General features: G+C 38.9%; 3 protein-coding genes across 9 annotated transcripts; all 3 read left to right on the forward strand.

Annotated features, from left to right (window-relative positions):
• Positions 1–10,244: 10,244 nt before the first annotated feature.
• Positions 10,245–20,967, forward strand: NRPB7 (DNA-directed RNA polymerase II). Of its 5 annotated transcripts, XM_088970892.1 has the most exons (8): positions 10,288–10,835; positions 10,930–10,967; positions 12,476–12,613; positions 12,707–12,872; positions 12,971–13,021; positions 13,668–13,733; positions 13,832–13,900; positions 20,553–20,967. In XM_088970892.1, exons 3-8 carry the CDS (start codon positions 12,498–12,500, stop codon positions 20,616–20,618), a joined length of 534 nt encoding a protein of 177 aa, XP_088827018.1. In that variant the 5' UTR covers positions 10,288–10,835; positions 10,930–10,967; positions 12,476–12,497; the 3' UTR covers positions 20,619–20,967. The 5 variants fall into 5 exon arrangements, with proteins under 5 accessions (XP_088826937.1, XP_088827018.1, XP_088826863.1 ...); XM_088970811.1 differs by lacking the exon at positions 10,930–10,967 and having other exon boundaries at positions 10,245–10,835; XM_088971050.1 differs by lacking the exon at positions 13,832–13,900 and having other exon boundaries at positions 10,290–10,835; positions 13,668–13,778.
• A 1,504-nt stretch (positions 20,968–22,471) lies between these two features.
• Positions 22,472–24,829, forward strand: LOC148873407 (Tetratricopeptide repeat (TPR)-like superfamily protein). The gene has a single exon (XM_088971158.1). It carries the CDS (start codon positions 22,760–22,762, stop codon positions 24,641–24,643), a length of 1,884 nt encoding a protein of 627 aa, XP_088827284.1. The 5' UTR covers positions 22,472–22,759; the 3' UTR covers positions 24,644–24,829.
• A 9,816-nt stretch (positions 24,830–34,645) lies between these two features.
• On the forward strand, positions 34,646–116,705 carry BGLU42 (beta glucosidase 42). Of its 3 annotated transcripts, XM_088971344.1 has the most exons (14): positions 34,646–34,701; positions 34,812–34,949; positions 44,410–44,476; positions 44,603–44,661; positions 59,812–59,887; positions 72,341–72,415; positions 72,490–72,577; positions 89,906–90,131; positions 91,689–91,804; positions 113,916–114,130; positions 114,218–114,252; positions 114,348–114,450; positions 115,580–115,688; positions 116,238–116,705. In XM_088971344.1, exons 2-14 carry the CDS (start codon positions 34,908–34,910, stop codon positions 116,431–116,433), a joined length of 1,407 nt encoding a protein of 468 aa, XP_088827470.1. In that variant the 5' UTR covers positions 34,646–34,701; positions 34,812–34,907; the 3' UTR covers positions 116,434–116,705. The 3 variants fall into 3 exon arrangements, with proteins under 3 accessions (XP_088827470.1, XP_088827386.1, XP_088827547.1); XM_088971260.1 differs by lacking the exons at positions 34,646–34,701; positions 34,812–34,949 and adding an exon at positions 42,535–43,002; XM_088971421.1 differs by lacking the exons at positions 34,646–34,701; positions 34,812–34,949; positions 72,490–72,577 and adding an exon at positions 42,725–43,002 and having other exon boundaries at positions 89,929–90,131.
• Positions 116,706–144,179: the final 27,474 nt, after the last annotated feature.

The following is a 144,179-nucleotide window of genomic DNA, read 5'->3' on the forward strand; positions in this document are numbered from 1 at the left end:
AATCTGTTTTAGGTAATTGAAGATTGGATTATACAAAATTGAATTTCATTTCCAGGACCTTTGGAACTACGAAAAACTTATGTTTACTTTTACCCAGATCGGTAAATTCATTTATTCTTTTGAAGTTCTATATTTTCTTTTTTTTAATAGTAAGATGAACAGTAATCACCAACTTAGATCAGTAAACCATCATTATGTGTAACACTTTTGTTGAGAATGCTTGACTAAGCAGTTTATATTTTCTTATTTGTTAGATTCATTTTCTTTAAGTAGACATGGCCATTATGTCTTTTCATTGTTATAACTTCAGTAAGTGCAGATGAATCATTCTACCTTTTATTACTAAAAAGGGTATACATGTAATTTGGTCAGATTTAACAACTAAACAAATAGACTTCTGGCCACCTGGGAGACCAACTTTTCCTCCTATTCAGCAGTCTATCTTTCTCCCCAAAACATGGCTGCCTTCTCAATTTTTTCTCTCTTCTGTTTCAGATACCAGTTATCTAATATTTACATGGCACCAAAGCAGGTCTCATTCCTAGTTAGACCTGTGTTCCTCTCTTCCAGCTTTCTTCAATTTTTTCTGCTTGGGGGAAATTCATGAAGGGTTTCATATCTGGTTGCCTCCCTGTTTCTCCTCTGTTTTTTTCTCTCCTTTGTGAATGAAGTATCAAATTGAAGTGATTCCCTCTATTTGGTCAGGACAAAGAGGAAGTAGAGTTATGAATTGATGGTCGAACATGAAGTTAAGAACATACTGTGCTGGCCAACTGAACTATAGTGATGATTGTAAACTATAGTGCTAGACAATCTGTCCAATTGATGAATACAATGATTTTTTGGTGACAATTTTCTATGAACAGTGCTTTGATTACAAGTTAAAAGGTATGTGGAGATTTTAATGCTGGAACAGGGTTTCTAAATTGTGACAGTCTGCTCCATCTGCATGCGCCCTTCCAGTGTCTTTTCCATGTAATGAATTACCATGGTCACATCATGCTGGTCAACAACAATATCCCCAACATTGAAGCATCAAAGATAAAAAGATAAATATTGACCATTCACTACTTACATATTGACAGAGTGGAAAGTGCAACGACTAAGAAGAGAGAGTTTCAGAACATGGAGCAGCTTTTGTGAATACTAACCGTGACATTATATTTGAAGTAGAGATTGAGGGTTGTTATGAAATAACTGTACTCATCTTGGACTACTGGAAAAGAACAAGTTCCATGCTTTTCTGCAACTTTCAAACAGAGATGTTCAGGACTAGTGCAAAATGCTACAGAAACACCATATTACAACAGCTCATCCCAACAAGTTGAGGTTGGCTGCATCAGTCATGCACTGCATTCCACTTCCTAAAGGGCCTTATGTTCAACACCTATTTATGTTAAGAATTAGAGAAAAGAATATGACAAAAAATTAAGGCTAGAAATAGCTCATGAAACCTGCCTTTATAAATACTGAGATGGTTAATGCAAGCAAAGATGGACAATGGCAGAGTGGAAAGGCATGAATAAATAAATGCACAAGACATCCACCCACCAATGAACAAACAGAATCCTTTAGTGGTTACCATGTAGAAATTAACATATCATTCATTCCAAGAGCATGGAACATTTAATATAGGAGCTAACCCAAACTTGTTCTATTTAGATTTAAAAACATGTGGATTATACATCTGTCATTTAAATCCAACATATATCTGTTAAGAATCTAGGATTTGAATAGGGGTATTTGTGTCACTTCAGTTGTTATGTTAAGTTCTGTCCCACAGTCATTGTTTATGTTCTATTTTGTGTAGCTCTTTCCGAACTTATATAGGGCCATATAGACATTTCCCTTCTGCTGCACACACTTCAGGAACACCATATTCTCACTTCAGAATATGGTACCAGAACATATTGAAGGCTGTTGGAAAGGGATTATGAGTTTCAATCAGGAGTTTAGAAGTTTAACAAGTTTTTCAGTAGGGGATGTTCAAGAAGCAGGCTTTGGGAGGATGATTGGTTTGGGGTAGGCAAGCCGAGTGAACTGTGTCCTAAGTTGTATAGGCTGGCTGAGGCTGAAGTTCCTATCAGCCTTTGTTATGAAAGGCTGGCAAGCCGAGGGTCGCAAGCAGCGCAAGTAAGGGAGCGTTTAGGATCTTTGGTACAGCCGTCCATCTATAATGGCGTACTTGGCTGCCTGTCGTTCTACCCTTCTGGCTGCGCTACGGTCTGCAGGGAGGGTCCCATGAAGCAGGTAGCTCGCGAGTGGGTCAATCTAGCTCAGCTCTGCTTGTGCAAGAGGAACGACCTCTTCTGCCCCCCAAGAATGCTAGGCCGAGGCAGACTCTCTATAAACACGGTCCTCATGGAGTTACTACTCGTGCTAGCTAACGGGGATAATGCATCGGCCTCAGCATTCTCGGACCTTGGAATCTGCTTGATGAAGTATGACTGGAAGCCGCGTAGAACTTCTCTGGCCTTGGCTAGATAAGCAACCATGGTGGGGTCATGAACTTCATAATCACCGGTTACCTAGTTGACCACGAGCTAGGAGTCGTTGTAGATGACGAGGTGCTTCGCTTGTACTTCGTTCGCTAGCATGAGCCCAGCTATCAGTGCTTCGTATTCCGCTTTATTGTTAGATGTTGCAAACTCAAACCAAAATGCGTACTCCAGTTTTGCCCCGCTTGGCCAGTACAGAATGACTCCGGCTCTGCTTCCTTGCTGATTTGATGAACCATCTACATGAAGGATCCATGGCTCCTCGTCCCAGGTTGACTTCGTCCTAACCGGGACCAGTTTCGCACTGGTTGGAGTTTTCTCCCCGTGCTCGGTCTCTATCAATTCAGGGACTGGAGTGCTGAAAGTGCATTCTGCTACGAAGTCGGCCAAGGCTTGGGCCTTAATTGTTGTTCGGGGCTCGTACTGGATGTCCTATTTGCTGAGCTCTATAGCCCACTTCGTCAATCTTCCAGATACATCGGGCTTGAGTAAGACTTGCCTCAGAGGTTGGTTGGTAAGAGCGACGACTGTGTGGGCTTGAAAGTATGATCGAAGCTTCTGAGCTGCTGTGACCAGCGCGTATGCCAACTTCTCGATCTCTGGGTACCTAGTTTTGGTGCCCTACAAAACTTTACTCACATAGTAGATAGGTCATTGGACCCGATCTACTTTCTTTATTAGTACCGAGCTGACCACCTCATCACTCGCGGAGAGGTACAACTTTAAAACATCACCCTCCTTGGGTCGGGTCAAAACCGGGACACATTAGATATTTCTTTAGCTCATCGAAGGCGAGTTGGCATTCTTCAGTTCATTCAAAGTCTTTACTTTTCTTAATTGTCTTGAAAAAAGGTAGGCAGCGATCTGCTGACTTGGACATGAAGCGACTTAGAACAGCCATACAGCCATTCAACCTTTGAACCTCTTTCAACTTGCGAGGTGGCTTCACATCTAGGATAGCCTATATCTTCTTAGGGTTTGCTTCGAGGTGACACCAAAGACACATTTGTTAGGATTCAATTTCATACTATACTTGCGCAGAATTTCAAAAACACATTGTAAGCCACTTATTAAATAGTTCAAAAATTGGGTTTTGACGATCATGTCGTCTACATAGCATTCAACCTTGTCACCGATCAACGACTCAAAAATTCAGTTCACAAGTCTTTGGTAGGTTGCCCCAGCATTGCCCAAAAGGCATGACTTGTAACAGTACAGGCCCAGTCCGGTAATAAAAGTCATTTTTTCTTCATCAACAGGGTCCATCTTGATTTGATTGTAGCCCAAGTATGCATTCAGAAAACTTAGCAACTCCTGCCCTAAGGTCGCATCCACTAGACGATCGATCTTGGGGAGCGAGAAACAATCATTCGGGCAGGCTCGATTCAGGTCGGTATAGTCGAAGCACATGTGCCATTTACCGTTGGCCTTCTTTACCTGAATGGGGTTGGCTACCCAGCTCAGGTAATGAACCTCCCTGATGAAATCAGCTGCGAGAAGTTTCCCAACTTCCTCGTCGACTATCCTCCAGCGTTCCGGGGGCGAGGTTGCATTTCTTCTATCTAACAGGCCTGACTATGGGATCTGTATTTAATTTGTGAGTTATTATATTTGAGTGTATGCCAGGCATTTCTACCGCAGACCATGCAAATACATCTAAAATTTTTAGTAGGAAACTTACCAGTTGAGCTCAAAGAGGTTCTTTGATTGCTGCCCCGATCTAGAGAGTCCTGGCCAGATCTTCTTCCGAGGTCGAGATGAGGACTATTCTTTCATTTGGTGTAGCTCACTCCTCAGGATATTCTACGGGTCATTCAAGCTCGACGCCTTCCGCCAACTTGGCTTTCCCCTTGAGGGCCGCAATGTAACACTCCCAGGACTCGAGTTGGTCGCCCCGAGCTACCCCTACCTCGAAGTCCGTGGGGAACTTCATGGCCAAGTAGTAAGTTGATACCACCGCGCGAAGTGCGTGAGTGATGGGTCATCCTATAATGGCATTGTGCGGCGAAGGCGTTGCGACAACTAGGAAGGCATGCTCAAACCTCGCAATGTTGAGCCATGTCCCGACCTCTACGAGTAAAGAAATTCGCCCGAGAGGCCTGACTTCTTCTCTGTTGAAGCCCACTAGAAGAGTACTTGCAGGTTGGATGTCGCTTTCTCAGAGTTGTAGCTTGTTGAAGGTGCCTTTGAACAGGATATCGGCCGAACTCTCTGAATCTACCAGGATGCGCCTGATTTCGAAATCGTTGATCTTCATTCTTATGACCAGCGCGTCATTGTGGGGGTACTGAATCCCGCACGCATCGTCCTCGATACAGAATATAGGGTCCTCAACCACTTTGGAGGGTTCTACTCTTCGCACTCTAGTTTGCGGACTGAAGTTCTTCCTGCTGTTGTGTGAACAGCCTACGACAACCAACCCACCGGTGATCATATTGACTACCCCGCTAACTGGTCTTTCTTCAGGCAACTGCCTCTATTCGCTCGGCCTGTTGTTGGGCTCGGGAGCATCTCTCTTTTGCTCTCATCGCTGATCTGTCTGGCCTCTATTATTCTTTTGTACAAAGTTTCTCAGGTATCCGCGATGGATGAGCTCTTCAATCTCGTCGCAGAGGTTTATACAGTTTTTGGTGCTATAACCGTGGTCTCTATGAAAGTGAAAATATACATTTTATTTCTAGTGGCTGGATCTCCCCTCAACCGGGGTGTTCACTTTACAAAAGGGGCGTCTTTAATTGCTGTAAGAATTTCCCCTCGCTTTGCATTGATGGGGGTGAAGTTCGTTCTTTCAACTGGGGGAGCTCGGGGATGAAAATCTGACATGTTCCCTCCCCTGGTTGGGGACTTGCTTTTCTTTCTTTTGCCGCCACCATTGTGCGACCTGTCGTCTTCCCTTCTCCTCTTCTCCACTGGAGCTTCAGTTTTTTGGCTCATTTATTCTTCAGTCTTGATGAATTGATCAGCAAGCTTGAGGAGTGTTGTCTTTGGGCTTGTTCGCCACCACATGCCACTTGAACTTTCTGTGAGCGATTCCTTTCTTCATTGTCGCGAGCCTTACAGCGGGGTCTAAGTCCGGGATCAGCAAATAAGTGTCATTAAAGCGCTTGATATGCTAAGGAGGCTCTCTTGTGACCTCGGGCACTTCTTACTAGTGATGAAGTGCGAGGTGAACATTTACACGAACTACGCCCCAACTCTTGACAACTTCGAGTGGGAGGTTTCTGTACCATGTGCGTGCTACCCCCCTGAAGGTCATAGAAAAGGCAATGCACATGCAAGCTTCGCCAGCCCCAGCGAGGTGCATCTGGGACTGGAAAGAGTTCACATGATCATTCGAATCGAAAGACCTATCATATTTGTCCAACGAGGGCACTTTGAAGTCCTTCGGCATTGGAGTGGCTAAGAGCTTGGAGGACAGAAGAGATGGGACAGAGAGGAGAGGGGCAGATTTTGTGACATCCAAGCTCGCCCCTGCCTTACCTTTGGGTTGCTCGGGTTAGCTAGGTTCCGCGAGCTGATATGGAACTATTGCCCGGCACACCTTAGGACGCCGTCTTCGTTGCTTCTTGACCGGGTCCGCGTTGGTGCTGCTTGCTTCGGTGTTATCAAGCCGTGTCTTGGCTTGAGAGAATCAAACTGTTGATATTGGCTTTCTCGACCAGAGGGGTCTCATGTAGAGTCTATGGCCAAGGCTTCAAACCGGTTTCCTGTGAGTGAAGTTTCCAGTTGTGCGTGCTGGGGCGGATTGGCTTTGGTGGGTCGAGTATCTCTCGACCTGTCCTGTTGCTGCTAGGTGGGAAGGGCTACTTGTTTTCCCCTTCTACTGCGGGATGAGACCTGGGAAGTCTCTCCTCAGCGAGGAGGGCTGTTGTTGTGACGGTGGTTGAGCTGTTGTTGGTTCTACGGCATCACCGGACACCGGGGTGGAGCTATCTGTTGGTTCGGTTGCAGTGATGGGAACTGCTGCTGGTAGAAGTGATGCAGAACTTGCTACTGGTAATGCTGGAACTGCTGAAATTGCTGCATTTGGGCTTGAATAGCCCGCACACAGTGCACTAGGTCGCTTAGTTGGTTCTGCCCGACTCCGGGGGGAACCACGAAAGGTTCAACGGAAGTCGCACCCACGACAGGAGGAAGTAGGGCATTTATGGGCACACTTGGCTAGGGCACAGTTAGCGTTGGGATCCCACCTGTGGAGAATGGTATGATAAGCTGGCCTATGCAGACAGACGGGAACTGGGGTTGTCCCCCAGAGGCGTTCGCTTTGTTGTGCTGTCCGGCATTGTTGGAGGCAGCCATGGATGAGCTAGAGGTTTTTGAAATGGAGATAAGAGGCTTTTAGTAACAGATTCTCACAGATGGCACCAAATGATGTGGCGTAATCCGGCTGCTCCCTACTGGATACGATCTGGCTGCCAGCAGCGATGAGAACTGAGGTTCCTGAAACAAAGGAGTCAGAGATCCCAGGGTGGCTTGCCCGACGAGGACACTTCGATGGCTAAGTTAGCACTTTGTAGTAAAGAGCTTGAAGATGATGTCAGAGAATTAGAGTTTAGCACTTTGTAGTAAAGAGCTTGAAGATGATGTCAGAGAATTAGAGTTTAGCACTTTGTAGTAAAGAGCTTGAAGATGATGTCAGAGAATTAGAGAGCTAGAGAGCAAGATTACGCATTACCTTCGCTCCTGGGGGTGAGATCTTTATATACTGGGGTCCTAACGGGTTTGGTGGAGTAGGTCCTGAATTTCCGTTGGGTTAAGTCCCGTTATCGTGTTAGTTGGGAGTAACGTCTCCCGTAGTGAGGTTGGCCATCCCCATCTAAATCGAGGAGTGGGTGAACTAAGGTAGCCGTTACAAAGTACGGTCCCGTGGGATGCGGGGTACGGAGGTGCGTTCCTCGAGGTTGCCATGCGGAGGTCGGCCAAACTAGGTAGCGGGCTGCTTGTGAAGTGTTGGGCTACTTGGTGGCGAGCTGTTTGAGCTTGTGCTCTTAAGACCCGATCTGCTCTGAATGTCGAAGTGCCTTAGTACCGAGGTGGTCTTGCATTGACGTGGGCCGTTCTCGAGGTAGACCCTCGACGAGGTGGGCCCGACTGTCCGAGCTTGATTTGTACTGGACTTGGTACCGCTGTCCTAGTTTCGAACTAGTGTTGGGACGATCTTAGCCCGGAGTAACTTTAGCTCGGGGCACCAGGGTACCCCAGCTCGCTTTGTAGTGAACTGATTTATGCTGAGTTGTCACCTGCGTTAGTCATGTCCACGTGTCTCCTGATTATGAGGTATGGCCAAATTCCCCTTCAGTTGGGTTGGAGATTAAGAGGGAGAAAATAAAATAAATAAAAGGAGAGAGAGAGAGAGAGAGAGAGAGAGAGAGAGAGAGAGAGAGAGAGAGAGAGAGAGAGAGAGAGAGAGAGAGAGAGAGAGAGAGAGTTTTAAAATTATGGGGTGGGTGGTGGCATATGCAAAGGGTTTTCGTATGGATTGCTGAGAATCCTTTAAAAGGGTAGGATGGTCATTTTGAGAAAATGGATCAGTTGAACGTTTTCCGTCTGATTCAATGACGGGATGGAGGTATATGTAGAGTTTTCTAAAAGTTCAGGGAATGTTTTTCTTAAAGTAAAAGTTGAGAGAAGGTTTCTATCATTATCAGAAACTTCGGGAGTGGTTTTTACATTTTACCCTTAATTGAAAATATATACAACATTATTTATAAATATATTGCATATTTTAAGGCACCGTTTGATTCGGAAGAACCGGGTCCGAAATCAAAAGCGTTTGATTGGGCAAAATTAGAATCTGATTCCCATGTGCGAATCGCATTCCCCGAATGCCATTCTCGCTCGTAGAAATTGGAAAAGTGAAAAATGAAATGACACAAAACCCCTCTTCTCTCTACCCGATTCCTACTTTCTACTACGCCCTCTCCCTCATCATCTCTCCTCACTCCCTCCTCCGGCATCTAAACTGCTAAGTCACCACTGATTTCTCTCTCCTCTTTCATCTTCTTCTTCTCCTCTCGCTCACACATTTTTTCATTCCTCCACTGTTTACTCGCTGTACAAACCAGACCACGAAGAACCATTTTCGAGTGCTCAGTTGCTCACTCTCATCCCTGCAATCAAGGTAGAATTTATAGGCAGAATCATCCTCATCTGTAGGCTTGCTATTTAGTATTAACTTGTATAGCTATTTAACTTTTTTTTTTTTTGTAAACCTTCATAATAAATATATATCAACTGGGTTAAGGTTAGCATCACTGAGCTCACATTGCATAGTTGTGAGTGTAAGGCTTCCTATATTTTAATTTTGACTGGCCAAAAAATGGCAAATCTACTACTATATGATCTTCCGTTATTTCCTTCTTCCCCCTCTTCCCCTTTTTAATGGACCTGAGTTTTACAAAGATAAATGGTGGCTATCTTTATAATAATTATTTGCTCCATTAGTCCTCTTTTAGCAGTTATTATTTGAATGAATAGGTTTTAGGATTTTATTGGTGGCTAACATCATCACAACAGCATATTAATAGCTTATTTAACGTTGAAACCTGAAAAAAGGTTGTGTGGTTGCAATGCCAAAGCTAAAACTGCAAAATTGATGCAAATGTAGAAAACCCTCGTTTGTGATCATGTTTAAGTGCAGGCGCTAAAACAAGAAACCAGAAATAGGAGGGACATGCAAGGCAATCACAAAATCCAATTTTGAAATCTAATATCAATATGAAAAGTCTATTTTGTAATTATCAACACCCGATTTTTTCTTGGTTTGTCGCCTAAACCTCCAATTCACCCCAAATTCCTAATCAGACACCCCCAATCTCTCTAAAACACTAAAAAAATCCAAAAATCCCAACTTTTGGCCCCAAATCCACCATTAAATTCGCTTGATATCTATCTGATGGCCCCGATCAACCCCCACTTACACCTCACCCATTAAATCAGACACAACCACCAGACCTAGGACCTTCCAAAATACCTAACCGTAAAATTTTAACTCAAGATTCTCCCGTTTTCCCCCTTATTAAACAAATATTCTATTTCGACTTCTCTCGTTAGTGTAGACACTCAGAACCTAGATTACATTGATCTTGACACATCCGAACCGATCAAACCACACCTTTAGACTCCGTATATACCATAATACATGGTCATAAAAATTTCACCCTCATTCTCCCACTTGCCCTTCTATCAAACTGAGATTTTGTTTTGAAGCATGTCGTTGACCCAAATTCCTATGATCTTTACCCTCTAAGACTTATAATACCTCATCATTAGATCCAATACACCCCCAAATACCCATCTTTGAAATCATAGCCCCAAATACCTCCATTTACCCTTCAATTACACCAAGATTCTATTTCAAGGTCCCAAATTGATTGAATTGCAAATCTACCCGATCTAGGCCTAGTTGGCTCAATATAACCTTACTAGTCATCTCAAACAACCCAAAAACCCTATCTTGTGAATTTTCATCCAAAAAAAAACTTGTTTACCCCTCAATCGCACAAAGATTCTCTTTTGAGCCCTAAGATTAACCGAACAAACATTTTTCGGATCTACCCAATTTGGGCGTAGTTGGACCCAATCTAACCTTGCCAATCAAAGACCGGATCTGCAGTTACACCCATCTTAACCCTCCATTTTTTGCCCGAAACCATCCATTATTGAACCAAGGACCCGGTTCAACCTTTGGACCGGTTAACCCAGATTCCCGAAACTACCAAAATACCCCCATTTTGTCCAAAAGCCAAACCGAGGCTCTCTTTTTAAACCTAATCCGGAGGAGGTTAGAGAGGAAGCACTGTTCATTATATTCTCTGCTCGAACCAGCAGCGGAACGACGAAGGATCTCGTTCCCCCACCGGCTTCTACCAACTTTGATTGATTATTTTCTCTCTCTATCTCGCTTTTCTTCTCCCACCTCTCTCTCTCTCAGTAAACCCTTTTCTTCTTCTCCTCGACTGCGACGCCGTCAGGCCGTTCTTCCCCCTGTTATCCGATTGTGAATGTAGCAGTGAAGGCCATTCGGTTTTCTCTCATTTTTGGTGGTTCCCTACCTTTTCCTGGAACCCTTTTTCTTCCGCCGTTCACAGAGGTTGCACACCACATTTCGGCTTCGCCTGACGACGTAACAATCCCCTGTTCTCCAAATTCACAGCCACTTGAGCAAGTTTTAACAGAGTAGCCATCGTCAGATTGTTCTTCTCGGTTTCAGTCGAAAATCATACCCAGACTACCTTTTCGTCTCGCCAGGCTTTAGTACCGTTCTCCATCAAAGAAGAAGGTTAGACGTGAATCTCAGATCCCCTGTCTCAAGAACCGTGTTCAGGCCAACATCAGGTGAGATATGTTCAGCCTGTGTTATTTTCTTGTTATTCTGGCTTCTTGCCTAATTGTGTTTGCCTGATTTGCCGCAATGGATCGAATTTGATAGGGAAAGAGCCGATGGAGAACCAGCTCCCATAAGCTCACGTAATATTTTAATGTTCCCAACTCCACAATGAACTTCCAAAGCTATCTTCGAATCTGCTAAGATTAAACTATTTTCTTTTGATTTTTTTTCTCTATTTTCTTCTGTTCTTATGGCTGCTGTTAGAATTTTTATTCAATTAGTTTAATAGCCTTTTCATTTTGATTTGATGATTACATTTAGATTAATGAAAATAGTACTGTATTGAAGGTTAATGTTCGTATGAAGGTTGATAATCGATTAGGCAGATTTTATTTCCTGTTTATGTCTTTTATGTTCACTGGAATTTGAATTGAATAAATGTCGAGTAGATGCTTGTTGTTTCTGATGTTCGAGTTAGAGGATTAATGACTTGAACTCTTCTCAGATAAGTGGTCTATTCATAAAAGATGAAATAAGATTTTGTAAATCAAATGATAATGTTTCAAAATAAATAAACAAAATAAAGAAATGATAAATAATAAAATGAAAGTAAGGATAAGGTAATGATAAATATTGGTAGGATAGATTTATTGTTCTTGTCTTTTATTAGCATTTTTTTATTTGATTAGTTGATTGTTATTATGCTTCTTCAGATCCCCATGTGGGCCCCCCCTATTGGACCTGGGAGAGGGGTGCCTAACCCCTTCCCTCTCCCATCTGAGTCTTACCCGGACTAGTTTAGTTGGTGCTTCGGGTGCCTAGCCCCTTCCCTCTCCCATTTGAGTTTTACCTGGACCCCTTCGGGCTACTAGAGTCACTATTAAACCAAAATGATTTTGATGCCATTTTTGGAGGTTCTATCACCTCCATTTTTCAATCTGATGGGTGGCGACTCCATTTCCAGCCCAAGTGGCAAGTGAGCCTGTTTTCCCGATGCTCATAGTAATTGCACCTTAAGTTCAAACTTTGGAAACTGAAGCAAATATGCAATTTATATTCAAAATTTAAACCTAGTGTCAGAGTTGAAGATGAAAATCGGTACCCATACATTGACTTCAAGGTATTAGACCGAAATAAATAAGAGGCAACATAAGAAACTAGCTTTTTTGAAAGTTGAAACCAGCTATTGGGGACTACTTTTTAGAAATGAAGTTTAGGACTAAAATTGAAAAGTCACAATATACACCCCGAAATGGATTTAAAAACCAAGCCCTGCACTTCATTAATCTTAATTTTAAAAGAAAGAATCAATTTTGTTATCCATCTTTAATTTCAGTTTGACAACCCAAATCTTAATTCAACTTCCATGGCCAAGTTTTAAAAAATATTTTTTGTACTTTGATCTAAAAATGATGCCCGAAGAATGATGATTAATCCAAACATCCTTCTTATCCTGTGAATCAGAAAAATGACTCGGGATTATTTTACCAAACATGTCATTATTTCTGAGAATCAGTATTATAGAGAAAAATCAGGAACACACAGTTGATGCCATTCACAACCTTGGTTTCTATTGCTTTGCTATTTTCCTCTTAGCCTTCTTTACCCTAATTTTTCCAAAGGAGTTCATAAATATTCAACTTTGCAGGGTCAGGAGTTAGTGATCAAAGATGTTCTTCCACATAGTGTTGGAACGAAACATGCAACTACACCCTCGCCACTTTGGCCCCAATCTCCGTGACAAACTTGTTGCCAAGCTCATGAAAGATGTTGAGGGCACTTGCAGGTTCCCTTTGCTCCACTCACTTTAACCAAATTGCAGTTTTAGCTGTAAACCCATAACTTTGTATTGTATTTTGTTTTCTTAAATATTTTGCAGTGGTCGGCATGGATTCGTGGTGGCAATTACAGGTGTAGATAACATTGGTAAAGGACTGATTCGTGATGGGACTGGGTTTGTTACATTTCCTGTCAAGTATCAATGTGTTGTATTTAGGCCTTTTAAGGGGGAGATTTTGGAGGCCGTTGTAACCATGGTCAATAAGGTCTATATTTATCGAAGTCATTCCTTTGGATTTTACTTGTAAGCCATTGTGCTACAGTTGTTGGCAGTTATATTTGACTATATTTGGAACATTTGCAGATGGGTTTCTTTGCTGAAGCTGGGCCTGTTCAGATTTTTGTGTCAAACCATGTAAGATCCTTCTTGATCTTGTTATAACAATGTACTTTTTTTCATTTATTGGTGTCTACATGGATGTCATACACATATGAGATAGAACCTATCCTATTGTTTGTTTTTCACTTTAAAAATGTACAAAATATTAAATGTTGCTCATACAAAAAATATACCTTCATCCAACCAATTTGTATTGAATTATTTAATATTGGATGGGCATGAATATGGAACTTTATTAGAAAGGTACTAGAATGTGAAATGATGGATATCGTGTTGCAATAAAATGAACATCAAGCCGGTGAATGACCCAATTAATTGATTAAATAGTTCAGTTAAATCTATTGACAGCTCCCCACAAAATTATCTGGACTTTGGATACATGTTCATATGACCCTTACTTTTTTCCTTTATTCTATGTTCCTTAGATACTTTAAAACTAGCTTTAATCCATGCTGGGTAATTAACATTCACTACTTAATTTGCTATCCAATCGTATCAATATTTTGTCATTGCTTGATCCAGGTAACATTGCTTTTATCCACTTATTCTTTAAATAGTTGAGTGAACACCTATTGCAATTCTTCTTATGAAGCTTAGCCATTTTTTCCTACTTATTTTATTTTCTATATGTATAATGCTTCTATCTGCTCTTGTATTTCAGTTGATACCGGATGATATGGAGTTTCAGTCTGGAGACATGCCAAACTATACAACTTCAGACGGATCTGTATGTTTTGGAGCATGGCTTCCTCTTGCATTAAATGTAATTCATGTAATTTCACTTCACAAATGTTGACTCCAAAACTTTCTCTTGATCTGATTCAGGTTAAAATTCAAAAAGATAGTGAGGTTCGCTTAAAGATAATTGGGACAAGAGTAGACGCCACAGAAATTGTATGCCCTTTATCTTTTTTATCTCTGAAACAAAAATTCCTTGATAGTGTTTCTTCATAATGAAATCTGAAAAGGTATTATGTGGGAGGGGGAGCTGTTGCTGTGCAAAAGATCATCTTCACCCTAGATTTGGCTAAACCATTTGCTGTGGAGTTCCATTGCTTGGAAACCAACCCATTTGCATGCTCCACTAGTGGTTGTCTTTGTAAACAAATAACAGAATTTTATTAAAATGAACTGGAAGTATTTACAAATGAAGCATCCCTTGGAGAGGAAACAAGCTGTTGTGTCTCCTACATAGCATTATGTTACAATTGAGCCAATACAACTGATCCATGTTAACCCCTTGCTTGGCTAATGTGACAGCCAGCCCATTTATGCTTTTTGAAGTTCTTAGTACCAATTGTATTCTTAAGTGCATATTCCTTGTCTGCCATTTGATTTTCCTTAACACATATAATGTCTCTATAAGACCATACTGTTTTTTCCTCATCTTTTAGCCATCCAACCACCACCTTAGAGTCTCCCTCAATAATTAATGTATCCAAATTCATATATATATATATATTTCTATTTGTACTCCATGGAGTACAGCATAATGTTCAGTCCTCATAGAGTCTCCAACCCCAATAGGACATGAAAATAGAGCTATGATATGACCAGTATCCCTAAGCAGCCCTTCCATTCCTGAGGGACCCGAGTTTTTTTGATGAATCTGTGGGTTCTGAGTCTTCTGAAGCTACTCTTGTCAAAGTTTAGTTTATGAAACTATGCTCAGGTGGTTCCCATTGCATTTGAGCTATCTTCTTTGATGAAGTTGCTCTACTAATGGTTGTTTCTCTTACTTCATTTAAGGGTATTTTGGCGAATAAGTAGTTTGAGAAATAAGTACTTTTTTGTGTTTGGGGATCCTTTCCCAAACCACTTACACTTATTTAAGTACTTATTTGGGTTACAGTGTTTGGTTAACCACTTAACAAATAAGTACTTTTTTTTTAGAAATGACAATTAAAGTCCTTAAAAATGCATGTACATGTTATTTTATGAATATTATATTAAAACATTCTGATGAAAATGTGTTTAGAACTCACCAACCCATAGATCACTGCTGGCTAGGTGGTTTAACTCTTTTCCAATCGCAGATCTAGGGAAAAATGGTGCAAAAATGGGTTTATAACCCACCAAACCAAAGAAGATTGCACAAAATGGAGATGAAACGTAGAAAAAATGGGAGATTTCACGTACCTGAAGCATGAAGTTGCTTGAGTTGCAGTTTGCCACTGCTGTAGAAGCTCCTCGCCCAGAATGGTTTCTATTGTCTTCTCTAAACACGGGCAATCAATGAAAATTTGAAAAAATTTGTGGGGACAGTTTTGTCCCACAAAAAAAATAATAAACACTCGTTCAATAAGCACTTAAAATAAGCTGGCTCAGTTGCTTTTTTTAAGCACTTACTTTCAAAATAAGCACTTAATCTGGGATTTTTTGCCAAACATGAATAAGTGCTTATTTTCCACTTATAGTGTGGTCTCACCACTTATTTTAAGTACTTGTTTGAATAAGTACTTAAAATAAGTTTTCCCATGCAGGCACTAAGAGATGCTGATCTTCAAGGCCCACTACCTACACTTAAGCTCCATGTGATTACTTTGGTTGAATCACTTTTGATAACTAAAGAGGGTAAATGGAGGTACTCATAAAAAAAAGAGGGTAAATGGAGGTGTTTTGCTTTGTTGGTTCCACTGCGAGGGCTCTTTCTTTGGCTTCCATAGAATTTGTCATTGATGGGTTGGCCCATAGAATGTTTCATCCAGCCTTGAGAAACACCTTTAGTGCTGACCCCTTTGGGCTTTATGATTGAGTTACCATCTAAGCATCTAAACACAATATTGTGAGGCCATGAAGAGGGGGGTTAACACCTCCAAGGGGTAGGGTGCTAGGAAATAATTTAAATCTCAGATAGGTTTGTTCACATTATCGTTTAGGTTACTCCTTTGAACTTTGGTGTAGATAACATCCAAGACCAAAGAAGGTCGAGGATCCTACCGATAAAGCTTTGGAGGAGGACTTGTTATTAAAGATTCTCCTATTTCCTTTCTTCCTATATGCCTACATTACTACATGAATTATTGACTTTTTGCTTTATTCTCCAAGATGGATCCTTTTCCAACATCATTGCTTAACAATGATGTATTAATACATAAAAGTATGGACAACTTAAATTTTGAAGGAAATTAAATGTATTAATAATTTTATCAACAAATGTGGATTGTACTAAGGTGCTTCAAGCACTCAACAACTCGAGTCAAGCATGTAGAACGGTCAACATATTTCTCTATTTCCTAGTTTCATTATGTCAACTGGCTAGTTTGATGTCATTCATCTTTCAATCCTAATCCTAAGAGGTTGGGGCTTTTATAGTGGTGGAGGGCTGATGGGTGGGCCCAAATAAGCCCATATAGCGGTTCAGGTGCAGCATTCTTGACCTGAGTTTTTCGTCTATATATAATGGGGATGGTTTTGTGATTTTGGTTGCATTTCATTCTATTTTAGGGTTAGGGATCAGAGATTAGTTCTATTTTTGTTGCTTCTTTAATGGGGTTTTTCGTTATCTGAGATCCTATCTGCAACAGCTAGGGCTTTAGACATTCAAAAGGTCTTTGTTTTCTTGTTTCTTTTAAAAGTTAATAAACACAAGCTTCAATGGAAGGTAATTTAGAAGTTAATAGACCATTACATGGTAACTTAGAAATCCAGTTTCCCATGTTGTTCTCTATTTCTAACCGTAAGAATGAGACAGCCTCTTCTTTTTTGATTCCTTCTGACTCAACCTTCGGGTATGACTGGGATTTGGGCTTTAGACGGGGGCTTAGAGATTCTGAATTGAACTCTGTGTTGGTATTGATCAAACTGTTACAAGGAATCTTCTTTGATCCCTTTAAGTCGGACAGTAGAATATGGACCCTTGCCCCCCTTCTGGCTCGTTTTCCTGTGCCTCTTATAGGCCTTGTCTCAATCTTCGGCAAACCTGAGATTAAATTTTCCTGTTAAAGAAGTGTGGGGAAGGCCAATCCCTCAGAGAATAGGGGCCTTCTGTTGGGAAGCTCTTTTGGGGAAGATCAATACCAGTGACATACTTCAAAGGAAAAGACCGTCTTGGTGCCTGTCTCCTAACTGGTGCATTCTCTGTAAAGCCAATGTTGAGAACTGCTATCACTTGTTAATCTCTTGTCCTTTTGTTCTTTCTATTTGGGTTTGGTTTGCTTCTTTGTTTGGTTGCAGGTGAACTTCTCCTCTGGACTTGTTGAGCTCTTCACTTCCTCATTAACTAGTGGGATGAAGAGAAGGGGCAGAATTCTGTGGAGATGCACCAGAGCTGCTATATGCTGGACAGTTTGGGAGGAAGAATAAAGAAAGGAGCTTCAGTGCAATTGTGGAGGTGGTTACAGGTAAAGTGCTACATTGGGTGAAATCCCTGAAATTATTTGAAGGTATTTCAACAGGTTTGCTGCTTAATAATTGGGAGGAAGTGGCTAAATCAGCATCAAGGAAAGATGATCCTTCCCCAGTGTGGTCTCCACCAGTTGAAGGATTTATTAAATTAAATTTTGACGGAAGAAGTGAAGGTAACCCAGGACCTTCAGGTATTTGAGGTGTTTTTAGGAATGAGGAAGGACAGGTTTTGGCACTTTTTTCCTGAGACGGTGGGTGGAGGAGACTCTCTCAGGGCTGAGGTCTTGGCTGTGTTGGAAGGGATAAGAAGAGCAAAACAATTAAATGTACGAAACCTAATCATTGGAGGTGACTCCAAGGTAGTTATTGGATGGCTGAACTGAATAAAGAAGAGAATGAACTTTGGGAATATGCAAATGAAAAAAGGAATTTAAGTGGCTGTCAAGGGGTATGGTTGTAAGGTTTCAGTGTGTTAAAAGAGTGCTGACTCATTTGCTGATGCCTTAGCTAAACACGGGGTGGGAAGGGCTCATTCGTTGTGGGCATATATGTAATATTTGACTGTATCTTTTCTGTCCTTGGGGAGGGCTAAGAGAGTTTATCCCTTCCCTTGGATGCTGTATTTATTATTATATTTTAATTAATGAAATTTTGGTTATAGATAAAAAATAGACCATTACATGGGTGTAAAATACATAAAGAATGTAAAATAAGTAAAATAAAGGAAACTTGTAAGAGGTGTGTGTATGTGTTTGGGTTGACTTGCAAGGAACACTAGGCACACACCTAGGCACTTCAGGTATGTGGCCTTAAAATGGGGCATCATCTGGGTTCAGTTGAGGCACATGACAATACCTTACCTGTACACGAGCACTCTTTTTAAAACAGTGGACCAACTAAACCCAAGAAGAAATGCCAAAGTTGTGTCATGACTTCATGATGCAAAGGAAGGCAGTTTGCTGAATCTCCTTCTAAGACACAAGATGCATACTAGAGGAGAGATATAATGCTGTTTTAGTTTCTTCCTCTGAAACAAATTGCAAATGTTAATGCACCCGCAAAGGGCTTTCCATATAATGGAGACCCTTAGTGGGATTGATAAAAGCCATAGAAAGTATCATTTTCAGCCCATAAGAAGAGTTAAGTGGGGTGGCGCAAGTAACTTCACCCAAAATTCTGTTGATATTTCAAAGGAAATGAAGCATTTAGAGCGAAGGGAGCTTCAAGGAAGTAATGGTGCTTTGAGGGTTTTGGAGAGCAAACAAACTGAGGTGAGGGGGGAAGGGGAGTTCCGTTGGCACATCACAAGGTACAAATACAAAGAGGAAGAATCATTCAAGATTGATGGAAGTCATACAGTTAAGGAGGTGTTTGATCAAGAAAAAGCGCTGAAGAATGTCTTTGAAGAAGAAAAGGATGCTGAAGATGTTGCCGTTGCAGACTGAGAGGTAGAGCAGTCCAAGGCTGGGGCAAGATTTGGGCATGGAGAGATACATATAGGGGGGTGGCAATAGGCTGCCAGTTGACAAAAAACATTTTGAGGTATGTATGTTTGCTTCTGCAATTGATTTAAGCTGATGGTTTTAATGAAAGTGAGGTGGGGATCATTGATTTTTCTCAAAGTTCCCAAGTAGGAGTTGGGGGTTAAAGGAACAAGGATTTGGTCTGAAGTCTGTAAGGAAGTAAATGAAGTTTTAACTAGTGGGGAAGCTGATAGAAGAACTTTTGACTGAAGTGTAAGTGAAGGACAGTTTTGAGGAAGGATTAGGAGGAGCAGAGGATGGTAGTGGTGAAAAAGGGAAGAGAGAGAAAGTGCTTCATGAAGAAGAAAGGGAAGTAGATAGGAATTCTAGGGTGGTGAGGGGGAGGGGGAGATCTCGTTAAGGAAGCAGGGCAATTTGAGCTGGGGGGAGTGGGAGGGGTTGAAGTTGGTGAGTTTATAAACAAGTGTTTATGTTAGAAGATGTTGAAAGTAGGAGGGGGGAAGAAGAAAGAAAATTAGCAGGATCATATTCTAAGGTTTATAAAAGAAAGAGGGAGTACAGAACAAGACCATTACAAGAGAAAGACGAGAAAGAGAAGGAAGGCAATTAAGAAGAAGAAGAGATTACAATGGATGAAATCCATGTAATTGAAAAAAAGAATTAATTGGAAGAGAATTGTGAACATGGAAGTTGAAGTGAGTAAATTTGGTCATTTATTTTTGGGGAGAGAGGATTCCAATGCCTTTGAGGGAGGTTGGAATTGGAAAGGAATCAAAGGATTAATAAGAGCCTAAGGTTTTGTCATTTATCAAAAAAAAGAGTCTAAGGTTTTGTTGGAGCTCAGGAAGGATGCTCTAGCAGTTAAAAAAATCAGAAACCAGAGTAAGCATCAGGATGTCTTGGTGTCAAATGTCTTTGCTAGATTAAAAGGGGATTTATTTGGGATTGGAAAGGAGATGAAGCTAAAAAAGCCTCAAGGAAGAAGTAATTTGTTCAGGGTATAAACCCATGGGTGTCTGGCTTTTCTAATTGGGCACTCCTATAATTCTCCTACTATATTCTACCATGTTGTCACCTGATTTTAGTATTTCTTGATACCTTTAAACCTATATTTTCCTAGTCAAGGAAAAGAGTCTTAAATTCTCTTGATAATATTGGGTGCCTCTTGACCAAACCAAGTCGGAAAAGCCATGCCATCGGCAGGCTTCTTTTTACTTCTACTGCCCATGTATTATTGTTGTTTAATAACCAGGCAACTATGGTAGATTTCTGTAGCTTGGGAATGTCGTTTGCATGGTTTTTTGTACTCAGTTCTAGGGGATAAGCCTATCAATTGTAGTAGTCTGGATCAAGAATTAAAACACCAAAAGCACATCAGAGAGCTGAGGCCAGTTTTCTGGATTATGTTTTTCCTTTTGTTCTCTGATCTCATCTATGGGACAAACTACTGGATTTATTATCTAATTTCTTTTGGTGTTAATGAAAATCGAGGTCATGCCATTTGTGTGTATTTATTCACAGGTACAAATGTATGTATGCAGATGTATTTATTTATGCAAATTAAATGTACTGTAAATTTTAGCATGGCCATAGGGAGACCTTTCACTTTGGTCAGATAAATTTTAGCATGGCCATACAATTTTGTAAATTCGTAATGGCTTTTTTTTTATGTATTATTGTATTTCTCAAATGATGTTTTGGTCCATTCTTTGCAGTTCTGTATTGGTACCATTAAAGATGATTTCTTAGGTGTCATCAATGATCCTGGTGCAGCGGCTTAGTGGGATCAATCCAGAGAATGTTCCAGAAAGATCTAGTAGCCATATATATTTTGTCTATCACATCCATCTGTAGCAGTTGCTTTAGAACACTTAGGTTTCTGAATGTTCTGGGGAGATGTACTAAACGTCAGAAACTTGTGTGGCTTTTTGAAGATGGCATGAGTTTTAATTGTGTATAGGAAGTCATTAGTAGACAGGCCATTTTTAGTTTAGATCTGCAGGGGCCTTTGCTTGTGGTAAAATTTGATATTGGATGCAGGTTTGAGCTTTGAGCAAATGCCACAAATCAAATTGGATATGGATATGTATAAAAAAACTGGATATGGGTAGTCCAAATTTTGTTCCTTTATGTAGGTGTTTGGCATTAATGCTGTTGCTTCAGAGCCATTTTTGAGAAAACAGTGCTGAATGGACGAGGGTCTGTTGCACCATTTTTGAGAAAACCAAAACACTAGTTTTGGTTGTTACCAGTGCTGTATAACCGTTTTCAGCATTGATCTACATTATCCAACACTTCAGATGATGCCACATTATTGAACTGTTGTCAGCAACAGTTCCGAAAATGAGAAAACGCCAAATTTGATGTTGTCTCAAACCATGCCTTCTCGATTTCCATAGCGTGGTCTAGGGCAGTGTTTTTTCTGGAAAAATGGAACCAAATATCTTGCTGTTCTCTAGGGCAACGCTTTCTGATGTGGTGCCGTTTTCTGGGGCAATATCATCGATGCCAAACACCGATGGATATGGGTAGTCCATCAGATTTATATCAAATTCCAATTCCATTTGGATTGCAGTTGGGTATTGAATAGTATGAATAAACTAAACTAAGTTGTATTTGATGAACAAAATAAATTAAAAATTACATGAAACTTGAAACATATGGCAATTTAGGAAAAACATAACATTCAAATCAATATAGATGCATCGAGTCCGGATCACCCTGTCATGTTTGGACAAATGAATACCGTTTGCAGCCCTAATCCATATCTAGTCCACCCCTCTCTAAGTCCCCAGATAAAGATTATTATTGGAATAGTTAATGGCCTCCGCCTTTCCATGGATTAGGTAGTTGAGTTTCTGTGTACACATCCCTGTTACCCTTCAGGCAATGTATCAAATGCCCAAAGAATCAGCTTTGTTAATGGAATGATGAAAAAACTTGGGATCTGTTTGATTCACAGCCAGAATTGGAGTCCAAATTAGAATGATCTATTCGCATATTTTGTTTCGGATTTTATTTTCAAGGGAGGGGTAGAGAATCACAATCCATCAAATGGGGGAATTTAATTTCGCCAGAGATGGGAATGAAATTTCGATTCTGTCCAATTAAATAGTTGGTCTGATTCCGATTTCGAGGTTTCTATTCTGTGAACCAAATATGCTCTTGCTAAATTAGGACGCTTTATTTGAATTTACTCGTCATACTAGTGTCATAATTATAAGAAGCATAAGCCATTAGATTAGTAAAAAATCAAAATAAATTATGGGAAACGACCTGAGGTTTTATAACCCCAAATTTAATCCAAGTGGAGGGGCGGCCACCTGGAGTTTTAAATTGGATGTTTCGTTTCCTTTAATTAATGTCCTCTTTTATTTATTAAAAAAGAAGCAGCACCGGGGGGAAGGGAAGTTCAGAAATGGATGACATACATTGTCCATCTTCTGATAAGAATAAGAGGCAAAGACGCAATACATGAGCTGTTGGAAGGAGCGGGAGATTCAAATGTTGAGACAGAGGGTTATGTTCTAACACATGTCAATGTATTTAACGTACGTTTTGAAAAGTTAGGATGAATTTAAGATGAAATGTTGAAACGCGTATTGGAAAAATCGCTAAATGATAAATACGGGTTTACAATGCACGCTGAAATGTGTATGTGGCGCGTTTTTGGGTGCAGATGTGAACTCGTTCCGGACTCGCCGTGAGGCAGCTGTCTCTCTCCGAACCGAGTTGCCACGCTGAAGTTTGAGGTCAGCCCTTCCAAGTTCCAAACGAGCCCAACGAAGATCGAAGGGTATTTTTTGACCGTGACGCGATTGGTGAAACAAGGATACCCCAACCGCTCAAAAACCCCTTTGATCGACCAGCTCATCAAGAGAAAGGGTTTTGCTGGTGAGCTCTCACGGTTTGGAGAGAAGAGATGTGGAGGTCGAAAGCAAGAGACGTTCTCCTCAGATATTCAAGACTGGTAGCTCCCGTTCGATTCCAGGTAGCATTCGAAACCCTACCCGTTATTCGAACTCCGCATTTGCATTCCTCAACCTTCATTTCTCACAACAAATCTTGTTACCGGAGCATTAGACTTTTCTCTCACGATTCAGCTCCTATTGCTCATGAGTTCGGTGACCAAGTTCATTCTGAATCACCTTCTTCTTCGCCGGCTCTTGAGTCAGCTGATGCTTCTACCAGTACAAATGGTGGTTTTGATGAAAACCCTAGATTTCTTTCGCATGAACCAGAAACTTCTTCGGTGCTTTCTGATGAAATATCTAGTCTCGAATCACAAGAATCTGGTGCACCTTCATTGAACTTAGAAGTTGGTATCGATGAAGAGGGGCCTGAGGGTGAAAGTCCAGATCCTTTATTCCGGGAAGCTGGTAACTGTGAGGATCAAATGAGCGAATTTGTTCCCGAAGAACCGTTTGAGGAAGCCCCAGACGAAACTCCCGATGTTGATATGGAGCAAGTCGAGAATGTACTCTCCGTTCTTCAAAGTAGTTTGGATGGATCTCTGGAATCAAGCTTGGATAAGATGGATTTAACTCTAACTGAGGAATTCGTAGTTAGAGTACTACAGACACCACTTGTCATGGGTGGAAATTTAATTGATTTTTTCAAATGGGCTTCAAGAAAACCGGGCTTTTCTGTAACTTCCAGGGTTATTGATTCCCTTGTTCGGGCCGTCGCTGCTGGTCTTAGGAAGAAGGATGCTTATGCTTTGTGGGACTTGGTAAAGGAAATTGGAGAGAGGGAGAATGCTGTCTTGACAACTGAAGCTCTCAACGAATTGATCTCTCTGTTTTGGAAGTTGGGCAAGGGGAAGGCTGGTCTAGAAGTGTTTAACAAGTTCGAGGAGTTTGGATGCATTCCAAATGCAGACTCTTACTATTTTACGATTGAAGCACTTTGTTGTCGATCATTCTTTGACTGGGCCTGGTCTGTCTGTGAGAAGATGCTCAACAGTGGGAACTTACCGGAGAGCGTGAAGATTGGTAACGTTATCTCTTGCTTCTGCAAAGGAGAGAAAGCTAAAGATGCTCATCTGGTTTTTCTGATGGCAAAAGAGAAGAACAAATATCCTCCTCATTCATCTATTAATTTTCTGATCACTTCTTTATGTAGAGATGACGAGACTGTCCGGTTAGCTTTAGAGTTGTTAGAGGAGTTTTCGGGAAAAACACAGAAATATGCAATTAAGCCATTTTCTTCTGTTGTCCGTGGTCTGTGTAGGATCAAGGACGTTGATGGGGCAAAGAATCTGCTATTTAAGATGATTGATGCGGGCCCACTTCCTGGGAATGCTGTGTTTAATTCAGTCATCAATGGCCTCTCTAAGGCTGGGGAATTGGATGATGCATTGGCACTGGTGAAAATGATGGAGAGTAGAGGATTGAGACCAGACATATACACTTACAGTGTTATTATGAGCGGTTATGTAAAAAAGCACCAGATGGATGATGCATGCAGAATTTTATCAGAAGCCAAGAAAAAGCATTCAAAGCTAAGTCCTGTTACTTATCATATACTCATCCGTGGTTATTGCAGACTTGAGGAATTTGATAAGGCTCTAAAGTTGCTGAGTGAGATGAAAAAATATGGAGTCCAACCAAATTCTGATGAATACAATAAATTGATCCAATCTCTTTGTCTCAAGGCTTTAGACTGGGAAACAGCAGAGAAGTTGTTACAAGAAATGAAAGAGAATGGGTTGCATCTGAATGGGATTACTCGTGGTCTTATAAGGGCAGTCAAGGAGTTGGGAGAGGAAGAATTGCAGTCTGGAGGCATTACTAGTGAAACATAGATTCCTCACTTTTTCTTTTTGTCTTTGTTTCTGTTTTTTCGAAGGGATGCACTTTTAGCTTTTTGAAGAGTTTAACATGGCCTTCTATTTTCCTGCTGAACACAAGAGGACTTTTTGCATTTAATTTAGAAGTTCTCTTTCTTTGCTTTGAATATTTTAAAATTTTGCAACTTATTTCTTTTTTCAGTAGTTTTCTGATTGAGTAAAACCATGCATCATATATGATAGACACATGCAAATATTAAGGATGGAACCACATTTAATGGTTCCCTCTAGGATGGTGTTTAGTATTATTCGTGTTTATGAGAAAATTGCTGCTAGGTCAGTGCCAAGTAGGTGTTTCTTGCGATGGAGCCTCAATTTTTGTTTGGTTGAGCTGTTTATTAGGAAAATGCTTGTCCTGGGTTATGTGAAAAACATTTATTAAGAAAATGCCAAATGACATTTCTTCCAATGACAAAACATTCTCACCTTTTGGCTTATGTGGTGCCTAGCTATCACAAAGTGAAAAATGTTGTCTCATTTTTCAAGACAAATTCTGTACAAAATGTTTCCTCATAACATGGCAATGGAACCAAATAGGGTATAGGAGATTGTTTTGTCAAAAGTTTGTCTGACCTCCATCTCTTCCCCTTGTTTCTATGTTAGTCTATGGTGCAGTCTATGGAAATTGCTGCAAATAACTCAAATGTGAATGAACCATCGATAAAGTGACACACCTTGAATGTTGTTTAAGTCATAAATGTTAAGTACACCTTGTCAAATGTGAACAAATGAAAAGTCGACTAGTAATTTTGATGTAGTGTGCTGTAAAAAATTTAGAATGCATTGTAGTTGGACGTTGAAAAAATGTAGAGGATTTTGACTTTTAGAGAAAAAAGGTGCATATGACTTTATGCTTTTTGCAACTTTGGAGAAAATGGTTGGAAGGCTTTGTTGTTACCTGGCCTTTGTATTTATATGCCTTGACTTATATAAGGGCATTTTAATTGCAGTTCCTTTGAGTGGTTCTTTTTCTGCAACAGTTACTTTCTTCTAACTTATTGTGCATGGTTACTTTTTTCAAAAGAATGAAAAAAAAACTGAAATTTGGTGTGCATTAACTTCAATTGATAGTCCGTTGTCTACCTTTATATCCTTAATTTCTCCAATCTGCTTGGTAGACCAACTGAGGGGTAGCCCAGTTGGTGCATTGGATGAATTGTCCCAGTGGTGGTGTGGTTTTGAATCCCGTTATTATAAATAAAAGAGCTGTTGATGTGATGTGGTACTGTTCACTTAAAAGAGTAAGACCCCTAAGGGGGTGTCAGACAGTAATTAATACCAAAAAAGTATTCTTCAATCCGCTTGGCAGTTGATGCAGCAAATTTTATTGATTTTTGAAATATTTCTCTAAAAAAAGAAAAAAGGAAAAATTTCTAATACTTCATTTACACATTTATGGGAATTATGGAGAAAACTTCAACTGTTTTCCCCTTTAGTGAAGCTTCCTATGATTTGCTTCTTGGGATTTTCACATGTTTTGTCTTATTTCTTGGCTCTCTTCCTTGTTCACTAGCTATGATGATTAGTTCTCTCACATGCCCTTGTTGGGTCTAGCCGATGTGTGCACACTTTGTTCCTTAAATTAAGTCCTTTCTTTTTCCAAGCTTTATTGATCTTCTCTCATTCTTGCATCTAACTTGTTCTCCTCTTTACTTGCTATCAAACTTCTGTTGCTTGCATGAGAGGAAAAAGGTGTGAATTTGAATTACATTTCTTTAGGTGGTAGGTTAACCTTGATCAAGTCCACCTTGGCAAATCTTCCAGTGTATTACCTCTCTGTCTTTAAGATCCCCCAAAAAGTGGCTAACTTGTTGGAAAAGGTAATGAGGGATTTTCTTTGGAAACCAGGAGAGGAAAAGAGGGATCATCTGGTGAAGTGGGAACTAGTGATCGGGAGTAAGGAGGAAGGTGAATTAGGGGTGGGGAACACAGTGATTTAAAAGGTATGCTTAGGCGCATAGGCAAGGCACATTTTAGGGTAGGCACCTTGCCCAAGTCCTAGGCACAGCGCTTTCAAAAGGTGCGTGCCTGGTGCACCTAGGTGTGTGCCTGATGCGCCTTGCACCTTAGCCCAGGTGTGTGCCTTTTGAATTTTTTTTTGCATTTTTCTGAACCAACTAGCTGGGCCGAAGCTTCGAGAACCCCCTATTTGCTAATGTTGTTCATTCGTTTATCTTAATAAAAATCTTATTAAAAGGCAATTAAAATTATAAAATCATTATTTCCTGTGTGAAAATTAAGAATTTAAGACCCTATCATGGACTTGTTTGGGCTTGCCTCGAGGGGCGTGGCACAAATGTGGCTTGTAGAATTAGGAATGTAATATGTTTTACATCACATTAGCTACTTGAAGTAATGTAGTTGAGGAAAAAAGAGATTGTGGGTTTTACATGCTTGAAAATGTTTTATATGTTTGATTTTATTTTTAAATTTTCATTTGAATACGCTTTACATGTTATGTTTAGGTATTTTAATTTTAGATAATAGTTTTTTTAAAACATTAATTTTAAAATTTAAGTTTATATTTTTTATTAATATTATGTTTAGTATTTTTTGATATTTTTGCATTTTTTTTTGAAATTTCTTACTTTTTTTTTTGATTTTTAGCATTTTTTGGTATTTTTGCTCCTTGCTTCAAAAAGGCGCGTGCCTCACCTTGTGCTTTGGGCGCAAATTGGCCCTTGCACCTTTTTTGCACCTTGTACTTTTAAAACGCTGGGGGAACGTGATTTGTAAGAATTAAGCGTTGCTAGGGAAATGGTTGTGGAGATTCCCTTGGAGAGTGAGAAACTGTGGCACAAGGTAATAGCTAGCCTACATGGATTGTTGCAAATTGGCTGGGATGCTGGAGTCTCAAACAAAGCTACTCTTTCCTCTCATTGGAAAGCAATTCATGCAGTTCTTCCTTTCTTTCTTGAGCAAACCAGGTATGATTCTTATTCAATGTCTAAAATTCAGTTTTGGGAGGACCTCTAGGTGGGTGATTCTACTCTTAAAAATGCTTTCCCCTCTTTATGTTTGTTATCTTTGTTTAAAAACGAGTCAATTTCTACTTTCTATTCCGTTTTTGAGGGAGTGTCTTGGAATTTGGGTTTTAGAAGAGGTTTAAGAGAGGCTGAATGTGCGCCAATCTCTGAGCTACTGCTCATTCTTGATTTAGTGGTTGTGTTCCCTTCCATCCCAAATGAAAGAATTTGGATCCTGTACCCAAGGTTCTTTCTCTTGTGCCTCCTTTTTTCGTTCCTTGATTACTCAAGTTCCTTTAGGGCCTTCATTTCCAATGAATGAGATTTGGTGCAAATATGTCCCTTTAAGAGTATAGGCTTTTTTTGGGAGGTCTTTCATGGAAAAACCAACACTTCGGACATGCTGCAAAAGAGAAAAGTTTGTTTTTTCCCCTAATTGGTGCACACTCTGTAAGGTAAACAGTGAGACTGCTTATCACATTCTTATTCCTTGTCCATTTGTAACCTCTATTTGGGAGTGGTCCTTTGACCACTTTGAGTGTAGGTGGACTCTACCTATAAGCTTACTTAGTTTGTTTGCAGGTGAATTTTTAGGTGGCCAAGGAAAAAGAGGAAGAATCTTATGGAGATGCACTAGGTCCATTGTCGTTTGGATAGTGTGGGAAGAAAGAAATGTGAGACTTTTCAAAGACGAGGGGAGAAATCTGGATGCAATTTTAGACTATATCCTGCTAAGGGTGATTCATTGGGTTAAGTCCTTGGATCTATTCTCTCCATTTTCCTTTGATGACATAAAAAGGAATTGGAGGGAAGTGGCCTTTTCATCCACAGGAAAGACTGGAAGAGTTCAACTATGGGAACCACCATCAGAAAGTTTTGTAAAACTCAATTTTGATGGGAGCTATGTTGGCAACCTAGGCCCTTTAGTCATAGGAGGGGTATTCAGGGATAAAGATGGAACTGTCTTAGCTTTGGCCCGTTTGGCACGTCTTTTTGGGAAGATCTTGTGGTAGCTCTGACATGCAAAAGATGCGTTGAGCTTTTGCATGAACATGTTTGGCAGATGCGTGTCTTTCCGTGCGTCTTTCCACAATAGATTAAAATGCAAAAGTTGTGAGAGGTTTCATTTGGAGCTTCCCAAAATCAGCCCAAAATGGGCTTCTTGCGTCTTTTCGGCATTCCGTCTTTTGGTGGCTAGATCTTCCGCATGCCAAACAGAAATAGACTGAAAATCGGTTTTCACGGCTTGTAAACAGCTGAAAGACCGCACAAAAAGATGTGCCAAACGGGCCCTTTATTTTTGGGTCCTATCGCCCAAGGAGATTCAACTAAGGCGGAACTGTTTGCCGTGTTGTACTTATAAAAAAATAGTCTACTGTATTGTATGGGGTCCAATTAGTAGAAAATCTAAATTTAAGAAGGCTGTTAATAGGAGGAGACTCCCAAGTAGTGTTAAGTTGGTTAAAGAATGAAAAGAAGACAGCTTGGAACTATCGAGATTTGGTAAAGAAGATCAAGTGGCATCTGAGAGGTGTAACAGTAACTTTTCCATGGGTTCCATGGGTTGCTAATGGGATGGCAGATTCTCTAGTAAGGCAAAGGGTTGAAAGGGAGCAACCATTTTGGGCTAAGTTGTTTTAAGGTGTGAGTGGGCAATTGCTTCTGTGGGTAAGGGAAGGGCAGGGAGTATTATATGTTAATGGGTAGGGAGTGACTGTATTGGTTTCTGTTGTTCCATCTGTTTTTAGGGGTACCCATACCCCAGTTATAATCCTATGTATATGCTTGTTTATATTGATAAGCCTTTCTGTTATCTATCAAAAAAAAGGTATGAATTTGAGATAGGTTTTCCAGATTTTCTTTCTTGCCCCAGTTGTAATCCTATGTATATGCTTGCTTATATTAATAAATATTTTCTATTATCTATAAAAAAAACTTATGAATTTGAGATAGGTTTTCTAGATTTTTTTTTTCTTGCCCTTTTTTTTCTCTAGATAATAATTTCATGTACTTTATCCATGTAAGTTTCAATGACTCAGATCCATGGCCAAGAGAAAAATGTGTAGCCTTTTTATTAGGGGTGCTTGACTTATATGAATATTGTTCTTTCTATTCTGTTTTGTTGTTTAAATCAAGTCCTTTTTCAAAGCTTTAGCGATCCTGTCATTCTTGCATCATGCTTCTTCTCCTCCCCTCAACCTATTAGCATATTTGTGTTGTTTGCATGGGGGGACAAAAAAGGTATGAATTCAAGACGGGTTTTCCAGATTTTTTTTTTTGAGAAAAGGATCCTTGGTGCTTGGATGGTTCTCTTGCTGAGTCTTTTCCTCTTCTTTTTCAGTGTTCCTCTAATCAAGAGGCATCTGTAGCTGAGTGTTGTAGTTTGACTGGAGATTCTGTCATTTGGACCCCTTTCTATAGAAGGAATCTCTTTGACAGAGAGCTTGAAGAGATAGTGAATATGTTGACTATCCTCCATAATCAAAATGTTGATATTCTCTCAGAAGACAAGTGGTGCTGGAAGTGGAATTCGGATGGTGTTTTCTCTGTCAAGTCATTGGATTCTAAGCTTTGCAGAATGGGTGTCACTGATTTCCCATGTTCTTAGGTGTGGAACCCTATTAGCCCGTTTAAGTCCAACTTTCTGATTTGGACCATGGCTTTGGATAAATGTCTTTCTAGAGCTAATTTCGTGAGATGGGGCATTCAAATTTTGGATCTATCTTGCGGTCTTTGTGGGAGTAATTCTGAATCAACAAACCATCTGTGCATTCACTGCCTGTTTTCTTCTTAGTTGTGGGACTATTTTCTAGGAGCCATGAACATCAGCTAGACTATGCCAAAATCGGTAAAAGAGCTCCTCTGTTGCTGGAATATCAAAGGTCTTAGCAAGAAAAGGAAATTAGTGTGGAAGACTATTCCTAGTTTTGTCTTGTGGTCTATTTGGGCTTGAGAGGAACAACAGGTTTTTCTGTAAGGCTAAGAGTCCATAAGACTTAATCCAGAATGTTGTGGGCAAGTTAATCTCTTAGGTGTTAGTTTCTGAGGAGTTTAGAAACTTGAATTTGTCTGTTGTATTTCGTTCTAACTCTTGGTGGAGTATGTAATTGCTGTGTTGATTAGATTGGCTTTTTGGGTCTGATCACAGCTTGTATGTGTTGCTTTGAATAAATATTACTTTACTTTTTTCTAAAAAAAAGGTAACTTCCATTCAAGGACAAAAGGAGGGGTGGGTGGGTAGGGGTAGATTCCAGCTGAGCCGAATAATTGGCTATTTGAGCTCAATCCATTGAAATTGTGTTAGGCTCGAGCTCAATTTGAGTTAGAGATTTGAGCTTGAGATTGGCTTGGTTCAAAGCTCACAAGTTTGAGCTTGGCTTTGCTCGAGTTCGACTACAAGCTAAGTTTTTTTCTAAAAAATAAAAATTATACATATAAAAATATTTTTTTTTATTTTACATACAAAAATTAAGAATTATAAAATTATTTTTTATTATACATATAAAACATAAAAAATATACATATAAAAATGCTTTTATTTTACATACAAAAAATAAGAATTATAAAAGTTATTTACGATTATACATAAAAAATAAAAATATTATATATAAAATATTATTGTATATATAATAAAAATTATTTATTATGTATTTTTATATATTTATATTTATATGTAACAAAAATTATTTATTTATTATACTATGCTTGATTAGGTTCGCGAGCCTCACAAGCAGAGCTTTATTGGTCTCAAGCTCAGCTCGATTAGCAAACGAGACTATATATCAGGCTCGAAGCTCCTTTTAAATCGAGTTGAGCCGAGCTTTTCACGAACCAAGCTCGAATAGCTCGTGAGAAGCTCAGCTTGTGGCCACCCATAGGGGGGATACAAAAGGTTGTGTTGTTAAAGCTGCTAGTTTTGTTTTTGTTTTATTTTATTCTTAGTTTATGTTGTATGAGACCTATGGGTATTTATGTAATTTCTTATTTCTTTTTATTGTAATGCTGTTAATACTTATAAATATTAAGAGGGGCACCGATAGCCCAAGTTTTTCTTCGACTTCCAATTGTTCTCTCCTCTCCTCTTCTCCCCTTCTCATTCTCTTCTCTTTTACGAGTTTAGAGTTAAAACATGGTGTCAAAGCAGTGATCTGGGTGGCAGAAGTTTATAGATCGAACCTTTCTCTTCCATTACAGGTTAGGATCGATACCCCTTCCCCAAGGCCTGATTGTTTTTTATGTGTTGCATGTTCCTAAATTTCCTCCTAACTTGCTTTCCATTAGTAGGCATAAGTGGATTAAGGAAGGTGATGGAAATACCAAATATTTTTGTACAGTAGTTAATGGGAGAAGGAGAAAAAGTTATGTGGCTAAATTGGAGATAGATGGAGAAGTGATTCATTATCAAGAAGAGATAGCAAGGCTTTTTGTGGACCATTTCAGGTCAATTTTGAGAAGACCTCTTTTGCCCCATGAATGTTTGGAAGATTTAGATTGGCCTAGTTTGGAGGAAAACTGCGTGAGATGGTTGGAAAGAGATTTTGAGCAAGGGGAAATAAAACAAGCAGTCTTTTCCATGGATAGATCAAAAGCTCTAGGGCCAGATGGTTTTACCTTGGCGTTCTATGAGGATTGTTTGGAAATATTAAAGGAGGATTTGTTTTCAGTTTTCAAGGAGTTTGGAGAAAGACATGTTATCAACCTTGGAGTTAATGCCATTTTCCTAGCCCTTATTCCTAAAAAGATTGATGCCAAGCAACCTAAAGACTAGGCCCATCAGTTTGGTGACTAGTATATACGAAATTCTGGAAAAAATGCTTTTTTTGAGGATCAAAAGGGTCTTACCATCCCTCATTAGCCACGCTCAGGAGCTTTTGTATAAGGTAGGCAAATTACCGATCAAAACCTAATAGCAAATGAGTGTGTAGTAGAGGACATGAGGAGATCTAGGAGACGGGGTTTTGCCTGAAAATTAGACCTTGAAAAGGCATATGACTTGGTGGGCTGGAGCTTCCTCTTAGAGATACTCAGGCTTTGTGGTTTGGGGAAAGATGGTGTACTACTTGTGCCTTAGCAAAAGTTATATTTTACCTTTTTTTTCACAAATCTGAGCATATGGTACAAGTTCGGTTCAAGGCTAATATTTGTATTCTTTGGTTAGGAGGAGAATATACAAATGGTGATTGTTAGGCTTACTTGAGGAGTTATGACATTCAATCTCAACATAGTTGCCCAGACACTCCTCAATAGAATGATGTAGCAGAACGCATGAATGGTCATGTCCTTAGTGTTGTGAGGATACTTCTATAGGAATATTATGCTCCACCTTCATTTTGGGCAGAGGCGGCCAATAGAACTATGCATTTGGGATCTTATGCTTGCTCCTTTAGATGCTTCTATCATTGGGAGCCATTGGATTTATACCATTAAGCTAAAATCTGATGGATCCCTTGATCGATATAAGGCTCAATTAATTTCCCAAGGCTATAGTTAATGTGTATGAAGAAACCTTTGCCCCAGTTGTCAAGATCACTGTAGTTAATGTTTTCTTAGCATTGTCTGCTATCCAATTTTGGACCATTGAGTGGCTAGGTGTTAAGAATGCCTGCCTTCATGGTCAATTAAAGGAGACCGTTTACATGAAGGCTCCTCCTGGTTACTGTAGTGATCATTCTTTGGTGGTTGCTGTTTGAAACATGCTCTCCAGGCTTGGTTTGAGCCCTTCTGGGATGTTGTTGCGGTTAAGAAAGAAGATAAAAAGAATATTTAACCATGACAATATGAAGTGGGTTGCCTTTGGTTATTGGGTTAATATCTGAGTATTGCCATGCATGTGTAGAATAGGATCCTAGGTGTACTCTTTAAACTGAAGCTGATGAAACCATGGCTTTGAGGAGAATGTTCTGTTCTTTTACGTTCTTCTATTTGTTCTTTGTTTATGTTTCCTCTCTACATTATGCTGAAAGTTTATAAATTTTAGGGGAGAGATGGAGAGGGAGAAGGAAGGATGGGGAATTAGAGAGGGGCACAGAGGGAGAGCAAGAGGGGGATGGAGAGGGAGAGGGGCAGATAAGAGATGATAGGGAGAAATTGACAATTAGACAGTGAGGTGTTATAAGAAGGGAGGGAGAATCAGAGGGTTATTTAATTTGTAAGGGTCATGTAATTATGTTTAATTTTCAACAGAATTTTATTCTTTTAAAATTTTCATTTTATTATTTTCTGTGACTGATTGGAGAAATGGACCAATAATAATTCCCTTGTAAGGCCATTGGGGGTACAGTTGCACCATGAAAATATATATTTTTTAATGAGTGGCGGTTTAGGAGAGATGTTTAACTAAGGAAATGTCTATACCCATTAATAAAGATGAGCATGTTTCTGTTAGATCAGATTGGATGCTAATTTTTTTCCAATTCTATCATCCTATACTTTGTTTTTCCAATCTATGGGAGTTTGTGTCTTTTGGGACACCAGTTACAGACTGAGACTAGAAACTGGAGAAGTGTACATTCTCTGGTTCGAGAGAGAAGATATGCCAACACTTTTTAATTCAAACTATGGAAGGAAAAGAGAATAGTTTCAGACTTTCAGTTGAGGTGAAGACAAGTGGGGTAGGAACAACCAACTTCTTCTATAGAGAGAGCCCAACATCTGGGCTATGTGGCACAGTCTGCATTCACAATTATTGGCTTTATTTCTTTTTTCTTTTCCTGGTTTTACTTATTTTTCATACAATCACTTTGAAAGGAAAAAAATAATTTATTTTCCTTTTTCAGTGCTTTCCTTTCAAGAGCAGCTACTACAGATGCAGGGGCAATTACAAACTGAAAAAACTTTTCACATCTGTCCTCGACCTTGAATGTGCTCCTGGTGCTAGGTTTCAGGTGCCAATTTCATCTTATGTATATTCTTTTAGCTTTATTTTTGTTATAGTTTGTATATCTATTCCAGTTAATCCCATGTTCTGTTTATTTTAATACAGGTAGCCAGTCAGAAGTTTTGAGGCCTATGAAAAGTGGTGCCATGGTTGTGGGTATTGATCTTAAGGTAAGGACCATAAAGTTGTTAACATGTAAAAGAGCATCAAACAAAATAAGTAGACGACTTGTATTGTACAGCTTATTTCACTTTCACTGAATTCCTGTTTCTTGAGGCAGTAATGATGGTATTCATGAATGTTGGAATTGCAAAGCAGATGGTGAAAGTTCATTCTCTTCATTGTGATACGAGTGTGAATAGTTTTCCCTGATGTTATGAACTTGACAGAAGATCAATTTAGGTCACTCTCACCTAAGGTATTAAATTGTTCATAGTCTTGCTTCTTCAACCCTTCATTTCTTTGAATTTAGATTTTCTACAAAATGTTTTACAGAAATCCAAGATTAAAATAAGCATTTATAGCATTTGTATTGAATATTGGTGGTTTTGACAATGTAAGCTGGAATTGCTGAAACCCGCAATACTCATGATTGATGAGTGATGGCGTAGCTTACAAATGAGAAGTTCCTCCTTGGTTTAATGTTTACACTCCATCAAACTATAGGATTACAGTGTCAGAATATCATTCCTTCACAGAGCTTGTTAGGAACTAATGTGCCTTATGGCCCTTACCATAGGGAACCTAACCACAGTTTGTAAATATGTATTCACAGAAAGTATGATACGGACAATTTCATTTACAGTTTCAAGAATGAAAAATATGACTAAAAAATCCAATCTAACGTACTTGGTATTGTATAAAGAATCAGAGTGGTAAAAGATGTATAGATGTTTAATGGGTTATGCTTTTAAAAAAACATGGAATGAAAAATTTGGCTTAATTTACATGTAAATGAGGAACCTTGACCCTACCTATAGCTTTCAGACAAGTAAAACAAACCATTACAAGGCCTTAAGTTGCTAGCTTGGATCAGACATATTCAACATTAGAGCTACTCATAGTTTTCAAAGCGCAAAGGTGAGGCTAGGTGACAGGGGGTGCCTAGTGGCCTAGGTGATGGATTTTTTTAGGTAAAAAACATATATTCTAGGGTAGTTCCCTAGGTTCCATAACCATATTTCCTTAATAATTATCCATAATTTTCACAAGAAAAAGTATAAAGTTCATGTTACAGTATAGAAAATCAACATATGCATGAGAAGAAAAAAAGAATAAAGAAAAGAAAATTAAAAAAACATAGGGGTTGAACCCCTATTTCTGTTATAAGAAAAGAAAAGGTGGAAGAAGAAAATGTGTTGATCAGACAAAATTTTAAGTTCTTCCTTATTGGTTCAGGTTTTCAAGTCTTTGAAGGTTCAATACAGAATTTAGCAATCTTTGTATTGATTAGACCCTAACAAATAAGAAAATAATAAAAAGAAATTAGTATATAAACACACAAAATGAATATTTTAGTTTAATAATGCCTGTTTTATAATTAAAATCTCAAAAATTAAGAATAATAAAGTATTTTATAACACAATGTACAAAACTGCTTGACGATTAGGCGAGGTGAGTCTCCAATTGCACCTTGTTGCCTAGGTGTTGCCTTGACAACTATGGAGCTACTCACTGTTTAAATTGAGGGTTTATCATACACACACACACACGGCTAATCTTCCAAGGCACATTTATGTGTTTTTTTTTTTTGTTTTGTTTTATAATATTGCGTCACCTAAACTGTGCTTTTGCAAGTGCTCATGAAAATTCGTCAATTACTTGAAAATCAGAAGTATAAGTCACCATAAGTAATGGTAAACAATAAATGTACACTCATGCAATTTGACATCATCTACATGATCAAGCCTTGTGCAGCTGCCCTCACATTTAAAGCTTCATACTTTCTTGTGGATTACTTAAACCAACAAAGTTTGCAGTCTAGGTGAATTATCTGATATTCCATTAATCCATATCCCAAATCGTTAAACAAGCAAAGCACATTATGACCTACTTTTAATTATAAATTTACATCTACCTAGAATTTCTCAAGTTTTATCCCCAACTAGCTAGGGTTAACTAAATGAACCTTATTCCACCAATTCAATGCAGCATGAACTTCTCAAAGTAGTAAAACAGGATGCTATAGAATAAGAATAAATTGCTTCTGGATGGTTATTCACACTCGGCTGTAGAGAACTAGAAAAAGGTCATCACTGATTCTTCATTTTTCAAGGCACTTCATTGCATCCTTCTTGAGTTCAATGGGCATTTGTAGGCTGAGTTCACTTAATCCTAGTTGACTAACCCGAATATGAATTTGTTGTGGCCCTGCCAATGACTTCTGAGTTTTACTTGATGTTAGTTGACTCGCTTGAGTATGGATTTGTTGTGGTCCTACCTGTGGTTAATTAATTTGGTTTTTTGAGATAGATATAGATGTTATTTTTAGTATTCCAGGCACCATAGCATGCCAACATGGAGAAGAATGTTCAATCAAGTGGCAGGGTGGAGAAGATAGTTGAAGGTTGAAACAAAGAGGTTCTTGTTCAAGAGTTTCAAAATCAATGGGACAATTGCGTTGAAGGTCAAGGAGCAGAACATGACATTGGTAGTGCTGGTAGGGAACGAGATAATTGAGTGGTTCCAACAGCTTGTGGATGGGGTTTTATACTCAGGAAAGGTTGAATGGGAGGGTCCAAGATCAGAATGGGGAAGAAAATATGATGTGGAAAGGAAACAAAATATTGTATGAGTATTTTGGAAAAGGAAAAAAACAAGTGGTATGCTTCCCTGAACAAAGAAAAGGTGCAGTGTTGAAAGAGGTTTATAGAGTGCTAAGGAAGTATTCTAAACTGCAAAGAAAGTTGAAGGCAGTCAAAATGACTAAGTGGTGCAAGAAACAAATAGGGAGAAACTGATTCCTTAGAAGCCCATCTATCATTATGAAAAGAGAATGTTAAGTTTATGAAGGTATCAAACCTGGTGAAAGGGGATTGGCAAAAGAAGCTGGTAGTTGAGACAAATGAACAACCACAAGATTGAAAGGAAATAGTAGAAGCTATAATAGATGGGTTGGGTCTTAAGTGGCCTTTGTTGATTTGGTGCAGGATACTGTGGAAGCAACAACTTTGAATGTTAAAGTTGATGCGGATAATGTTATTGTTTCCAGATGGTGCTCATATTCTAATGCAGAGTTTGTGTATAGAAGATGGAGATATTATTCAAATACTGGGGCTTCCTTTTCATCTGTGGAAGGAAGAAATGTTTGTCTCAATTGTTTCAATTTGCAATGGCTGCTTAGGTGGTTTCTCTATGATTGATCTTCACTCTGGCTATAAGCTTTAGTGGAGTAAAACCTGAAGAGATCCCTAGGAAGATTAAAATCTTTGCAGATAATATGGGCTTCTCAGTTTGGTTGACAACATATGTTGAAGTTGCTCTCTGGAAGGAGGCTCGTAGGGTGGAAGACAAAGGGGTTGAAGAATAGAAGGGTCAGGCAACATTGGATTCAAGAGAAGCAGGTGACATGGCACGTGGCAGATCATATGCCCGAGTATTGATAGGATGGGCTATTGATTTCTTGCATACGTTGCAAAATCAAAGTTCGAATGGGAATTCAAACAGCATACTGAAGGGGTCAGGTCAAATTGAGCTGATATGGTGGATTTGGGCACCCAGGGCCTGTCACATGATACATCTACATCAAGTGATCATGCGGGGACTATAAGGAAGAGTGAAATTGGGCTATCGAAATGTACGCGCCCAAAAATGGAGAGCCAATAAGAAGAAAATAAGTTGGGCCAGATGAGCTACTTAAGCTCACGGGGGAGCACATGACCCATTTTGAATTGGATAGGTTCAAAATGGTCCAAAATATTCATTGGATTTTATTGGATATGGTCCATTTGTAATGGACTCACATTGACTGGATCGGAATGGATCAAATCCAGTCCAATTGACACCTCCATGTGTGAGGGTCTGGGTAGGGAATGGGATCATACCTCAAATGAATTTTGGAGGGTGTTGAGTTTCTTTTTCTTCTTTGGGTGATAGCTTTTCACCTTTTTTTGTATCTTTCTCTTGTTATATTAATAAAGTTATTTTTTATTTATTACCAATTCTTTTTTTTAGTATTTAGCTAGCTTTAACATACTTTTTTGGAAATTTAGTCTACCAAATGTATTGATGCCAAAAATGCTCCATTTTTCGTATTTCTAAAAGGTTATCTATTTTTTTTTGAGATAGATAAAGCATTACTTTTAGTATTTAGTTCTAACTTTTTTTCCTGGAAATTTAGTTTACCAAGCAGATTGATGTCAAATTTCACAGAATCAGAGAAGTGCTTCCAGATCATTGCTATGGTCTTGTCTAGAAGAATCAGAGAAGTGTTTCTAGATCCAATTTCACAGAATCAATGGGCTTTTGTTGGAAATAGACAGATTGTGGATCAAATTTTAATTGCTAATGAGTGTGTGGAGGATCTAAGGATAAGAAAGAAGAAAGGGATTGTGTGTAAGTTAGCTCTAGAGAAAGCTTATGAAATGGTAGATTCGTCATTCTTAATGCAAGTGATGGACTTTTTTGGCTTTGGGGTAAAATGGTGCAAATGGATCCTGGGATGTATTGAGACCGGCCATTACTCAATCCTAGTGAATGGGTCTGTAGTGGATCATTTTCCAGCTACCGGGGGGAATTAGACAAGGGGACCCCCTTTCCCCATTTCTCTTTACTTTGATAGCATAAGTGTTGGGGAAACTAATAGAGAGGGCAGATTCGAGGAACTTAGTGAGGGGGTGGAGGGTTGGAAGAGACAAGTTGCTTATCACACATCTTCAGTTTGTTGATGACAATTTTATTCTGTGAAGGGGAGGATGTGAGGTAAGTCAGAAATTTAAAGAGACTAGTGCAATTATTTGAAAAAATGTCAAATTTGAAATTCATAAAAAAATGTCTAATTTGAAGTTTAATTTTGATAAGAGCTGTGTGGTAGAGGTGAATATGAAAGGAGAAAAGAGGGATAGGGCTAAAATTTTGGAATGTGAGATGTCGCAGTGGCCTATGATTTACTTGGGCTGAAATTTTGGGATGTGAGATGTCACAGTGAACATTAACAGGGACTTGCTCCTTAGTCCACAGAGAAAAGGGAGTTAGGATCTGTTATTCGAATTGGGAACATCTCCCATGAGTAATAACATACAAGTTCTCGATGCAGCTGGAACATGGTATGAGGTTGGTGTTAAGGGTGGGTTCGAGCCGAGTCGAGCTGAATACTTGGCTATTCGAGCTCAACTTGCAGAAAGTGTTAGGCTTGAGCTTGAGCTTGACTCGATTCAAAAGCTCATAAGTTTGAACTCAACTTGGCTCGAGCTCGACTGCAAGCCAAGCTTTTTCTAAAAAATAAAAACTATGTATATAAAAGTAATTTTTTATTTTACATACAAAAAGTTTAAGAATTATAAAAATTATAGACATAAAAAATAAAAATATTATTATATATAATATAAATTATTTATTATAAATTTATAATATATGTATATATATTTATATATATATAAATAGAAATTATATATTTATTTATTATATTAGGCTCGTGAGCTTCACTAGCCTCGAGCTCAGTGTAAATCGAGTCGTGGCCACCCCTAGTTGGTGTAAGGAGTGTTTTGTGAGGATCTGATTTGGACTCTTGTTCTTCATAGAGCATTCCTTACACCAACCTCATATCCTAACGGCACATCCACATCCGGTTGTATGATGTTAACCATGAAGAGACATTCAAATCTTCAATGCACATACACCACACACCGACCTCACATCATTTTCACACCAACTTCACACGACCTCACATCATGTTCACACCAATTTCACGTCACATTGCACTATACCATAAGAATATCTCTCCTCACGCCAACTTCATCAATAAAATGCCTTCTAATGCAAATATATCTTATATTATTTATATTATATCTGGGAGTTCAAACTTCAAGCATAAGACGTAAGGGCAACTCCAGAATTAAGATTGACAAAATAGAAATTAAATTTTGCTTATATGAACAAAATATTTTAAAGCATTTGCTTTAATTGTATTTCTAGAAACTTTTTTAAATAAGGGATTTACTAATTACATTGGATGGGTTTGGGTTAAGTTTAGAAGGAACCTAGCTTAGATCCAACCTTAAGGGTTCTCTCACCACTAGACCTGTTCATGGGCCGGGTGGCCTGACGGGCCAACTCGGCCCGGCCTAACCCCCGGATGGGCTTGAATAGGCTTTTTGGCCTGTGGGCTTAACCTCGGGCAAAAAAACCCAGCCCGCATAAAATTTGAGCCGGGCTTAGGCTTTGCCAAAATAGCCTGGCTCGAGTCCGGTTCGGCCCGGCCTGACCTATAGTTGAACCTAAGTAAACCCGACCCGACCTATAGTTAAACCTAAATAAAAACCCTAAGTGATGTCCATTTGAATAAATTTTTTGATTTGAGAAGGTTGTTGATTCATTTGTAGGTCCATTATTCATTTAAATAGGGGAAAAAACATCTGAATTAAAATAGATAATGCCTATTTGAATAGGGAAAAATTTGAATTTCTTTTATTAGGTCGGGCTTTGAGCTTGGGCTTGGGTTTCGGGCTTTTTATCAGGGCCAGGCTCGGGCCCAAGTTGTAGGCCCGTTGGTCGGGCCGGGCTTGGGCTCGGGCCTAACATTTTTCTATTAATAAAAAGTCAAAGCCTGGCCCGAGCCCGGCCCAACCCGGCCCATGAACAGTTCTACTCATCACAAAGCTTGCATAGACATCATTCTCTCATTTTTAGACGTGGTTATCTATTTTTAAATTAAATTGTTAAAAAAATATAAAGTCATAACAAACCCTTTAATGCCTTAATTTTCTTTAATAAAATCTATCATTTACTTTAACAAGATCGTTCTTTTGCACAAAAAGAAAAGAAAATCTTAAAACTCTCTTCTCAACCCCAATAATGTTTGTTACATCTCATAGGGAAAAGCAAGATGCTAAGTTGGCGTGGGAATCTTTCTTACAATTTCAAAGTTGAGCTTGGTTGTTATTCTAGATTCTGTATGGACTGGCCTGGGAGTCAGGTTTCTTAAATGGGCCTACTTTTCCCTAAAATCTATTCTTTCCACTTTGGACCCAAAATGACATCAAAACCCAAAACCAAAATTCTATTCAACCTGGTTTACTTGCTAATTTGCTAGTATAACCAAGTCGGAGACTGGATTTTCTCCTCATAGAGCACGCCTCACATCAACCTCACAGCATATTGAAGGCGTGCAACTAAGAACATCTCCCTACTTTCAATGTTTTCATTCATGGGAAGATATTCCCGGTGCACAGCTGTGTTGCACTGATGTTGGTATGAGGGAGATCAGATCTGCTCCACACATCTTGTGCCTCACACGCACATCCTATCATGCATTGGGAACATCTCATGTATTTATTGGTTATTATTCACGGGAGATGTTCCTAATGCACGGTGGATGTGTCTGTGAGACACCCATTTGTGAGGAGCGCAGATCTCATAACGGTATGAGACGTGCTCTGAAAGGAAAAAATCCAAATTCAATAAATTTGCACACTTGTGTTGGGAGTTTGGACTGCGTATTTGCTCCCAACAGAAAGCTCTTTATCATCCTCACAGGATGTTGCAGTCGAGATCAGCTTCAGTCAGTGCGAGGCTTGTTCGAACACTGCTCTAACAGCCTTTCCAAGTCTCCTTACTTTGTGCTAGTTAATTTTGGCTGTTGAAACAATTTGTGGGATGGGCACATTTGTGGGCAGTTCACCTATGCTTTGGTATTTAGTAAAATTAAATTAATATATAATTACTAATGTACCCATTCTCATGGTAACGTCGAATTCACGGAAATCCTCTCAGGCTGTTGGCCTCTAATGGGATGATATTCTCAGGAATGGCTATAATGGTTGTTGGAACGGGTTTTGCATCGACTGAATCCGGTTCGGGAATATCTCGATCTTTGTATGTTTTCCATGGGGAAATATTTTCAATGCACGGCTGTAAGGGACTGGGACTGTAAGACGGTCTCATGGGACCACATCCGTTTTCCCATGAAGTTGGGAACTTTGGACATTTCTACCGAAGTCGTTATCCGCAATCTACCATGGCGACCACGAACGATCTCTCCGTTGTCTACCATACCGAAGTCGTTATCCGCAATGTAAGACGGTCTTACGCGACAGCCAACAGACCGTCACGTGCCAAGCCGCTGGTTCAGGCCCAAGAAACTTTCTTTCAAGGTCATCACTCTGCAACTACCAGCCTGCCACCAATCACACTCTCGTTCAATTCCATCAACCATGGCGACCGCGAACGACAACGGAGAGACGATCTCCAAGGAAGTGTCTCGCAGCGATTTTCCTCCCGATTTCGTCTTCGGTGTGGCGACATCTGCTTATCAGGTACCGCTGAGTCGCTGACGAGGATCTATTCCACTGTTTCTCTGTTTCGCTGTATTCCACTCAGCTCAATCAGGCTTAATTCCAACTATTTGGAGTTGCCTACACGAATCCTATCCTGATATTGTGTTCTATCTGTCTGTTTCGATCTCATTTCTGCAATTATGATCTCTGAAAATCGTCACATTCTTCTCCTGTGGTTGTAACCGTTGGAGCTCCATTCCGTTTTTGGTTGCTTCAAGTCCAAATTTGATCACGTTTAAAGCTTCGGTTTGATCTTTGATGTCTTCGATTCTTTATACCAATTGATCTTCTTTAGTAACGTTTCATTTTTTTTTTCTCAATTCTTAGCTTATTTTTCATAGCATATTTCATGTGTTGATAATTAATTTTCAATTTGTGCGGTTTAATTTCTTTGTTCGCTGTTTCTACATTTATACCAAGGTTATGTTTGCGTTCAATCTATGGGGAAATGTCTGTGTTGATCGCGTAATAGGCATTTCTTGGGGTCTGCTAAAGCTCTGTTTGCCTTCTTTTTAAATTAGCAACAGGAAGTTGATCTTCTCCATAGTTCCTGTTTTCGGAGATTACTTTCATGTAAAACCAACTGATCGTGTCTCAGTTGGTAGGATCTCTGACTCGTCGGAGTAGAGATCTGGGATCAAACCCCACTGCCACCAGGGTTGGGGGGGGGGTGTTAAGGGAGGGGGATGGGCTACCCCTGTTGTGTAGCCCCATGAAAAATAAATTCGTTTTTCTTTGTAAAAGAAAAAAAAAATCGATTTTCCTCTTCCATATTTGTCCGGGTCAGCTTTCTGTTCTTGTACGTGCTGCATTTTTGTTCAGCTTACCGGAAAATGTCTTATTCTGATCAAGTTAGAATTTCCGAACAACTCAAAGCAGAAAAATATTGACTGTCTGGTAAAATTCAAATAACCGTATAAGAATTAAACAGAGATCTGTCAATTTCAAGCAACTTCTTCTCCCTTTTTCCAACCGAATTATTGCATATCTTCCTCTAGGCGTTTTTTACTTCACTGCAATATGCATGTCCCTGTCTTATTGGGCTGCTGAATTTCTCAATTCTTGTGCTTCTTTCTTGAACTACTTCTCATTCTGTCAAGGGCAAGCTGTTCTATGATTTTAGCTGCTACGGTTGGTTGGAAACATTTAGTTGGATACATGTTGGTAATGGGCCCTGACTGCAGGAAAAATTACATTTAATTGTGATATGGGAAATTGAAATTCAACCCAGTTGTCGAGATTTCTCCATGGTTCTCATGATGTCAATTCTAAATAATTCGTAGAAAACATTATGTAAAATTTGGAATGGAGATTTTTTAAGTTAGCCAGTAGTACAAAATGATCACAGTATTTTTGAATATAATCATTATCATTGTCCCTTTATAGATTGAAGGAGCCAATAACGAGGGTGGCAGGGGTGACAGTATTTGGGATATTTTTTCACACACTGAAGGTATTCTTACTTACGTCCTTTGAGATTTTTGCATAAGTATTATTTCTTTCTTGGTTTGGTAAAATTGTGTTCTGTACTTTCCACAAAACTTACCCCATTGTATTTTATTCTTTCTTATTGTATCAGGCAAGATCTTAGATGGAAGCAATGGAGACATTGCAGTTGATCATTATCATCGTTACAGAGTCAGTACTTCACTTATTATCAATTTAGATTGTAAATGTTGTTTGGAAGCATATTATGAATTATGAGTGGGAGTTTTTAACATGCACCATGTGTAGTGTATATGCTAATCCTTCACTAGACTTTTTACCCAACAGAACTAACAAATGATCTTTTTGACATAATTGGCCTCTTACAAACTATAATTTACCACATATGCTGAAATCATCGAGTCATAATTAATTAATTTGGTTGGACATAAATGTATGGTGAAAGTTACCATATTCAGCTAACTTCATGAATGTTAAGAAAATCCTTATCTATCTTTGAGAAGCTTATAGACCTTTTTGACATAATTCGCCTCTTACATACTATAACTTACCACATATGCAGAAATCATTGAGTCATAATTAATTAATTTGGTTGGACATAAATGTATTGGTGAAAGCTACCATATTCAGCTAACTTCATGAATGTTAAGAAAATCCTTATCTATCTTTGAGAAGCTTATAGACTTTTTTGACATAATTTGCCTCTTACAAACTTTAACTTACCACATATGCAGAAATCATTGAGTCATAATTAATTAATTTGGTTGGACATAAATGTATGGTGAAAGTTACCATATTCACTAATCTTCATGAATGTTAACAAAACCCTTATCTTTTTTTGCGAAGCTTATAGACTTATAGGTCAATCTTCCCCCTTTTGGGGGTGGCCAAAGCAATTTGGTTTATGTTGCAAAAACTTTCCTTTCCACTCAGAGCAAGTTAAGATAATGCCACAATCAATTTCTTATAATGTTTTCATCTAATATTTCTCATATAGGACGATCTTTCCCCTTTTGGGAGTGGCCAAAGTGATTTGCTTTATGTCACAAAAACTTTCCTTTTCCACTCAGAGCAAGTTAAGATAATACAAAATCAATTCCGTATAATGCTTTCATCTAATATTTTTCATCTTTCGTGATAGTATCAGTCTGTTATATTCCATTTTCATTTTCACGAAAAACTACAATTGTTCCCTGATGTTTTTTATGAAGTCAAAGTATTTTCTCCCTCATCTTTACACCAAAAATTTTGTTGGGTGAACAAATTTTCTAATTATTATGTAAAACGGAATTATTGATGTTGGAAGAAACCAGGATTTTCCTAAGCCCTCTGGTTTAAGGTGGTTAAATGGTTGTAAATGAAGGTTAAGTGAGAGAAGGTTTTAATATTTATCATGACAAATTTGAAGGTTATATAAGCATATGTGAGATCATTTTACAAGGCACTGACCAGAGGCCAGTTGGAGAATTTGAATGTCAGGAAGCAATGGGACAATCAGGTTCCACCTTGGGTGAAGTATTTGTATGGTTGGTGCCACTGGAAAGCATATTGATCATTAATCATCTGAGTTCTGAAGAACCATGGGTTTTAGTTGGCCAATATATGTGTACTGTGTAAGAGCTGTGACAACTAAGGAGGAATTTTTTTTGGTAGAAGAGGATGTTTGTCATCTTTTTCTCTTTAGAGTGGTTTTCATTATATGGGCTTACTTCTCTCTGTTTAGAAGACCATAATTCCATCTGTTTTACCTGAATGGGTTCGTTTTTCATGTAGCTCCAATTTAATGGGAGTAGAAACTAAAAATCTTTTGGTATTGTATCCCTTTTTGCAATCTTTTAGAGCCTATGGAGGGAAAGGAATTGCCATTATCTTTGAAGGGAAGTATAGAGATCGGAGAACTATTTATTCTGACATTGGATACCTTTTGTTGGATTGGATAATGGTCCACTAAGAGTTTAAGGACATTAACAGAGCCTCTTTGGGGAATAAATTCTGGGTTGTCTTGGATCTGCTTGAAGAATCTGTATAGACACCCAATTTTATATGGTCTCTTTGAGTGACACTTGTGTGTGCCTGGTTTTTTCTGAGTGCAAATTTCTATGCTACCTGTAAATTCTCTTTTTTATTTTAATAATTTTTTTCCTCACTATAAAAAACAGTTTAAGGACGTGAAGGTCTTTTTGTATGGTGAGTTAACATCTTGCTTACATGGTTGTTGGCATAACAGTGTGCTGTGTGCAGCATTGTTTATATAGGATAGAATGTCTGACCTTCCTACTAAGACTTGGCAGTTTCTGAAAATGGATGGTTGTTGTTAAAAAGAAAGGAAAAAAATGAAGAGAACATGGTAAAGGTAGGGTGTCATGCTAGTCTTTGGTGCTAGAAAGATGGGAATAGGTCCAGGGGTCTAGGATGGATTATGCAGGTTAAGGATCCAAAGGGAAAGTTTCTAGAGAAAGAAAAAAAGGACAAATGTTCCTTCATATTCAGAATCTTAAATGGTAGTTGTGAAAGTTGGAGATAACTTGAGATTTGAGAGGAACTCTTTGAAAAGGAGTTTTAGGTTTGATGTTCTCTAAGGGACTATTTGATTAGGGAGTGGTTAGGAACTTAGGGTTAGGGATAAAATTAGGGTTTCTTGTGAATTCTCCTAGGGTTTGAGAATTCTAATGACAATTATATCCAGGAAGGGGAAGAACTTACTTGCAGTTGAAGAATGGAGGATTTTGTAGCAGACTGATTTATACAAGAGTTGTAGATCTGAAGTTATTGTTGGTGAACCTGTAAATTAGTTAAGAGGAAGAGGAGAAGTAGAAGGGAGTCGGGTAGGGGGAGAATAGTGAGGGGAATCACAGAAAATAGCCACTGATTCAAACAAAAATTTCTTCCACATTGATGCGAAACAACAAAGCATATATGGGTAAATTTCATGGTCTCCCTTGAGATTAACCTATAATCATAGTTTTAAATGTCAGTGAAATTTCATTAAAATTTGGTTTTAGTAAATGCTATAGACAGAATACATGAAATATATCAAGTGGATTTTTTCTGTAGAGATGTAGAGCAATAATTAGTGTTGTTATATTGCTGTCAGTTATTTTATTTATTGTGGCCCCCACTACTGCTGTTAGTTATTTCCTGCTTTATGTTTGCTGTTAGGTTGCTGTTAGCAATGTTAGTTTTGTTAGTTATTTGTTTATGTAAGCAGTAGGGGCATTAATGTAATTGCAGTCTTATATTTTAATGTTAGTATAAATAGTTGAGTGGGGTGGCAACTCAAGTCAACCCACACTCTTTCTCTCATCTCTCTTCTTTCTTCTCTCTCTTCTCTCTCTTCTCTCTCCCTTCTTCTTTTCTGTTTTTTTTTTCTCGTCAAATTTACATCAAGAATTGGACTGATTACAGTCCTGATTTGCGAACTTGGTATCAGAGCCAATCTAGGGTTTCTCATGTGTGTCTAATCCAGCTGACTACATGAGAACTTCCTAGGGCTGGAAGTCTAGCAAGATCTGTCCATCGGCTGATTCTTGGAGGATACCGGAAGGGTTTAGCAGTTTCCAAGAGTTTATAGAACGCTTGGAGAGTGTATGGTAATCAGGAAGAATCAGAGAAGAACAAGAAAGATCAAGATTAGGGTTCAGACTGAGATTGGAAGTGGCGACCAGTGTTTTCTGGGCAAGTTTCTATTTTCTCTTGAGATTGACACCGATGATAGATAGATCAGACCTATCTAGAAGAAGCGGCTGAGGTTTTCTCTGTTTCTCAGAGTTTTCTCTAGGGTTTGTTCTTAACCCTGTGATCAGACCTGACCGTGACCCTTTTAGAAGGTGCGGCTGAGAGTTTTTCTGTTCTCTCAGAGGTTTCTCTAAGGTTTTCTCTTAACCCTACAATCAGACCTCACTGATATCATTTTTTGGGTGAACTCTAAACCAGTTTCAGAATTCCAGACTGTTTTCTAGGTGATTTCTAGGCTGGTTTCAGCTTCCAAACCTTTTCTGGGTGAGAACTGGTTTCTCTTTTGGGGTCTTTTCTTGCTGAAAACTGGTTTCTCCTGATAAACCGCTTATAGAAATGGCAGGAGCTGAGTTTAAGACTCAAGAGGAAGGTGTTTTGGGGGCTGGATACATGGCAGAGAAAAGTTTTCAGATTACTACTGTTATATTTGATGGTTCTAATTACTTGAAATGGGCTCAGTCAGCTATGATGGCAATTGGGGGCAGAGGAAAGTTAGGTTATGTGAATTGGGATGTAAAGAAACCAGCCAAGGAAGACCCTTCATATGCCTAATGGGGTTCAAGAAAAACTATTTGGTCATGACTTGGCATTGTAACTCTATGCAGCCTCGTATTAGCCGAAATTACTTGTGGAAAAAAACAGCTAAGGAGATTTGGGAAGTGATGAAGGAGACCTACTCTCAGCCACTCAATATTGCTAGGGCCTATTTGCTGAAATGTGAAGTAAATAATCTCAAGCAAGGGGAGAAGCCAGTCTCAGTTTATTTCTCCACCCTAAAATCTTTATGACATGAAATTGATCACCTGGAAACTATTGAGTGGCAAAGCCAGAAGGATGCAAACACTTATGGGAAACAAGTTGAAACCAATAGGGATTTTGAATTCCTAGTTGGTCTGAATTCTGAGTATGATATTGTGAGACAACAACTACTCACTAGGGATAGTGTGACCTTATCTCAGGCTTATTCTCTAGTGCATAGTGAAGAAAGTAGGAGAAATGTTATGTTATAGTTTTAGCCTATGGAATCAACTTTAGTAGTGGTTAAACCAAAATTTAGGGGTGACAAGGAAATGGGCATAAAGAAGGAGGATAAGGAGTTAGTTTGTGACATTGTAAGAAGCCGAAGCATGCCAAGGATACTTGTTGGAAGTTATATCCATATTTAATTCTAGCAAAGCTTAGAAACAAAAAGGGGAATGCCAGTGTGGTAATCACTACTGATGGTGTATCCTCATCCAGCACAAGAGCCACATCCCTACATACATTAGCTGCTATCCGAGCTGCTCTAACTCAGTTAGAAAGTGAAGTTAGTACTTCAGCCCCCTCATCTCAGCCACCAGTTACATTTGCTACTCCTACTTCAACATTTTCTCATTCAAGTACACGGGTGCTAGCATATAATATTTTCAGGCCCAAGTAATAATGGACCTTGTTGGGTCATAGATTTAGGTGCATTTGACCACATGATAGGCTTATCTTCTTTGGTTACTACTTATTGCTTATCCTCTGGTAGAGACATACTATCCATTGTTGATGGATCCCTTGTTCCCTTCTTTGGGAAGGGAAACATTAGACTAACGGATGCCATCTCCTTTTCCTCAGTTTTGCATGTTCATAAACTTAGTACTAACTTGTCAGTTAGTAGCATCACTAAAAATCAAAACTATTCAGTGACCTTTTTCCCTAATCGATGTGTCTTTTAGGATATGGAGACAAGGAAGGTGTTTGGGATTGGTTGTGAGACGAATGGAGTTTACCTGATTGGAGGGAGTCTACATGGGGAAGATAAAGAAGTTGGAAGGCCTCTTGTTTCTCGCTTTGTGAGTTAGGTTATGCTTTGGCATAATCAGTTAGGCCATCTATCTTTTAGGTCTTTAAGGAGTTTGTTTCCTAGTTTGTTTGGGTCAGTCCAAATGAGTTTAATATGTGAAAGTTGTGAGCTTGTAAAGCATTGTAGAACAGCCTATTCTTTGAGCAATAAAAGAAGTACTATTCCTTATAAAATTGTGCATACTAATGTTTGGGGACCATATCACATCATTGCTATGGGGGGATACCGATACTTTTTGTTGTTTGTTGATGACTATACTTGTTTTTCATGGGTTTATCTGATGCACTCTCGAGATGATGTCCCTACCTTGACTTGAAACTTCCATAAGATGGTTCTGACCCATTTTGGAGTCAAAATCAAAGTTTTCAAATCAGATAATGCCAAAGAGTATTTTGTAAAACCTTTGGTTTCATACTTCCTTAACCATGGGTTATTCATAAGAGTACTTGTCCCCGTACACCTTAGCAAAATGGGGTTGTTGAGAGGAAGAATAGGAATATATTGGAGGTAGGTAAAAGTATTATGCTAAACTCCAATGTTCCTATACATTTTTTGTTTTTGTTTTTTTTTTTTAGGGGGGGGGGGTTTCTATCCATACAACTGTGTATCTCATCAACCAGGTTCCTTCACGAGTCCTAGATATGAAAATTCCATTCAATCTTTTATATCCCGATAAGGACTTGTTCACCATTCCTCTTAAAACTTTTGGATGTACTTGTTTTGTTTAGATTCTTGGACCTCATCGTTCCAAGTTTGATCCTAAAGCTTCCAAATGCATCTTTCTTGGGTATACATAAAATCAAAAGGGATATTGCTGCTACGAACCTACTTCTGGGAAATGGTTTGTTTCTAGGGATGTCACCTTCTTTGAGGGTGTTCCTTACCATCATAGAGTTTCATCTTAGGGGGAGAGTAGTGAGATGGGTTCAACCACATCATAAGTGTAGGGAGTTGAGGGTGTATTACAAGCGGTGGAGACAAGTTGATTTCGGTCCTCAGCAATCCAGGCCAACTCCAGTTTCCTCTATGGCTCTAGATCCAGGTACCACAACTCCTTTACATCCCACTACAAATGAGATACCTCTCATCACTGAGCCTAATGAGATGCCTCCCATTGTTGAGCCTTCTCCTTGGATGATCTTGATCTTCCAATTGTAGTTTGCAAAGGGAAGGAACTAAATGTTAACAGGTTTCTCCTGATAAATCTCTTATAAATGGTAGGAGCAGAGTTTAAGACTTAAGGGGAAGGTGCTTTGGGGGTTGGGACATGGCAGAGAACAGTGAATGGTGCCCAACAAAGGAACTAAATGTTAACAAGTTGATCATTGAAGGAGATTCAGAAGTGGTAATAGAATGGTTAGGGAAGGAAGATGGTTTATGGATAGAGGTGTCAATTGGACTAGATTTGGTCCAATCCGATCCAGTCCAATGCTAGTTCATTACAAATGGACTAGGTCCAATCCAATCTAATGAATATTTTGGACTATTTTGGACCGATCCAATGCAATGTTTGGATCGTCCAATCTATTTAAATTTGTTTTAATTTAGATTGTTTCCAACCCAAACCTAGTCCATTGATGCCTATATTCTTATCTTCTATCAATGGACCAGATATTGGTTTAACCCAACACTATGCAATATGAATTCATTACGGATTGACCAGGTCCAATCCAATCTAATAAATACTTTGGACCATTAAATCTAGATTGGTCCAATTCAATGTCTTGTTGGTCCGTCCAATCCAACCAAAATGATTTTGGCTTGGACGAGGTTCAACCCAAAACTGGTCCATGGACATCCCCATTTAAATATTAAGGTTTACATGGTAACTTTTGAACGTATTATAACCTTAGTTTCTTAGCTTTATTTAGTGATTTGGAACAAGATAATAATTCAAGGGTCTGCCTATGCTTCTTTTATCATTTTATAAAATATCATTCTATCTTTTGCATATTTTACAATGTTTCCACCATGCCTATAATTTTTATAATATTTCCAACATTTCCGACATGTTTCTTATATTTGGATGAACGACATTTCCACCGGCATTGACATTTTAAACCTTGCTAGAATGTAGAGACCATCAACCACACGACCCTTACCAAATGTTCTCCCAAAAGTCAAATCTTGGAAAACACAAAAATCAGAAAAAGGTTACGGTGCAATTCAAGGATCATATGGTGCAATTAATAGACAAAGATTGGTGGGAAATTTGGGAACATGTTATACTAAATGAATAAGAACCCCATTCTTTAAGGGCACTGCACCTTGACCAGCAATGGTGGTATGTGAACCATCAGCTAGCCTAACTTTGTCTATACTAGAAAGTAAACGATATGCTGAAAGCAAATTAGGCTTACCAGTCATATGGTTGGTTGCCCTAGAATCAATGATCCAAGGGTTGGAGGATGAAGTAGACACATGAAATGCAGAGGCCTGGTTACCTGAAGTGGACACATGTGAGGTAGGAGTAATAGAAGTCTCGAGGTAGGAGTAATGGAAGTCTCCTCAAGTTGACAGAGAATCCTACCATATTCTTCCAACTGATTACGTAGGTATTTAGTAATCCCTCCTTAGGGTTAGAACCTGTAGAGACCCTCTTGGGATGAGCCACCAAAAACAACATTAGCCGAGCATCCCGAGCTAGAGCTCTTCCCAAAATATTGTGGTTGCTCTAGAAGGATTGAAGCTTCCCAACAAGATCCTAATGTGTCTCTTTAGTGTGTTTAGGTCTGCCACAGTGGATACATCTTAACTTGTCTTTATCAACTTCCTCAGTCCTCTTCATCCCTGCACCACCCTTCTTATTTGCACCACCCCCCTTGGCAAAGAGAGCAACTTGCTCCTCCCCCTTGGAGGATTCATGTCTATCCTCCTACACTCCTTAGATTGAACCAATGAGTACACTTTTTGAAGTGATGAAAGTTCCTTGCTCCCTAAAATCTGAACCTGAATGGGATCATAACTAGGGTTAAGACCTGCTAAGAATGTGAAAACTCTGCTGATTTACAAGCCTTTTGTATTCTCTTGCATCTGATTCATTATTCTAGTCAACACTTTGGTAATGATCAAGTTCCCTCCACATGGAAGTAAGAGATGAATTAACCTGATAGATTTTTCTCCCCCTGTTTACAATTGGAGGACTCAACAGGTAGCTGATAAATACAAGCATAGTGCCTTTGCTCAGAAAAGGTAGCCTTAGCTTGGTCCCAAATCTCCTTTGTGGTTTCAGCCAACATAAAATTCTTTCTCAGATTGGGGTGAATAGAAGTTACAAGCCAAGACATGATCAAATAATTTTCATGGACCCACTTATTATGGGCTGCACCAGCCTCTTTGGGTTGAGGGATATCGCTAGACAAGTATCTAAGTTTTCCTCTAGACCCAACATAGAGTTTAACACTTTTGGACCACTCCAAATATTTCAGTTCATCAAGGACTGCAATAGCAACTAGGAAACCCCAGTTTTCAGCCCCTGGACTGACTATATTTTGACCTCCAGTGACTTAAGATATGGCTGAATCATCAGTTGACATTGTTTACACACAGTAAATAACAACCCACAAGCTAGGGCGGTACAGTGGCTGAAATCTTTTGAGCTTTTCACATATTACATTGTGGATGACATGTTGAGGAAGTGGGGTGAAATTGCAAGTTGCACACAAACTAAGTCAGTAATGAGTGTGGAAGGAGTCCAAAAAAGCTAAGGAGTTGAACATCAGGAAATTCTTAATTGAAGGGGATTCAGAGGTGGTGATAGGGTGGCTGCTTAAAGATCACAATGGCTTATGGAAGTACAATAATGAGAGGAGGAAATTCAAGTGGCTGGTGTGGGAGATGGAAGTTAAGATACGTTGGGTTAAAAGATCGGCTAATTCCCTAGCTGACGGTTTAGCTAAACAAGGGATAGAAAGGGATTCACTTTTTTGGGCCAAGCTGTAACTTTAGTGTGTTTTCTTTCTTTTCTCTTTCTTTTTTCCTTTTCTTGAGGTTCTGTGTTGCTCTTGGAAGATAAGTGTGTCTGTCTTCCTTTTGCAAATCTTCTATTGATGAATTAATGAAAGTGTTATTGATCAAAAAATAAAAAATAAATAACAACCCACAAGCAACTTGTACCAAGAAGAAAGGAACATCACAAACAACAAAAAAAAATCAGGTCTGTTTTCCAGTTTACAGTCCACTGTAATTTGCAAAAAATGCTCCAAACTCCTTTCACAAGAAGTAGGTAACATAATACAACACTTTTAAACACCCCCAAGTCAGAAACAAGAGGAGATCATGGTCCAGCTTATTCTTTGCAACGCCTTTTGTGAGAACATCAGCAAACTGCAGATCAGAAGAAATGTATGGAAGACAAACTTCTCCAAAAGTTACCATTTTTCTGATAAAATGTCTATCTACTTCAATGTGCTTAGTTCGGTCATGCTGGACTAGATTATGGGCAATATTAATTGCTGTCGTAGTATAGCATCATAGGTTCTTCTGCCTGTACACCGTTTTCTTCTAACAGAGAACGGATCCAGAGAAGTTTTGAAACTCCATGTGCCGTGGCCCTATATTCGGCTTCTGCAATTGATCTTGCTGCAACTGTTTGTTTTTTACTCTTCCATGAGACTAGGTTACCCCCAACTAGGGTGCACACTCCTAAAGTTGATCTTCTGTCATCAAGGCATCCTGCCCAATCCGCATCTGTATAAGCCTCTATCTTCAACTGTCCATGATCAGTAAACAATATGCCTCTGCCTGGATGTCCCTTCAAATAAGCAAGGATCCTGTCAACTGCCTTCCAGTGCTGGTCTCGTGGAGCACGCATGTATTGACTCACTACACTTACTGCATAGGAGATGTCTGGTCTTGTCATACACAAGTATAGTAGCCGACCCACAAGTCTTTGGTATCTCCCAAGGTCCTTTACTAGTTCACCTTCTGATGTACTGATTCTATGGTTATGATCAATGGGGGTGCTAGCTGCCTTTGTTCCAAGCTTCCCTGTCTCTTGGAGAAGGTCCAAGACATACTTCCTTTGAGAGATAAAAATTCCATGTTTCGATCTCACAACTTCGATGCCTAAGAAGTATCTCAGTTCTCCAAGATCCTTAATATCAAATTCCTTATGCAGGTTCCTCTTCAGACTATCAATCTCACTCAGATCATTCCTAGTGACAACAATATCATCCACATAAACAATCAGGATTGACACCAAAGATCCCCTGCGCTTCACAAACAAGGTGTGATCAGATTGAGTTTGAGTGTAGCCAAAAACAATCAGGGCCTTTCTGAATCTGTCAAACCATGCTCTGGGAGATTGTTTCAAGCCATATAATGACTTCTTCAGCTTGCATACCTTTCCCTTTTTAGCATTATCATAAAAACCAGCTGGAAGATCCATATACACCTCTTCTTGCAGATCCCCATTTAGGAAAGCATTCTTCACATCCAGTTGAAACAAGGGCCAAGAGTATGAGGCAGCAAGAGAAAGGAGTATCCAAACAGAGGTCATCTTTGCAATTGGCGCAAATCTCTCTAGATAATCAATGCCATAGGTCTGTGCGTACCCTTTCGCAACAAGTCTTGCCTTGTACCTCTCTATACTTCCATCTGCCTTATACTTTACTGTGTAAACCCATCTACATCCAACTGTCTCCTTGACTTCTGGTAGGTCCACAATCTCCCATGTCTGATTCTTAATCAAAGCCTCCATCTCTTCCTGCATAGCTGTCTTCCACTCAGGTTTGGAGAGAGCCTCACTAACACCCTTGGGTATAGACACTGAATCAAGAGAAGAGAGAAAAGCATGCTAGGAAGGAGAAAGCCCACTGTAGGATAAGTACTGTGAAATACAATGAGCAGTGCACTTCCTCTTCCCTTTTCTAAGAGCAATAGGGAGATCAAGGTTATCTGTAACAGTGTTAGTAGGACCAATGGGAACTGGAATAGTAGTGGGATCAAGAGGAATACCTGAATCCGTATCAGTCGAATCTGGAGTCTCCAAGGGATCGACAGGAAGTGGTGTGAGTTCCGCTATAGTGGAATCAATCATCTTATGAAGTCTCTGCCGTGAGAAATGCTGTGAGACGGAAAGCAAAGGAGGTGGCAAGGTAGGTGATATCGGGTGGTGGTCAAACACAGGAGAAGACACAGGGACTGAAACTGGGAGAGGGATAGATTGCTGACTTACTTCCCCAAAACACTCCCCCTGAGAAGGATTCCTTGAGAAGAAGCACATGGATTCAAAAAAGGTAATGTCCATAGTAACATACCGGTTCCCAAAGACTGGATCATAGAAGCGGTACCCTTTCTTATATTTTGCATATCCAAGGAAGATACATTTCTTTGCCTTGGGATCAAGCTTCAAACGGTAAGGACCAATGGTATGCGCAAAGCAAACACACCCAAACACCCTTAGAGGAATATGAAACATCTCCCCCTGAGGAAAAAGAAGGCTGAACGGAGTGCTGAATCCAAGTATACAAGAAGGCACCCTGTTAATTAGATATACTGCCGTGAGAATTGCATCACCCAAAAATTGAACCGGAACTGTAGCTGTGATCATCATGCTTCTTGCCGTCTCAACAATGTGTTTGTTCTTCCTCTCTGCAACACCATTCTGTTGTGGACTATAGGAGCAACTACTCTGATGGACAACACCATACTCCAACAGATATGAGGCAAGATGCCTCCCAAAGTATTCCCTAGCATTGTCAGATTTGAACATCTTTATTCTCGTTCCAAATTGTGTTAGTACCATCTGGTGGAATTGCCTCACCAAGGATGGTACTTCATCGCGGGATTTCATAAGGTAAATTCAGGAATATTGAGAGAAATCATCCACAAATAGGAGAAAATAGCGATAACCGCCCATAGAGGGAACATGATAAGGGCCCCACACATACGAATGAATAACATCAAAAGGAGAAGAACATCTCTTATTACTAGGTTTGAAAGAGTGTCTACAATGCTTTCCAAGTTCACAACCTTCACACTTCAAACTTGACAGACTCACAGACTCAAACAGTTTTGGAAACAAAGAACTAAAAGAAGAAAAAGACAAATGACCTAGACGATTATGCCAAAAAAGAATTTGATCAACAGATTTTGACTCAATGTCCCTGCAAACGTGATTACTTTGGTGAAGAGGGAGAGCATCCAGGAGGTAGATTCCATTCACTTCACGACCACTCCCAATCGTCCTCTTTGAATCCAGATCTTGCAAAATACAACGCCCAGGAGAAAAAATTACTGAGCAGTTCAAATTCTTTGTTAAACTACTAACAGATAATAAATTGGTGCTCAATCTAGGAACATGGAGGATAGAGGGTAAACAAATGGAATCATTAATCTTGATAGATCCCTTCCTAGCAATAGGAACATGGGATCCATCAGCTGTGGAGACCCTATCTCTGCCAGAACAGAGCTAGTGAGAGGAGAAAATAGTGGAGCAATGGGTCATGTGCTCTGAGGCTCTATAGTCTATAATCCAAGGAGATTTCTCCTTACCTGAAGCAGAAACATAGTTTCCAGTGACATGTGAACTACCTGTGTGGGCAAAGGAGGTAGAGTGAGCTCCACCTGTGCTACCTGTACCTCGTTGTCCGCTTGCGGCTGATCTAGAACTAGTTGTACCCTTTGATTCAGAAGTAACCCAAACCTCTCAAGCTCAGCCCTTACTGCAGCAGCTGCAACGGACTCCAAAGCAGCTGTAGTAGGGGGGGCTGGAGTGTCACCAGTAACTGCCATGTGCGCATTTCCTTTCTTATTCTTCAATCTGGTCGGCACAAGATGTGAGTGAAGCTTCCAACAAGTATCTCTTGTATGCTTAGGCTTCTTACAGTAGTCACAGACGAAGTCCCTTTTGTCTTCTTTTTTGTTTCATTGCCATTCTGTTTAGATTTCAGAGCACTTACCATAGCGGACTGATCAGAAATGAGATTCTTCATCATTACATCCCTCCTGCACTCCTCTCCTGACACAAAGGCATATGCTTGGGAGAGAGTGACATTGTCCCTGGAAAGAAGATGCTATCGTGCAAAAGTCTTTGATAGGTAGCTCCATCCTATACTTCTGTCATACTCAGGGTTAAGGCCAGCAAGGAATTCGAACACCCTATATTTCTCTAAGTGTCTTTGATAGGTAGCTCCATCTTTGGTGGTTTCCCAAGCAAAAGTCTCTAGATGGTCGATCTCCTGCCACAGGGTCTTAAGGACTGAAAAATAGGTTGCAACAGATCTATCTCCCTACCTTGTAGCAATAATCTAATCCTCAGTTGATAAGCCCTAGCAACATTCTCCCTTTGTGAATAGGTTTCTACAACCCCATCCCATATCTCCTTAGCAGTATTTGGCCATAAAAAAATTTTACTTATATGTGGCAACATGGAATTACACAACCATGTCATTACCATATAATTTTCTTGCACCCACTGGGAGTTGCCAGTTTCAGGTTTCACCTCTTCATCAGTAATATGCCCCAATTTTCCACGAGCCCCAATGGCCATCTTTGCAGATTGGGACCATTCCAAGTAGTTTGTACCATCCAACCTAACTGTAGTAATGGTCCCAGCTCCAAAGGGGTCTCCAGCACCTCCTTCCACAAGTCCCATTTCATTCCCAGGCTTATATTCAACTCTGTGTCCCTCCATGCTTCTTCAAAAGGGTATAGAAACAAATAAAAAATGCAACAAGAACAAACAAAACACCTTCTAGAACCAACGACACTCCTTTGGTGTCTTATACTTTCTTCCCACGAAAGATTCCTTTTCTGTGGGATGAGAGAAGAGAGAGAAAAAGCAAGTGCCCTCTCTAGGAGCCTCCAAACCACGTGGGACTTGAATCGCCCCTTATAAAAACTCCAAGGAACCTTTAAAAAAATAGGGCACCACTACCTAGGTCAAAATTGAAGAGTCCAACAAAAACATGACTCTTCGCCTTTCTCCAGTTTTTCCTGATTCTGATGAGAAACCCTAGACCAGCTACAGGGCATACAGATCCATCAAGAAAATCCAAAAACTGGGCTTATCTGAGAGCTTCGATCAGCCTCTTAAATCTCCATGCAGTCGGCCGATCTAGGGCTGCATGAGAGAATCACTTCCAGAACCTTCAACCTGCTCTGATACCAAGTAGAAACCACTATCTGCCGATTCGGTCAAGCTTCTTGTGAAAGGAAAAGGGGAAAGTTGTAGATTTCAGCAATAGGAAGAGAAAGAAGAAGAAAAGGAGAAGAAGGTCAACTAGGATTGTGTATCATAACCCTAGCCACCAGCCCCTCATTCTATTTATATTTAACTTAAATATGAGATATTACAACGATGCCCTTAGTAGGGCGGCAACTCAAACTAAATAGTTACAACTCTTTTAAAAATAAAAACTAATGGGCCCAAGGCCCAACAACTTCTTAATTTAAAAGAAAATAAACTAGACACAAATCGGCCCATTCAACAAACACTTCTTAGAAACCTAATTCAAGTTTTCTTGTATTTAGAAATTATATACATTTTACTAACTTCTGGAGGGGGGACCAGAAATGATGCATTTATATAAATATGGTGTTGTTGGCTTATATATTAGGGTGTTCAAATATGGTTCTCAACTTCTCATTGATTTTACTAACTTTTGGAAGGGGGGGGGGGCAGAAATGATGCATTTATATTAATATGGTGTTGTTGGCTTTTCAATAATAGCAATTATGTTCCTTTGGTTCTCATTGATTTTATGCTTGATAACTTTTGTCTATATAATCCTTTCTGATCTGCCCACTTTTTTGTGTTTTAAAAAAAATAGGAAGATATTGAGCTTATGGCTAAGTTGGGATTTGATGCCTATCGTTTTTCCATATCATGGTCTCGCATTTTCCCTGGTATGTCCATCTTATATCTTGCACAATATCTTTCCATGTTAAGTATATAAAATATCCTTCAATATATATTATTTCTTCTATAAGGATGTGGAGACAGAGACAAGACATTTAGTTTTCTTTGTAGAGATGATGGGCCAAATGGGCCTTACTATTTTTATTTTATTTGTGCTGTTAATAATGTGTTATGTTTTTAGTGGGCCTTAGTTATGGACCAGTTTTTATTCCCCTTTTATTATCTTTATTGAGCTAGCAGCCCCACCGAGGGCACCCTTGTAATTGTACCTGAATTACAATCAACTTTAATAAAGGTGTTCAGGGGACTGCAGAGAGGATCAATTAGCTCTCTTCTTTTTTTGAAGAATAAATAAAAAGCTTTCATTAAAATAGAGAAATAAACATTAAACATTACAGATTGATTGGTTGTCAAGATGACACATCCATACATATCAAATACAACTAATCAAACTGAAAATGCCTCTACATTGCACGGTTCTAATTCAAGGCTACTCCAAAATTTTTCTAGCAAATCAGATCTGTTGACATGGCCAAAATCTGGAGTGGCTTTAGGGCTGTCAATGGGTCGGGTCCAACCTGCTGGACCTGATGGACCCGAACGATTGGGCTGGTTCTGGTTCTGGGAACTGGAAACGAGAGGTCGGTTTCGGGTCCTGATTACTATCAGTTTGGAACCGGTCTCTCTTTCTCTCTCTCTACATATATATATATATTGTAGAGAGAGAGAGATTTATTTTTATTTATTATAATCAGGTCTGTCAGGTCAGACCCGATTGTCCCGAGAACTGATTGGTTCAGTTCCGGGTCCAAAATTACAGACCCTATTGGGTCTGGTTCCGGGTCCTCAACGTTTCATGTTGGGTCAGTTCCGGTTCCAGCTGGTTTTGACCCAGACCCAACCCATTGACAGCCCTAAGTGGCTTACACCCAATCTGTAACCAGTTTACGCACAGAAGCTACAATTAATTCCAAGCTCTTTGATTTATCCTCAAAAAGTTTTCTGTTCCTCTCATTCTCCCTCTTATTCCCACCTTCTTCTTCTTCTTCTTCTTCCGTCTGAGCTTTCTCTTCTTTCTTCTCTTTGTCTCCTTTCTCTTTACATAAAGACAGATTTATTGCCGGTTTATTTCATCTTTCTTATTCTTTTTCCCTATTGAATATAATCTTGTTAACTGTATAAACTATAAAGACATGTATATTAGTCACATAACTATGCTGTACTACAAAAGGAAATAAGGATGTAAAATTAATTTTTATTTACATCACTTCTTTTCTGATTTATCTGGTTAACAACATTAGAACAAACTCCTATGGTGGTCCATTAAAACTCTAGAATTTGGAGACAGATTGGAGGTCAACCAGATCACTCTAGTTTTTGGAGACAGATTTGCCTGGTTGACCTCCAATTTCCCTAGTGCTGAGTAAAAGCAGCAAATGTTGATTGCAGTCAGAATATTTAATTTTGGTGAGTTATTCTCCACTAATGAGTTTCTTAAATCGTGTCCTGTGCTACATTATCATCTCCACAAGTAAAGAAGGTTGAAGATGGTGCTGATTTAATTATAACCTAGAATTTAGTTGTTGAGGCCTATCCTTCAGATGCAAATCAGTCCTCTAATATCAAATTTAAATTCAGTGATTAGCAGAATAAAACATGTTTGAATAACTGTATAAGAGAAGAGGTAAGAGAAGGAGTCAAATAATTCTCCATTCTCCTCTAACCCTATTTTATTAAGATCTAAAAATAACATTCCCATTAAGTGTGGCCCATCAACATAAAATAAAAGATATTAAAAGAGAAGCTGTTAGGGCCCATTCGGCCCAATCTCTTTACATTCCCTCTCAAGCTGAGCATAGATGTCAATCATGCCCAACTTGCTTTGTAAATTAAGAGTAAACAGAGGAAGAAGAAGAATTTTGTTATATTATTCATCAATCTTGTATGTATATATACAAGCTACAAATTCTATGTTAGGAAAGAAGACTAATCAAATTCCTACAAATCAGTCCTACAATCAAGGTAAATCATATCTCCCTAGTATTTACTTCCTATTTTAGTTATACAGTCTGTAACATCATATCTCCCTAGTATTTACTTCCTATTTTAATTATACAGTCTGTAACATCTTCCTATTTTAATTATACAGTCTGTAACACTCCCCCTCAAGCTGGAGCATAGATATTAATCATGCCCAACTTGTTACAAAGATAATCAACCCTAACCCCATTAAGAGCCTTCGTGAAGATATCTCCCAGTTGTTCTCCTGTTTTCACATAACCTGTGGAAATCAAACCTTGCTGAATCTTTTCACGAACGAAATGGCAATCAATCTTGATCTGCTTAGTTCATTCATGAAAAACAGTATTAGATGCAATGTGAAGAGCAGCTTGGTTATCACACCACAACTTGGCTGGTACTGAAGTTTTAAGACCTACTTCAGTCAGAAGCTGATATATCCACATTATTTCACACACAGACTTGGCCATAGCTCTATATTCCGATTCTGCACTCGAACGTGAGACAACATTCTGCTTCTTGCTTTTCCATGAAACTAGATTCTCTCCAACAAATACACAATAGCCTGAAGTAGACCTTCGATCTTCCTTGGATCCTGCCCAGTCAACATCTGAAAAACATTCAGTTCTAGTATGATCATGATTGCCATACAAAATTCCTCGCCTAGGTGCTCCTTTTAAGTGGCACAAAATTTGTTCTACAGCTGTCCAGTGATTAACTGTTGAAGAGGACATGTACTGACTCACCACACTAACTGAATACGTAATATCTGGACGGGTTACAGTAAGATAATTCAACTTTCCAACCAATCTTCTATATCTCTCAGGATCTTCAAATAATTCACCATCTTTTGTGAGCTGCAAGTTAGGAATCATTGGAGTGCTACATGGCTTAGCTCCCAACTTTCCCGTCTTAAACAACAAGTCAAGTACATATTTCCTTTGAGATAAGAATATTCCCTTCTTGCTTCTTGTTCTTTTTTGCAGGTAAATTTACCAAGGTCCAAGTACCATTGTCCTCTAAAGCATTCATCTCCTCAATCATAGCATTACGCCATCCAGGATGAGAAAGGGCTTCTTTAACAGTCTTAGGAACAGAGATAGAATCAAGAGATGCAATAAAAGAACAAGAAGAGGACGACAAATTATTATAAGACACAAATGAAGATACTGGATAAGTACACTTACGCTTACCTTACGAAGAGCAATAGGAAGATCATCATTAGAGACTGGTTCTGATGACGAAGGAACAGGATTAGTTGAGACTGGATCTACCGGCGAAGGAGCTGGTGCAGGACATGGATCCAGAGGGGTTGGTCGCCGAGAATAAACCTGTATTGTAGGTGGCTTAGGCCTGGCAGGAGCAGATTCAATAGGATGTGAACCAGATGATGTGACAGTATAGATTAACAAATCATCATCCTCCCCCTGACTTGAATGAGGAGTAGATGGAAAGAAAGGTGTATCTTCTAGGAAATTAACATCACCTGACACAAGATATCTGTGAAGAGTAGGACAATAACATCTATACCCTTTTTGAACACGAGAATACCCAAGAAAAACACACTTCAAAGATTTTGGATCTAGTTTGGTAACCTGAGGACGAACATCCCGAACAAAGCATGTACACCCAAATACCCTAGGCTCAATAGGAAACAGTGTTTTATTTGGAAACAGAACATGATAAGGAGTCTTACCTTGAAGGACAGATGAAGACATACGGTTAATCAAAAACATGCTGTGGAAACTGCATCAGCCCAGAAAGGTTTAGGAACCTTCATGTGAAATAACAAAGCTCTTGCAGTTTCAAGGTGTCTACTTTTCCGTTCAGCAACCCCATTTTGAGATGGTGTATCTACACAAGAAGTTTGATGAAGAATGCCATGCTGAAGCATGTAAGTTTGAAAGGATTCTGACAAGTACTCCTTGGCATTATCACTTCTCAATATTTGTACAGAAACATTAAATTGAGTTTTAACTTCAGCACAGAAAGTAGAAAAATGAGAAAACAACTCAGAACGATTTTTCATTAAATATAACCATGTATACGAGAGTAATCATCAACAAAAGTAACAAAATACTTAAACCCAGTTTTGGACTCAACTGGACACGGACCCCAAACATCTGAATGGACTAATTCAAAAGGAGCACTAGCTCGTTTATTGACTCTAGGACTCGAACTAAGACAATGGTGTTTAGCAAACTAACAAGACTCACAATTTAATGACGAAAAATTCTGAAATTGAGGACAAATTTGCTTTAACACATGGAGAGGGGTGGCCCAACCGACAATGTGCTTCAAAAGGGGTTACAACTCCAGAACAGGCTATGGATCTTGGAACTTGTGTATCAAGGATGTAGAGACCTCCAGACTCATGTCCCTTACCAATAATCTTCTTCGTCGTAAGATCCTGAAATAAACAATAATCAGGAAAAAATGAGACACAACAATTAAGGGTACGAATGAGTTTGCTAACAGAAATTAAATTAAATGATAACTGAGGTAAACTAAGAACATATGACAAAGGAAGTGATGGTGTTGGACTAATTGTGCCAGACCCAATAACACAAGATGTTGACCCATCTGCTAAAGTAACATGAGAGGTAGATTTATGTGACTGAAAGGTAGAAAACAGACTTGAATTACTTGTCATATGATCTGTAGCTCCAGAATCAATGACCCATTTTGAAGAGGAGGAAACAAGACATGTATTGGGTTTATCTGATTCGACGATGGCAGTAATAGGAGTAGATTGAGGTTTCAAAGATTCTTGGTACTGAGCAAATTTGGCATATTCATCTGCAGATATCATAACAAACTTCTCAGAAGTATTCGTGGTGGATGCAATATGGGGTGACTGAGTTTTCTTATTCTGCAACTTCCTGCAATCCTGCTTCATATGTCCTGGCTTATGACAGTAATGACACTATCTCTCCTAACTCCTGTCCACGAGTATTAGTATTCCTGTCATAGTTACTTGACCTACCACTACCACTCCTGTATTGTTGTCTCCCTGATTCAGATGTATTATTGCGACTGACAAGGGCACTACTAGGTTGAACAGGTGAACATTCTGTACGAAAGACCCTACTGAAAGCATCTTGTAGAGAAGAGATCTCTGAACTGGAAAAAATATGAGATTTAGCAGTCTCAAATTCAGAAGGTAGGCCAACTAAAAAACTCATAACAATCATCTTTTCTCGCTGAGCTTGTTGAACAGTCACATCAGTACTAAACGGAAGCAACATATTAAGTTCTTCATATGTTTTCTTGAAATCCATGAAATAGTTTGTGAGAGATCTATCGCCTTTGGCCGCCCTGTAAAAGGCTTTGCACACATCATAAATGCAGGAAATTATCCCCTTTCAGGAGTACAAGAACTCTAGATAGTTCATTAATTCCTTAACAAATCCATAGTGAGTGACTAAACCAACTACCTCACTTTCAATGGAGTTGCGTATCTGCAAGAACAAATGGGCATCCTCCCTCAACCAAGACTTTCTCGAGTCATCATTAGGAGGGTCATCAGTCAAATGGTTATCCATAGCAATACTCAGCAAATATAGTTGAACAGTTTTACTCCAATCCAGATGATTAGAGCCATTAAGCTTATGCTCAGTTATTTTTGACATCACTGGAATAACATCCGACATAACTATTGATTTCTTGTCTGCCATAATCTCAAAATTCAAATAAACAGAATATTTTGAACACCGAAAATCAACAGAGCACACCTGTTGAAAACACCAGAATGGATATGCACGTAATAAAGCACAAACATGTGCTATATAGGACGAGGCGAGCCAAAAGACAACGACCGAAAAAATTTTCCAGCGACAGATGCGCCTCCACATGCCGGCGCGTGTAACTGTGGCAAAATCTTCAGACGGTGCGTGAGACACACCCGCAGGGCTGCTGACTGCCGGACTTTGCAGAGACTAGATGCTCTGACTGCTCCAAGGAGGTGACCCGAAACACCCAGAAAATTTTCTCTATGCTCTGACTGTTTACTTAAAAAAACAAAAGGGCTAGCAGAGACTAGATGCTCCGATACCATGTAAAATAAGAGTAAACAGAGGAAGAAGAAGAATTTTGTTATATTATTCATCAATCTTGTATTTATATATACAAGCTACAAATTCTATGTTAGGAAAGAATATATTAGGAAAGAAGACTAATCAAATTCCTACAAATCAGTCCTACAATCAAGGTAAATCATATCTCCCTAGTATTTACTTCCTATATTAGTTATACAGTCTGTAACATCATATCTCCCTAGTATTTACTTCCTATTTTAATTATACAGTCTGTAACATCTTCCTATTTTAATTATACAGTCTGTAACACTTATATAGTGTGTCAATTTCCCCCTTGGAACTCCCTTGGTCAAGATATCAGCTAGTTGCTCTTCTGATGTGATGAATGGTAAACAAACTTCTCCTAAAGAGACTCTTTCTCTTATGAAATGCCTATCAACCTCAATGTGCTTAGTTTTGTCATGTTGAATAGGATTATGTGCAATGTTGATAGCAGCTTGGTTGTCACAATAGAGCATGGTTTCTCATAGTCCACCCCCAATTCCTCTAGAAGGGATTGTAGCCATAGTAATTCTGACACACCATGAGCCATTGCCCTGTATTCTGCTTCAGCTGAGGATCTAGCAACTACTGATTGTTTCTTACTCCTCCAAGACACAATATTCCCAGCAATCAGAGCACAATAACTAGAGGTGGACCTTCTGTCATCAATACATCCTGCCCAATCTACATCAGTAAAGGCTTCCAGCTTCATGTGACCATGCTTAGCAAACAAAATACTTTTCCCTGGAGTACCTTTCAAGTAGCACAAAACCCTTTTTGCAATAGCTAGATGAGTATCTCTGGGAGAATGCATAAATTGACTAATGACACTTATTGCATAGGAAATATCTGGCCGAGTCATGCAAAGGTATAACAACTTTCCCAAGCTTATGATTAGGATCAATGGGAGTGGAGATGGGTTTAGCACCAAGTTTACTAGTTTTAGCAAGAAGATCAATGACATATTTGCGCTGAGATATGAAGATACCATCCTTAGATCGAGCAACTTCAATGCTCAAGAAATACCGAAGATCTCCCAAGTCTTTGATTTCAAATTCAGAGTTGAGAAATCCTTTTAGTTTGTTGGCCTCTTCAATGTCATTACCCGTGACCACAATGTCATCAACATAAACAATCAAGAAGGTCACTAGAAAGTCATTTTTCTTCAAGAATAGTGTATGATCAGATTGTGTTTGAATGTAGCCAAATGAGACAAGAGCAGCCCAAAATCTCTCAAACCAAGCCCGAGGAGATTGTTTGAGACCCTAAATAGATCTGTGTAGTTTACGCACTTTGCCTTTCATTTCTTTCCCATACACTCCTGGAGGTAGAGACATATAGACCTCTTCATGTAGGTCTCCATTTAGGAAGGCATTTTTAACATCAAATTGGTGTAGGGGTCAGTCAAAAGTAGCTGCTAGAAAGTAAAACCCTGACTGAAGTCATCTTAGCAACAAGAGCAAATATCTCAAGATAGTCAATGCCATACATTTGGGTGTAACCCTTAGCAACCAACTGAGCCTTAAATCTCTCAACAGAGTCTTCAGAGTGACACTTAATGGTAAACACCCATTTACAGCCCACTGGTTCCTTCCCTTCTGGCAAGTCCACAATATCCCAGGTATGGTTCTTATGCAATGCATCAAGTTCAGTCATCATAGCATCTCTCCATTCAACTTGAGATAATGCTTCCGGTACAGACCTGGGTATCACATGGGAAGACACAGAGGCAAGAAAGGAGTAGTAGGAAGGGGAGAGAAGGCTATAAGATAAGTGTTTGGAGATACAATGGGCTGTACACTTCCGCTTGCCCTTGCGAAGAGCAATAGAAAGGTCAAGGTTTGGGACAGTCAGAGATGGGTCAGTAGAGGGATGACCTGTTTCCTCAGGAATGATGGGAGTGGCAAGATGCTCTTCCGAAGGAGTGGAAACAACCTGCACATGTCTGAATCTCTGCTTTTGGTATTACCTTTGGAGAGCAGGAGCAGAAGGAGGAGGAGGAGCTGGGATATCAGAGGTAGGTCTCAGTTACACTGTCCCGTATCTCCTTGGCCGAAGACATCCAGAGATAGTGCTGGCTTATATAGGGTTGCATAGAGTTAACCAACCATCCTATAATAGTGTAGTTCTCTTGCATCCATTTTTCAAATTCAGGGTCTGTCTCTTTTGGTTTCACCTTACTACCTGTGAGATACCCGAGTTTTCCTCTACTACAAACATAGATTTTTATAGACTGTGCCCAAGCAAGATAGTTCGTCCCATCTAGCTTAATTGTGGTCACACCAGTTAAAACGAAATCTACTGAGGCAGGTCCAGAAACCGGCACCTACTTGAACTCACTTCTGTATGTCTCCATTAATCAAACGGAAATCAAAGAACAAAAAATTTTGACTATGTAAACTTACTTGAAGCCAAACCAGAACTAGGGTGCTTGAAAAACTAGGGTTTTGCTTCGTCTAGCAGATGGAAGGAAGAGAGAAGATGCTGCCGCACCTACTAGACTAACCCAAACTCTTCCAAACCTGAACCGCCCTCCTTTAGCAGTCACAAGACACCTTCCAAGCACAAAGCACCACACCCGAGCTTCACCTTTCCTGGTAACCTTGAAAATCTTTAGTCGGCTAGGATTTCGGGCAGCAGCAGAACAACAACACTTCTTGGCAAAATCTAGCCAGAACTAAACTCTCCATACCCTTCTACCAACTAGGCAAGTGATTCTCTATACTATAGAGAACCTATCTCTCCATACACTCTTGATTTTAGAGTGTACAGGAACGAAGAAAAAGAAGGAAAAGGAACTAAACCTGCTCTGATACCAAGATGCAAATCAGTCCCCTAATATCAAGTTTAAATTCAGTGATTAGCAGAATAAAACAGGTCTGAATAACTGTATAAGAGAAGAAGATGGCGAAGAGAAGAGGTAAGAGAAGAAGGAGTCGAATAATTCTCCGTTCTCCTCTAACCTTATTTTATTAAGATCTAAAAAATTAATGATGACAAGTATGCCCTTAAGTGGGCGGCCAGCTTGGCAGTTACATAAAGGAAATAAACAAGAATAAATAACAGACCCATTAAGTGTGGCCCATCAACATAAAATAAAAGATATTACAAGAGAAGCTGTTAGGGCCCATTCGGTCCAGTCTCTTTACACCTTCCAAATTATGTCTCCTACCTCTATTACACTTTTCTATACCCTCCTTCACCCATATTAAACTAGTAAAATCCAGTGATAGTTTCTGACTGATTAACAGGTAATTAGGTACCTGAGAGCAGAAGTTGGTTATCATGATAGGTTTTTTGGCTGGCAGGCCCTAGAAGGGATTCTGACTTGGTGATTGAAAATGTCACATGGTACATCATTTAATGAGTGGTGGACGATTTCTCGAGTCTTGTTTGACCAATATGATTTTTTCCCTTTGGTTGAGGGATACTACTTTGCTAGGTAGTAGGTATTATGAGAAACAAACCAGATGGTGCAAGTCTAGGCCCATCCAATACTCGGGGGAAGTTTGTTCCTCCCACTTCATCTGCTAATACATTTTTAAAACCCGGATACCCAGCATTGGAGGCTTACCTTTTCATTTGCAGTCTTGAGGACCAATAATTCTGTTTCTAGAATTTCCCTAATCTGTGTTGGTTCTTGGAGATCTCTACTTGAAGAATTGGCAATTGAGCATGAAAGACTCTTGATGATGTTTTGTGATAATCAAGCCGCCATTATTATTGCTTATAACCCAATACAACATGATAGAACAAAACATTTTGAAGTGGACTGACACTTTATCAGAGAGAGAGAGTTGCTTCCAGAGAAGTATATCTACAATCGACCTTATATAGTCTCTGATATTCAACTTGTTGATCTCTTCACCAAAGCAGTTACCAAAGTTAAGCTGGAGACAGATCTATGCAGTTACAGTTATTTAGAGTGTGGTCTTATTTGTTATTTTTCTGTTACTGTTTCTTATTATTATTTGTTCTTTATCAATCTTATATGTGGCAGGGGTGTTATTTGATCAATATAAATAGCAATTTATGCAAGGTGCCAACCAGCTGGTTGTAGCGGAGACTTGGGATCAAATCCCACCTGCACCTGGGTTGGGGGGGGTTATGGGCTACCCCCGTTGTGTAGATCTTCAGAAGATGTCAAAAAAAATATAAAAAGAAATTTATTGGGGCTGCAGGATCATTAAGAACTGCACCCCTTTTTTTCATTCTCTCAATCTCTCTTCCTCTTCTACGCTTCTCCTCTTCTCTGCTCTCTCCAATTCTTCTCTTTTTCTTGTTGATTTCTAATCAGAAAACAAGAAAACTGTCAACAACTTCATCCAAGTGGGAACTAGTTCTAAAATGTTGGAGTATTCAATTTCTGTAAAGAATGGGGTGTATATATATAAGAGAGAGAGAGAGAGAGAGAGAGAGAGAGAGAGAGAGAGAGCCTAGTTTTCAAGGCGCCTAGTTGCCTAGGCAATGGATTTTTTTAAGTAAAAACATGTATCCTAGGGTAGTTCCCTAGGTTCCATAATCATATTTCCTTAACAAATATTCATATTTTTTCATAAGAAAAGTATAAACTTCATGTTAAAGTATAGAAAATCAACATATTCCAACATATTCATGAGAAGAAAAAGAAGAAAGAAAAGAAAATTTGAAAAATATAGGGGCTGAACCCCTATTTCTGTTATAGGAAAAGAAGAAAAGAAAAGGTGGAAGAAGAAGAAGAAGAAAATAGTATATAAAAACACAAAATTAGTAAAGAAAAAGAAGAAAATGTGTTGATTGGACAACATTTTATGTTCTTTTTTACTTATTGAATCAGGTTTTGAAGTCTTTGAGGGTTCAATACAGCATTTAGCAATGCTTGTGTTGATTAAACCCTAACAAATAAGAAAATAACAAAATGAAATTAGTATATAAACACAAAATAAATATTTTAGTTTAAAAATGCCTGTTTTATAATTATAACCTCAAAATATTAAGAACATAAAAGTTTGTTATAACACGCTATAGAAAACTGCTTGGTGATTAGGCGAGGCAAGACTCCAAGGGCGCCTTGTCGCCTAGGCATCGCCTTGACAACTATGAGAGAGAGAGAGAGAGAGGGAGAGATTCTGTGACTTGATGTTGGGTCAAACAAGAAGTATTCGACCCAACAATCACTTCTTGTTCATTTTTTTTCTCTTCTCCACTCCTCTTTTTTTTCCTTTTCCTTTGATGTATCTTATTAGTTATGGGCATTCTTGTAATTGTACATATCTTTTAATATATAAGAGTCTTTGAGGTGGGGTTCGACCATTCTGGGCACCTCTAAGATTATTCTTGTTCTCTTCTTTTTGGCCAAGAGTGTTGACAGTTTAGTTATGGAAAGATGGTATTAGTGCAAGGAGAAGACTCTAATGATGATGAAAATGTTGATTATGAGTAGTTTTTTTTTTTTTTTTGAGAAAAGTTAACTGGTTTCATTTAACAAGATTATGAGTAGATTTGAACTGTCAGATTCTTTTGATTTTTGTACCTTTGTTATTGTAGCTGGTTACTTTTCATTCTGTCCTGAATTATTATTTTTGTTGTGTTTGATCTACCCCTTGTGAGTTTTGTTAGTCGGATATCTTTATCTAAATATTTATCTTCTCTTGAGTTTGTATTATCACATCCTGTTTTTACCATAAGTAGTAAGTTGAGATTATACTATAAATAATAATTATGGGAATTATTATAATTAGCAAGTTCATAAGTTATTAGAAATAATAAATTTGTTTTCCAAAGATAGTAATCACATGTTTTTCTTAAATTGTTTGATTTTTATAATATTTTTTTGGATAAAGTTTCAACATTTTTTAATGTGTAGGAAGGTGTCCTAGAGATTTGCTCAAAAATCCAAGGAAAATAGAAAACTGCTTTAGTTTTAACTGTTGTCAGTGGAGATTGTTTTCTAGATGGAACTTTGGCATTGTTTGGTCACTTCTATATTTCTATAGAGGTAGGAAGTGGTAGAGAAATTGTATGTGAAGTAGCCAAGTAGGGAGCAAACACTCATTGAACATGTATCATTATTTAGTTATTTATTTTATGTAAATAAATTTGATTTTTTTCATCATTTTTATCAGGTCTAGGCCATCTCAGCTTGAGTTCCTACTTGCTTTCGAAAAGTGGTGTTTTGTTAGAAATTATAATCAAAATTTTCTTTCTCTTCTTTGTTGCATTACATTCTTTTGTTGGAATAACTTGTCTCTTTCCACCTTTTTCTACTATTATAAATTAATACTTTTTTTAGTAGCTCTGCTCATTCTATGTTCCCTAGTGCATTGTTTTACATGTTACATCAGTTTTACTTCACACTTGCAGATGGTTTAGGAACCAAGGCCAATGAAGAGGGCATTGCTTACTACAACAATGTTATTAATGCTCTTCTTGAAAAAGGTGCATTTCTTTTTTTCCTGTTTTGTGTTTTTTAATTTCAATAATACTTGCATGTAAAATCTTTTTTCTTGTAGGTATTGAGCCTTATATAACATTATATCATTGGGATCTTCCTTCAAATCTTCATGAGTCAATTAGCGGATGGTTATCTGAGAAAATTGTGTAGGTTCACAACTTTTGTTAAGAAGTCAAATTTGTTTTATTTTATTTTTCACCAGAAATTGTTTTAAAGCAAATGTTTTAATTGTTTACATGGATGTCAAATCAACATATTAGCTTAAGTATAAACTTAAAATTTCCAAGGATATGGACCTAACTTGGGATTATAATTTAATTCTTTTATTATATTGTTCTTTTTTTTTTGAGTTGTACAATTTTTGTGTATGGTATGCAAATAATAAAAAAAGAAAGAAAAGAGCAAGAGAGAGTGAGAGAGCATAAATAAGACATGTATACCCCTGTTCTTAATAAGACTAAAACAACATAAATAACATATCAACAACTCTCGATTTAGAAAAGGCATATGATCATGTAAACTGGAGGTTCCTTGACTCAGTGTAGCAGAAAATGAACTTTGGCCAGAAATGGAGGAATTGGATTGGAGTGTGTATATCTATTGCTAAATTTTCTATCCTTGTGAATGGGTCATCTTTTTTATTTTTTTAATTCAAGGGGTCTCCAACAGGGAGAACCTCTCTCTTCCCTATTGTTTATTTGTGTGGTGGAGGCTCTAGCTAGATTGACCAGAAGAGTTGCAGCTAAAGGTTGTTTGGAAGGTTTTTGAGTGACTGAGGGGGGAACAAAGATCTCTTTGTTGTAGTATGCAGATGACACCCTATTTTTTATTCAGGTAGAAAAGGAGTAGTTAGTTAATCTTCGGATTATTCTGGTGTGGTTTGAGTTGGTTTCAAGGTTGGGTTGGGGAGGTCATCAACATCCAGGAACTTGCTTTAGAGCTTGGCTGCAAAGTGGGGAAGCTCCCTTTCAGCTTCCTGGACCTTTTGGCAGGGGCAAAATGCTCAGCCAAGTCCATTTGGGACCCGATGGTTGAAAGATTGGAGAAGAGGCTGGGGGTTGGAAATCCAGGTATTTGTCCAAGGGAGCAAAGATTACTCTGTTGAAAGGTGTTCTTGCTAATCTCCCTATTCACTTTTCATCTTTGTTTCCAATCCCAACATAGGTGGCTGAAAGGTTGGAGAAATTAGAAAGGAATTTCTTCTGGTGTGGGAAGGATGGTGAGCAGAGAATTCATCAAGTTAAGTGGGAAAGTATTTGCAAACCTGTTTCTGAAGGTGGCTTAGGTGTGAGAAGCTTCATACAAGTTAATACTGCTCTTTTAGGTGGTGTTAGTTTAGAATCCCCGTGCACCCTGGAGGTGGTGTTAGTGTAGAATGTTCTTAGCCATTGGATAGGCTTGGGGAGTTTATCCTGGCAAGGCTGAAACTGGTGTGTTGCCAAATTGGTGGAATCCCCGTGCACCCTGGAGGTGGTGTTAGTGTAGAATGTTCTTAGCCATTGGATAGGCTTGGGGAGTTTATCCTGGCAAGGCTGAAACTGATGTGTTGCCAAATTGGTGGAGTAGCTTGTCTCAGGTGCTAGGGTTAGACCTCAAGCACAATCAATGGGTGTTTAGAAGAAACATTGAACCCAGACCAATTTCCATTTATGCCCTAGACCTTGGAGATGGATGGGCAAAACTGGAAAGTTGTACTTAACCCTAGACTTGATTATGATACTACACTAGGTTTTGGATTGAACTGTAATTGATGTGCCAACTAGTGAGATCCATCAAGGGTCAAATAGCTGGGCATGTTGGGGCAGTTCAGGAAATTACCTGAGTGGGTGACCATAGTGATAGGATCAACCCCTTTGTCAGACAAAGTGAATATCATGATTTACACTCTCTTTGATGGAAATCTAAACTACCAGCAATGGATTTCAACTGTATTTGAAATCTGATTTACAAAATATATTTATATTTTATATTACTATTTTATGAAAAAGGTTTGCAAAAGGTTTTAGTCCCAGGATCCATCTAAGCACAGAGTGTGAAACTGCATCCCTGTGGGCAGTGTTTTGATGATTATGGACCGATAGGTTAGGTGTAAGAGATCATTACAGGGCTGATTACCTGATGGGGTTTATCTTACATAAGTCCATAATCCTTGGGTCTTCATAAGATGGTTGAATTCAAGGATCATTTATGTGCAAATGTTGTGCCCAAACTAAGCCTAAGCTGATTGGGTCAGGGGTTTATTGCCCTTGAGCAGTGAATTTGGCTTAACCTCTACCAAAGGTGGGGCCAAACCCTTATGGACTTGTGTGAGACCATTGTGGGATCTTTGTGGGTTCAACGCTGTTGTCAGTCGTTTATGTTTATGTATTCAGGTTTAGTACCATAAGGGTACTGATGTAATTTCCTCTTTGATTACTGTTCGGCTGTACAAGTATAAATAATAATAGATCATTCTTTCGCCCCCTAAGTTCAATAGGGGCTTTCAGTCCTCTCGGCTCTCCTCTCCTCTCTCCCTCTCTTCTCTCCTCTTGTCTATCACTTGCTCTTGCTCAACATGGTATTAGAGCAAGTTCGTCCAAGCCTGAAAACAAATTAGTTGAGGTCATTCTTCAATGCCGAGTAGATTGCCTCTTCATCTCCTAGAAGCTGTATCCCTGATGCTCGACTTCAAGAAGGAAGAAGGTGCCGGCCTGACTGTTCAGCTTCCTAGCGCAGAAAAGAGTTCTGGTATAGAGTCTTTTCGTATTCCAGCCCATATGCTGTTTTCATTGATTGCTCGGCTGTAGAGAGGCTGTCACCTGTTGTACGAAGAGGAGGTTCTGGTTTGCAGAGAGGCTGGAGTTCAAGAAGGTATTGTCCATCTGCTGTTCGGGTGCCCTGGTATTCAACTGAAATGGTTTTTTGTTGTTCTTTCTTCTTGCACCCTTCGGTGGACTGTTGATGCCCTAAATTTCGAATGTGGTGTTCTCCTCTGGTGTGTCACTACTATTCGGCTACATTGTTGATGGACTAAAGTTTTTTCCTTGACTGTTCTTGCTGTTCGGCTACATTATTGATCTCAGTGACTGTTCGACTACCCTGAAGTTGGTGTCAGCCGATTAGGTGTATGGTGAACTATCACCTTGTGTTTCTCTTCTACTAAGGAGTTGTATGAAAACTGTAAAACCGTAGGTCATACAGACCTGGTTATGTACTACATTGCAGTGTTTGTATGTTTGTTCATTGGATTCCTACAAAAATTGTAGGTCATACAGACTAGTCCAAGTGCTGCAGCAACAGTGCTTGTTCTTGGCTCTCTGTGAAACAGCAGGTCAGAAGTACCTAGTTGTATGCTGAAATAGCAAGTGCTTCTTCTTTTGTGGACTGAAGGACATAAGATCCCTTTTCTGTAACAGCTCTATGAGGCAGTGTGCCTTGGGTGTTGTGTGTTCTTAAACCCGAAATCATGAATAGTGAAGATTCAGCCACATCTGGAATCTCCACGATGCTGAATGGAATGAGTGGGGGTGGTGACCTATCCTTCCCTATGGCTGTTATTCCTCTTGATGGATTAAATTACCTAGAATGGTCAAGAGGGATCAAGTTATACATCACTTCAAGAGGGAAGATAGGCTACATTAATGGGAGGATAAAAGAACCATCCTCCGGGAGTGCTGAATATGATAGATGGAATCAAGAGAGCAGTATTGTTATGTCCTGGCTCTTGGTTTCCATGCAGCCTCAAATCAGGAAGAATTTCATGTGGGCTGAAACTACGAATGAAATTTGGGGACAAGCAAAGTCTACATATTCAGAATTGAGACACTATGCCAAAATTTATCAACTGCAGGCAACATCTTCTACTCGTAGACAGGGGGAGAGGTGTTGGATCACTACCAGAGTGTGGATTGGAAATGTGATGAGGATGCTAAGAAGTACAAACAGATTGTCTCCCAGCAAAGGGTGTTTGCATTCTTACATGGTTTGAATCCTATGTATGAATCTATCAGAGTTCAGATTCTCAGCTCTAAGGATCTCCCTTCTGTTCAGGAAGTCTATGCTCTTGTACAATTTGAAAAAAGCAGGAGAAATTTGATGAACAACCCTGGTGGGGATGCTGTTGTGTTAGTTGCAAAAGGGGGTGTATCTACTGGTGGGGGATCTTCTTCCCGGAAAGGAGATCTCTAGAAAAAAACAGAAGATAAGGAAAAATTGTGATACACTCATTGCCAGAAACCCCGACACACCAAAGATCTGACTAAGAAGCAAAGTTCAGAGGTGAATAAGAAGTACGGGCAGCAAAATACAAAGAAACATCACATGGCCAACATGGCTACTCGGGAGCATCAGCCTACCATTTCTACTGTGACTCAGACACAGTAGAGCAATTCGTTCTGTGACCATTTAGAGCTCTATGGTAGAGCAATTCGTCAGATGGATACTCCTCCCTCAACCTCATTTGCATCTACGTCAGGTAACCCTGCCACTACTTTCCATGTTGCTTCTCACACCCATGACTCTCCATGGATCATTGATTCTGGAGCATCTAAACATATGACTGGTACGTCCTCTTACTTTCAAACCTATCACCCTCTTTCTGGAAGAGACAATGTAAGACTAGCCGATGGATCATACTCTTCCATGGCTGGTCAAGGAACCCTCTCTCTTCCTCTTGGCCTTACCCTCTCTGATGTTCTTCATGTTCCAAACTTTCCCATTAATTTGTTCTCTGTTAGTAGTGTTACTAATTCCTCAAATTGCTCAGTGACTTTTTTCCCTTCTCATTGTGTGATTCAGGATCTGGCCTCGGGGAGGACAATTGGTAGGGGTCGTATGGCTGATGGACTTTACATGCTGAAGAATAAGGCTGGTCTTCATGTTACAGAGTCTATGAGTCAGTCCTGTAAGAAAAAAGTCTATTTATGGCATTGTCGTCTTGGTCATTTGTCTTTTGAGTCTTTGAAAGTTGTATTCCCAGATCTGTTTAAGTCAATGTCTGTCTCTGACTTTTCTTGTCAAACGTGTCAGTTGAGTAAACATTGTAGAACTCATTTTCTTCAAAGACATAGTAAATCTGAATTTCCATTTCACATTGTTCATTATGATGTGTGGGGCCCTGTTACTTTACCATCTGAGAGTGGCTACAAGTATTTCATTACCCTCATTGATGATTATTCTAGATTTACATGGGTATATCCGATTCGAACCAGGGAAGAAGTACCAAAAATCATTCAAGATTTCCAGCGGATGGTCTTCACTCAATTTCAAACTGAAATCCAAATTTTCCAATCAGATAATGCGAAAGAATTTTTTCATAGTGACCTCACGGAATTTTTTGCTTTGCATGGTTCCCTTCACCGTAGCTCTTGTGCCCGCACACCACAACAAAATGGTGTGGCCGAGTGGAAGAACCGACATCTCCTTGAAGTGGCTTGAGGTTTATACTTCATATGAATGTTCCCAAATGGTTTTGGCTTGAAGTTGTTTTTTGTTCCACTTACCTTATAAACCATATGCCCTCTCGTCGGTTAGAGTACAAAGCCCCACATCAACTTCTCTTTCCTAAGGCTCCCCTTCTTTCTATTCCTCCTCGTGTCTTTGGTTGTCGGTGTTTTGTCCAAAATCTGTCTCCCACTCGTGGGAAATTGGACTCTCGTGCTATACCTTGCATATTTCTTGGTTACTCCTTCACTCAAAAGGGCTACCGTGTTTTTGATCCTGTTTCTCGTAAATTCTATGTCTCCATGGATGTTTCTTTCTTTGAAGATGAGCCTTTCTATCTTGTTTCTCCTCAGGGGGAGTGTAGACATGAGGAGAAACTAGTTCATCTTCCCTCTCTCCCTGACCCTCCACCTTTTCGTGTTTTTTCTCACCGTCGCAAAGGCCAGCCAAATCCAAGAGCTGTAGAGAATCCGGAAGTTGTACCTCCAGTGCCACCAGACTCCTCGAGGGAGGATCATACTCACTCAGGTATTTTAACTCCCAATGATGTCCTTGAACCTATTGAAAATGACCGTCCTATTGCTCACAGGAAGGGGGTCAGATTGTGCACCACAAAACATCCCATTTCCAACTTTGTCTCCTATGAGAACATTTCACCCTCATTCCGTGCCTTCCTTACCTCTATTGACAGTGTCCCTATCCCTAAGAATGTGGCAAAAGCTCTTTCAGTTCCTGAATGGACAAATGCCATGAGGGAAGAAGTTAATGCCCTTCACAAAAATGGCACATGGGAACTTGTTGATCTTCCCAAGGGAAAGGTTCCAGTTGGATGTAAATGGGTGTTCACAGTCAAACATAAGGCGGATGGAACATTGGAAAGGTATAAAGCTCGCTTAGTGGCAAAGGGATTTACTCAAGTGTATGGAGTTGATTATGCTGAAACTTTTGCCCCCGTTGCCAAGATGAATTCCATTAGAGTCCTTTTCTCTCTTGCAGCCAATCTGGATTGGGTTTTACACCAACTGGACATCAAGAATGCATTCTTGAATGGTGACCTTGAAGAGGAAGTGTACATGATTCAACCTCCTGGGTTTCTAGCCCAAGGAAATGAACAGAAAGTGTGCAAGTTGAAGAAGTCCTTATACGCGTTGAAACAATCACCAAGAGCTTGGTTTAGTAGATTCCATGTGGCAGTTCAACAGAAAGGATACAGGCAATGTTAGTCAGATCACACACTGTTCGTGAAAAAAGGAAAAGGTAAAATTGCTGCTCTAATTGTTTATGTGGATGACATAATTGTTACTGGTGATTGGGAGGATGGAATTCAGAAATTGAAACTTTTCCTTGCAACTCAGTTTGAAGTGAAGGATCTAGGACCTGCCAGATACTTCCTTGGAATTAAAGTTGCCCGATCAAAGAAGGGTATCTTCATTTCTCCAAGGAAATACGTCTTAGATTTACTTCAGGACATTGGAAAGATGGGGGGTGAAGCCAGTTGACTCTCCCATCGACCCCAACCATAAATTAGGTGACAACTGTGGTGAATCACTCAAGGATGTGAAACAGTTTCAGAGACTTGTAGGGAGATTGTTATTACCTTTCTATGACTCGCCCAGACATTGCATATGCTGTTGGTGTCCTCAGTCAATTCATGCATGCTCCTAGGTCTTCTCATCTTGAAGCAGCAGAGAGAATCCTTCGATATTTGAAGAAGTATTTGGGTACTGGTTTGTTGTTTCAAAAGCATGGACATTTGAAAGTTGAAGTTTATACAGATGCAGATTGGGCTGGATCCCAAAGTGACAGAAAGTCTACTAGTGGCTACTGCACCTTCATAGGAGGGAACCTTGTTACATGGAGAAGTAAAAAGCAAAATGTGGTAGATAGATCCAGTGCTGAAGCTGAATATCGTGCTATGGCCCATGGGGTTGCTGAAGGCATGTGGATAAAGAATTTGTTGGGGGAATTGGGTTTTCCAGTGACCAAACCTATAACTCTATTTTGTGATAACAAAGCAGCTATAAGCATTGTTGCCAATCCGGTGCTACATGATAGAACAAAACACATCGAAGTTGACAAGCATTTTATCAGAGAGAAAGTTATCACAGGCGAAGTGTGTACTCCCTATGTCACTTCTGAGAACCAGCTTGCAGACATCTTTACAAAGGGTTTAAACCTTTCCAGACATCATGATCTTTGTGACAAGTTGGGCATGATTGATATCTATGCTTCAACTTGAGGGGGAGTGTTGTCAGTCGTTTATGTTTATGTATTCAGGTTTAGTACCATAAGGGTACTGATGTAATTTCCTCTTTGATTACTGTTCGGCTGTACTAGTATAAATAATAATAGATCATTCTTTCGCCCCCTAAGTTCAATAGGGGCTTTCAGTCCTCTCGGCTCTCCTCTCCTCTCTCCCTCTCTTCTCTCCTCTTGTCTATCACTTGCTCTTGCTCAACAAACGCCATACAATATCCAAGCCCAAAGTGTCCATGCAACACCTTGGGATGTGAACCATTAGAGAAAATGGGCCTAAGGCCCATTACTAATATGATTAATTAAGTGATTTGGGTTGAAAATGGGCATGGATTTGGTTATGGAGAACCCATTATCTTAAGAAGAGAGTTCTTATCAATTAAAGATTAAGTCCTAATCCTTAGGAGAGTGCTTTATATAAGGGACTAAGAGGGAAGGGGTGAATTTACCAATTTTCTCTACTCTCTTGCTCTCCTCTTCTCCCTTGCCTCCTAGAAACCCTAATTCGACCTAGTTGTGATAGGGGCTGATTTCCATCAGTCTTCTACTGTGTTTTTGCAAGAAAAACATTAGAGGATATTAGGTTCACATTCCCATGTTAATCCAAGCAAGTTGGAGACTGGTTTTGCTTAAACCATAGTTGTCAAGGTGACGCCTAGGCGACAAGGCGCCATTGGAGTCTCGCCTCGCCTAATCGCCAAGCAGTTTTCTATAGCGTGTTATAACAAACTTTTATATTCTTAATTTTTTGAGGTTATAATTATAAAATAGACATTTTTAAACTAAAATATTAATTTTGTGTGTTTATATACTAATTTCTTTTTGTTATTTTCTTATTTGTTAGGGTTTAATCAACACAAACATTGCTAAATGCTGTATTGAACCCTCAAAGACTTCAAAACTTGAACCAATAAGTAAGAAAGAACATAAAATATTGTCCAATCAACACATTTTCTTCTTTTTCTTTACTAATTTTGTGTTTTTATACACTAATTTCTTCTTCTTCTTCCACCTTTTCTTTTCTTCTTTTCCTATAACAGAAATAGAGGTTCAGCCCCTATATTTTTCAATTTTTTTTTCTTTCTTCTTTTTCTTCTCATGAATATGTTGATTTTCTATACTTTAACATAAAGTTTATACTTTTCTTATGAAAATTATGGATATTTATTAAGGAAATATGATTATGGAACCTAGGGAACTACCCTAGGATACATGTTTTTACGTAAAAAAATCCATCGCATAGGCGACTAGGCGCCCCCCTATTGCCTCGCCTCGCCTTGGCGCCTTGAAAACTATGGCTGAAACGGTGTTGTTGAATCGGCTTCACGTACACAATGCACCACCTTCAGTTGGAGGCCGATTTTGGGACTGATATTGGGCATGAACTATCACTCTGGGAGCTGTATATTGTGGTGTCCGTATCAGGTATAATCAGTTTTAATTTGGTTTCAAATCTGGTCTGATTCAGTGCAAGATCGACCCTGAAATTTCAGATTTCAAAAACACCGGGAAATTGGTTCCCTGGTTGGGTTAGAAAAATTTTAAAAATTCAGCCAGTCACTAAACTTGGTTCGGCCATGTGAAACTTGATTTCTAACCCTTCCCAACATACGCATGATCCGATGACCTCTTACATGCAAGTTGTCAATAGAATTCTTGCTATATTTGAAGGAATGTCCTAGTAAATGAATGCTATACTCCAACAATGGGCATCTGAAGGCTGAGGGTTATACAGATGTAGATTGGGTATGATCTGTTGATGACGGGAGTTCTACATTTGGCTACTGTACTTTAGTAGGAGGCAATGTGGTTTCATGGAGAAGCAAGAAACAACGAATTGATGCTGGTTCTAGTGCAAAGGCAGAGCATAGGGTAAAGACACATGGACTGTCCAAGTTTCTTTGGTTAAAGACCTTATTGACAAAAATGGGAATTTAGACATATACTCCAATAGGACTTTACTGTGACAAGCAAGCAGCTATAAACATTGCACATAATCTTGTGCAACATGACTGTTCAAAGCATATTGAAGTAGACTGAGATTTCACCAGGTAGAAAATAGCCAGTGGAGAGATTTGCCTACTATTTGTGAAGTTAGGAGACCAACTTGCTAATTTTTTTTCGCCAAGGGAGTCCACAATCCAAAGTTTGGCAGTAATATAGGCAAGTTGGGCATGAGAATACATTATATTGTAAGGGCTTTATTGTCTTTATCCTCTTTTGTATTTGGGTGCCCAAAGAAGGGCATTATTGTAATTTGTTCTCATAGTAGAAATATATTGTTTATGGATGTGAACAGTAGTCAACACACCACATTTGAACAAACCCAATTGTAAGTAATTGTAATTTGTTCTCATGTTTTGGATCTTTCTCATCTAGTTTCTTACTGCTGCCTATAGGATAACCAATTTTCTCCATACTATAAACATAAATCTTTATAGATTGACCCAATTGTAAGTAATTTTTTCCATTCAACCTTACTGTAGTCACAACATTGTAGAAACTGTCTATTGACCCTGTTGGACCAACCCCGAACCCTGTGTTCTGCTTGGATTCACCTCCATATTGCTCCATTGTTCAAATGAAAACAAAAAACTAGTATAATCAACCTGGAAACACTGAACTATAATCAATCCAACACCTCAGTCTCAAGTTTCACCTACCCGGGAACCCGTGAGAAAGAGAAACTGCAGCCACTTCTGGCAGTCCTCCCAGATCACTGTCCAACAGCAGCTGTCCTCTATAATGTGTAAAAAGGCACCTACACATCCCCAAGCGCCAGCCCCAATCTGTCTCTTCATCCCTTAATTGGAATCGGGTCCAATTTCTCCAGTTGATATAGGTCTTAGGCAGAAATCTCCAGGAATAACTTCTGGGCATGAAGATTGCAACCAGAGATCTCCAAGAGGCCTCAAAAAACTTGGTGACAGCATAAGAGAATGGCAGCAACTTATATCCCCACACACCCTGTTGATCCTCTAGTGTATAGTGTGAGAAAAGAGAAAAAAAATGAAGGGACCTACTCTGATACTCTAACACTCTAAACATCTTATTAATAAGTTAATCTTTGACAAATTACAGAGAGGCCCTTGAGTGAGCAGGAAAATACAAAAAACAGAATATTACAGAGTATGGGCCCAGAATAAGGCCCACAATAGAGAGAAACATAACATAACCTGAAATGACAGTCTATGGGCCATTCGGCCCATCTTCTCTACACTCCCCCTCAAGCTGAGCATAGATGTTAATCATGCCCAGCTTGCCAGTGTCATGTTGAAGCCTTGCCTTGGAAATGCCCTTGGTGAGAAAATCTGCCAGTTGTCCTTCAGAAGTAATGAATGGAAGACACACTTCACCGGAGGAGACTCTTTCACGAATAAAGTGTCTATCAACCTCAATATGTTTGGTTCTATCATGTTGTACCGGGTTGTGAGCAATGTTGATGGCAGCCTGATTATCACAGTACAACATCATGGGTTTGTCATGATCTACCCCAAGTTCTTCCATTAAGGACCTTAGCCACAATAATTCCGAGACTCCATGTGCCATGGCTCTATATTCTGCTTCTGCGGAGGATCGAGCCACAACTGTTTGTTTCTTACTCCTCCAAGAGACAACATTACCAGCCACCAGACTGCAATACCCTGAAGTAGATCTTCTATCATCAATATTTCCAGCCCAATCAGCATCAGTATAGGCTTCAAGTTTCAGATGACCATGTTTGGCAAATAGAATTCCTTTTCCTGGAGAGCCTTTCAGATAGCACAAAATCCGTTCTGCTGCTGCCATATGGGTATCTCTAGGAGCATGCATGAACTGACTAATGCAACTGACAGCATACGCGATATCTGGCCTAGTCATGCACAGGTACAAAAGCTTCCCAAGAAGTCTCTGAAAGACCCCTTTGTCTTCCAACAAAGTTCCATCCGAAGCTGAAAGTTTGTGACTCATATCAATAGGAGTTGCAGCTGGTCTTGCACCCAATTTTCCAATTTCAGACAACAAATCAAGGACATATTTCCTCTGGGAAATAAGAATCCCATCCTTGGATCTGGCAACTTCTATGCCAAGGAAATATCTCAACTCCCTCAGATCCTTAATCTCAAATTCTGTACGGAGGAAAGACTTAAGGCCCAGAATGCCAGAGGCATCATCACCAGTCACTATAATGTCATCAACATACACAATGAGATACACTGCTAGAGACCCACTTTTCTTCACAAAAAGAGTATGATCTGACTGTGTCTGAACATAGCCGAATTTAACAAGTGCAGCTCTAAATCTCTCAAACCAGGCTCTAGGAGATTGTTTGAGGCCATAAAGAGATTTCTTCAGTTTACATACCTTTCCTTGCATATCTTTCCCATACATTCCTGGAGGAAGACACATGTAGACCTCCTCATGTAAGTCACCATTCAGAAATGCATTCTTTACATCTAACTGTTAGAGAGGCCAATCAAAGTGAGCTGCTAGAGATAAAAGAACCCTCACAGATGTCATCTTAGCAACAGGGGCAAAAGTCTCCAGATAGTCAATCCCATATGTTTGTGTGTAGCCCTTTGCAACAAGTCTGGCCTTGTACCTCTCAATAGTCCCATCTGCCCTGTATTTAATGGTAAAAACCCACTTGCATCCAACTGGATCCTTCCCTTCAGGCAAATCCACCACCTCCCAAGTACCATTTTCATGTAGAGCATCCATTTCAGCCTGCATGGCATCTCTCCATTATGGAATCCCAAGAGCTTCTGATACAGACCTAGGAATGGGGTTAGAAGCAACTGAAGAGAGGTAGGCACAATATGAAGGGGAAAGTAGGTCATAAGAAAGGTGTTTGGAAATGTAGTGTGCAGTACACTTCCGCTTGCCTTTCCTAACAGCAATGGGGACATCAAGATCTGGGAAGGGGGATTCCAAAGGAGCTGAAGCAATACCTGTTATCTCATCTGTGATTGGGAGGGTATGAGACTCATCTGTTGTAAGGGAAACCACTTGCTCATTCCTGGATCTCTGCCTTTGATATACTTTGGGATTATGGGTAGGACGAGGAGGTAAAGAAATAGGAGCACTAGGACAAGAGGAATGAAGTGGCTGATCCTCCTTTGATTCATTTTGTGAGGATACAGATTTGTCAAGAGACTGAACTGGGACAGGAAGGGGAAGAGCAAAAACTTGTGACAAACTCTCCCCCTGTTGACAATGTCCTTTCTGAGAGGAACCATAAAAAGGAGAAAGTTCATCAAAGGTAACATCCATAGAGACATGTCTGGTGCCAGTCTTTGGATCAAAACAACAATAACCCTTTTGTGTGGGGGAGTAACCGAGGAAGATGCATTTGTGGGCTTTTGGTTCAAACTTGTGTCTCTGCACACTTGGAATGTGAACATAACAGGTACAACCAAACACACAAAGAGGAATTGGGAAGAGATCCTTATCTGGATGAAGAAGACTGAAGGGGGATTTAAACCCTAAAACCCTGGATGGCATACGGTTTATGAGATAGGTAGCAGTAAGTACAGCATCACCCCAAAATCTTGTGGGAACATGTGAGGCAAATAAAAGGCTCCTTGCAACTTCAACAATATGTCTATTTTTTCTCTCAGCAACTCCATTTTGTTCAGGGGTTCTAACACAGGAGCTTTGGTGAATAACCCCCATGTCAGAGAGATACAAGGATAAGCTCTTCTCAAAATACTCTTTTGCATTGTCAGATCTGAAAACCTTAATTCTGGTACCAAATTGAGTCAAAACAAGCTCATGAAATTGCCTCACAAGTCTCGGGACTTCGTCTCGGGATTTCATTAAGTATATCCAAGTGAATCTAGAAAAGTCATCAATGAACAGGATAAAGTATTTGTAGCCCCCCATAGAGGATAAGTGGTAAGGCCCCCACACATCAGAGTGTACAATATGAAAAAGAAAAGAGGATCTTTTATTGCTCACAGGATAATTTTTTCTACAATGCTTTGACAATTGACATGACTCACAATTGAGACTGGACACACTGACTCCCTTAAACAGTTTGGGAAGCAAATGACTTAAAGCAGAAAAAGGTAAATGACCCAACCGACAATGACTCAACATAATTTGACTGACAGACTCTGAAGAAGTAGAACCAAAAGCAGCATTCTTGGGATGATCAAAGCATTGTCAGGGGTGTCGAGCAAGTATATTCCATTCGCTTCATGGCCACTCCCAATCGCCTTCCGAGACTTCAGGTCCTGAAACACACAGTGAGAAGGGAAAAAGGTTACACAACAATTCAATGACTTGGTCAAGCTACTTACAGATAACAAGTTGGTATTTAACTTAGGTACATGAAGAGTGGAAGATAAAAGTAAAGAGTCTGTAGGCTTGACAGTTCCCTTGCCAGAAATGGGGGCAAGAGAACCATCAGCTAAGGTGATTTTGTCACGACCAGGAAGCAAATCATATGACACAAACAAAGTGGAAAGGTTGGTCATGTGATCAGAAGCACCTGAGTCAATGATCCAAGGGGTCTTGGGATTACCTGAGGTAGATGCATGGTTAGCAGAAGCCCTTATACCTGAGTGAGCAAATGCAGAGGTGGCTGGACTTCTAGAAGGGTTGGATGATGAAGTTACACCTTCAAGCTGGCTGATCATCCTTCCAAACTTCTCATAATCAGCTTTCATGGCTGCCAATTGTGCACTTGCAGACTCAAACTCTGTATCTGTACTTGTGGCTGTATGTGCACTTCCTGTCTTTCTACTGTCATTCTTCTTCTGGAATCGGATAGGGACAAGACTGGGATGCAATTTCCAGCACTTGTCCTTAGTGTGTTTCGGCTTCTTGCAATATTCACACACCACCTCCTTCTTTCCTGTGCCACTGGGGGCTTCTGTAACCCCTTTGGGTTTGATTCCCATATTTGCAAAATGATCATTGATACTGACCCCTTGAACCTGCACTTGCCTCCTGCTTTCTTCACTGCTGACCAAAGCATATGCTTGAGACAATGAAACATCTTCCTTGGACAAGATGTTTTGCTTTGTAATGTCATATTCAGAATTCAGTCCTGTCAAGAACTCAAAGACCCTATTCCTTTCAACCAATTTCCTATATGTTTCAGCATCCTTAGGGGTATCCCATGTCACGGCCTCTATCAAATCAATCTCTTGCCATATAGATTTTAGGGCTGAGAAGTATGCTGCAAGTGACTTCTCCCCCTGTCTTAGATTCTTCACATCACTTCTCAGTTTGTAAGCTCTGGCAACATTCAACTTCTGTGAGTAAGTTTCTGCAACACTATCCCAGATTTCTTTAGCCGAGTTCATCCACAGATAATGCTGACTAACCTGTGGCTGCATTGAGTTCACAAGCCACCCAATCACTGTGTAGTTTTCTTGTACCCATCTCTCATAAGATGGATCATCCTCTGGAGGAGCTTTCTTGCTCCCAGAAATAAAACCCCATTTTCCTTTGCTACAAATGTGGATTTTCACTGATTGTGACCAGGCCAAGTAGTTGGTCCCATCAAGCTTAACTGTAGTTACAGCCAGCATAGAATCAGTTGGGGTTCCCAAAATCTGTCCATATTCAGCAGCATTCTTGTTTTCAAGGCTTGAGAAATCCATCATGTAAAGGCTCCAATTAGGATTTTTAATAGGTTTCTCAAGGTACTGGGGTCTTGATGAGTTTAGTTTGAGCTGAATAGGCAACAACAACTAGCTCACAGAATCAGTTCAGACTTGATAACTGTGACAGTCCAGTTCGGTGGTAGTTTTTTTCTTTACTGTTTCACTCTTTAAAGGACACCCAACAAACCTCCAATCACAAGGTATTTCAGGTTCTCAACAGCCGTTGTCCCAAAGAGAAGAAAACAGGGCCACAGTCCTTAAGAGACCTTTTGTCGAACACTCAGAGTGCAGTAGTTAACAGCCTACTGTTAACTAGAAGAAACCACTTCAAGGTGTTCAGTATAGGTCCAAGAAGAGGCTGGGATGAAGATGAGACTAGTGCCACTTAGTTTTAGATCAGTTTCAACAGCTCGGCAGTCCAATAATCAGCCGAATAGCACTTCCAAAACAACCCAGAAAAACAGTCCAGCAACAGTGGGCCGAATGTATGTGGGCTTAGTTTTGAATGCTTTAATAGTCCTCCCAAACAACAAAAATAACTCAGCAAAGGACTGAGAAAAGACTTACAGCAAGAGAGTCTCTGGTTTGAACTATAAACCAGGCCGAACACTTGTTCTCTGAGATAACTTCGAAAGTCCTTTTCTCTGATTTCAAATCAGGCCAAACAACTTGCTCTCTGATTCTTCCTGGTCACCGAACCCTTCTCCAAGTGTATAGAAACTTGGGCACCCTCCAATGACCTCCAAGAACCAGGCGGATGACTGTAAACTTTCAGCCCTAGAACCTCCTCATGTAGTTGGCTGAACTAGAACCACATGAGGGACACGCCAAGCAATGGCCCGCTCTGATACCAAGTTGAAAAACAGCCCACTTGATATATTGAACTGTTTGAGATTAGATGCAAACCAGAAAATGAACAAACAAGAGAGGAAGAGAAGAGAGAGCTGGCGGCAATGAGTGTTAGAGAGTAAGAGGTTTGAACATAACCCCTCTCTAACACTCTAAACATCTTATTAATAAGTTAATCTTTGACAAATTACAGAGAGGCCTTTGAGTGAGCAAGAAAATACAAAAAACAGAATATTACAGAGTATGGGCCCAGAATAAGGCCCACAACAGAGAGAAACATAACATAACCTGAAATGACAGTCTATGGGCCATTTGGCCCATCTTCTCTACAGATACCAAAGCGGAAACCAGAATAGCAATAAGTTAAAAGTTTAATTGAAGGAAAAAGGTGGGAAGTCAGGGAGGAGAGTTCAGTTCAATGGAGGAGAGAGAGAAGAGGAAAAAAGGGTTTCCAAAGAGAGAAATTGAACCTTCTCTCAACCTCGTCTAATCTTCTTTTATTAACTCTAATCACAATTAAGACATAATTACAATGATGCCCTCAGTAGGGGGGCTGAACTAAAAGGTCTTAAAATGACAGCTAAGGCCCATAATGACTTGGGCTTATAAACATAAAATAACAAATAAAAGAACTGAAAAAGGCACAGCCCAACTGCTCAACAACAAAGACTGAAGAGTTTACATTCAATTTCTCTGCTGAAATGTATGTCTACTAATATATTTGGTCCTATCATGCTGGACAGGATTGTGAACTATATTAATTGCAGCCATGTTGTCACAGTACGGTGACATGGTACTAGTAACATGAAACCTCAACTTGATTTAGGCATTCTATACCCACAAGAATTCAGGCACACCATGCGCCATAGCACAGTACTCTTGCCTTGGCACTATATGTAGCTACAACTGCCTATTTCTTATTTCATCAGGTCAACAAATTACCACCCACAAAGGGGCAATAACCAGTCATAGATATCCTATCATCAACTGTATTCCAGTCAGCATTATTGTGTGCCTATACTCTCAACTGGCCATGTTTAGCAAAAAAGATACCTAGTATGTTTTATAAGTTTACAGAAAATGACTGTTTGAGTTGACAAAACCTGCAAATCCAGCATCAGAGTTTCTTAGTTCCAAGCAACATTTCTATCCACTTTCAATGGGTGCTAAATATATGCTTTTTTAATAGCTTTCACATGCAAAAATGTTATCTCTTTAGAGAATGGAAACTTTGCAGCCACCCTTCCCCGACAAGTATCTGTCTGTATATGTATTATGGAATGCCTCTTTCCACTTCAATTTGATGTGGTTATGACTTAAGTATTTATTTGCTTTTTGTAAAACATACAGAAAATACTTTGCAATATATGCAGAAACCTGCTTTGCAAGTTTTGGAGATAGGGTGAAGCACTGGATCACTATTAATGAGCCACTCCAAACCTCAGTGAATGGTTATTGTACTGGAATTTTTGCTCCTGGAAGAACTGAGAATTCATTGACAGAACCATATCTTGCTACACACTACCAACTATTGGCCCACGCAGCAGCTGTTTCTGTATATAGAAACAAATTTAAGGTATCAACTATGGTTTTTTTGTTCTTTTTTTGATTAGCAAAGAAAATCCATTTATTAAATTATTAATTACTGGTTACAGTACAAAGACAATCCATCATATATGTGACCCAGGTTATCACAGATTACAACATTGCCAAAAATAAAGTGGGTCTATCAACCCCTTGCTTTGTTAGCACATCAGCCAACCCATTTGCTTCCATTTTCACCCATCCAAAACTATAACTAAATTTCTTTGCAAGTAGGTCAATTTGTCTGAAGATAAATCTGAATTTCCATGGTGTTGATTCAATTTGCTTTGCCCAAGTTTTGACCAGTAGTGAATCCCCTTCAGTTTTCAGTTCTCTTGCTCCTAACTGCTTGGCAAGTTTCAAGCCTTGCAGGAGACCCTGAGAACTGTGCCACTACTACTCCTTGATGATTCCAAAAAAGTCACCCAATTCCTGCTCTCCCTGGATTACCAAAGAGCTCCCATCAAAGTTTAGCTTTAACTTATTAATCCTTGTGGTTTCCATTCCATTTTTACATTTTCTCTATGTGTTTCTCTATGTCATCTGTAGAAACACTCCTGAAGAGTTCTAGCGTTTTAACCCAATGTGCAGATCTGATTTTTATGGCTTCAATCACTTCCTTCTTTGACTTATGTTTTTTCATTGAATATCCTTCGATTTCTTTCTTCCCATGTATTCATTGATCTTTGGAACAATGCAAATGGTTATTTGCATATATTCTAATGCTTATTGAGGGATTCGAAAGTGGTAATGCAGTGGAGTTTTTTTTTTTTTTTTTTTTTTTTTTTGTAAGGTGGCTTTCATTTGGTAACTCATTGCTAAATGGTTATTTGAATCTTCCATGGTATTTTAATCATGTGATTGTAGAGGCTTATTCATTAGCAGCCAGACAGAACATCTTATTTCTGATTGGATATCAAAATTGGCTAATGGTATTTCTGACGCAATGAGCAAAATTGATAGATTTGAGTGGTCTAGGGACATATATTATTGATAATATTTGGTGGCTAATGTTCTTTTGTTTTTTTGGGGTTGTGGGCCCACTATATTTGGTAAAATTGTTTATATTTATCTCCCTTTTCTCCTGTTCTTTATCTCGTCATTATCAGTAAAAGTTGACTTTTGTTGAGGGAATTGATAACTAAAATGTAGAAAATAAGGGAATTGCATTTTCTTATTACATCTACTACTATATTAGGAAAAAAGGAATATATCCAATAGATGATTGGTTAATCTTTCCTATTAATGAATTTCTATCATCTAATGCCTAAGTATTTTATTTCTCTGTGGTCATTGTTTCTTGTCTGGTACAATATGCTACCTTGAAAATTTATCATTATTTTGACAAAACTACCATTGTTTCACAAGTACAACATACAGCTTTAATTTTATTAAACTGGCTAACTAATAGCAAATCAAGTTTTTTTTTTATTTTTTTTTTATGAAAATGTCTGACCAGATTACTTTTGTCATTTCCGTTATTACTATTTTATGTTAACCAAATATTAACACTGGAATAAAATAATTATTTGTTAATTTTCTGTATTAGGCCAATCAAGGTGGTGAAATAGGCATTACAGTTGATTGTGAATGGGCAGAGGCATTTTCAGACAAAATGGAAGATAAAGTTGCTGCAGCAAGGCGCCTTGATTTTCAGCTTGGCTGGTATTTCTTTGTTAGAATAAATAGTTTTATGTGTTGTAGGTGCTGCAAGTGGCAAATATGTCCTTTTGGTTGTTTTAAGTGTCGCCCTATATATATTAAATAAATTCTGGCGCTGCCAGAACTGTTATTGGATCACAACTTTTCTTTTTCTCTTTTCCCTTCTCTCCTCTCTTCTCTCTTCTCTCGTTTCTCTCTTTTTCTTCTTATTTTTTCTACCGTTTTACTTCTAACATGGTATCAGAGCAAAACGACTTGGATTAAGAACAGATTGGCCAATTCTTCTTGCTGTCTTCTTCAGATTGAGATGAAAAGGACCAACTTTCGACTGATACAGCAGAGCTCTTTACCTCTTTCTTTTCCCCCCTGGTCGTGTGCCAGCAAAAAATAGAAACTGAAGTTGCTGAATGCTGTGAGGAAGTGTGTGTTAGGTTTCTAACCTTTTTCTGTAGATCATGTGATCCCTGTACCTAAGAATGGGAATTCTGTAGGTCACAAATGACCTGTTTTTGACTGGCATCATTGCTCATGGTTCCTCCTGGTGGTTGAGGTGATAACATGGTCTGGAAGTGTGACTGAGTCATTTTCAGTTCTAAAAGTAACCTAAAATTTGTTTTTTGGGAAAAAAAACAGAGCTGCTTTGTGTCCAGACTGCAGTGGGTATAAGTGAATTGTAGTCCTAGTGTGTTTTTGGGACTGTTGTGTCAGGAGAGACCCCTGGGTGTGTACTTGGAGCTGAATAGTGAACAGAATTATGTCCTCTGAAAATTCTGCAACTTCAGGTGTTAGTGTAGGTCAAAATGGAATGAGTGGGGGATGGATATGAGTTTCCCTATGGCTGTGATTCCCTTTCATGCATTCAATTGCCTTGAATGGTCCAAGGGGAATTAAGCTCTACATCACTGCTAGGGCAAAAATAGGGTATATCAATAGTAAGGTGAAGGAACCAAAGACTGGAAGTGCTGAACATGACAGATGGGATCAAGAAAATAGTATGATGATGTTGTGGCTCTTGGTGTCCATGCTGCCATGAGGAAATGTGGGCTGAAACAGCTTGTGAAATATGGGAACAAGCAAAATCTACGTATCCAGAATAACGACACTATGTAAAGATCTACCAACTGCAAGCTGAATCATCCACTTGTAAGCTTACCAGTAAGGTAAGATCCTAGATTAAGTAATGAAGTGACCCTCACTGTCCCTTGAAAATGATAGGGACTGCATGGGGTTCTTGTATGATGTGTTGTGGGGTAAATCTGCTCAAGTTTCTCATCTATATTTCCTTGTATAGAAGATCAACTTGGCTACTTTCCTTAACCTCCACCATTGTTGACCTTGAGATTGTGGTTTTGATAGAATTCTTAGGGATGTTGAAGGGAAACTTATCCCCTTTTGATATCTATGAAGTATGTTTTTCTTGGTTCTAATGCTGAATTGCTTGCAATCATGGTTAGTGACATCAGAAATATTTGGTGAAATTTCCCTTATATATCCCCATTTTGCTAGGTGGCAATACAAAATTTTCTGGGAGTCTTTTTTATCCTAATATCTTTGACATTTTGCCAATACTAGTGATATTCAGATTTCATTGATAGGTTATATTTAAGTTTATAATTTTAGAATATTATTAAAGAATTTTCAATATTTCATTAAAATTATTTTAATTTAAAAAAATCTTCCTAAAGAACCAATGAGGAATTAGTGATTGGAAATTTGACTTACCATTATGATACACCACTTAATATGTCACAATAATTCAAAACAAAAAGAAAAATGCATACAACTACTAAAGGATATTTTCAATCTAATCAATATAGTAACAAGAAAGCAAAAGTCAAAATGGCAAGTAAATGACATATTTAATGAAGAGAAGATGGCTATAAGACTAAAAGGGAGGCAAAGAGAAAAATACCTATTTTATCTTAAATTTCTCCTATTTGATTTATATAGTTCTTTTCTATGGTTTTTTTGAGCCTTAAACGTGCAATTATACTTCTTCTAGTGATTCCTCTAAGGTTTATTTACTAATTGCATGTTTCTAGAAAAAAAATCTTGTTTTTTAGATATTCTAAATGACTTAGAGAAATTAGCAAAATATCTTCAAAGTTTTCCCATCTCTACATAGTGAAATGTCCATTGATATCGAAACTGTGAACCATGCTTACATTAAAATAATTTTACACTCAGAAAGTAGTGAGATCTTTCCCCATTATTCCATCTTGTATCAGTTGTCGATCAGTTGAGTAACAATTATATGTTAAGAACTTTAGATTATGTAAACAGAAAATCTGGTTTACACAGAAGAGAACTAGTAGAGGAAGAGAGGAGAAGAAGAAAGGAAAGAAAAATTGATGGGCAAATCATGGGGTTCGATTGGAGACCCCCATTTGTGTTATACTTGTTTAAAGATTGATGAAGTTACATGTCTTCCCTTAGTTGGAAGCATAAAAAAAATCAATTAAGAGTATAAAGAAAAGAATATGAGAAAAAATAGAACTAATAAATAAATAATAAAAGAAGAAATAGGAGAAGAAACAGAATAATAAATCATTCTTTTCTATACTCTCCCTCAAGTTGAGCATGCATGTCAATTATGCCTAACTTGCCAAGAGTAAATTGAAGCAGTCTTAAAAATTCCTTTAGTGTATATATCTGCCTATTGTTGATCTGTCCCAATAAATGATAGGCATTACATCACATCTAATGGTAATAGGTACCTGATTACGTAGTGTTACAGACTGTATAATTAAAATAGGAAGATGTTACAGACTGTATATTTAAAATAGGAAGTAAATACTAGGGAGATATGATTTTACAAACTGTATAACTAAAATAGGAAGTAAATACTAGGGAGATATGATTTAACTTGATTGTAGGACAGATTTGTAGGAATTTGATTAGTCTTCTTTCCTAACATAGAATTTGTAACTTGTATATATACATACGAGATTGATGAATAATACAACAAATTCTTCTTCTTCCTCTGTTTACTCTTATTTTACATGGTATCAGAGCATCTAGTCTCTGCCTGCCCTTTTGTTTTAAGTAAACAGTAGGTAGAGGAAAATTTCTGGGTGTTTTGGGTCACCTCCTTGAAGCAGTTAGAGCATCTAGTCTCTGCAAAGTCCGGCAGTCAGCAGCCCTGCGCGTGTGTCTCACACACCGTCTGAAGATTCTGCCACAGTCACGCGCCGGCACGTGGAGGCACATCTGTCGCCGGAAAATTTTTTCGGTCGTTGTCTTTTGGCTCACCTCGTCCTGTATAGCACATATTTGTGCTTTGTTACGTGCATATCCATTCCGGTGTTTTCAATAGGTGTTCTCTGTTGATTTTCGGTGTTCAAAATATTCTGTTTATTTGGATTTTGAGATCATGGTAGACAAGAAATCAGTAGTTATGTCGGATGTTATTCCAGTGATGTCAAAAATAACTGAGCATAAGCTTAATGGCTCTAATTATCTGGATTGGAGTAAAACTGTTCAACTATATTTGCTGAGTATTGCTATGGATAACCATTTGACTGATGACCCTCCTAATGATGACTCGAGAAAGTCTTGGTTGAGGGAGGATGCCCGTTTGTTCTTGCAGATACGCAACTCCATTGAAAGTGAGGTGGTTGGTTTAGTCACTCACTGTGGATTTGTTAAGGAATTAATGAACTATCTAGAGTTCTTGTACTCTGGAAAGGGGAATATTTCCCACATTTATGATGTGTGCAAAGCCTTTTACAGTGGGAGGAGGTGTTGGAGACCCCTTCGGAGCCGGAACCATTACTACAGTTAGGTTGGATGGTACAAATTACTTGGAATGGTCCCAATCTGCAAAGATGGCCATTGGGGCTCGTGGAAAATTGGGGTATATTACTGGTGAAGAGGTAAAACCCGAAACTGGCAACTCCCAGTGGGTGCAAGAAAATTATATGATAATGACATGGTTGTGTAATTCTATGTTGCCACATATAAGTAAAAACTTTTTATGGGCAAACACTGCTAAGGAGATATGGGATGGGGTTGCAGAGACCTATTCACAGAAGGAGAATGTTGCTAGGGCTTATCAACTGAGAAGTCAGATTATTGCTACTAGGCAGGGAGATAGATCTGTTGCAGCTTATTTTTCAGTCCTTAAGACCCTGTGGCAGGAGATTGACCATCTAGAGACCTTTGCTTGGGAAACCACCAAGGATGTAGCTACCTATCAAAGACACTTAGAGAAGTATAGGGTGTTCGAATTCCTTGCTGGCCTTAACCCTGAGTATGATATTGCACGACAACATCTTCTTTCCAGGGACAGTGTCACTCTCTCCCAAGCATATGCATTTGTGTCAGGAGAGGAGTGCAGGAGGGATGTAATGATGAAGAATCTCATGTCTGATTAGTCTGCTATGGTAAGTGTTGTGATACCTAAACAGAATGGCAATGAGAACAAGAAGGAAGACAAAAGGGACTTAGTCTGTGACTACTGTAAGAAACCAAAGCATACAAGAGATACTTGCTGGAAGCTTCACCCACATCTTGTGCCGACTAAATTGAAGAATAAGAAAGGAAATGCACATATGGCAGTTACTGGTGACACTCCGGCCCCCCCTACTATAGCTGCCTTGGAGTCTGTTCCAGCTGCTGCAGTAAGGGCCGAGCTTGAGAGGTTTGGGTTACTTCTGAATCAGAGGGATACAACTAGTTCCAATTCAGCCGCAATCGGACAACAAGGTACAGGCAGCACAGGTGGAACTCACTCTACCTCCCTTGCCCACACAGGCAGTCCACATGTCACTGCAAACTATGTTTCTGCTTCAAGTAAGGAGAGATCTCCTTGGATTATAGACTCTGGAGCCTCAGAGCACATGACCCATTGCTCCACCATTTTCTCCTCTTACCAGCTCTGTTCTGGCAGAGATAGGGTCTCCACAACTGATGGATCCCATGTTCCTATTGCTAGGAAGGGATCTATCAAGATTAATGATTCCATTTGTTTGCCCTCTGTCCTCCATGTTCCTAGATTGAGCACCAACTTGTTATCTGTTAGTAATTTGACTAAGAATCTGAACTGCTCAGTAATTTTTTCTCCTGGACATTGTATTTTGTATGATCTGTATTTCTCAAGGGATCCTTCTCAGGGGGAATGTTTTGGGGAAGTAAGTCAGCAGTCTATCCCTCTCCCAGTTCTAGTTCCTGTGTCTACTACTGTGCTTGACAACCATCCGATGTCACCTACCTTGCCACCCCCTTTGCGTTCCATCTCACAGTATTACTCACGGCAGAGACTTCATAAGGAGGTTGATTCCACTATAGCAGAACTCACACCACTTCCTGTTGATCCCTTGGAGACTCCAGATTCGGCTGATACAGATCCAGGCATTCCTCTTGATCCCTCTACTATTTCAGTTCCCATTGGTCCCACTAACACTGTTACAGATAACCTTGATCTCTCTATTGCTCTTAGAAAAGGGAAGAGGAAATGCATTGCTCATTGCATATCACAATATCACAATACTTATCCTACAGTAGACTTTCTCCTTCCTACCATGCTTTTTTCTCCTCTCTTGATTTCGTGTCTATACCCAAGGGTGTTAGTGAGGCTCTCTCCAAACCTGAGTGGAAGGCAGCTATGCAAGAAGAGATGGAGACTTTGATTAAGAATCATACATGGGAGATTGTGGACCTACCAGAAGGCAAGGAGACAGTTGGATGCAGATGGGTTTACACAATAAAGTATAAGGCAGATGGAAGCATAGAGAGGTACAAGGCAAGACTTGTTGCAAAAGGATACACACAGACCTATGGCATTGATTATCTAGAGACCTTTGCACCAGTTGCAAAGATGACCTTTGTTCGGATACTCCTTTATCTTGCTGCCTCATACTCTTGGCCCTTGTTTCAACTGGATGTGAAGAATGCTTTCCTAAATGGGGATCTACAAGAAGAGGTGTATATGGATCTTCCAGCTGGTTTTTATGATAATGCTAAGGAGGGAAAGGTATGCAAGCTGAAGAAGTCACTATATGGCTTGAAACAATCTCCCAGAGCATGGTTCGATAGATTCAGAAAGGCCCTGATTGTTTTTGGCTACACTCAAACTCAATCTGATCACACCTTGTTTGTGAAGCGCAGGGGATCCTTGGTGTCAATCCTAATTGTTTATGTGGATGATATTGTTGTCACTGGGAATGATCTGAGTGAGATTGATAGTCTGAAGAGGAACCTGCATAAGGAATTTGAGATTAAGGACCTTGGAGAACTGAGATACTTCTTAGGCATTGAAGTTGCAAGATCGAAACATGGAATTTTTATCTCTCAAAGGAAGTATGTCTTGGACCTTCTCAACGAAACAGGGAAACTTGGAACAAAGGCAGCTAGCACCCCCATTGATCAGAACCATAGAATCAGTGCATCAAAAGGTGAACCAGTAAAGGACCTTGGGAGGTACCAAAGACTTGTGGGTCAGCTACTATACTTGTGCATGACAAGACCGGACATCTCCTATGCAGTAAGTGTAGTGAGCCAATACATGCATGCTCCACGAGACCAGCACTGGAAGGTAGTTGACAAGATCCTTGTTTATCTGAAGGGACATCCAGGCAAAGGCATATTGTTTACTGATCATGGACAACTCAAGCTAGAGACCTATACAGATGCAGACTGGGTAGGATGCCTCGATGACAGAAGATCAACTTCAGGAGTGTGCACCCTATTTGGGGGTAACCTAGTCTCATGGAAGAGTAAAAAACAAACAGTTGTGGCAAGATCAAGTGCAGAAGCCGAATATAGGGCCATGGCACATGGAGTTTCAGAACTTCTCTGGATCTGTTCTCTGTTGGAAGAAATCGGTGTTCAGGCAGAAGAACCTATGATGCTATACTGCGATAACCAGGCAGCAATTAATATTGCTCATAATTCAGTCCAGCATGACCGAACTAAGCACATTGAAGTAGATAGACATTTTATCAGAGAAAGGGTAACTTCTGGAGAAGTTTGTCTTCCATACATTTCTTTTGATCTGTAGCTTGCTGATGTCCTCACAAAAGGCGTTGCAAAGAATAAGCTGGAGTATGATCTACGCAAGTTGGGGATGTATGACATATACTTCCAACTTGAGGGGGAGTGTTGAGTGGGCCGGCTTGTGTTTAGTTTATTTTCTTTTAAATTAAGATGTTGTTGGGCCTTGGGCCCATTAGTTTTTATTTTTTAAAGAGCTGTAATTACTTAGTTTGAGTTGCCGCCCTACTAAGGGCATCCTTGTAATATCTCATACTTAAGTTAGTTATAAATAGAATGTGGGGCTGACGGCTAGGGTTATGTTAATCTATTCTAGTCAACCTTTTTCTCTTTTCTTCCCTTTCCTCTGTCTCTTGCTGAAATCCCCAACTTTCTACTCTTCCTTTCACAAGAAGCTTGGCCGAAATCAGCACATTAGGCTTTCTACTCTTTTCTTCATGGGGATCTTCAAGAAGAAGTTTATATGGAGCAACCGCCTGGCTTTGTTGCTCAGGGGGAGTATGGGAAAGTTTGCTATCTTCTTAAGTCTCTGTACGGGTTGAAGCAGAGTCATCGCGCCTGGTTTGGAAAGTTTAGTCAGGCAGTCGAGAATTTTGGTATGAAGAAAAGTAAGTCTGATCATTCTGTTTTCTTCAAGCACTCTGCTGTTGGTATCATTTTGTTAGTTGTGTATGTGGATGATATTGTCATTACAGGGAGTGATACTACAGGGATTTCATTCCTTAAATCCTTTCTCCACACTCAGTTTCATACCAAAGATTTGGGAATGTTGAAAAACTTCTTGGGTGTTGAGGTAACAAGAAGCAAGAAGGGAATATTCTTATCTCAAAGGAAATATGTACTTGACTTATTGTCTGAGACGGGAAAGTTGGGAGATAAGCCATGTAACACTCCAATGATTCCTAACTTGTAGCTCACAAAAGATGGTGAATTATTTGAAGATCCTGAGAGATATAGAAGATTAGTCGGAAAGTTGAATTATCTTACTGTAACTCGTCCAAATATTGCGTATTCAGTTAGTGTGGTGAGTCAGTACATGTCCTCTTCAACAGTTAATCACTGGACAGTTGTAGAACAAATTTTGTGCTACTTAAAAGGAGCACCTGGGCGAGGAATTTTGTATGGCAATCATGGTCATGCTAGAATTTAATGTTTTTCAGATGCTGACTGGGCAGGATCCAAGGAAGATTGAAGGTTTACTTCAGGCTATTGTGTATTTGTTGGAGGGAATCTAGTTTCATGGAAAAGCAAGAAGCAGAATGTTGTCTCACGTTCGAGTGCAGAATCGGAATATAGAGCTATGGCCAAGTCTATGTGTGAAATACTGTGGATATGTCAGCTTTTGACTGAAGTAGGTCTTAAAACTTCAGTACCAGCCAAGTTGTGGTGTGATAACCAAGCTGCCCTTCACATTGCATCTAATCCTGTTTTTCATGAACGAACTAAGCATATCGAGATTGATTGCCATTTCGTTCGTGAAAAGATTCAACAAGGTTTGATTTCCACAGGTTACGTGAAAACAGGAGAACAACTGGGAGATATCTTCACGAAGGCTCTTAATGGGGTTAGGGTTGCTTATCTTTGTAACAAGCTGGGCATGATTAATATCTATGCTCCAGCTTGAGTGGGAGTGTTTCATACTGTATAATTAAAATAGGAAGATGTTACAAACTGTATAATTGAAATAGGAAGTAAATACTAGGGAGATATGATGTTACAGACTGTATAACTAAAATAGGAAGTAAATACTAGGGACATATGATTTACCTTGATTGTAGGACAGATTTGTAGGAATTTGATTAGTCTTCTTTCCTAATATATTCTTTCCTAACATAGAATTTGTAACTTGTATATATACATACGAGATTGATGAATAATACAACAAATTCTTCTTGTTCCTCTGTTTACTCTTATTTTACACGTAGTATAGCAATAATGGCATCTAAAACCATGCCCAACTCGTGTAGTAAGTATCTTAAGTATAATCCCTCTAATAAGCCATAAGCCATGGCACAATATTCTGCTTTAACATTGGATTTAGCCATCACATTATGCTTCTTGCTCTTTGAAGGCACCCAGTGATTTAAAAGGCGTGCCTCGGGCGCACCTAGGCGCATAGGCGAGGCGCATTTTGGGGTATGCGCCTTGTCCAGGTCTTAGGCGCACCTCTTTCAAAAGGCGACTCATAGAATCAAGAATGCAATGTGTTTTAGATCACATTAACTACTTGAAGCAATGCAAGTAAGGAAAAAAGGGATTGCGGGTTTTACATGCTTGAAAATGCTTTATATGTTTGCTTTTATTTTTAAATTTTCATTTGAATACACTTTACATGTTATGTTTATGTATTTTAATTTTAGATAATAGGTTTTTTAAATCATTTATTTTAAAATTTAAGTTTATATTTTTATTAACATTATGTTTAATATTTTTTAATATTTTTGCATTTTTTTTATATTTTTTTGCCTTTTTTTGTAATTCTGCACCTTTCTTAAAAAGGTGTGTGCCTCTTCTTGCGCCTTGCGCCTCAGGCGCAAATTGGCCCTTGCGCTCTTTTTGTGCCTTGCATTTTTTAAACATTGTTATGTTTCCCCAATAAAAGCACAATATTCTGAAATTGACCTCTTATCATCAATTGATCCAACCTAGTAAAAAACAATGTAAATCTCAATCTTCAAGTGATCATACTGAGTATAAAATCTCTTCAATTTCTTTTTAGATATGCAAGAATCCTTTCAACTAAAACCATATCCGTGGTACAAGGTGCACACATGTACTAGTTGACCACATTAATAGCATAAGATATATTTGATCATGTTATGCATAAACAAAAAAGTCTCCCAACCAGCCTTTGGTACATGGAATGATCCTATAAAATCTTCCTCTCAAAAATCTTATGTCCAGGATCAGTAGGAGTGTCTATAGGATTTACATCTATATATATATATATATATATATATTTTTGGCATCTCTAAGTAAATCTAGCACATATTTCCTTTGGGAGATGTATGTGCCATCCTTAAAGCTAGCAACCTGGATGCCAAGAAAGCATCTAAGCTCTTTGGAATCTTTAATTTCGAATTCTACGGCAAGGAATTGCTTAAGATGATCAACTCCACCAAAGTCTCTTGCTATTACTACAATGTCATTCACATAAACAATTAGTAATTAGATCACCATTGTTTTTAAAGAACTAGGTATGGTCAAACTGAGACTGCTTAAAATTAATCTTCTATAAAGCTCTCCTAAACCTATTAAACTAGGTACAAGGAGATTGCTTCAAGCCAGACAATTCCTTCTTGAATCTACAAATTGTACTATCTCTCTCCTTGGCATAAAACCCTAGAGATAAGATCATATAGATCTCCTTATTGAGATATCCATCAAAAAAAGCATTCTTAACATCAAACTTCAACAATGACCAATAAATTGGGCTCCTAGAGACAATAGAATCCAAACAGATGACTTCTTAGCAACTTGTAAGAATGTCTCATCATAATCCATCTCATAAGTCTGAGTGTATCCCTTGGGAACTAACCTGTCCTAATACCTTTTAATTCTCTCACCTGACTTATACTTCATTGTGAAAATTCACTTGCAACTAACAGGGATCTTCCCCCTTGGCAATTAGTATAATGCTTGTTGTACAATATTCTTATTATTTTATTTGTTCTTTTTATCTTTCAGCCCTATAAGGGCATTCTTGTAACTGTACATATCTTTTAATATAAAAGGGGCTCTTTGGGGTGGGGGTCGACTATTCTTGACACCCCTAAATTTTCTCTCTCTTGTTCTCTATTTAGTTCACATGGTATCAGAGCAGGCTGCTCTCTGATCCAGTTCTCTTTTTTCCTTGATTGGTTTGAGAACTATCATTATTGTCGATTGGTTCTGGACTGTTTTGATCTTTTCAAGAACCACTTCTCTGAATTCTGTGCATCTAGTAAGAGAGATTTCATTAGATCTCTCTTGTTTGACATCGGTTTGCTGTAAGATTTGAAAGAAAGTGTTGCCTAGCCCTCATCATATTCTGAAATTTTCATTGAGATCCGTGAAGTTTTGAGAGAGATCTATACATATCTTCTGGGCGGCTGCGTCCAGACTTTCCTTTTCTGGACTGTGTATCCAGTTTTTCTCCTTTTGCTTTAGGACAATCTTTAGTGACAGTAAGAGGTTTCTTTTCTCAGTTTTTTTGACTCTCTTGGATTTGATTACCACTCATCTTGCTTGCTTCGATTAGTTTTTACTTTGTGTTCTTGGGCAAAGTAGATTGCTGTTCAGACTAGTTTTTTGGACTATTGTTGAACCCTCTTTTTGTTGTTTTATGCAGTAATGGCTTTAGACAGAGGAGATATTATTCCTGTGAAGATGAATGGACAAAATTATGGGATGCAGAAATTCCACTTTGATTTTTATGTTGAAGGTAAAGGTTTGGAAGGACACTTGAATGGGGCTATCACTAAACCAACTAAGACCAAGATCAAAGCCTTACAACATGGAAACTAGATAACGGAAAGCTTGTTTCTTGGATTCTTAGTTCTATTGATTATCATATTTCTGCACTTATGAGAAGAATAAAAACAACCTATGAAATGTATTCATATCTGGAGAAAGTTTATCAATAGTCCAACATATCTAAACAGTATCAAATAGAATCGGAGATATTTGCCTACAGTCAAGGAGATAGAAGGATACAAGAATATTATTTAGGTTTTTTTGATTTGTGGGTTGAATACGAAATCATTCATATTGATCCTTCGGACTCAACAGAATGTGTGAAATATCTCTAGAAACATTTTGAGAAGAGGAAGGTAACTCGGTTTTTAATGAGGCTTAGACCTGAATGTGAGATAATCAGGTCCAATATTCTGAGTAGTAGAACACTCCCAGATCTGGATTATGTTTTAGGGGAGCTACCGAGGGAAGAGACTAATTAGGCCTCTCACTGCAGTCGGATTTGATGGAAAGATGACTGAAATTGGGGCTGAAACAACTTTTGTTGCTCATGGAGGTAAGAAGTCGACCTCCAAGGACTTCTCCAAAACCCAATGTTATGAGTGTAAGGGTTTTGGACATGTTGCCTCTCATTGTAAGAAGAAGAATGTGTGCACCTATTGCAAGCAACATGGTCACATCATTCCAGATTGTCCAATCCAACCAGCTAAGGGTTCTTAGAAAAAGATTCAACCTCGGGCCTATCAGGTAACAAATGGACAGGCAACTGACACTGTGTCTACCAAGGGTGATTCTTCAGTGAAAAGTGATTCCACTAGATCTATGGATGAAGAAAAGGTTCGACAATTGGTATCCTCTGCTATTTCCTCTGCTTTCTTTGCTATTGGCTTGTCTGGTAAGTTCTTTGCATATTGTTCTTCCCCTTCACATGCTTGGATTATAGATTCAGGTGCCACCAATCATATGACAGGAGCCTACCTCAATCAACCAAATCCGTCTACTGAGACTCACCATAAACACATTGTTACTGCCAATGGTGAAAAGTTCATTATTGGTAGTAATGACTTATCCCTTAAACTGTCACCCATTGTATTTTTTCCTCTCTAAAAAACCCTCTTAGTACTCAACCTTACTGCTAATCTGATTTCTGTTGGTCAACTTGTTAATGAAGGAAATATTCTTACCTTTTCTCATGATGGTTTCTTGATATAGGACTAGGAAGGTGAAAGGGAAGGGGCATAGGCTGGGCCGTCTGTTTGTGCTGGAGTTCGAGAAGTCTCAATTAGGAGCATCCTCGGCTTATCTTAGTTCTTCTATGTCTGATTCTCTATTGAGTCATAGAAATAATGTTTGGGATTTATGGCATAAATGGTTGGGTCATCCATATTCTCAAAAAATTGAAGTTTTTGCTTGATTTTTGGTTTAATCAAGAATAAAATTCCTCCTGTTCATACTTTTGGTGTTTCTTGCACTACTTGTTTGAGCATGCCACCAAACCTTTTGAGATAATACATAGTGATGCTTAGTATGCTTTTATTACTTCACAATTGAGATGCAAATGCTTTGTATTGTTTATAGATAATTGTACCAGATACACTTGGATTTATTTTCTATGGCACAAATCGGAGGTCTTTGTGACATTTAAATTATTCCATACTATGGTGCAAACTCGCTTCAAGTGTAATGTGAGTATCCCTTCATTTAGATTCAGAGGGAGAATATAGAGACGGAGGCTTTCATGCCTACTTAAGGAGTTATGGAATTCAATCTCAACACAGTTGTCCAGACACTCCCCAACAGAATGGTGTAGATGAATGGAAGAATGGACATATCCTCAGTGTTGTGTAGACATTACTACAGGAATCCCATGCTCCAACTTCATTTTGGGTAGAAGCAGCTAGTACAACTGTGTATTTGATTGACTATCTTCCTTCTTTTGTTCTTGGCAACACTTCTCCCTTCCAAAAACTTTTTGGTCATCCCCTAGATTTCTCTAGTCTTCATGTTTTTTGTTGTCTTTGTTTTGTACATCTTCCTGTTCGTGAATGTTCTAAATTAACTACTCGGTTTGCTATGTGTGCCTTTGTGGGATATAGTCCTGACCACAAAGGATTCTTGTGTTATGACACTGCTATTCGTTTTATTCAGATTTCATGGAATGTTGTGCTTCTTGAACATATTTCCTTTGCTGGAATTGCTAGATTGTCTGCTCTTATCTCTATTTTGTAGGACTTTGATTCAAATAAAACTCCTACTTCCTCTACTAAGGAAGATTTTCTTGTCTTCACCCACAAGCGGTTACGTGTCCCAGATCCTACACCTACAACCCTCCTTCCACCTAGTCCAGAGCATCCTCCTTCTGCACCTCCTGTAAGTGACATTTCACCCCAAGATCCTCCTATTTCAGATGGCAGTTCTTCTATTCCACTTCATCATTCTACTCGTATTTCTTGACCTCCTGACCGCTATGGTTTTCCTTCAAGCCATAGCTCATTTTCTACTATACTTTCTTCCACAGATACTCCTAGTTCTTATCAGCAAGCCATTAGAAGTCCTCATTGGAAAGAAGCTATGGATGCCAAAATTCAAGTCCTCCATGAGAATGATACTTGGGATCTTGTGTCTGCTCCTCCAGATGCTTCTATTGTTGGAAGTCGTTGGGTCTATATGATGAAACTGAAATCAGATGGTTCCCTTGATCGATATAAGGCTTGGTTAGCTGCCCAAGGATACAGTTAGGAATATGGGATTGATTATGAAGAAACTTTTGCCCTAGTTGCTAAGATCACCACAGTTCGGGTTCTTTTAGCCGTATCTGTTGTTCATTCCTGGACTATCTACTAATTAGACATGAAGAATGCTTTTCTTCATGGTCAATTGAAGGAGACAGTCTACATGAAGCCTCCAACTGGATATTGCAGTGATTCTTCACGTGTTTGTAGCCTAAAGAAATCCCTATATGGTCTAAAGCAAACACCAAGGGCTTGGTTTGAGTGCTTTTGAGATGTTGTTGCAACTGGGTATAGCCAGAGTTCCTCTAAATACTCTCTCTTTATTAAGAGAAGGCCCTAGGGTATTAGTATTCTACTGTTGTATGTTGATGACATGCTTTTAACTGGGGATGATTATGATGGCATTTGTGAGTTGAAGTCCTTACTTCATAACTCCTTGCACATGAAGGACCTGGCCCTCTTACTTTCTTGGGTTTGGAAGCCCATCGCAGTAGTCGAGGGTATTTCATTTGTCAGCAAAAACATGCCTAATTGATCTCATGAAACTAGCTGGAATTACTGATGAGAAACACGTTGATACCCCTTTGGAGCTGAATGTCAAGTTGTCTAAATTTGAAGGCCTAGTTCTTCCTGATGCTACTTTGTATCGTGAGCTTGTTGGCTCCCTGATCTATCTCACCATGACTCGGCTTGATATTTCACATGTTGTTCAGGTCATTAGTCAATTTGTTTCTGCCCCTCGTCAACCTCATATGACTGTTGTTTTCCAAATCATCCATTATGTTAGAGACACAACTTCTCAGGGACTGTTTTTCTCTTCCTCATCACCCATACATTTGAGAGTTTATGCTGATGTAGATTGGGCTGGTTGTCCTGACACTCACCGATCCACTATTGGGTGGTGCGTCTTCATGGGTGACTCTCTCATCTCCTAGAAGTGTAAGAAACAACAAACTGTCTCTAAGTCTTCTACTGAAGCTGAGTATAGATCCATGTCTTCTGTCTGTAGTGAGATTGTTTGGTTGAAGTCTCTCTTCATGGATCTTGGTACTCAACTTCCTACTCCTATCCCTTTATATGTTGACAACACAAGTGCTATCAAGATTGCATATAATCATGTCTTCCATGAGAGGACTAAACATATCGAGGTGGACTGTCACTTTAATAGAGTCCTTTTAATTGTTGGCTCTATATCTCTTCCTCATGTAGCCTTTCACATGCAGATTGCCGACATCTTCGCCAAGGCCATGACTAAGAGTCGATTCTGATGTCTATGCATCAGTTTGAGGGGGAGTGTGAAAATATATCTTGATGGACATTATTAGTATATCCCTTGTTGTACAGTGTTCTTATTATTTTATTTGTTCTTGTTAAGAGGTGCCGAATAGGGGTAGTTTAGTCTTCTTCTGTTTATTAAGTAACTTGCTTATGTGGCAGTGTTATTAGAGTTACTCTACCCCACACTTAAGTAAGGTCATTTCTGTCTTTGTAACTATGATTAGAACTTAATATAGTTTAAGGGGGTCGACTGAATGGGTAATCCATCAGATTTTTGATAGACCCTTCTTCTTCTTCTCTTCTTCTTCTTCTTCTTCTTCTTCTTCTTCTTCTCCTCTTCCTGTTCGAACTACTGTAGCAACAGTCGAAACATGGTATCTGAGCCATGCTCCTGACCTAAGTCAATTGGTAAAGCAACTCAGCACTGTTCGTGACTCTTCACCTTCGTTTCTGATCAGTCGATGGAGAGAACTAGTTCGCCCTAGGTCAGAAACAATACAGCTTGTCTCTCTGCTGCGCATAACCTTCTTCAACAAGGAAAGTGACTTCAGTAGTGAATGGTTGATTGATATTCTCAAAGGAAGGTCGGTTCTTTCTTCTTCTAGTGTTACTTCTATTTCTGGGTAGAAACCCTACAAGAAGCTGTTGTACTAAGTAGAACCTAGAGAACTAGGTTCATTGTTGCCCTAGGAAGGGCCGTGTGTGCAGTAGCCGAATGTGTAGGGCTGCTGTAAGTTGTGTAATAGCCGAATGTGTAAGGCTGCTGTAAGTTGTTGTGTAATGCCCTCTTGATACGGTATAAGGTAGAATGCAGTGAGATGTTGTAGGGCAGTAGCCGAGTGGTATAAGGTAGAATGCAGTGACCTTGCCGAACTCCTTGTGGTTGTGTAATGCCCTCTTAAGTGTGTTAAATAAGTCTGAATTGGGTGCAGCAGATTTGGCTGTGTTGTGGTGCTTGAGTGGTTGTAAGAGGGCCTCTACTTGTGATTAGTGAATGGTAAACTGATGCTTATGTGGGACATAAGTGTGTGAAGTTAGCAGTAGTGTGAATAAGAACAAGTGTGTGAAGTCAGCAGTGGTGTTTAGAGGCTGCAATAGGGGCTGAAATTTCAAACTGTGAACAACATCAACCAGCTTGTAGCTGAGAAGTAAAGTTAAAAGACAACCATGAAAAGGTACAATGGCATTGCCGACTGTGACATCCATCTCTCAAGGTCCTCAAGATGTTGGTTCCATCATTGAGTCAGTTGTCAGTTTTACAATGCGAGTCATGTCAGTTTGGTAAACACCGTCGTGTGTCCTTCAGTCCAAGAGTTGAGAGTTGTATGTTGAGTCCTTTTTCTTTGGTTCACTCAGATGTTTGGGGTCCGATCAAAATAGAGTCTTATAATGGGTACAAGAATTTTGTCTCCTTTATTGATGATTGTTCAAGAATGTCATGGATTTACTTAATGAAAGAAAGAAGTGAATTATTTTCCATTTTTCAAAAATTCTATGCTGAAATACGCACACAATTTGGTGTTCCAATCAAAGTTCTCCATTCAGATAATGGTCGTGAATACTTTCTTACTGCATTTCAACAGTATTTAGAACAACATGGCATTATTCATTAGACCTCGTGTGCTTTCACCCCTCAACAAAATGGGGTGGCTGAACGGAAGAATCGTCATCTTCTTGAAATTGCTCGGTCTATGCTTCACCACATGCATGTTCCTAAACGGTTTTGGAGTGATGCTGTACTCACTGCATGTTTTCTCATTAATCGGGTGCCCTCTTTTATTCTTCATGGTCAGTCCCCCTTCTCCATCTTATTTCCCACTTTATCTCCGTTTCCATTAACTCCTTGTGTCTTTGGTTGTGTGTGCTTTGTTCATAATCTGAGTCCTGGAATAGACAAGCTAGATGCACGCTCAATTAAATGTGTCTTCCTTGGCTACTCTCGGACTCAAAAAGGGTACAAGTGTTACAATCCTATTGCCTGAAAGTGCTATGTCTGCCCTGATGTCACATTTTTTGAGTCTGTCCCCTTCTTCTCCAGTCATGAAGCACCCTTGTCCTCACCCTTACCTCCTCTTCCTCTTCCTGTCAGTGATTCAGTTCCAGAGGCTGTTGTTGGAGTAGACTCATCTCCTCATCCAGTGCAGGTCACCACTGAACGACCACCGATTCGACAAGTGTATACACGTCGAACGACACCGACCCCTCCTCCAGCTTCTACCTCATCTGTGGATCCTCCCATGGCTCCTATTGCTGAACCTTCAGATCTTGACCTACCCATTGCCTTACGGAAAGGTAAACGTAGTTCTACACTCCATCCCATTTTCAATTTTGTTTCATTATCTCGTCTTTCTGCATCACATTGCCAGTTTGTTTCACTTTTGTCTTCTATTTCCCTACCTAACAATGTTCAAGAAGCTCTTAGTTCACCTGGATGGTGGCAGGCAATGGAGGAGGAACTTTCTGCTCTTCAACATACTCAAACGTGGGAACTTACTACTCTTCCACCTGGGAAGCATGTTGTGGGCTGTAAATGGGTGTATACTGTGAAATACTTGCCAGATGGTAGTGTGGAGCGTCTGAAGGCCAAACTTGTTGCTAAAGGTTACTCACAGGTGTATGGTGTGGACTATATGGAGACATTCTCACCGGTGGCTAAAATTGGTTCCGTTCGTGTCCTAATTTCCTTGGCAGTTATGTATGATTGGCATCTCCTTCAACTTGACATAAAGAATGCCTTCCTCCATGGTGATCTAGTGGAGGAGGTATATATGGAGCAACCACCTGGGTTTGTTGCTCAGGGGGAGGGTGGTAAGGTGTGCAGGCTGAAGAAAGCAATTTATGGGTTGAAGCAATATCCACGTGCTTGGTTTGGGAAGTTCAACGAAGTGGTGAAGATTTTTGGAATGAAGCAATGCCAGGTTGATCACTCAGTGTTCAGCTATGACTCAGAAGCTAGGAAGATTTTATTAGTGGTCTATGTGGATGATATTGTCATCACTGGTAGTGATAAATTGGGGATTGGCAAACTAAAGGTATTTCTGCAAAATCATTTTCAAACAAAGGACCTTGGAACATTAAAGTATTTCTTGGGAATAGAGGTTGCCAGGTCAAAACAAGGTGTGAATCTGTGCCAAAGGAAATATGTCATTGATCTATTGGAAGAAACAGGACTGTTAGGTGCAAAACCGGCTGAGACCCCTATGGAACCAAATGTTAAGTTGAGCAGTGATACAGGAGAAGTATTTGAAGATCCTGGAAGGTATAGACAACTAGTGGAAAAGCTGAACTATCTGACTATCACGAGACCTGACATCTCCTTTGCAGTCAGTGTGGTGAGCCAATTCATGCAGAACCCTCGTATACCTCACTGGGATGTAGTCCTTAGAATTGTGAGGTATCTGAAAGGTGCTCCAGCCGTGGGCTATTGTATAAACCAGGAGGAAAACTTGAAGTAGTTGGGTATACAGATGCAGACTGGGCAAGCTCAGTGAGTGACAGAGGATCTACTACAGGCTATTGCACATTTCTGGGAGGAAATCTTGTGACATGGAAGAGTAAAAAGCAAACGGTTGTAGCCAGAAGCAGTGTTGAAGCCGAATATAGGGCCATGGCTCACACTACCTGTGAATTAGTGTGGCTGAGGAATCTCCTACAAGAAATTGGGTTTCACATGGATAAACCTATGAAATTGTACTGTGACAACCAAGCTGCACTACATATCTCATCCAATCCTATCTTTCATGAGAGAACAAAGCACATAGAGGTTGATTGCCACTTTGTGAGAGAGAAGGTTCTTGCCAGAGAGATAAATACAGAACATGTGGGCTCCAATGACCAGTGGGCAGATTTGTTTACAAAAGCTCTAAACTCAGGGAAAGTGAACTATCTATGTAACAAGCTAGGATTATATGACATATATTCTCCAGCTTGAGGGGGAGTGTTAAGAGGTGCCGAATAGGGGTAGTTTAGTCTTCTTCTGTTTATTAAGTAACTTGCTTATGTGGCAGTGTTATTAGAGTTACTCTACCCCACACTTAAGTAAGGTCATTTCTGTCTTTGTAACTATGATTAGAACCTAATATAGTTTAAGAGGGTCGACTGAATGGGTAATCCATCAGATTTTCGACAAACCCTTCTTCTTCTCTTCTTCTTCTCCTCTTCCTGTTCGGACTACTGTAGCAATAGTCGAAACAGTTCTTTTTATCTTTCAGCCCTATAAGGGCATTCTTGTAACTGTACATATCTTTTAATATAAAAGGGGCTCTTTGGGGTGAGGCTCGACTATTCTTGACACCCCTAAATCTGCTCTCTCTTGTTCTTAGTTCGGTTCACATGGTTTTTTATTAAGGCACTCATCTCATCCAACAAAGCATCTCTCCATTCAGGTTGAGCTATGGCCTTTAAACATACCTGGTGTTAAAGTCTAGTAGGCAGGGGTATTATAGTATTTCTGCATCTCAGTTTAGTCTTGTTGTTATGTAGTTATTTATCAAGGGTACAGATGTAATTTTCTATCATATTAGAAATAAAATAAGCACAGGTCAATAGTGAAGAGAAAGGATGTTGGCTCTTCACCATTGTAAACCCTTTTTCTTTCTTTTTCCTTCTCTTGACCAACTACTGTTCTCTTCACCTTTTCCTTGCTGTTTTTTAGTTTACATTGAAAGATCACATGGTATCAGGAGTGATCGATTTAGACTAATTTAGTTAGACTTTAACATCTAGTTTGCTCTAGAAGTGAAAGGACCTCTTCTATCTTCAAGGAGGAAAAACGACCAGAAAGGACTGATCGCTGTATATGGAAAGAGGCTTTTATGCCTCAGGTTACAGCAGTTTGTGAGTTTAGGGCATTCTTCTGATATCCCTCTACTTGATAATTTGAAGAGAGGCAGTTGTAAACTTGTGATGTTTCTATTGGTTATATAGTTGGTTGCAGGTGTGTGATGAATAAATGAAGTTTAATGAAGTGGCAACAGCAAATTAATGTGTACTCAAAGTTGTTTAGTGAGTCAGGTAAGTGAGTGAACGTTTCTTCTTTTTGGTGCTCTTTGTGCTAGAAGTTAGTGTGTCGAGCATCCAGAGGAACCCTCCTGTGACTGTTGTTAATTGCTGGAATAACAACCTGATTTCGTTTTAAACATATGGTTTCATGAACCAATAACGCTAAGTCTACAGTTGTAGTACAATTCAACTTTATGAGCACTCAGTTGACTACAATGAAGCTTAATGGTATGATTTATGTACCATGGGCTAAGTCAGTTAAACTATCCTTGATTGGAAGGGGTGAGGTAAAATATATTAAAGAAGACCAGCCTAGGAGTGTGTCAGAAGGGTACAATGAGTGGGTGCAAGAGAATGCACACATTAGTGTTAATCTTATGTTTTTGGACACTACTAAGGAGATCTGGAAACATGACAAACAACTGTACTTTGGGCAAGACAATGTTATAAGGATTTACTAGTTGTATCAAGACTATTTCTCGCTTCAACAAGGTGATAAAAGTATAGAGGAATATTATGCAGCCTTAAATTATTTAAGGAAGAAACTGAATGTTTATCAGCCCTATCTATAGACTTGACAGTACAAACAGGAACAGAGGAAACACTTGGATGTTGCTAGATTCTTGTCAAGGTTGAATGCTGAATTTGAATTGGTGAGGGCTCAAATTTTAGGCAATAGTGACCTTCAATCTCTTTCTAAGGTGTTTTATCTCTAGAGAGCATCCACCTCACATAGTGAGTACGCTCCTATCTATGAAAGATCTGCATTGGCAACTACTAGAGGAGGTAGTGGTGGTAAAGGTGTTTCTAGAGGAGTTGGTCAAGGGTTCAAAGGTAGTTGAGGAGGTGGAAGGGAAGGAAAAAATGGTAGCAGACGTGGTCAAATACGTCAGTGTTCTCATTGTGGATGTGGAGGCCATATAGTTAACTTTTGCTATGATTTACATGGCCCACCTTGTTCTTAGGCCAATTGTGTGGTGGTGAAGGATGATGTTGGTAACGTTGTTTCTACTTAGAAGGTGCCTACTTCGGGAGTTGGTAAGGACAAGGAGTTAGTTTCTATCACCCATGAGGAGTACAAGAGGCTTCACTTGCCTTCCTGGCTTACTGCTATTCTTGCTTGATTAGGTACAAAGCAGAACCCTAGAGATAAAAGAGAAACCTAGTTAACCACGACTAGAGCTAGGGTTTCAAGAAAAATAGCAAACAAAAAGAGAATAGAAAAAAAGATGAAGAGAAGAGGAGAGAAAGAAAGAAAGAAGAAACAGGCATGATCTAGGGCAGATTTAGTTGCTTTGATACCATGAAGGTATTGAACCGAGGTTAGAGAAGAAGAAATGGGTAGCAGCATAGTTCTTAGGTTCTTGTTGCTTCTGTGTTGTCCAGCCTTGTTTTGGGCTATTCATCATCATATTCCCTTTTCATTTACTAATGAAAATTTTCTTTTTTCTAAGCAAAAAAAATAAATAAAGAATAAAACAGATTTCCATCAATTATAATGTTTTTTTCTTCTTAGTTGTCAATCATTTACCTCTTCTAATGATTTAGAGAGGACGGTTCTGTCATTTGGGGAATCTCATTTGATCTTAGAATTCTGAGTTCTATGGTTTTCTGGAATCTCGTTACTAATTTTTTTTTCACCTTCTTGGTTGAAGGTTCTTAGATCCAATATTCTATGGAGACTATCCTGAAGTTATGCGTGAGAAACTTGGAGATCAGATTCCAAAATTCTCAGAGGAAGATAAAGAATTGTTGAAGAATTCAGTTGACTTTTTGGGTCTTAATCACTATACATCAAGATTTATAGCTCATGTGTCTAAGAGCCCTGAAGTTAATGGTTACTATCAAGTACAACAGATTGAAAGAATTGGTAATGTTTGTCTGCCTTTAGAACATTACCCTTTTTACTTGTATATATAAGAGTGTCTCATGTTATTTAGCCATTGGTTATCCTCAGTTGAATGGCCAAATGGAGAGAGAATTGGTGAAAGGGTATGGATCATCAACTTCTCCAACACACACAAATTAGCAAACAGAACAACCTATTTAGCTTCTTTCAATTAATTGACAGATTTTCTATCTATCAGGCGGCATCAGAGTGGCTCTACATAGTTCCTTGGGGCTTCCGGAAAGTTCTCAATTACATATCTCAGAGATACCGCAATACCCCTATATATATTACTGAGAATGGTGAGCACATACAACCTTTTAGTTGAAGGAAATGCAAGGATGTATTTTTTCCATAATTCTTGTGGATTATGCCATTTTCTATCACTATTTATGCATTTTTTCATCAATCTGAATTTTGTACAAGACACATAATGCTAAACAAGAATAAAGATTTATCCAGACTATCCACTGGTGAGTCCATTTTTATACTGTTTATATTTTTCACTATGCTGATCTTGTACAGAGGTCATCTTTGACTAGGTTTTTTTTTTTGATAATGAGTAAAATTTTATTAATCCAGCAAATGAGAGTTACAGGCAACCCGGGGAAAGGCATGAGATGTGACCTTTCCTTTAAGATTGGTCACAGAATTATAAGTTCAAATAAAATTACAAAGTAGCCCAAAATAAAGAAGCCCGAGAAACCCCCTATTTTGCAAGTGAGGCAGCCATTGAGTTTTCTGATCTGCCTTCCCACTGAACTCTAATTGTCATATTCCTTTTTAGCCATTTAACCTTTTTAAGGAGCTCTCTATAGCCCCAGATCACAGAATCCAGATCCTGTAACCAACCCACTATCACTTGGGAGTCCTCTTCAATAAGCAAATGCTCTATTCCTAGCTGGTTTGCAAGCTGGATTACATGTACAGAAGCAAGTAATTCAGCCCTTAAATAGTCTCCCAAACCCTGAGGACCTGAATACAAAGATATAATGCTACTGTCTTTGTTTCTCAGTATTCCTCCTATGCCCGAAGGTCCAGGGTTACTTTGGCTATTCCCTCAAAGTTCAGCTTAATGAACTCCTCCCCAGGTGGCATCCATTCTACCACATGTCTGTTCTTCCTGGTAGAAGTATTAGCCACTGCTAACCAGCTCCTCCATAGGTCATCAAAGGAGTAGGTATCAAAGAGGTTTAATGTTTTCAGCCACTAAGTTGCCCTTGTCATAATACGATCTTTGACTAAGTTTATTCCTTTGGTTGTTTGGCTCTTTTTTAACATCAAATATAGGTTCTTATCACTGTATGATGATTTAAATAGCTGAAGAGGAGTTACTAGAAAAATCTAATAATGATTATGCATAAAAGCTGAAGGTATTATTTGAATGGGAATTCTTATATTTCTGAAGATTTATATTGTCTCAATTTACAGGAATGGATGATGAAGACAGTGAAACATCTCCACTCCATGAAGTGCTAGATGACAAAAAAAGACTTGGTTATTATAAGGGATACCTTGATGCAGTAGCTCAATCAATCAGGTAAAAAAGACTTGTTTGAATCTTGAAAGGAATCTCTAAGTTCCACTCACCACCCTGTATTCCTGGATAAAAACTTGCTCCAAAACAGCCACACCTGCAAAATAAGCCGATTTTTATAAGATTCGTGCTAAAAAATTAAAACTGAGTAGCTAGTGTTCTGAAAACCAACAATACAAGGTGGGGATATAGCTGATATGGGGATCAAACATGCAGTCAATCCAGTGTTTCCCTAGCTGATTAATCTATGTAATTATGCCTGATTTTAGAGGCACAGATTTTGGTCCACTTTCTTGAGGACATTGTATAATGCATTTATTCCATGCTTTATCTTTTTGGTAAGTTTTTTTCATTTCATGCCTTATCTTGATAAAATTGAATCTGCTTTTGATAAAAAAATGAACAATAGATTAAGATATTCAAGTGTGTAATGTCTTCTGCAAGTCTATTTTATATGAGAATATCATGAAATATCTTCCCAGTCTCTTACTTTCCTACAAAGGATAAGAAATTGGATTATCATACATATAACACATATGTATGCATGTACAGGGATGGAGTAGATGTGAGAGGGTATTTTGCATGGTCCCTTTTGGACAACTTTGAATGGGCACAAGGATATACAAAGCGTTTTGGATTGGTCTATGTGGATTACAAGAACGGGCTTTCTAGGCACCCCAAATCTTCAGCCCTTTGGTTCTCTTGCTTCTTGAGAACCGGTGAAGGTAAGCATGGAAAGGTAGATTGATATTGAATTTTAACATTATAATGTTCCTCAAACTGAAGCACTATCTGAAGGCTACGTGTGAGATAAAGAAGCTTTGTTCTAGGATAGAAGAAGCCCAGAATCTTCTAGTTTCTATCCACTAGAGCTGGTCTTCCTTCTTTTATCATTATTACTACAGAAATTAATGGGTTCTGTAAACGAGATTTAGTGTAGAAAATCAAACTTGATTGAACAATAAATATTTAACAAATCAAGGGACTAAAACGAATATATAATTAAGAGGTTTGTGTGTTAATAGAGGTCTGAATGATGTCAAAGTGCAATCCTTTTATTTATGGAGAGTCTGGTCTCTTTTGGTCCCAAGGAGCAAGTTAAACTATAATGCCGTACTTGGATGGATATCAGATTCTGAATAAAGCAATCCCATTTTTATAATTATCTAATCGAATTCAATTGCTGAAATGTTCAGATATCTTGTGTCTATCATTCTTAAGGCTTCGTTCGATGCGTTTCTCCACGTGGTCTGTTGGCTATTTACAAGCTTGGCATACTGCAATTCGGTCTTTTACCATTTGGTTCATAGTAAATTTAGCTGCCAAAAGCCCATGTGCAAAAAATATGCAAGTTCGGAAAGCTTCAAATGGAGCTTTTACATTTTTCTATTCATCTTTGCACGGAAAGATGTGCATAAAAACACACCATAACTAAACGGGCTTCAGGCTGTTTAGATCTTAATGTAAAAGCTCAATGTCTTTTGACTGTCAGATCTATAGAAGATGACTTATATGGCCCCTTAGTCTATCAGGTACAAGCTGTATATCCTACTTTTTAAAATGTTAGCTTATGCAGCCCCACTTGCTGTTCTGAATTTAAAATAAATGGGGGATCATGTCTGTTTTATTGGGAAGTTATAAACTAGAAATCCAATCAAAAGGCAAGAGCTCATATTTGCTGCGACCATGGCCATACAAACTCTGGTGGATCTCTAGGGCGTTCATGTGGGTGGTCACAAGAATTTTGCACCATGTTGCAGTAGATGCTAACATTACGGATTTTTGGTATCGATGGCATTTACACCTCAACGTCATTAGGCGTCATATAAACCAAACAGTAAAAAAACAGTCTGGAAAATGAAAAGCATCAGATTTGGCGTTTTTTTATAAGCGTCTCTCAAGTTTTGAGAGAGCCATTTATCTGACAAATGGTTCAATCAAATAACTTTTTGGCATTTTTTATATTAAATGCATCTATGATGCTGAGCTGGCACTGCTGCTCCGAAAAGCTACATCAATGTCAAACACCATCAGCAAATCACCGGTTGTCTTCAATTTAAAGCAAGGGTGCAAAGTATAATATAAAAACTCCCTGATTCTTTACTTTAACAAAAACCTTCCCTGTAGTTCTAAAATAACTTGCAGTTACCTCTTCTCTGTCAATGTGTTAGTAAAATTGCCCTTACTACTCATTAGGGAATCTTTCTACATAATTCAAAATGTTAGATTTGCCCTTACACACTTATTCTACTTGTCGAGTTTACAAAGTAAAGTTACTTTTTTCAAATTGACCTATGGAACCTTTTTTAGTTAAAAGTAAAAGATTTTCCCTTACTATTCATTAGGGAATCTTGCTCGCTTTGCTTGCTCACCTCCACTCCGACAAGACCTCTTCTTTCAACTAGTGCTATATATCTTCATTTTTCTTAATATAAAAGATTTTTATTAAAAATAACGAAAAATGAGATCTTCCTTCATCTTCTTCTTCCTCCTTCCTCCTTATTCCCCCTCCTCTTAATTTTTATATTGTTTTTAGATACTTGATTATTAAAATTGGTTATTTTCTACACCAATGAGGTCATTGCCATTAGTATTCGTAACCATATCCTTACCTTCTAATTCTGTCCTATTAGGGCACATAAAATTCATCGAGTTATAAAGGTTTAAACCTGGGTTATCCATTTTAAAGATTAAATTTTTACTATTACACCATATCAAATTGTTTAAATTTATATAAATTTTAATAATTTAAATCTTGAGATATTTGATTATTAGAATTGGTTATTTTTTATATTAATGAAATTTAATATTGGTTTGCTACTTATTGACCCCACCCATGGTGAATTTTGGTGAAAGCCCACTCGATTAATTACCACTTTTATGATGTTGATTGATTGGTAATAAGTTTTTTTCAGTATCGTGTCTTTCCGTAATGTATTCATGCATATCTTAATTTTTTCACCTTATCCATCTGTATCCGATACATTTCTTCCAATACTCTTTGCATTTTCCATTTCTGATACTTCGAACTTTAAGTGGAATGATGATGGCATATGCAAATATATCTGAGAAATTCATATATGAATCTCAAGAATGATATAATGTTCAAATAACCATAATTTAGGTTTAAACACATTATAAATATACAATTTAATAATTTATGAAACTTCAGAGGCAGTTTAGAAAACAAAAAGGTCGAAGCTTCAATGTAGGTTAATTTTGTTTATATAATATTGGATTGGATTCGATTAGGACAAACTGTTACAATTTGTAGTTCTAACTGTAAAAGGCGAGAATATGTGCCAATGGTCTCCAGCTCCGCTCAATACAGGAAGCACTGTGTAAGTTTATAAGGGAATCAATCCTTTGTGGGCAGATGAAACTCCAGACAAGTGCTGTACTCAAGTCTCCAGTGACACCATCAGGACTCCAAAATACCTTTAGAACAGGGTTAACTGGGATAATGAAGTCATATGTTTGGGTTCACAATACAAAGCAAGTACGTGAAAAAGAAAAAAGAAAAACAAAGCAATTACGTGAGGCACACAATACAAAATAGAGTATAATCGGTTAAGTAAGGAATGAGGATAAGAATTATAATCAAATGGGTCCATTTCTTATTCTCGTTCTTGTCATAAATTAAAAATAAAATCATCATTTATTCATTCTATAAAAATATATGGTTCAGAGAAAGTCTTGGTCATTCAACTCGTCCTTGCTTTTGGAATTTTGTTCTAGACAATAATGAGCAAAAGTGGGTGATGAACCAAACAACTCCTTAGAGTTTTATGGAAGTAATTAATCTTTATAGGTTCAAGTCTAGTTCATTGTATCTAATATGTTGTTTAAATGTCTTCTTTTCATTATTCTCTTTACTAGCTTAAATGCCCATTTGATGTTCTATTGCTCAAGAATCTTGAGAGGTTCTGCAGGAGTTTGGCATTGATATGTTGGGTTTGTCTGAAAAAGAAAAGGCCTATTGGGCTTTCTGAAGGTCGGTTTTGTTCTTAATTAAAAGGCCTATTGGGCCAAGATTTGGCTTGGATTAGACACTTTTTTGGGCACGGGAATGGTTCTAGTGCTCCAGGAACAGAAAATAGTTGTTCTCTGTTTCAGAAATATCAGAAACGTTTCAATGAACACTATGTCCTCGCTCGTTTTAGTCTGTGTTTGGCAGGGGCTTCTTCTTGCCTCTACGGGGCTATTTTAAAAGTACTTTTTCAAGAAGTGCTTCTAAAAAGTGCTTAAAATCCGCTCGGTAAGGTCCTTTTTTTGGGTGCTTTATCTAATGAAAAAAGCACTTATTTATGAGCATTACTTGGTTCTAAATGGGGCTTTTGTAAATATAAAGAAAATATTACCCTCCATCATTTATAAACATAAAAAAACACATGTTTACACAACATTTTATGCCCATTAAATGCCATTTTTTGCTGCCAATAAATTGCCAAGTCCATGGAGGTTTTCATACAAGCTCCACATTGTTTAATTGACCTCAAACCACATTACTTGATATAATTTAAAAAACAAACCAACGTTTCTAATGGCAATGGGGTTTCAATCAATCCATGCTCATTGTATGGATAAAAGAAGAAAACATATGAATCATACATGGTTCATCGCAAAACCCACTGTTGGAGGAGTTTGGTTCAAAACAAACAACAATAAAAGAAATGGAGAAGTACGGACAGGCCCAATGCAGATTTCTGAATTCCACTGCAGATCTACAAACATTGTAAATGTTAAAAACCCCCACCCTATGCATCAATCCCGCCTGTGAATTGGCACTAATTCCGAGCTGGCACCTACCCCAACTGTACTTTGGGCCTAAAATTTCTGACAGGCTGAACCATCATTCTTTCTAAAACAAAGGGTGTATGGAGTGGTGAGAATTAATATTCATTCAACTATTTAAGAAAAAACAAGAAAAAATGGCTACAAATGGAACTCAGTTGTAGTCTGCTGCTGCTGTAAGTGATGAGAAGTGAGAATGGAAAGAGGAAAAAAGTGAGGAGGAAGATGGGCAAGGGTTTTAGAGTAGACAGGGGGTGTTCTGGGTATTTAGAAATATTTAAATGGGGAAAACCAGGATAAGAAAAATGAAAAAGTGCTTTTTGAAAATGGAAGAAGCAAGAAGTCACCATTGTTTTAAAAGGCTTAAGCCTTGAGGCGTGAGGCATACGCTTTGAGGCGAGGTGCTCAGATTTTGCCTCAAGGCTTAAGCCTCACAACTTTGGTTTGAGGCTTAAGCCTTTGTTAGAATGAGGCATAAGCCTCAAGCCTCAAGGCGTAACATGAGACATAAAAACTAAAAAGGCATAAGCCTCAAATATCAACATTATTTAGTGGTTTCATGCAAGAAAAAACATATTCTTAAGTATTTTTTATAGTTTGAAATATATAAAAAACACTTTAATAATTATGGGCCAAAAAAATTAAAAACCAATAGGACAAGTCAAGTTTTATTAGTTTGAAATATATAAAAAATTAAAAATTAAAAAAAACACTTTATAATTTGAAATATAAAAAAAAAAAAGAAAATTAAAAACCAATAGGACAAGTCAAGTTTTATTAGTTTCTCTTAGCATTTTAGCCTAAGAGAGTTCAATGCAAAAAAAAAGTGAATCAAGTTATTAGTTTCTCTTGGATAAATCAAGTGATTTTTTTTCTTAATATTCTAATTTAATATCCCAAGTTTGTTGTTTTTCTCATTAATTTTCCTAATAGATTTATTTTTCTTTTTATTGATTTTTTCTACATAGATCAAATCAACTACATTTTTTCTTTTTCCACAACTGTTGGAGGACCATAAATCTAATGCCCATTATACAGATGATTCTTCATATGAATAATTTCATAAGATTGCATTTTGAAACATAAAATGTAAAATGCTTATAATTGTTAGATGATTAATTATTATTTTATTTAATGCATAAAAGTTAAAACTTATTGCTTATAAACTTCTATTGTTTTAACTTGGTATATTACACCTCACAACGCCTTGAGATTTAGGCCTCACCTTTTTGGGCCACTACACCTCAGCTACGCCTTTAGCCTTTTAAATGTGCTTTTGACTTTTAAAATGCAATAAGCACTAAAAACGCTTATTTTAAGCCACGCCAAATGCAGCCTTAGTCCTTTAGCCTCTTACAGCTGTTTCTTGCCTCAAATGCTTTTGGCCCCTGATGGGCTTAATCTGAGTCAATCGGCGACCTATGGGAGAGGTGATCAAATGAAAGTTTTGGGTAGATCAATTAGTAATTCTGGAAAAGAAGCTTAGACCAACATGAGATCACAGACCATGTTGGCATAAGATCAAGACTCCATTATCACCCATTTAAATGGAGTTATTAGTTGGTTCAAGAGATCATCTTAATGAGACCAACTTGAATCAGTAATTGCATCAAATACATGCCTCAGATCAAAAGAAATGTTCCCTAACCTAACCTTGAAGCGTCTGGGAATCCAGCCCTTCTACAGATGCTGGCATGCTGCAAGAAAATTTCCACCAAAAGCTCATCTTAGTTGCTAAAAGAGAGAAGAAAATAATCAGTTTTAGTTAGATATAGTTACAAAAATGGAGTGGCCCTTGGAAGATCTCTGAGATTATCCCTTGGTGAGTACGAAGAGTTAACTGGGGTTTGGGGATGAGCCCATAAATTTAACTGAAATGGCACAGCACACCTCAACCTCATGACTTTGGAGGTCTTCCCCAGTTTACATACAAATATACATAAATTAATAGAAATGAATTAATATAATATGGATTGGAGGAGCATCTAGAACGTGGTCGAACAATGTCTCGACATGTGTCATCTCACAAGAGATCAATCAATTAGCCCACTTGCAGGCCTAATGAAACCAACATTCTTGCTATAGTTAATGACCCTTTTCAATTCAATTTTGTTTATTTACTATTTGCTTGCATTATTTAGGATATCAAAAAATAAGAATAAAATCAAATTGAGTAGGTGTGAAAGTTCTTTCATGATTCATGCCAACCATCACCACTTGAGGTGTTCTAATTCTAATTGTTGTTTTCCGAAAGGCCCACCCATATGTTTTATATGGGTGTGTCTGATTCTCTCTCAAATATGGCTTCAATGGACCATGTAGAGACAAACAGGATATGGGATCAAAGATTTTTTAGTGTATTTTACTTCTGAATCTAGTTGTTTACCATGCGAATTGAAGGCTAGAGTTTTCCAATTATGTAAATGAGAGGATGACTGGTATACACCCATGCATTGTATTGTTCACTTTCTTTTTTCCATCTTTACAAAATAAGAGACCAAGGTAGGTTGGAAAATACAAGTTGAAAATCCTGCTTGCACATATACATTTGAATGTAGAAGCTGACTTAGCAGCCCCAAATGGACCTCCATTTGAAACTAGTTCCATGTGTAACTGTGGTCCAATACACCTCCACCATGTGGTAGAAAAATTATTTCTTTCACATGCTCCTCAGGTTACATTGTATGCAATGCTTAGCTAGATTGCTATGTTATAAGCATTCAAAAGTGTTTTATACAAATATGTACCCCCAGCCTATTTTATTCACAGTTGGGGGGAGGGGGGTAGGGTATGGTCAAGTCAGGTTGAGTTTGGGTTAAGCCCAACAGGTTGGCTACCCTACTACTACCTCATTTAAGCTTAATGATGTTAGTCTTGAAACCTTCTGAATTTTCCATGTTGAAGTATTTTAAACATTTTATGGGGTTTTGGAAGGTAAAAAATTGGGGAATAGATTTAATTAATAGTACTTGAAAGTTGATATAAAGTCTTACCAGAGGAATAGATGAAAAGAAAAAAAATGAATTTTCAGTGCTTTAGTATCCCAGAATTTGGATTTAGCTTTTTGCTAGTTGATGTTCACTACTGAACATTCATCTAGAGCTAAAACAACATTTGCAGATATGGGCGCTTTTCTCATATTGAATTGCAATGGAAAAAGTGTCATAAATTGATACACACACCTTATAAAAGGAAGCAAACTGAGAGAGGTCATATAGTTCTTAATTATTTTTCCCCTTAGAGGAACCAGAATAAATATGAAATTATATTCTATGGAAAACCAAAAGAAAAAAAAAAATCCAAGGAATAAGCCAATATATTATGTGATTGTAGTTATATTGACCCCCACCACTTAGTTATTTCATCCTGCGTACCGACAAGTTTAGTCACAAATTTGGACCATAACACTTATGGCCCACCTCTTAGGTGGGTCATAGCCCAAAAGTTAGAGTTGATCTATGACAAAGTGACACTATATTTTGTCTTAATTTATTTAAATCAATATATAAATAAGTCTTCTATTATGTTAATCCCCAAAAGGTCTCCCCTGATACTCCATTGGTTTAGGACTTTGAATTGAATTTGAGTTCTATTTCAATGTATGGAAAGTTATTGTGGCCCAGACTGTTCTGTGGGCCCTATGGCTTCATATCCAATAATATTCCGTTTGATAATTAATGGGCACTTGATTTTCCACCATTATAATATTCTTGATTTAATGATTTTCATATTTGACAAGTTCAAATAGTGAAGAAAGTTCAATAAAGAAATGTTGAAATGATTAAAAAAATCTACTTTGGCTATTGAGAGTCGTTGTCTCAACAAGCAAGCATCAGTTGTGATCTAAAGGCATGCATTATGTTTTGTCAAGGAGGCCTATAAAGGTATTAATCAAATAAAAAATTCGATTTATTAATAAATAATCATGTTTTTGTTAATAAGATAGATAAACAAAATGCCATGAATTGTCGGTGGTTACAATGTAGAACATATTCTATATTTTGCATTGAGAATTATTAAAACACCATTGATTAGCACGTGCAGAGTATAAAGAGAGAGAGAGAGAGACTATTGGGTTCTACAAAGAGATTCGTTTTGGTCAGAACTCAGAATCTAGTTTAGAAGAAGGGAGATATATTTTCAAATGCTTTGCAATGAAATGGATATGGACCGGGACCGGGTCTAAAGCTTAATCAATACAAAAACCGTTGATTGTGATGGTTTGGTTTCATGGTTTGTTTGTTTTTCTTTTCTCTGGTACTGTTAGATAATTCAAAATTATTCAGGGACCTTACCTGACAGCTTAAACTCGGTTTCTTAACATAAGTTTCAAAACTTGTAATTTGTTTGTCCAAGTGGTCTGGTGTTGGAGTTGGACCATCATCTACTTATTCATGTTTTAAGTCTGATGGGCTTTTAGATAAGAGAGAGTGTGTTAGAGAATAAAAACCTAGTGTCCTTTTGGGTGGACTTTTATATAACGGCTTCTGGGTTGCAAGAACCAACAAATCTGGAGAGCTGTCAAACCTCATCCAGTAAAAATCCAAAAAGCACAATATATATATATATATATATATATATATATATATATATATATATATATTATAAAAGAGCTTGCATGAACTGAATAATTGACTTTTCAATGAAAGAACTTGTAGGTAACTTCGCAGAAGTGGCTGAATCAACACAGATCAATCAAAGCCCTCTCAAATGGGTTCATATTAATGAATCTCACCTAACAGCTTAAGCATTTAGTTGAATGATTCCTTTAGAGTACTATTACTTCTAAGTATGTGCTTGGCTTAGTGGACGTTTATAGATAGGGCGTTTATTTGCACTTTTCATTTTAAACATTTATTTAGACTTTTTCACTTTAAATGTTTCCTGTTTTTGTTGTTTGGTTGAATTTCATTTTAAATGTTTTTTACTCTTTATCTCAGATTAATACCCATTAAAGTGTGTTACATCAGCATTGAGTTTCAAAAAACGCTTGGGCATTGAGGGAAACAAAAATTTGACGTTTCCCCAAATGCTCTATGTACAAAAATCAAAGTGTTTCAATTTTCTACAATTTATTTGATAAACGATGAAACCAAACAATAATTTCATTTTACTTCGTATGCAATCAACGACAATGCTTATGTGGCACTGATGTGTTGGCATTTTTTCAATAAACTCCAAGGGAATCAAACATCCCCTAAAAGAGCCTTCTATAGCAATTATAGGTCGTTTTGTATTAAATTAACCCAAAACTTTTTAGATAGAAATAACAATCGTAGTACCAATGACGGTCATAATGGTCGTGATTCTGTAATGTGTTAAATCATAGTTTCCTTTTTCGTATCTATTTTTAAAATAATCGCCAAATAACCATCTCTTTAATTTCTGTGATGGACATAGACAATTTATTAAAAGAATGTGTGCGTGTTTGTGTAAAATTGGGCTTGGACACTTTCATCTTATTTAAAATTTTCATCCCCAGGTTAGGATTTTGCACTTATATTATCTGAAATTTTGGATTTAGTGTTAAAAATATTAAATGAAAATATTATATAAAAATAGTATAAAATAATTAATTAACAAATTAATTAGAATGTATTAAAACTTTTCTTCCGAAGTTCTGAATATTAGCAAGTTTGTCATTACAAATCTATAACTTACATGGTGTTAGGAAGTGTGGATGCTTTTTGGGACCGATTTTTAAGAGAAAAATGCCCATGCTTCCAAGATCTGTTTTTCACAAAAAAACGCTTCTGCCACATAGGCAGTGAGCAACACTATGCTGTTTGGTAATATGATTTTCACCACCATTTTTCATGTATGTACTGATAGATAAGCACCACAGGATACACATTAGTCACCCATTAGAGGAAACGGTTCACTAATGCATGAAATGCCAATGCATTGGTGGGGTCCTGATTTTTGAGGCATGCCCAATTTTTTAATAATCAATTGAACCAAACAATAAGATATATGGGCATTTGTTGAAATGCCTATGTAGATCCGACATGGCACCGTTTTTTTTTTAAAAGAGCTATGATTCCAAACATTCCCTAAATAGTCGAAATTTCTGAAATCTAAAACTTTTGGAGGTGATGGTCATACACGGATAATATAGAAAAAGTTCAATAATTGAAAGTAAAGTGATAGATAGAAAGTGGGTTCACATGGGGTGAGGTTATTGGAATCTAATGGATTCGGACTTCACAAAGAGACTTCTACTACATAGTACATATAGTGGGCTGCTATGCTAATCCAGTTGTTTAATGAGTAATATTAGCTTATCATAGAAATGATTCTCTTAATTGTCCTTCTCTTGGGTGTTTATGAGAGAGTGAGAGAGAGAAGTTCTAATGTAATTTAAAAAAAAAATGAAAATACAAATGGTTTAAAAAATATTGTTTTTTCTAAGCTTAGTTTGGAAAGAGTATAAATACATAAATAGATAAAAAGTAATATAAAATATAAGGTTTTGCACTCTATATGGTTTTCGAATCACCGTTGACCCAGATGATCATACCGTTTGGCCCAGGAACCATTCAGGCAATCGGTTTCAATTTACCCCAAACCTGGTCTCTAGTAAAAAACTGTTGAATCATTGACCTGGGCAGTTGAATTGTCGATCCATTCAACAGTTTTTTGCCATTTTTTATTTTAATTGTTTTTTATTTTTTTAATTTTTTTTATCAAAACAGACTGCCCATTTGGACAGAATGATCAAACTGTTAACCCGGAAACTAGTGGCCAGAATGGTTCCAGTTTCGAATCGTTTTAAAACAACTTGTACTCCTTCCAAAGGGAGCCTAAAATGGAAACACAAATGGTTGAACAACATTTACAATGGTGAAAGCTTCTCTTCCTTGCATTAGTCTTTGAATATCCTCCCTAACTTTTTCACCAAGTCCATGCAGGAGGGATAACCCTTCTTGTGATACACTCATTAATGGTGAGCTTTGAATCAACCCCAATTATAACTTCTTCATGGTTTTCGGATCTCTCACATTTGACCACTTTCAAAGCTGCCCATACTTTTGCAACGGTGATGGAGTTTTCCCCAATGTTTCTGAAGTTGCTAATGATGATGTTTCCACTGTGTTCTTCAGCAACCCAACCAACGGTTGCACCTCTACCTACATGAACTAAAACATCGAAGTTTATTTTGATTTGATTGAGATTTGGAGGAATTAATCCATTTAATGAACTTAAGTTGATATCTTGATTGATTGTTTTCATGCAGTTCCTAAAATCTAACAAGTCTCTAGCAGCATGTTCTACTATCCTCACAACCTCACGGGGTCGAAGCTGGCTGACCTTTACTAAAAACACATTGGTTAGGATGCTTTCAAATGAATCAAACTAAATATGCCATTCTCTTTGGCCCTAACATGGTTCCTAACCCTTTGCAATCAACCATTTATACATACGTCCTCTCATTATCTCTAGGCTTTATTGGGTACTCTATCAATGAGTTTTCACAATTTCTTAACAGCAGAGCAATCGACAAATAAGTGTTTAATTTGCTAGGGCTGCAAACAGATTGGATCCAATCAAATATAGCATATCTGACTTTGGTTTTTTACATTTGAATTTGAATCACATCATATCCATTGGATATCTTAGGGCATTTGAATCAAATTTGGATTATAATTGGATATATATTAAATATTATGAATAAATTAGACTAAAAATGATCAAAATAGTATATATTATTAACAAAATAACTTAAAAATTACTTTAGTATTATGTTTTATGAACAAAATGAATTGAAAATTACTTGTATAAAAATTGAACCTATAACAATTTAGTGAAGTTACAACATTGATACCAACTTCAATGATATATATAATATAATTTTTAATACATATGTGCATATATATATATATATATCAAATTATATCAGATTGGATAGGGGTAGATCCATATTTGATCCAATTATAAAGGGATCAAATTCAGATCACCCTTAATAGGATTGAATTTGAATTTGGGTTTGGATAATCAGATACCATTTACAGCTTCAAATTCAGGGCCTAAAAGCTTATTAACGATTAATCTATAAGTAGGGGTGGAAATACTTCATAATCCACTAAATCCATTTTTCATAGAATTCAAGAATCTTATGACATTCTCTCAAGAATCCCATTCAAGTCTATCATAAGCTTTTTCTATGTCAAACTTACAATACATCCAATTTTTATTTCTCTTTCCTTTTTCATCTTATTAAAAATCTCCTGGGCTATCGAAATGTCGTCTATTATTTGACTCTTCTAGGGATGAAAATACTTTGAAGAAAGAGATTAGGATTGGTCTTAACCTATTAACATGATTCTTGTTATTGTAAGTATGGTTTGTAACTCTTGTCATTTTGACATTACAAAACAAAGCCTTCACCGTATTAATCACACTAGGACCCACTCACTATATTAGAGAATCTTTTAAAGAAGAGAGCTTACAATCTGTCAGAACCAAAAGCCTTGGAGTCCACGATGTGATTGAGTGCATCCAAGATTTCCTTATTGGTGATTGGGCATGTCGGACGAAGCTTATTTTCATCATTAATGATTGGATGTCTCATATAGTGTTAAGATTCATTAGTCCACATTGGTAGTATGGGATGTCTTTGTGGGGTGTATATGTGTTTGGGTTTCTCCCTCTAACCACTAGTTTTTAAGGGTGAATTCTCCTAACGCACTTAATATGTAGGAAGTCATGAACTTATCGATTTTTCAGAAATCAGCCAATCAAATAGCAAATTAATTTGCCCTCAAATTACAAAACAATCAGCACTTTTTTGAATCTCTAATATAGCATTAATTTCTGAGAAATTGGCATCGATCCCAAACACTACCTAAGATGCCCTCAAAATCCTCCTTTGCTAATCTTGTTTTTTTTTTGAAGAGCTCCGGTTTCCAATTTGGCTTCAACAGTCATAACAACATGCATGAAACAATTTGGAATTCAAAAGGTTAATGCTAGTTAGGGGTTAGCAAGAAAAACCAAAAAAAAAAAAAAACTAAACCAAACCGAAAAAGCTGATCGAAACCAAATAAAAAATCCGATTAATTGAACCGATCAATTTGGTATTTTTAAAAACTGAAGTTACCAGTTCGGTTTCAATTAATCAATATAGAAAACTGATGGTTAACTAAACAGACCGGTCTGTATATATATATTACATATATTTATGTATATTATATATATTTGATATTTTTTACGTACTATAAATTAATAAACATGCATTATATAAATATATAGTTTATAATATATAATATAGTATTTATTATTTAAAATATAATATTATATATATTTCTATTTTTTATTATATATTTATATATTTTTATAATATATATTATAATTACAAAAAACCAAAAAATCGATAAACTGAACCGACGATTAATCGATCAGCTTTCAGTTACCAGTTTTTCAAAAACCAATAACCATGGTTTGGTTTCAAAAATAGGCCCATGGTTCGGTTAACCGAACCATGAACATCCCTAATCCTACTGACTGGGATTATGATCGATAGAGTTCCTGCATGCATGATTACCATAAAGTGTACCAAAGCTACGTTCAAATACAAGTTGACTCAAACATCGTACCTAGGGATGTCAATAGTTCGGGTTCGGTACTCAATCCTAACCCAACCCTCTATTCCAAACCCGACCTGACCCACTAAAAAATACATAATTTCCAAATCAGACTTGAGACTATAGAGTCCAACCTGATATCAACCTAACCCAGCCTATAGCATTTCAATTGTATTTTTTAACATGTTTTTCAAAACTCAAAATCCATTAATATAAGTTAGGAATTAGTTTTATAGATTTTAAGGTATCACTTTTTTTCATTTATAAAAAAATAAGAAAACCAAAATCAATATATAAAAAATTCTAAATTTTAAGGTTATGGAGTTAGAAGTCAAAAAGTTACAAGAACACAATGTATACATATAGGGTATCATTACTTGACGGGGTGGTCAGTCAAAACCTGAACCCGATTCTGGTCAAAGAATCAAAACCATAACCCAAACTTAAAGATGAATATGCCTGACCTTGTTGGGTCATGTCAGGTTTACCATTTACTTTGACTCATTGACATCCCTAAACTTGTACCTTTTTTATCAGAAACCTTTGACCATTCCCTATCTAGCCTTTTGTTATTTTCAAAGAAGTTGATCTTCTTCTCCTCAATATTCTTGAAATCCCATGGTTTCCTCTTCAAGGCGAAGGAAATGGATAATGGTTGGTCAAGCCAATATACTCTGTAATTTTGGATCTTTCAAATATATCAATTGTTTTCGCATTTCTTGTATTATCTATGGAGAAATTTGTGGGATATTCATCAAAGCAATGTTTTAAAAACTGACTCGGAGGCTGAACCATTTTTGCCTCTAGGTCGTGGGTCACCAGTTCGACAGGTCGGGTCGAACATTTTAAGTTGTGCCACATCATCACACACACACACACATATATTAGCAATAAATAATCTATAAATATGTTATATGTATTGTTTTATATTTAATTTATATTTTTTAATTCAGTTTTTATTTTTTATCTATAAAAATATTAAATTTTCAATTTGATGCCATTTTTTTTTGCAAAAATAGCAGGGCAAAGCACCTACAACACCTTGGGACACATAGATCTCAAAAAGTTACCCAAAATAAAGAAAAAAACACACTAATCGAACATTAGAGTGCAATGTTATGGCCTCCAAAAGTTTGTATGCATTGAGTATGCAACCCACGACCTGTCACCTGGTTGAGCATGTCAATAGTCGAATCAGATGGATCAAATAATTCTTGACCAACTCAACGGTTTTTGACCATTTGGTGGGTCTTGATTGAACCGGACCCAGAATCCTAGCTGGGTGATGGTTTGAATGGTTTGACCAACCAGGTCAACGATGAGTTGAAAACACTGCATCAAAGTACTTGTTTTTCTTTCATTGCATAGTTCACCATTTGACAAGTTCTGATTAGGAACTGAATGTAGAACAGATCTAGAAAAGATGAATTAGCAACCGACCAAGGAAAATAGAGTGAACGAAACCAAAAACTGAGAACAAAATCACTACAAAAGAGATAAAGGAAAAAAGGGTAAATTGCTGAAATCTCTCTTGAAGTTTGGTAATTGCAATCACCTCCCTTGAACTTTCTGACATATATAGTTGCAAATAAACCCCCTCTGGTAGAATCTTCTTTAAAAAATATGGCATGAAAATGTCCAAAATATCCATGCAGTTGTTTTTAACAAAAATGTTTATTTTCCAAATATTCTCTTTATGTGAATCACTACCCCAAACCCTTCCAATTTCTTTTTTGAAATTAAATTATTTTTCAAATTTGTCCTCATATCAATCACTCAAAGGTAAAGCTGGAACTTTAAATTCTCTTTGTTTATGTTGTTCATAAAGTTTGTATTGTTTACTCCCGTAGAAATCAGCCTCAATAGTAACTATATGGATATTTTAGACATTTTTGTGCCTTTTTTATTAGAAGATTCTAACATAGGGGATCTACTTGCAACTGTGTTAGAAAATTCAGGGGAGGTAATAGCAATTACTAAACTTCAAGGGAGGTTTTAGTAATTTACCCAAAAAAAGAGTAAGACATCCCTATTTGGTTTCGACAATTATCTTCTCATCCATCGGTGATTATCTCAGTATTTTGTTTGGGTAATCTCTCGGTGCTTCAAACGTATATAACAGAGATCCTATCCTCGTTTTAACCAAAGATTAAAGTATTGGTATCAAGTATTGTATCGGACAACTTGGATACATATACGCTTTGGAAACACATGGATACGGATGAAAAATATGGATATGCTAGGAAAACACATAAAAATTTAATAATATATTAATAATATTAAATTTAAGGTAAAATAACCATAAATAATGTATAAATATATAGAAAATGTATATTTTAATGATGTATATAAAAAAATATATTACAATTATTATAATATGATGCATAGAAGTCATACAATTTTATTGATAATGTATTAATCAAAAGTCCAAAATGCAAAACATATTTTCCTATTGTATTTTAATTAATTATTATATCAATTATTTTCGACTTTACTATTTTTACTTCTTTACATTAACAAAGAGGTCAACCAAATATTAAATTCTTTATGTAAATTAAAATATCCATTAATAATTTATAAAATGTATAGTCTCAACTTAAAATATATCAAATCTATTAAAATTTCTAAGATACATATTATATGCGAATTCATAATTTTTATCTTTTAAAATGATTATTCCAGTATTATATTTTTATTTCTATAATTTTCTAATTAAAAATCTTTTATTGGTATAAATGTAGATTATTAGATTTGATAGATTCAATTTAAGATTATAGTCTTGAATATTTTGTAAATAATGTTTTTATTTTCTAAATAATAAATATGATTTTATGTAATGTAAATTAATATATATATATATATATATATATATATATATATATATTATCATGTACAAATTTATAAATTTTAAGTACTAAAATAATTATTCTCTTATTAAAATTATATTTTTATAATTTTTTTGAGATTCAAATAATATTTTGATATAAATGTGGATTTGATATATTATTTTATAAAATACTGATTTTAAATATTATTTTTTTAATTTTTTAGTTAAAGCTAACCGTAATATGTATTGTTTATTTGAATTGCATCTAAGTAATAAAGAAATAAAATTGTTATTCATTTATTTATGAACACAAAAGATGGAATGGCATAGTGGCTTACAGGTGTAGACGTGGGTTCGAATCTTTGCAATTGTTTTTTTCAGTAGAAGACCATGTGCATGCATGCTCGCGTGTCGTCGGTAGTGTATCGTACTATATCGGTCCATATTGATGTATATCAGCCGATATAGTATGATACAGATCGATACACGCCTGTATTGGTCCGATATGCATGACTGACAGGTTACATCTCTGGTCGTAGCGTATCCCGTGCTGGACACTAATGATACCGATATGATACGACCCATATCGGACGTATTATATCGATAATTCAATCGTTGGTTTTAACATTATCAAGGATATAAAAACATAATTTTTTATATCATGCATGCTATATAAACGCATACTTACTTTAGGTTTGGTGCAAGTCATAGAAGTTAAATTTAAATACCATAAATCATGGTTTTCAAAACCGGATCGGACCGGACAGTCGGACTGAAAAAACTGGGAATCGATCAGGTGACCGGTTTCATTTTTCCCAAAAAAATGGATTTCCCCCTAAAACCGTTGATTTTGGTCAACGAACTGCTAAATTGAGAGGTTAACCGTCCGAACGGTTTTGACCATTTTTATTTTTTTTGAAAATTTTTTAAGTTTTTCTATTTTCTTGTCAGAACGGGCCAAGCATTCGATTCAAACAGTTGAACTGTTCAACCCAATAACTAGACCCCTGACCGGTTCAATAACCGAGTCAATTTTAAAAACCATGCCATAAATAGGAGATTTATGGCATATAATACTAATAAAAGCGTGTTGCTCTTATACCAGTGTTTCATAAGCATATAATACTAATAAAATCTGATATACTGAATGAATATTATTTCACCTCTTAATCCATTTCAATATGGATTGGTATGATAAATAAGAATGCAAAAGTAGAAATTTTAAGAGGAACTAGAGATTTCAATATAAGTGCAACACACTAAATATTTACTAATATTTTGCCCCTTTGGAATGAAAACATGTTTTTGTTTTTTAAAGCATCGCTTTTCTTGGATACAGAAATAGGGTATTTTTTTAGTCAATTAAGCCGAAAATACGTTTACTTTGTTTTGAAGAAACACACATGCAAGAACGTATTTTTATTTTTCGATGGTGAGATATTTTTTACCATTAATGTTGGAAAACACCCTTTAAATGAAATTAAAAGGGTCCATTGCAAGAACACTTGCCAAATTAATATCCACAATTCACTATTCTTTTTTTGGTAATTTATATATTAATAGAAATTAAACCCATGCAATTTATGGGGTTTGAACAAAAAATTGGTTAGGTTTTAATTGGCAAATTTAGGTTTTGACATCAAGTTGGGTCCACACTAGTTTTCATGTCCAAGGTTGTGTTGGATCTTAACCCAACTCAATCCATCTTAATTTGTACCCCTGCTTTATTAAGAGAGTCAAAAGGGGTCAATAAGGATTTAAGGGGAAAGGGATTTAATGGGAGAGGGGAGATACTACAAGCATTAGCTAGGGTGAGGGTGGGAAGAGTTTTAAAAATGATTTCATTAGAGAAAACAAATGATAGATTTTATTAAGAAATTTGAGATGTAAGATAATTTTTGTTCTTTCTTATATTTTTAATAATTTAATTTATGAAAAATGAGACCTTACCAACCAGCCAATTGGCATCTCTTTCCTCTTTTATTGTGTCTTTTGTGGTGAAACGACCCCTCATCTCCCCTCTTTCCTCTTTCTAATATCCAATATACATATATGAGTTGGAGATCATACCAACCAACCAATTGGCACCTAGCAAGCTAATTTAGCTGGAATGATGTAATATTGGACCGATAAAGAAAATAAGACTGCTTGTGTAGAGAATCTCCCTACTTGAGCCCACTAATGCATTTCTTTTCCATCTATCTAGGGAGGTATTCTATTCTTGTCATGACCCCCTAGAAATTTTCTATGTTTTTGCACTTTTATACAAAAAAAGTAACCAAAAGGCACCATGAACTAGTGGTGCAACTCAGGTTGGCCCGAATTAGCATTTTACAATTTACACTAATTTGGGCTCGGGTCTTTGAATGGGTCCATGCAAATTGGGACAAAAGCCCAACCTGAGCCCCTCAAGTTCAAGTTGCACCAAATCACCAGTCATTAATTGCAAAGAGACTTAAGAATTCAGTCATTATTAATTGAAATGTCGATTGATTATCTTTTATTTAATTTAGTATTAATTCAATGCCCTATTTGTTATATGCAAAGCTTTGTTTAATATAAAAAATTAAGGGTAAAAGGCTTAAGTATACCCTAAATTTTTATAAATTGACTTAATATATATCCTGAGTTTTTATAATGGACTTAAGCATACCTTATGACTCTTTTAGCCTTCATTTTTTTTTTCAAAATTTCAAAAAGAACCAATGCCTCCACTCTTTTACAATTCCATGCTAACCTTAGGGTGAGGTTGCAAAACTTCCTCAAGCTCTTGAAATTGAAATTCCTCTGATATGGTATCTATAACCTATTCTCTTCTCCAACAAACTTCCCCATTTACATTATTTTCTCAATGTTAAACATGCCTGCCGATATTTTGGCCTCAGCTGGGCTGAAAAGTCCAAAACCTTTGTTCTGGTCTCTACTGGATTGCATTCAAAATGCTTTAAAAAGTGATATCAGTCATTCTAATTGTGGGGTAAAATTTTGAGTCAAAGAAAGGTTGAGCTTGTATAGGGCCCCGCCGAAGTTGTTTCCTTGCCTAATGCCACAAAATCCTCCCGTTAACGAAGAAAAAGAGGTTAATGCGGCATGACGGAAAGCGAAGAAAAGACGAAGCATTTACGGCAATACGTGATCCAAGTAGATAGATTCTGGGATCTGGCTTCTGGGCCGCAAGAAAGCGACAGTCGCCGGTCATAGCTCATAGGTCGCCGTGCCGATTGTCTGCATCGATCGGCGAACGTGCAGAGTAGACTTTCCGGAGGAGGAAAGTGGGACGAGAGTGGAGGAGCAGACCCAGAAAAACACACTTTTTTTGCGAGAAAAGATCACTTGGTTGTTGTCTTTTTGTCCACAACGGTAAGAAAAAGGTCAAGGAGAAGGAATATAAGCCGTGGCCCGTTGCCCGTGGGTGGTGACCGATCAGCACTGGAAAAGATATGGAATTACTTTTTCTTCCGTTCGATCTCTTGCTTTCTATATTTGCCTTATCTTCGTTACCACCGACACCGTCTCTTGTTGCAATATTCTCTCATCTGTGTCTACTCTACTCTACTGTCCAGTCTGCTTCAGTTGGATTCACCGTTGGCTTTTTGTTTTCCAAAAATAACTACGATTTTAGTGTACTTAAAATGCCCATATTGGTAATAATTTAATTATTATTGATTAATATTTCTATTAATGATTTATTTTAGTTAAATTATTTTATTAATATATTATTAAATAATTAATAATTTATGTATGTATCATAATTTCTCCTACATTTCCACTTCTTTTCCATCAAAATGATGAGACTTCACATCCCAAGAGTTGGGATCTATAATCCCATCTTTTTTCATCCCAATTTATGTCATCCCACAAACCAAATATGAAAAAAAAGAATTTTCTAAAACATTCCAGATTTTCTCTTTCCATCCCACAAACCAAAACCAAACGGAGCCCAAGGAAAAACTTTACCGTTGTGATGGAGGATGTTAATTAGAGAACCTTGGCAATTGATCACCGATTACCCAAGTGGTAAATTACCCAAAAAAAAGAAAAACCGAAGTGATAAACATGGTCAGTTGGCATCCTTCTAGAAGAGAAGGTCAGTGGACTTCAGCCACACTCCTCACGTGTATCCTAATGTGTTTTAGGGGTTACAATTTGGCTGGGACTTCTTTTTGGCTGGTCCTGCGCTTGGGCTCTAGGCTTAGCCCTTACATAGCCCAAACCCAGCCCAATTATATATATATATATATACATATTTGCATTTATATTATAAAATATACATGCACAGGGATGGAGGCAGGAATTTTTTATGAAAGGCGGGGCAACCATTGAGGTGGGGTTGGGGGAATTTACATGTAAGACTGAATTGCAAGTGGGGATTTCTGGACCATGGGGGGCCTCGCTTCCTTGGCTCCGCCCCTGTACATTTATACATACAAACATGCATTTATATCAATTTTTAGGTTGTGTTTCGTATAATTGCTGTACATTTATACATACAAAAATCCAAATTTTTATGACTAAAATGGTCATTACCTTATTTACCTGAGAAACAAAAGAACATGGGTAAATGCACTTACCCGGGTAAATATTTCTTAGGAAAAACTTACCCAAGTAATTGCATTTACCCGGGTCAGTAACTTACCGAAAAGCAAATGAGGCCTTGGTGTTTTGAGCGGTTTAGAGTTATGCCAATTCCAAGGTGTTTCTATTTTTCTACTGTTTCTCCCTTAAAATAGTCTAATTAAATGCGGTTTTTGACCACTAAACTAAAATTACTTATGTGGCGCATAGGTGGACTTGAAACGACAACACAACACCATGCTACCAAACATCACCTTAGTTAAATTAAATTCGATTGCCACCGGGGTTTGGAGGTTAAGGGAAAGGGGATGAGATTAGCCCCATGAAGCAATACAAAAATAGAATGTGATTGAAAATAGTAACCTCTTGTTATTTGAGGTCATTGACCATGATAGAAGAGTTTGGAAGAAAAATATTACTCGAACTATGGTTCCTTCTAGTTCATGTCAAAAAATTAAAATGGTTTTTATTTCGTCTATCCCCAAGGATGATAGACTGGTCTAGAAGCTTAATCCAAATGGTAAGTTTTATGTGAGCTATTTGGAGTGCGAATAGAGAACTTTTTGGTGTGTAGAAAGTTAAATTCCCACTTAAATTAAAGTTTTTACTTTCATACTTATAAGTTCCCTCCAAAGAAGCTACTCATTAATAAGGGATTTAATGCGAATGGGTGCATGCAAGTTTTGTGGGAAAAAAGAGGATGTAGAGCATATTTTTAAAAGTGGTGTTTATGCCAATCAAGTGTTGATGGCTGATGGAGTGCGATTTGGTCGGTCTTAGCTGTTCGCTGCCTTGCTTCCGAACAGGGTAGCAGGGAACCTGAAACGGAGGAGATGGGAAAGCTCCGGGGGGAACCCGATGTAGAGGCTCCGAAGCTCAAGTTAGAATCCTTCAAAAGCAAGGTAATACCAGATAGCGCAAAGTTTGCATACCTCTGTTGTCGGGGGACAGGGGGCTCTTATAATCACTTCGTGCACTCGTCCCGGGGCCCTTGTCAAGTCAGGTATGATTACCCTTGTGCTTGTCAATTCGGCCGTCGTCCTTTCTGCTGAGACAGAACCGTCACTGCCTAACCGTCATCTAACTGGAGATGGCGGTGTCAGTGGCGGTGGCAGGTGGCCGTTCAAGGTGCTGCCGCCAAACGTCAAATCCCAAGTCAGTCAGGCGCGGCGCCCTTGGGCACGAACTTCCTTAGTGTTAGGCGTGGTACGACTTGTTTGGTTTTGGTGCCAAGTGATGCGAAGTGTTGAGCGAGGCGGTCTTGAGCTCGGAGGTATCTATAGGGCAGGTCAGTTCGGCGAAGTGTATCCCGAGCTGTTACAAGGTGGGTCGGTTCGGCGAAGTGTATCCCGAGTTGTTACAAGGTGGGTCAGTTCGGCGAAGTGTATCTCGAGCTGTTAAAAGGTGGGTCAGTTCGGCGAAGTGTATCTCGAGTTGTTACAAGGTCAGTTCGGCGAAGTGTATCCCGAGCTGTTACAAGGGGTGAGTTCGGGCCCCCAGTAGGGAGTTCAGTCCACTCGTGTCCCCTTGTTCCCGCCAAGGCTTGGCCCCTTTTGCCGAGCTGTTGTTTCTGCCACGTGTCACGTAATAGAGAGGTCGGGCCAAATCTTCCTTCATCAATTGCCCCCCACTCCTTGCGCCAGGGGTCTTGCCATGGTGCGGGGAGTTTCGCGAGGTAGCAGGTGGATTTGTCCCATCCTTCGAACCTTCACTGCACGGATGCTTTTGCTAGGGTTCTTTCGGTTTCCGAGAAGGCTAGAAACGTGCTTACTCAAGAACGCTGGTGGTTGTGAGAGCGCGCGTTTTAAATTTCAAACCAATTCGCGCCACTGGGACGTGACAGCGGGTCATTTCAAAAAGGCGCGCCATTGCTATACGTGCGCGGGCGACTGTCAGGGAGACGTGTGGCGCGTCAGTTTCGGAAAAGCCGCGTGTCGAAGCGACGTCGGTTTCGAAAAGACGTGCGCTGACGTTTCGCTTTTTTCGGAAAGACGTGGCCAATCACGTCTCGACCTTAAGGGTTGTGCGGTCGGTAAGAACGTGGGCCGTCGAATCGTCTTCGGTCTGCACGGTCGATTCTTGGTTACTGTAGCTATAAATAGTGGGGGCCCCGGTTGGTTTGTCACTTCTGCGGTTTGTCTACTGAGTTCGCGTCCAACCTTTCAGCTCGCGTCCAAGTCTTTTCCAGCTCGCGTCAAGGCTGGTTATACAGTCTTCATGGTTCTTTGGCTTGTTCTTCAAACTTTCCGGTGAGTACTTTCTTGAATCCATCTTTTCCCCAATGTCTAGCTTTGATAGCTCAGACGATTCTTCGAATAGGGCCGACGTAGGTTCCACCAACCAAGCCGTGTCCCCAGACTGCCTCAGTGATCTTGAGGTGGAGCTTGAGGACTATGAACCAGTAGGCTGAGTCGCTTCGGGCAGTTTGGCGTCTACCTCCCGCCGAGGTCGGATGTTAGACAGGTTTGGTCCTTCGACCATGACGCCTGAGGGGCTTCAATCCATACTTCTGTCTTACAATCTTCCTGGGGGGTACATATATTTTATTCCTTCGGGCAGCTTTCCTTGGGAACACGGTCCTGACGAGATCGTGATTTTTCGAGAGCAGCTCGCTGCGGGGTTGCGACTTCCTTTCCATCCCCTTCTCGTCGAAGTCATAAACCAGTTCGGTGTCACCATTGGTCAGCTTCACCCGAACTCTATTCGGAACCTGGTGGGGACAGTTTCCCTTTTTTGCGAGCAGAACTTCCCCTTGGACTTAGAGATATTCTCCTCTATCTTGATGCTCAAGAGACAGGCGGGTTCTCTTCCTGGGGGGAGACGGGCGTATTTCCTTTCTCCTTGCCAAGGTTTTAAGCTTCTGCACGATCTTCCTAATAAGGTCCCGGCTTGGAAGCGAGACTACTTCGGCGTGCAAAGTGCACAAGGATGGCCCTTTCAGACCGGGTGGGGTGAGGCCGCTCCCGATTTAGGCGTAACTCTCGATAAAGAGACGGTGAAGGGCCTCCGGCAATGGGCACGGCAAGGCTTAAAGTGCCACCACTAATTAACGGAGGCCAAGCTTATTGCAGCCGGCCTGAGTTCGGGTAGGTTTCTAGCTATGCGGTTCTTGCTTGCTCAGTTCTTTTCGTTTTTTTTTTTTTTTGATGTCGAACTCGTTTCTACAGGTGTCATGGATGCAAAGAGGACTCGTGGGGGGCGTTTGTTTCAAGGTATGAAGAGGAGGAAGCGGGTCGCCAAGCGAACTCGTACCGAGCTGCCCCTGGATGAGGAGCCCCAAGTTCCAGACCATACGCCAGAGGATCTGCCCAGGGAGCCCGAAGTGACTCTACCAGTGCAAGAAACTGCCGGGGCGCCTTACGCTGAGACCACTCATACGGGTGCTCCTGCGTACTCAATTGCTCCTGCTCACTCCGAGTCTGCTCATACGCGGGCTGGGCCCTCAGGCTCGGGAGCTCAAGGGGAGTTTAGGAGCGTGTTGACACCGAACTACGCTCTTCAGAAGAGTAGGGACGCTACTTTCCCTGAGGAGGTCGCGGCGTTGATCGATCTTCCCTTGAATCAGGTCGCTTGCCGCGCCGTAACACATGCCATGGTGGTAAGTTAGATTTCGTCTTCCTTTTTAACTCTGTTGCTTCTGTTGTCATTTGCTCACTTGTTTTCTTTTGGTAGGTGAATTCTTCAATTCATGCCTTGGCGGCCCAAGTGGAGAGGAGCTCGCGACAGACGCGAGCTGCTGAGGCTGTCGCTCATGTTGCTGAAGAAGCCTTCCGTGCTGCAGAGGCAAATACCCGGGCTGCTGAGGCGGCTGCTTATGCTGTTGAAGAGGCTGCTCGCGTCGCGATGGCCAGGCAGGCGAGGTCTCAGCGTGACGCCGAGGCCATGGGGGTAGTTGTCAAGCATATGGCGGACTTGAAGTTGGATTTGCAGCATCAAGTCGAATATCTTCAAGAGGACATCAGGGAGAGAACACAGATTTTTTCCCAAGGCATTGAAGATGCCAAGAAGAAGGCAGTTGAAGACTACATTGTCTCTCCGCGTTTTGACGATCTGATGGTGGACTCTTACAGGAGGAGGTTCAAGTTGAGCCGGTGGATGATCCGGAATACGTACCCCGACCTCGATGTAAGTGCCATAACCACTTCGCGTATAACTCAGGAGATGGCCAATGCTGCCGATAGCGAGCCAGACTCTGAGGGAGAGGTAGGGCCTTCGGGTGTTGTTGAAGTGCCTTCCGATGGCGAAGAAGTGGCTCCGGGCATGTAAATTTTATTTTTTTTTCAATGTACTGTTTCTTGCAATGGAATGTCTTTTTCCCCTTGTTCATCTTCCTCGAACTGTTTCTTTGTTTGCCACTGTCCGGGTTATTAAATTTCCGCGGTCTTTTATGCCGCGAACTGGTTTTTTGCCGAGCTGATAATATGCTCTTCTTTGTTTGTCTACGCCGAAGTTCCTCTTGGCTTGCCTCGTGGCACCTAGGACCTGATTTCGTCCACTTCGCTTGGTGGTTTATAGGTAGTATCGCCTTAAGTTCACAACGTTCCATGCTCAAGGTACTCGTTTGCCTTCCAAGGTTTCGAGTTCGTATGCGCCCCCGAGCGCTCTTTTTACTTTATAGTGCCCTTCCCAATTAGGTCCAAGCTTGCCCATGCCGGGTTCGGGCACCATAATCTTACGAAGGACCAGGTCGCCGACTCGGAAGCTTCGTTGCTTTACTCTGCTATTGTAGTAGCGAGCTACCTGCTGCTGGTATGCTGCTGTTCGGATGTGCGCGAGGTCCCTTACCTCGTCCAGTAGGTCAAGGTTGGTACGTAACTCGTCTCCATTCATCCGATCGTCGTATGTTTCTAATCGCATTGTTGGTATTTCGATTTCCGTCGGGATCACTGCTTCAGTGCCGTAGGTGAGGTTGAAGGGGGTTTCTCCCGTGGCTGCTTTTTCGGTAGTTCGGTGAGCCCATAAGACACTTGGTAGCTCTTCGGCCCACAATCCCTTAGCTCGATCCAGACATGCTTTCAGTCCGTGTAAGATGGCTCTGTTCATTACTTCCGTCTGACCGTTTGCCTGCGGATGCGCGACTGACGTGAAATTTTGCCGAATCCCCATGTTCTGGCACCATTCTTGGAACTTGATATCCTCGAACTGTTTGCCGTTGTCGGAGATTAGTACCCGAGGTAACCCAAACCGACATACTATGTTCTTCCAAAAGAAGTTTTGTATGTTTCGAGCCGTAACAGTTGCCAGAGGTTCGGCTTCTATCCACTTCGTAAAGTAATCTACTGCAACAACTAAGAATTTTCTTCCGCCTGTTGCTGGTGGGAATGGCCCTAGGAGGTCGATGCCCCATTGTGCAAATGGCCACGGGCTGGCGAGGTATTTGAGGTCGGAGGCAGGTTGATGGTGGATATTAGCGTGCTTCTGACACTTGTCGCATTTTCTGACGAGCTCGACAGCTTATGCCTTCATCGTTGGCCAGTAGTATCCTTGTCGAAGTGCCTTTTGGGCGAGTGCTCTGCCCCCCAAGTGTCCGCCGCACAAGCCTTCATGAGTGTTGCGGAGTACGAACTCGGCTTCGGCAGGTCGCATGCAACGCAAATAGGGGAGCGTGTACGACCGTCGGTACAACCGTTCGTCTATTATGACGTATTTGGCCGCCTGGCACTGCACCCTCTTGGCCGCATTGCGTTCTGCAGGGAGGGTTCCGTCTATCAAGAAGTTCGCGAGTGGATCGATCTAGCTCGGCTTTGCCTCCAAGACGGGAGCGACCTCATCTGTCCCCCCGAGAATACTAGGCCGAGGTAAGTCCTCTATGTACACAGTTCTCATATTGTTGTGACTTGTACTGGCTAACCGGGACAGGGCGTCGGCCTCAGTGTTTTCTGACCTCGGGATTTGCCTGATGATGTGTGACTGGAAGTTGAGTAGGGCTTCTTTTACTTTGGCCAAATATGCGATCATGGAGAGATCGCGTGCTTTGTACTCGTCGGTAACTTGGTTCACCACGAGCTGAGAATCGCTGCAAATGACCAAGTGATTTGCCTTTACCTTTCGCACTAGGTCCAGCCCGGCGATCAATGCTTCGTACTCTGCCTCGTTGTTGGATGCCGCGAACTCAAAGCGTAGTGCGTATTCTAATTTTGTGCCGCCCGGGCTGCACAAGACTATTCCAGCTCCGCTGCCTTATCGGTTCGAGGAACCGTCCACATGAAGGATCCAGGGCTCCTCATCCCAGTTCGCGCTTCGCCTGACTAGGAGAGATGCCACACTGGCTGCTCATCCCAGTCCGCTGCCTTGCTTCCGAACGGGGTAGCAGGGAACCTGAAACGGAGGAGATGGGGAAGCTCCGGGGGGAACCCGGTGTAGAGGCTCCGAAGCTCAAGTTAGAATCCTTCAAAAGCAAGGTAATACCAGATAGCGCAAAGTTTGCATACCTCTGTTGTCGGGGGGCAGGGGCTCTTATAATCACTTCGTGCACTCGTACGGGGCCCTTGTCAGGTCAGGTATGATTACCCTTGTGCTTGTCAATTCGGCCGTCGTCCTTTCTGCTGAGACAGAACCGTCACTGCCTAACCGTCATCTAACTGGAGATGGCGGTGTCAGTGGTGGTGGCAGGTGGCCGTTCAGGGTGTTGCCGCCAAACGTCAGATCCCAAGTTAGTCAGGCGCGGCGCCCTTGGGCACGAACTTCCTTAGTGTCAGGCGTGGTACGACTTGT

Source organism: Nelumbo lutea, chromosome 1 (genome assembly GCF_056320005.1).
Source record: "Nelumbo lutea isolate HS-2025 chromosome 1, American lotus-T2T, whole genome shotgun sequence".
Lineage (NCBI taxonomy): Eukaryota > Viridiplantae > Streptophyta > Magnoliopsida > Proteales > Nelumbonaceae > Nelumbo > Nelumbo lutea.

Excerpts from the sequence above, each read along its gene's own strand:
- LOC148873407 (XM_088971158.1), top strand. The coding sequence starts at position 22,760 with ATGTGGAGGTCGAAAGCAAGAGACGTTCTCCTCAGATATTCAAGACTG.
- NRPB7 (XM_088970811.1), top strand. The coding sequence starts at position 12,498 with ATGTTCTTCCACATAGTGTTGGAACGAAACATGCAACTACACCCTCGC. Across the intron at positions 12,873-12,970 it reads TTGTAACCATGGTCAATAAG|ATGGGTTTCTTTGCTGAAGC; the intron begins GTCTATATTTAT and ends GAACATTTGCAG. Across the intron at positions 13,901-20,552 it reads GAGTAGACGCCACAGAAATT|TTCTGTATTGGTACCATTAA; the intron begins GTATGCCCTTTA and ends CATTCTTTGCAG.
- BGLU42 (XM_088971260.1), top strand. The coding sequence starts at position 42,901 with ATGGCGACCGCGAACGACAACGGAGAGACGATCTCCAAGGAAGTGTCT. Across the intron at positions 59,888-72,340 it reads ATGGTCTCGCATTTTCCCTG|ATGGTTTAGGAACCAAGGCC; the intron begins GTATGTCCATCT and ends TCACACTTGCAG. Across the intron at positions 72,578-89,905 it reads TGGTTATCTGAGAAAATTGT|AAAATACTTTGCAATATATG; the intron begins GTAGGTTCACAA and ends TAAAACATACAG.